Raw genomic sequence first — 107,691 nt, 5'->3', positions numbered from 1 at the left:
TCCAAAGCTACAGTGTCAAGGTACTACTAGAATCAAACTGCAGCTAATATAAGCAAAGAAGAGTTATATACTCCTGCAGAGAACTATTAACTCTCCTGAATAGAGTAAGAGCCTCATATGGTGCCATCTCTACTAGAAGATTAAGTAATCCCTGAATGGCATTGAGGCAGGGCAGTGAGGGGAGATGTGTCCTGTGATACTGCTGTTGTCAGTGTTGTTCAGAAGAAGGGGAAGGAAGGAAAGAAAACTTTTGAAGTGTGGTCTCCATTGAAAGATTAAATATATAAGAGGGGGGAAATGGGTATCAGAATAAAAATGTATAAATCTCAGCATGTGACAGCATAGTCTGCATGCTAAGGATTTGGAAAAAAATGTGGTAAGAGGAAAAAGAATTAGCATGAAGAGTAGGGAAGGTGTAAATTGCCTTTCATTTCCACCTCATTATACATCTTTCTTTTTCCCTAGCTTGTACAGTCCACCAGTTTTGATTCTCCACCTGGTCATTCAGACTGCACATATCAGTAAGTGAAGAAATGCAGTCACACGGTTCACCATCATTTTACACTCTAGCTCTGAGTTTAGCAAAGTGGGCCTTATCCTCACCTCCAAAATTCCATATAAAGTATTTTGGCAGTGTGGGCTGTTAGAGACATTTATAGCCAGGGAACTGTAAAGAATGCTCAATGCAAATAAAAAACAGAAGAAAATGTTATGTTTTTATGGATCTGAAATATTTCTTAAAGAAATAAAGGGAAGCTTTATTACCTATCAGGGAAGGAACAATGTAAAAATGCATAAATTGAACATAGCCCACCAAATTAAATTCACCCTGGCTACAGCAAATTGAAATGATATGAAACTTCAGCAAGACACTTCTATTTTTCTCACGTTGTCCAATCTTATTTACACAAAATGTTTCATATTTGAGAAAGTGTTCAATAAATATGAGCCAACATGGCCCAGTGCAGAAACTCCTACCTGTAAGATGTATGAATCCTGCCCTTTTGGCCTTGGAACAGGAAGTGGTTTAGACCCTCAAACAGATAGTGAGCTTCCTGTTAAAGTATCTCTTCTTTTGGATATTTTTTGATTATTTAAGATGTGTTATTGTCATTTCATGCTGTAGAATAAATTATAGTAACACATATATTCATTATAATAAATAACAGTAAAACATATTTGTCATCTAAATTTAATATAAATAGGAAACTAAGACTAAGTAACAAATGAGAAAAACATAAATATTTTATTTTCCTGTTGCATTGTACAAATATTTACAATGCATATGTTGTATGGGGCAACATAATGTGAAAGCAGGATGCCTATTAATTTTCAGACACATTTAGTCTGTGTTCTAAAGATTAAGTGAAACAAATTCTTTGTATCTGTACTTTTAGAGGTTTCGCATGCAGCATATTATATTTTTCCTTTCTTTTACCAAAATGACTGAGGTATGATATAAGTACAGAAAAGAGATGAATTTGTAAGAAAAACTATACAGATAACTGCTAATGGCTTGCCTAGTCTGTAAGTTTTAAAAGCGGTTAAGACATTTAGATCATGTATTCCAACCTCCTATATTTACATCCTCCCAGTCACAACCATTTTGCCCAAAGGCCAACAAATTGAGTCAAACAAAAACATTCCATCTTTTTTGGGCTGAAACAACTGCTTTCTCTCAGCAGTGAACAGCAACGACCCAGGTTCCACCACAGCCTGAGGCTGCTTGAGTAGCAAGGAACTCATTAAGTAAGAAATGTTCCAAGGATCTGAAAGAGATGAATCATAACCCATGATGAAGAAAATCATAAGTAAATAAACAAACTCTTCTTCTCATTGACAAACAAAAATCAATGAAAAAATAATAACAAAAACCTAGTCCAGTCTGCTCTGCAGAAAAGGGAATGTATTTTTAGTCTGGCCAGTTTGAGCTCTGGCATATGGGTAAATACCAACCCATGTCATACAATGTCTTTTTACCTCTTTTGAATCTTAACCTGACCTATAGTGAACTGTCTGCAGCTACAAACTAAAATCTAGCCAAACAAAGAAATTTAAAAATACATTTGTCACTTGTAAAGTGAAAATAAAAGTGATTAATTTGCTCTTGCATGTAAGTGCCTGAAATTATCAAGCATGTTGTGTTTGATTATAGTCATTGCCATGTTTTTTCTGAGTCCAATGCAAAATGTATTGTATGCAAATAGATCGTAAAGTATGTTCTCTTTTTCCTAGAGGAATGTAAAGCAGAGAAGACTTCTCTAAAATGGAGAATAAAATGTCAACATCACGAAAACAGTTGTGAACACATGATTCATCTGCCATTTGTGATTTCCTTCCAGGAGTTTGACTTTTCCTTGAGAAAGAACTACAATCTCATTCCAAAAATTCCAAGTGATGCTGTATATCATGTCTTTCTGCAGGTATTTCTGCATTTAACTTCTGTTATGAAAGCACCCTCCTTTATCATTCAGTTTGCCTGATTTGAGACACATTCACTAGAACTTTTACCATTTTCCTCTCTGTCAGTATCAAAGCTTTCCTCAGTATCACGTGAACACAGGGGCTGTCTTCTATAAAGAAAGAAATTCATGGAAACTGAGCTTCTTTTAACTTTACATTATAAGCTTTATACTCTCAAGTTCATCTTCAGGAGTGATTGAAACTTTTAATATATCTGCATTCTTTTCAAGTATAGATGATAGCACTGATGTGCTAATCTAGTATAACAGTGCTATATATAGAAGTAATATAGCTTGTCTTTTTCCATCTTGTGTCTTGGTTATCTCTTAAATAACTAAGATTCACATGGATTCTTTTTGCCATAGTCTTTCATTCATAATTTGCTTCTGCCAAAAAATATTAATTTCTCTGAACACTCAAATATTATGTACTTCTTTCCTAGATAGAGTTTTCTGTCCTCTTATGCTCACCTTTACTCTTGGTTTCCAGCTACACTATCTTGCATTTGGATACTGAGAAAGCTTTTGGCTGAAGGATGGCCACTTAAATTATACATAGCTACCTATAATCATAACTTTATCTCCCTCTTCATTATTTCTCCTCCCACAAACTCTTTTACACCTATAAAGGTTGCCATGAAAAATATCACCTTCTTGATAACCAAAAAAGTGCGGCATGACCTTTACAGCAAAATAATTTGAATCCAAATGGGTATCACCATTCATAGTACAGAGTGATGGGTAACTTCTGATTCTTGATCATATTTGTATAAATGTGGCATAACTTCTAAGATATCAGTATGAAAGTAGAGTTTGCCACCAAGTATGTACAAGACCCTAATTGTACATTGAATCATAAAATCACAGAATGTTAATGGGCCTTAAAGAACCCTTAGTCCCACTGACCTCTGCTATGGCCAGGGACGCCTCCACTAAACTAGGTCTCTCAAGACTGTATAAAACCCGGCCTTAGAACACTTCCAGGGATGGGGCATCTGCAATACCTCTGGGCAGGTGTTTCAATGCCTCACCACCCTAACAATAATGAATTTCTTCTGTATATCTCACCTAAATTTGCCCTGTTTCAGTTTGAACACATTATTCCTTGTCCTACCACTGCAATTTTGGATGAAAAGTATCTGTCTGGCTTCCACGTATGCCCCTTCAGACACTGGAAGGTTGCTCTGCTGTTTCCATGCAGCCTTCTCTTCTGCAGGCTGAACAGCCCCAATTTTCTCAGCCTGTCTTTGTAGGGGAGCTGCTCCAGCCCCTTTACCAACTTGACAGCCCTACTCTGGGCTCACTCCAACAGCTCCAACTTCTTCTTCTTATGCTGGGGGCACTAGACCCAGCTGCAGTTCTACAGGTGGGGTCCCAGGAGAGAAGAATAGACAGGGAGAATGACCTCCCTTTACCCACTGTCCTTTTGATGCAGCCCAGGATTTGGTTGGCTTTCTGGGCTACTAGCACACACTGTCAGCTCATGTTGAGTTTTTCATCAACCATCATTCCCAGGTCCTTCTCCACACGGCTGCTCTCACACAGCCCTTAGTGTGTCTGGGATTGCCACATCCCAGGTGCAGGACCTTGCACTTTGCTTTGTCAAACTTCATGCTTGACTACCCAGAAACTATATAAATAACTATTAAAACAAATATTTCAGTCTCGAGATTCAGAAATAGAAAGGGAACTGCAATGAGGGAAAAGAAAGCAAAACCATGAAGTTTATTTGGGATCTCAGTGCCACATTTTACCTGAATTTCACAGAAGGGATTCTATTATCTCAAATATTCTGAATACACACTCATCCTGAAGATCCTCATATTTTTTCATAGGTTATATTTCAAAAATCATCACCTGGATTTGCCACAGTAAGATCCTCTTTGTGGTAGTAGAGAAAATTCTTGTAAAATTGTGCTAAAATGCATTTCACACCAGTCTCTGCTGTTCGTTTTTGCTTATTTTAGAAATGTTTATGCATGTTTCATCTCTTCAAAAAGGGATTGTGAAGACTGAATGAATATGCTTTGAACCCAATGATCTCCTGGTAGACTGTAATGTTGCCTAGGTTTCCTGGGAATAAACTGTGGGAACTGATGAAGATAATGTGGTTGCATATTATGTGATAATGAATATTCTGACTGATGTACTTGCCCCAAGGTACACTGGAACATCTGTTAGTTTATTTAGGCACGACTCATCATTCTTATTTTTAAGATATTTAAGTGGCTGAACATATCTCTCCTTAAAAACTATCAAATTGGGAAAAAATAAAAAGAAGCACATGGGATTATATACTAGTGTTGACATGGAACGTGCATCCAGGTGAGATATGTACTTTAATTCTCTCACTGTTCATTGTCTTAGGAACTTAGGGTCTATATTTGAGGAAGATGTTAGCCTGGCTTGCATTGATTATACAAAGCAATGACAACACATTAAGAGCAAGTGTTGTAGCTGTGAAGCCTTGCTCAATACCGCACATATTTAGAAACAAGTTTGATAGATCACCAGTAAAATACATTACAGTAGGGGGTAGTATCCTCTCTACCATATCCAGCCTTAAAATCTGGTTTCAATGATTTTCTAAAATAGTGGACATCAAAAAAGATTTTCTGCAATATGAAGTAAATTACATGGTGAAAGATTCTGTTCTGTGTTATGCAGAAGCTAAAACTAAGGGACGTAATGGTCCTCTTTCATTTGAAAGCACAGGATGTCTAAATCATTTTGGACTGCAAATATACCAACTATACTATAGGTAAATACAACATTGGATCAAAGAAGCAGTCCATGTGACAGTGTGAACAGTTTCCTCTTATTCTGTGAATGACTCCAAATGTAAACATTGTATTACACAAGCATCACGTTATCAGCTGATCCTGATTTCTGAATACTAGTATCCTCAAAACTTTTCACCTACTAGTGGGAAGAGATTGGGTTTTCCATGTTAACACAGCATTATTTAAGTCCGGGTTTTTTTTTTTACTTTAGCAAAGTCATTCAAAATAAACTTTAGGAAAGTTGCAAACACACTGGCTGTGCTAAGTATTTTTATTTTATTTTTTCTACTAGTTTTATTCTTGTCAAAGGCCAATTACAGATACCAAGAAAAAAAAAAACAGGCTAAAAACCCTAACAAAGTCACATAGAATACTTAGCCTTTCACAACATTTATATATCGATCCAGCCTTTGGGATGTACTAGACATAAAACATCCTGAGCAGGAAGTGAAAGGAAGTCTGTCTTTAAAGATCTCTAGTGATGAAGATTAATTGGACAGGACTGGTCCCTCCCCCAGACACTCAACAGTGATTTCCATACAGACATTGAGTTGTGACCATTCAGCCAATTCCTTACCCACCAAAAAGTCCATCCATCAAATCCATACCTCTCCAGTTTGGAGAGAATGATATTATTTGGGATCGTGCCACAGACCTTACAGTAGCCTAGATAGGCGATATCCTTCTCTTCCCTTGCCCACTAAGGTAGGTTTCTTCCAGCCTCCAGCTAGCACACATTTTTGCCCAAAGACAGCACATGGGCCTGGAATTGAGCTCCCTGCACTATCTGTGCTGGGCTGTAGTTATTTCCAGTGCAATTCTTCAGATGTATTATGGGTTTGAGAGGCGATCATGGGTGAATCTACTTTCTGTGGTTTAAGGTGTTACTGTTCTTGATTGCCAGTTTCACACCTTTTCCAGCATGAACACTGCTGTAGCATGTTTGACAGGTGAAGATATGTCTGTGTCAACTACTCTTTGAGAGTATATGCTGAACCAACATTTTGCTTTTAAATGAGCAAGAGAGTGTCCATGTACAAAAGCTCCCCACCACCACAAAAATTGTTTCACAAAACAATCTGTGCAAAGTCTTAGTAACCATCTTTGCAGCAGAATTCATATATTAATTCATACCTTAACTCCATCTAACCTGCAATGTTGTAGCCTAAAAATTTCAGTTAGTCTCCCATAGTCTAATAAAATTGATCTGGTGGATGTTGCTTCTCAATGATCCTCTCTTTCATCCTACTTTTTATTAAGCTGTTGTATTCATTTTCATTCTCTGTTCTATAGCCTTTACCCTGATATTTGGGAAAATTTATAGTATATCCAGATAGATTAATTTTTATATATCTTTTTTATTATGTCAGTTAATAGGAGATACTGAGGAAAGACTACAATATAAAGAGAAATATACAGTGATTTTTATCTCAGGGAGGGTAAAAATCCCTTTACAATGACAGTGGTTTACACTTACCTTCTCTAAAACTTCATTCACATATTAGCTGTTAAAATTTTTCTTGACACTAGCTCACAAACATCCCTCATTCCTTCTAGGGTGCTCAAAATAGCCCCAGGCATTGTCAGTTGATTGGAGGCAGCTGATATCTACAGCTAAGAGAAGAAGCTGAGAAAGATGTTCTCAGAACCCTTGTAAATAATATGTGTATGGAGAGCAAGAATAGTAAACTCCAAAGAGTCAGGGGCAGTAAATACTACTTTGGAAGCTGGAGATAATGAAGAACTGTGAGCAGGAGTTCAGCTGGTTGGAAAGATTTCCTTGCATAAATTAAGGGAATTAATTTAAAGGGAATTTAAAAGGGAATTACCAAAATTGCTTATGGCCACCTTCTGATTAAATTCTCAAAACCCAAGATACATACCTAAAGCTTATGGAGACTGAACCATTCAGGGTGAAAAGAAATGTACATTGAGATAATTTTGCTGCTAATAAGAATTACATCAGACTCAAGCTGAGAGTCTATATATTTTGTTGTTTCCACCATTGTTGCTTTTTGGCATACTTTATCACATTATGAGCCATGCACTGATGAAAGTGTTCAACCGTGCCTGGCAAAATCTCAAGAATCCACACACCCAGAGCACTAAACACCTGACTCCTAGTATTTGCTGACACATTTGGTTTAATACCTTGGGGCATTTTGACTGTTTTTACAGATAGGTAGACAGGCCAAGCACTTAATGCAGGCTTAAATACACAGAGACAAATGTTTCTTAAATAAAGTCTTCTTTCCTTTTCCCCCATCCTCTTGCTTTTTCAGTCTCAGCTTTTCACTATTAAATTATTTTTTTATTTTTTGAGAAAATGAAGATTCCCTAAGAGAATATGGGGAAAATTTGTGGATATCTTAATTTGGTTTATTATATTTTGAAAAATACAGAGATGTCATTTGCTCAGCCTTTGCAGAAACAGCAGAACTAATTCAAAACCTGAATGGTATTTTTAGAACAATTTTTTGGACTAAATTTCTATCCTCAAATATTTTTTTAAATTATGCTTTCAAATAATATAAGGTGAGTAATCTCTTACTATTTATAGCATTGAAAGTATGTAAAATAATAGTTTAATGATTACTGGTTAAAACTGAACCAACTCTTCTAGATGTCATTACCTTGATCTGTAATGTCACTGCAACAAACCACAGTAAGTGAGTTTGGTTGGATCTCCCTACATTCCTCTTTCACATGAAGGAAATAACAGCATGTCTCTGCTAGCCCAGTTTAATATATCACTTGAAAAAACAAACTACATGCAATATACAGGCAGGATAATATGACCTAAAGGAATACAGCAAAATCCAGTCCAGATAAATAAAACTAGAATTGCCAGGGCTTAGCATGCCTAGGCATAGAAATTATACACTTTTGCCTCTAGAGAATAGCTAATAAATTATTTTCAAGTTAAAACTTCAAGTTTATGCCAATACATGGAAGAAAGCCTAGTATTCAAAGTCAGGACTTAGTCTTAATGAAAATATTTCTTTATCTAGCCAGAGATGGAGATCAACATATTTAAGAAACTTAGAGTCATATACTTTTACTTAGATATACTCTTACTTAGAAACTTAGAGGCAGACACTCATATACTTCTTAAGTATAAGAGTCTTAAAATCAAGCTCAGCCTCTGCTTAGATTCAGATTAAATGCCCATTATTTGAAAAGTGGAGATCTCCAAGCTAGTATCTTTGAAAGTCTGGTCAAACAGAGGCTGTTGTTTCTCATCACTGTTCAAAATTTTGTTTTTAGTTAAAGTTATGGAAGAAATGAGCTCTTCTGAAGGGCTGGTCTGAAGCAACTGAGAACTGCCTGTTAGCCAAAATCATCCTGAGGATCTTAGGCACTTCCTGTTGGCAGTATTCAAAACTTTGCTGTACATTCAACATTTGATGAATTTCCTCAGGACTGAGAACATGACACTGCACAGCCTCATGCATGCAGAAAAGGACAGAGACTGTTGGAGAAAACTGAAGTAACATATAAACCAGAAGCCAAGCATCATTTTTATTTATTTGTCCAGGAAAGCAAAACTTGACAACATTGTACAAGGAGGGGATGTGGGGGGTTCTTTTGATAGTTTGTTGCTTGGGTTTTTTGTAGGGTTCTTTTTTGTTTGGTTGGTTGTTGTTGTTGTTGTTTGGGATGTGTTGATTTCCCCTCAAAGCAGGTAATTCATGCTTTCTAAAAGCTGAAAGCCAAAAACTCTGACTTACTTGACCCTGACACATAATTCCAGCTTCTAGCCTAAGCTGAAATTAGTCTAAACCCTTAATAAAGCAAAATTAGGCAGAAATCTTGTGGCATCATTAATTAATTTCATAATTTTCCAAGCAGTTTGTGTTTACGAGGAAAGAGACACAGATGAATGTAACAATTAACAGTCGTTTCTGTAGCCAAAATAAGTGAAGGTCTGCAGCCAAGAGTCTGCACCACGCATTCCCAGGCATGTTGATCATACTTTCAGAGTGGAAAAACAAGGATACTGTAATCAAAGAGGAGGAAGTTAAAGAGAAGTGTTTTACTGAAATCAAGAGAAGATGGATGACAATGAAAATAAAGAGGGAAAGTGAAGATCCCACATATTTTGCAGCAAAGAGTAAAAAGTGGAAGATTCCCCTGTATAACTCCTACTGTTCACTCCTCCCTCAACATCTTGAAATATATTTGTCCTTTATCAGTTGTAACACACTTCTCCAGCTCATTTGCTACATCATTGAGCACCCTTGCATTTGGTCCCGATCAACTAAGCTCCCTAGTCTTAAACTTTTTGACTCATTCTCATACATCATCCCAGTTTCTATGGTGCAGGAACAACAAAGAATAAAAGCCTAAAGTGATAATCCCTCCTCTTCACACTTAACGCCCTCATGAAACAAATTCTTTCAGCTCTGAATCTTCGTGTGCTTTCTGACACACACAAATATGTATTTGAAATCATCATATATATATATTCACATATATATATATTTATATTTATATTTATGACCTTATTGAACTATGAAATCCCACGTTAATGTCAGAAACTCTGGTCACTTGCTATTTAGCACTACGAGCCTCAGAAGATTTAAAATGCGGATTGTGAAAAAACAGTAACAGAAAATACCACTGTTCTGCTTCTGTGTAGTAGAGTGAAAAAAAGCTTTCATATTAGTTTCTTTCTCTGATGCCTACAAATATTAAGCAGAGAAAACAAAATTTTTATGATTTTTTAGTGTTTACCTTGTGGTCTTAGCATCAGAGGATGGAAAAAGCAGAAGGGCCAGTCAGCTGAAATGCATCTTCAAGGATTAATTATGCTATGGCATCATCTGTATTCCTTTCTGAAGATATACACTGTCATGAGACCTGCAAGGAATATTGATTACATTATTTGTAGCTATTGTTTGTAAGTCTCATGTTTACTCTGGACTTTGTGAGTCATCAGAATAACTCTGACAAGCCTCAGCTCTGTCCTTGTGATCAACGAGCCACTTGTGTAGTTAATGGCTCGTTATTATGGAAGTAACAATCAAAACAGCTTCACATATTAAGCAGTTTTGCCTTTACCTAATCTCTTTTATGCAATTATATACATGTTTTCAACCATGGGCAAATATTAATTTCCTTCCAATGATCTAAAGTAACTAGCATTAAAAAAAACTAAGATCAATGAAACTTTGTGCTGTTTTATCTTTATTTTAATTTCTTTGCACATTAATCATTTAAATTACTGATTAGAAAACACTTCCACTGAATGACTTGCTAAACATAACTTCAAAATCAGTCTGGCTTGTCCCAGCAGGAATGGTGGAAAAATGTCCATGTTAAGGGTTCAGAAGTATGAGGAAGCATATTGAACACAAAGATACATGTAATAGAAAATAGTCATGATGTTTTCATCTTACTGACAAACTCCTCAAAACTCTTTCAGGTAATCCTAGAGTTTCAAGTAAGCTCTATTGATTTAAAGAATGATTCACGGTTGGACTGGAAATGAAGGAGCTTTTAAAGTGCAATCACCAAACCCATATGGTTTATTTCACATCTTACCGCTCAACTTTAGAATGAATATAATTCAAATCACAATACAATGATGATTGATGTTTTTCATCAACACCCAATTATCATTCCATCATGGCACAAGACTTTAAAGTAGAGTTGTTTGAGCCAAGTAAAGCACAAAGTGAGCATCTGAAAATCCAGATCTGTGCTCTTGCAAAACTACTTACCAAACCACATTAATTATTTTCTAACATGTTAGGTCACGTTAGTTGTGTATGGGTATACAAGATGAGGCATTAATTTTAATCTTATGTTCAGATATCTCATTTCACTCTTTTCCGAATAAGAATCATACTTTCAAAGAGACTTCTATTTTATTTTAAACCAGGCTAGAACTGGAATACTTAGCTTTCGTGGGATCATTTCTAGTTTTTTTCAGTTTCACTGGACTTGTCTAATTATTTAACACTATGCATTCACAGGGTATTCACATATGTTGCTGGGTACTTCAAGATGATTACAAATCCACTAAACTATGGAGAACATAAATACATGCTTTACATATATAGATATAGATATAGCCTAGCACCTAACATGAAACAGAAGAAGAATTATCTTATACCATCTGACATGACTGGACATGATTGTAGTTGAAAATTAAGTTCCATAATTCAGAAGCCGGTTGTTTGGGGTTGGGTTTTTTCCAGCATTGCACAGCAACAGCAACAAAATGAAGGGAGGTTATGGGAATAGGAGGAAGTGTTTAAAACATGCAAATACTTCAAAAATGCAGGTTCTAGAAGACTTACTAGTAATCTATGCAAATTTTTACAGTATCCTAGGTTCTACATTTCTTTTAACCATGACAAGTATTATCTTATTTTCATACTATAGCTTATGTGTAAGCTGTACTTGGATCACAGTACACATTTTGTCCTCAAGGACTGTAAAATAACCAACTCACAGCTTACATAATAAACACTTCAAATTTTGATAAAATGCTGTCACCTCAGGTAACATAAAAATATTAAATAATTTTTAAAATAACATACCAATAAGTAAAATATAGATAATGCTTTTAAAAACCCCATAGTGTCCGTTAGCTGAGTGCAACATAGTAACCAAAATTGGAACTTATCTTTTGCCTGACAGATACCTCAAAAAAGATAAGCATTTCTAAAATTTTCATCTGTGGAAAGGATCTTCATTTCATCTTGCAGCTCAAAGTGTTATCTCCCATACTGTACTTCCTAATTCTGAATTTGTGGTATTGTGCTATAATAAGTGTTTTATGGTTTACAGATTTTTCAGGGTAAAAACAACAGACACATTCTAATGGAGTGTGGGGGATGTCATTTTAATGCACTTGAACTTTGCAGCAATGTCATCTGAAGTGAAATAAAAATGTTTGTTTTTAAAGGTGTCTTTCCATTTTCTTTTTAAAAATCCAACAAGTTGCAAAAAGCACTCAAATGTTTTGTTTAGTTTACCATATGAACCATATTTGAGTGATTCAAAAGTTATATGGATTTTTCAGAAGGTAAACATATTTTATTCTCATTCTCATTGGAGGAGAAAGGAGAAATGTGTTTTAACATATTTTCATTTTTCAGTGAAGCCCTTCTAAATGAAATTATATGCCTCAATCCACTAGAAATAAAAGAATGAAATCATACACTAAGGTAAAATGCTTTTGGGTACATGCACTGTGATCATTAGAACTTATTACTACCACATCACCCCAGACATATGACACACACCTTCTACATTTAGTTGCCTGTTCTTTTCAGATAACTGATTAAAACAAAAAAAATACCCACAAACACACCGTCACACAGAGGTTTGCAACAACTTTCTTGACTAATTGCTTGGGTGACATTTTGATTCCAAATCTATTTTGATTTGATATTTGTTTGTGTTGTACTTCCTATATTTTACCTTGAGGAAGAGATTATTAAAGATAATGTCTGTTAAATTTGGCTTCCTATCTTATGACAACCAATGTGAATATAGTGTATTTTCTCTTAAGATCTTTAGAAATTTCTTCAAGGGTTTCCAAAGGCCCTTTTATACCAGTCTGACAGCATAAAGCTGATGTAAAGTGGATGCAAGTAGAATATTAATTTCCTTTAAAGACAATTTGCATTGCTTAAACAAAGTGTAAACAAGAGCCATGTTCCAAAGTTCTTGTTTCCAATGGATTTTTGCTGTTTGTTCAAAATTTAATTCAAACAAAACTACCTCTGTGAAAGGGAATTTGCTTACCTCAAAGAGTCCTATAATTTAACACACTAATTTTTATTACTGTCTTTCACTTATGCACATTACCAGATGTCTGTTCACACTATAATCATGTGGAAAATAACTTCATTATCTACAGGTAACAATCCATCATTACTTACCAATTAGAAATTCATGAGAGACTGTGGAAAGACTCTACATTCAGTCTGGTTGCTTACAGTGTGTGAGGTCTGTCTTAAAAAGAGCAGTTCAGTGTCAGAGTTCTGTGCTGTGCTGCCATCCTGAATGACAACTCTTCTGTTGCAAATACTCACTGTCCTCTTTTGACATATATCCTTAAGTATTTCATTTGGGATCCCCAAACTGAAGGTTGTGGCACTTAAAAGAAGATATTACTATACCAACAAAAATTAATTTTTTTTCTGCTCTTATGAGCATAGCAAGTGGCATTAGCTTATCTGTCCATGCCTGGCTTGAGACCAGCATGGGAAATGGCACCCCCTGGGTGAAGTTCATAACTGTAACTGGAAGTGATATGATATCTTTTAAAAAATGTGATCTTCTAATTAAGAGCAAAACAGATAAAGAGTGAGCAGTCAGTAGGAACAATTGCATGGTAGTAAATTACTTTCAGGAAAATTGCTTTTCCTGCGATCAAGAAAAAATGCAATATGGCCTCTTGCGAGATAAGTACAGCTCTTCTCAGTCTTTGGTCAATGAACCACAGGTGCTGATATCACTTCTTTTCATGGTCAAAAGTTAAGTGATGCATTAACTATATATGCTGATCATCATTTAAGCTAATGCCTTATGCGTATATCAAGAAAACTCTTCTTTCACACTGAACAGTAATAGGCATCAAATGCTGCAGAAGAAAGCAGACAGCACTTTTCTGCCCTAAGTATTCAGGTGGGATACAGTTCATTTAGAGCCCAGCTCATTCCTAGGTGACAGTGATCCATGCAGAGATGCCTCCTGGTGCCACAACCACAGGTCAGCCTTGATCTGCTCTTTTGAAGTTACTGCACTGTCTTCTGGCAATATCAGATAGACACCAGCCTTCTCTAATTTTATGTGACCGAGTTAAGCAGGATAATATTTTGGTTCTCAGGTAGGTCTAAAGTTAGCTTCACTTATTATATTTTCAGAGCTATTGTGGGTACTAATTTTTCAGCAAATGCTGATAAATGCCTTGATATTTATATTACCACTGACTGAACCTATTTTTAAGAGGGGTTTACATGCAAAGCTGAAGACAGGTAACGTGAATGATAACAAGGTTACTGCATAGAAATGTGCATGATAACTTAAGTGCTGTCTGGATATGTTCTTTTACAAGACAAGTAATCCTAGGTAATGCAAATTTTAACACTGGATTGTGAATAGTTGCTATATTGTATGAGAAGAAACCACAGTGTGTCCCCCAGCTGCCCATGGCACAGTGCATGCTCTGGGGTGAGGCATTAGCACATTAACACACTTTCTGTTCAAAGGCACATTTACAAAAAAACACAATGTATGATGGAGAACTTTCAAACTGCTCAGGTGCCAATCCTGGCCACAATTTCCTAACACTGTTCAGTTCATAATTGCACATGATAACACAAAATTAAATATCCATATTGCCTAACTATGTGTTTATACTCTAATGGCATAGTTAAGATACCTAGTTCTAAAATTAGTGTGATATTACTTGGGAAGCAGATTTTCAAAGCTTTATTTTTCTCATTTTATATTACTTCTAGAAAACACAAATTTGTAGGCACAGTACAGTACACTGTAAGAACATTTAAAACTGTTTAATAAATACATATTCACAGGGGGCCAAAATTAATAGACATATTTGACCATCTGTGTCTTGATATTTGAAACCTTAGAAGTTCAACTTTAATATTCTGTTATTATGGTTTGTGTCTGATTGTTTGAAATAGTTTTTGTATTTGAATTTTCTAAAGAAAAAATTCCTGCTTTCAAATTGTGTAATCCATCAACAAAAGTTTGCACATTTATTAAATGAAGACAATATTATGTTCTTATATTATTATATTAAATTTTTTTGGCAGGAAATCAATGGACCTGAGGACTGTCACTTTTATATCTAAGCAGATGTGAATTCAATGTGAATGCAAACATCTACTCATATATTGTTCATTATTGTGTTCAGTGGTTCAGTAGATATTTTCAAAGATAAATGATTTTGTGGTAGCCTTTGTTCCATGTCTCTTTTGGTCTTGGGAATATTGCCATTAATTTCAGCAATATTTGCTTTAAAAAGCAAATATCAACAGCTGTCCTCTACTATAAAAAGCAGCAAGGTGCAAAAAATTTCTTTTGCTTACAGGTGCCAACAGGGGGTAAAAAGCTGCCTTACAGAGTAATACTTGCAACACTCAGTATATAGCAAAACTGAACCCAACACTCAGTCTTTGTCATCAATGTACTTTCTGTACTCACATTTTTCAGTATCTATGATAACTACTAATTCCAGAAACATTTACATTGCAGAAAATATTACTTTTCCCAGGCCTTCTCTTGGAAGTGGCTAAATGTTTTAAAACTAAAGGAAAAAACGAATACTTTACAGAAAATAAAAAGGTACAGAAAGTGTTATTTAAAAATAGCAGACGTTTAAATCAAACTGGGGAACTGATACAAGTACAGAATCTAGTCTAATACCACTGGTGGATAAACTGTGACCAGAAGATTAATAGGATGTGTCTTTGTTTCTCTTTGGACTTTGGACTAATGGTTCCAACTACATGATTTAGCTGAACCAGTACACTTATTTTAGAAATATAGCAAATGTTGACTTTAAAACACAGGTTGAAGAGATATCCACAGAGCACTTAGGGAACTGGTTCCAGTGACTAATTGTCCTCATTCCTAACTATTGTGTCTATTGATTTTCCTTGGCTTTAGCTTGCATCCACTGGATTGTACCATAACATTTTGCCTGAGCTCACAGCGCACAGGTGAATACAGACCCAGATAAGCACATAGAAAGAAATTATTCACCTAAGACCAAGCTGTGACTCCTGAGGGATCTTGCTTCAGGAGTGACTGACAAAGAACAGCTTCATGTTGCACATAATGTTTTAATCCATTCCTTATACCTTGTATTTATCTTTTGTCATTTAAGATTTTGACTGAAAAAGAAAACTGTGTGATATCAAGCAATGTACTACAGAAGTCTAGCACAGTGTAACACTGATTTTGACCAAACTTACAATCTCAATAAAACAAGTGGTTGTTTTGACAAGATCATGTTAAATGATCTTCTAAAGATAATATTTTGATTGCTTATTGATAATTATCAGCATTGAGTGAATTATTTACCATGTCACATGTCTCTTTATTTCAGAATTAAGAAAACATACCTAGAATAAGATGGCTCTTCACTCTCTTTTTTTTCAAAACGATCTTTGGAAACATTAACTTTATTGCAATTTCTGAAAATGCTCATGGTTTCTCTGAATTATTAGAAAGCAGCACATGCAGATTGTAAGTATGACTTTAAATGATCTAAAAGATCTATATTATCTGAAAAACTCCTAACAGACAAAAGATTATAATAGTACCTACTTAATAATGTACTTAGACACAGACAGAAATAATAAAAAAATTAGTAATAGTCATTTGGAAAACACATATAACCTATATTTTTCTCCAAATCCAGAAATGGAGTATTTGTAAACCTATCCTAATTTTTACCCCGCTCCAGTCAGGAAGAGCTAGGTTGGTTTCAGCAGGTTATAAATGGACTTTTAGACAACATGGGTAATTTTGATAGAAGATGAGGTGAGTATTGGGAACAGTAAACTGTGGAAAAGCACATGTAGTCCAGCCATAACCAGTGCTGTCCCTGTGAGGTGCTGGCCTAGAGTTCCAAAAGCTGAATTTAGCCCATGACTTTTATAAGAAGGACAGTCTTTTCAATGAGCTCCCTAATTATAAATACACAGAGAAGGCAAAGAAGGGAAAAAAGATATGAGTGTATTCAGACCAAGCCTACTTACAGCAATTCTTCTTAGCATCTCAAAAAAAGTTGGGGTGAGCGTGTTAGAAAAAAAGAAAATAACAGAGATTAAAGTACAAAGCAGTTGAGTTACAGGTACATAACTAAAAATATAAGTGATATTCATGACTAGAAGATGTCACATTTCGCTATTGAAGTACTGCCCCAGATCATACAGGCCTTGTGAGCCACCTGAAGTTTGGAATCAAATTAGTAAGAATAGTAAATTCTCTTTTGGTTTTTTATCCCCTTAAGTCATACATATTTACTTAGGGTTTTGGGTTTTTTTTTTCCCCCAAAGCAATCAATTTAGCAGGTGGAACAGCCTTTCTTTCTTTCTTTCTTTTCTTTCTTTCTTTCTTTCTTTCTTTCTTTCTTTCTTTCTTTCTTTCTTTCTTTCTTTCTTTCTTTCTTTCTTTCTTTCTTTCTTTCTTTCTTTCTTTCTTTTTCTTTCTTTCTTTCTTTCCTTTCTTTCTTTCTTTTTCTTTTTTTTCCCAGGGAGAATTAGGCTTTCTTAAGTGATCCAAGCTAAAGGGTCTCAAGTCAGGCACAGAGATGGTGAAAATAATGTTTTTAGATTCAAATGAAATAATATCTTCAGAGTTGGTGTTGATGTTTCTTGCATTTGGGTTTCTGGGCTTTTTGTTGGTTTTTTTTGTTTGTTTTGCTTTGTTTTGTTTTGTTTGAGGTTTTTTTTGGCATGGACCTGCTAATGCTACAGAAAACAAAACAAGGCATTCTGCTTTTGTTAAAATGGTTAGGAAAATTTAAAGCTTCTTGCAAAAAAAAAAAAAAAAGTAAAAAAAATCTACTGACAGTTACATATATTCACATTCATCCAAGGGTGGAACATCCTTTGGGAAGCATGTTTTCAGTAACTCTAATTTTTTCTAAAAAGATGAAAAACAGTAAAAGCAGCCAAATTTCTAAGTGACAACCTACTAGTGGGTAAAAGCTGATTAGAGATTAATTGCAGTTCACCATCCTTGGCCTGGTTACTGCTGTGTTGGCATGACCTGAAAAGGAAGGAAACCCATCTCAAGTGTTGCTTTTGTTCATTAACACAGATGACTTGGAAAAGAAAAATCACATTGAAGAAATCATGACAAGCAGTAAACAGGACATGCAATTACATTGAGAAAGGCATTGCTAATGTGGCAATACATAAAATATAGTCTAGAAATTAGATTAGGGGTTGGATTTTACTTGGCTACTGGGTAGTCCAGTGTACTAGCAAGGCAGATTATTAATAATCAGGATGAAAATACCATGCCAGGTATTCATCCTTTGATCTCAAATATCAACAAAATATTATTCCTTCATTTCAGGATTGTTTTATCTGATTGCCAGTTATGTAAACGAAGGTAAAGTGTGGTTGTTTTCTTGTGCACAGAAGCTTTTGAAATAATTCCAACTTCATTCTCTTTCTTGGTGGTCTTATTAGAAGAACAGCACTTTTAGTCACAAACTTTTCAGTTATAAAACTGGCATCACTTACTTAGAGGTGGACTTACATTTGGATTTAGTAATTGAAAAGTATGGGGTGAGCATACATAATGTGATTTTCACTGCTAAACCATTTTCTCATCAGTTTGCTCCAGTAAGTGGATACTAAAAATGCATATGGAGCATTTTACAGCCAATGGAAAGAGAGATTTCTGTGGTCTAGCTAATACTCTCCATTGACCGTGTCATGAGCTTGGACACTTCACACAATCTTGATAGGTTCCTACTTTTAAAAAGGTCCTGAACTAATTTCAAGACCATCATCTGATGTAAAAATGCCGGTAAGTCTGGGCCCAAGGTAATTCTGTAAGTCTCTGCTAGGACTCGTCTGCATCTTTAGATGGTAAAGTTTAGAAACTTCTCAGTTTCTGCATGCTGGTTTGAAAATCTGTAAATATATTTAGAAATGTATTACATACAAATTAATTTGGAAACAATTTATTATTGATTAACAGATCTTTTTTCCTCCCTTTTTTATTCCTCAGATATTTGCCAGCAGGCCTTTTATTAAAAATTATATAATAAGGTGAGAGTTTGGGTTCACAGCAAGCAAGCACCTGCACCCTTATACAAAGTGACACTTCCACTGTTACTCATGCTGGCATGTCCATGTATCAAATCAGCTCATGGCTTTTGTGTGTTCCAGAACATTTTTAGGTGTGAGACACTCAATGAGTTACTGACCTGGATGTTTTATCTTTCTATTCCAGTCTTTGTTGTTCTCTTGATGAATTGCTCACTTAATGTCTAGAAAATATAAAGCCATCAATATCAATAATAGTGCCAATGAACTGTGGCAAACTAAGATATTATAATACAGCAGCTTAGCAATATTGCATGTCAGAAGCTTATGATATAAGGATGATGATGATAATGGGAATAAAAATTTAAATATTGTAAACAATTAGAATAAAAGATAACTTTCAATTTTATGTAGACTGCTTTATCCTTAGTGGAGTATTAACTATAAAGTTATAGATGAAAATACAGAATATTTCAATTGTTTATTACACAGATGCAAAGTGAAACCCAAATTAAACCTCATTGTGCTATTCATAAGTAATAGATATTTTAAGCTACAATATATTTGATGTATAACACTATAAAACTTGCACTCAATTTAAATAAACTTCATCCAACTAATGTTTAAAAACCATCAAGTTAAAGAAAATGTCATGGGTTTAACAGTAAGATTATTTCTTTAATTTGGGAATTAATGCTGTCTGTACCCTACCAGAACTGTAATGTTTAAATCTTTTAAGAAATTACCCCCATTGATGTGATAAATACATTTTAATTTCTGCTGCTGATATGAAGAGGGAAGCTATCCTTTTGCCAACTTCTGCTTATTCAGTATACAAAAGATATTAAATGACTTCAAACTCTGTTCACATCATTGTATAGTCACTTTCCAGTCAAATGAAACCAAAGTCTGAGGCATGCATTAGCACTCTCTTCTGCCACACAGTAATTGGTCTAACCTCCCAAATGAAATTAAATTTACCTTTCTTTTGATGACTCAAGTCTGAAAGGAAATAAGCATACCCATATTCAAAGCTCCTATTTACCTTTCCCTTTGTCTTCTCAACAGAGATAATCTGGAGCTTTGTCCTAGCAATATAGATGCTAATTTTACTATCTGGGAAAATCACAACTTGTGACTCTATAAGACCACATAAAAAACTCCACTTCTACTTTCCTATTGTTGGCATCCATAATAAAATTTTGTGAATAATTATCTTTTTTTTCTCTCCCTCTGACTTTTCTATAATTCGTATTAGCAAAGGTTTTTCCTTCTCAGCACAAAGTAGAGAAAAATATATGAAAGCTGAAATGACTAGGAATCTGGAAATGTTGCCTTATCTCTAAAAAAGACACATATATATCTGGTGTATAATATAAACTCCAATAAGCACCTCAATAAACATACTAAAAGTTTTTTATCAAGAAGTCTTGTAACATGGGAATCACAAACCCAAAAATACACCCTTAGTATTTACTCCAGGATGATGCTTTCTTCTGAAATTGCTTAGTGAGATCCAGTCTCGTCTCAGCAATGACTTTGCTGGCACACAGAACTGACATTGCACTTCCCCTTCTAGACAAAGTTAAGACTGGGCATAATTTTATAGACACCTATTGCTCATTTTACCCCAAGCTCCATCTTCTCATTATATTAGACCCATCAGATCCACCAAGATGAAGTGCTAATGTACTTCATTTCTAACTTGTTTGGTCAAAAAGATCCAAGGCTTTTGGCACTTAATCTGTTGAAGCTGATGCCCCTGTGGCTGAACTGCTTAAGGAACAATTGCAGAAGCAATTGTGACAACAGATCAAGGCTGGCTGATGCACACCTGATACACACAAATCTACCCCAATTCCTTCATTCTCCCTTCCCCAGGCTCCCCTGACCCTGGCAGAATTTGCTGAAGCTTCTAAATCTGCAGGAAAAAGCCCCATGCAGGATCAGCCAAAGTTCAGGTCTGGTAAAAAGTAGGTGACAAGAAAAGGTACTCAAGAAGAAACAAGAAGGAGAGAAGAGGTTAAAGGAGAAAGCCAGAATCTGGGAATAGCAGAGTTTGCTGGGGACAGGGACCTTCTCAACCTGCCTGGAGGCATTCAGGATAGCAGAGGTGAGACTGCAGAGCACTTGTCCCTGCATTCCCTAGTCTTTCTTCTGCCACACTGAGGGGCATTTGGCAATAGTTTCATGGAGACCAGAACTGGACTCCAAGTAAGAGAGAAATAGATCTTACTTGAAGAAAGACATGATTAGGTGGTGGACTGTTCCAAAGAGAGATTTAAGTGCATCCAGAGCCTTTAAACCCATTTTGCCAGAGATTTAAGCATGGAGTTCTGAAATAAATGGAGGAACTTCCCACCTAAGGTATTTTTAGCTTTGAACTCCCTCCTAAAATTAGGGCAGCAGCAGATGTTTTCTCTTTTCCCCAGCTGGAGATTCCTGCCGCAGGCCACCTGTGACTGACTGAGTCTGTGGGGCAACTCCCTACCTCCCTACCCCAAGGAAATTCAACCAAGTTGATGCCAACAATCTGCACTGTTAGAGCTGATCTCTTTTGTTGTGCCTGAAGCAAATTCGTGTGTTTGGGCTGACAGCGTGAAGAAGGTAGGTATGAGCAGCTGCTGTGAGCCAGATATGGCACCCGGACCCAGCAGAAAGCATCTGTCCTTGATTGCAGGTCCCTAAACAGCCCCATTCTCACCAAACACAGGAGGAGGAGGAGGAGTGTAATTACCCCTTTCTTATTCTACAGTGTAATGATTAAATCTCTCACCTCAGACTGGGAGACAGATTTCTAATACTTTTCCTGTACAGGGTAATGTGCATCTGCACATTTTGGATGTCCAGTTTTCAGAATTATCGAACATTTCAGAGCATTGTAATTTGCCCTTCCCTCTGCAGTGAAATCTAAAGCAGCACACAAAAACCCTTACCATCACCTTGTGAAATTCTTGTCATCTAGAGCATGTACTGCCAGGATAGGAAAGATGAAGAGTCCAGGCTCTTGCCACCTCCCTGGTGAGCATTCCCTGTTTAATTTGAACACAAGCCTCTTCCTGCTGTCTGAAAACACACCCCAGACAGCAGTAGTTTGACACAGTGCTCTGTCAGAATGAGCACCCCATCATCCACTTGCTGAGATAAGCACTCAAGCAGAGAAGGAAATTAACTACAGGATAATGCTGTAATGCTGTAACCACAAAAGTAAAAGGGGTATTATGTCATCTGGTCTCACTTTAAATGAAGAGCAGAAATTAAGATTTGATCTGAGTCTGCTGGCTGGTTTAGGCCCTGCCAGCCAGCCAGGCAGAACGATGTCTGATTTATATACCTCAAATATGTTTGAAACCTAAGCTAAAGACAGTCACATGATGATGTCTTGGCAACTGCAATGTATGAGCAGTTGCAAACTTAGACATGGAAGAAATTTAACTGATAAAACCTTCAGTTCATATAATAATCAACCTCTGCAGAGTTAAGTGACAGCCGAGGAGGCCCTTTGAGGCTATGTATTTTAGATTTTGCAAACATAACAGCCACTCTGATATCTGAAGCTATTTTGTACCTCAGTAATAAAATAGCCTAAAGCATGGTCACCACCTTAGAGGACAGTGTTTGTATGGCAGCAATCCTCTGACACACGGTTTCAGGGAGAGTGGGAGTAAGGAGAGATCTGGGAGACCTTGCTGGTGCAGCTCCTCTCTGCCTTGGTCCTTCACCCCTTGACAGCCAGCACTTGAAGTTGCAGTCACCAAGAGTAGTCCCACCCTTTGAGGGTTGTGTGTGAGCAGCTTGTTTACTAAACCTCCAGTCCTGGCTTACTTTCTGCTGCCAGGAGTTTTAGGGTCTGTTTTCCACCAGCATTCATTAAGTTATCATACAGTGTGCCAAGTTTCCATCAGCCCAGCAAAAACTTTTTCAGTTCCAAACCCTGATTTTCTACAGTGCTCTGCACTGTTAGACTTTCAGAGCTGTCTTGGCTAGAGAAATCTACTTATGAAGTTAAATTTTCCCAAGCAGCTGATGGGAACATACACACTTCAATAAGGCAGAAGATTACTGGCCACAGGGACTAGTGCTTCCTAAAATCAAAACTATGAGGGGGGGGAGCAGTCAAACATAAAAACACAGCCACAAAAAAGCCCTGAAAACTGTAGACATATATAGAATTTTGGACAGAGATGCCCAAGGCTTCAGGTCCTATAAATCCAAAGACTAATCCTAACACTGTGATCCTGAAATTGGTTTGGTTTTCCTGAGAATCAGTGAACCAAATCTCTCCAGGTCTTATTTGGAGATGAAACAGAAATCAGTAGCAATAAATGTAACAAATAAAAAAATCTTTCCTGTCTGAAGGCAGAACTTCAATCGTTCTCAGCACATTCTGTGAGTATGCAGCTATCCAACTCCCAGTACAATTAACTAAGTCCTTAATTCCTGTCCAGTGAAGTAAACAGAGGTGAAGTCATTGATTCAGCTGAGCTCTCAGTTTGCCTCGATCTGCAGATTGCAAGGATGTGACTGTAATGACTAACTGCATTGCTAATATCTGCTTCTTTCTTCTGTGAAGAAAAGCTGCTCAGAGGCTGTTCACTGGGACAAGGGACCTGTTCTAAGTAAAGAAGAATTTTGCAACTGTTTTTTTACTACACAGTGGAGATCTAGAAATGTACATCCTTTTTGAATGACAGGTCTGTGTTTTTGGAAAGGGATTTGGAATTACTTTATGAAATGACACATGATCTCAACAACAGAGCAATGAGAAGTAGTCATTGTGACAAGGATTTTTAAAAACCTTCCAAAAAGGATTAAGGAGCTGCAGACTGTGAAATCTTACATTCATATTTGGAAAACTAGTAAAAGCCTTCATAAATCCAGTCATCCATAAAGCCTTCATAATATCCAGTCATCAATCAAAAATTGATAAATATTTTATAGTAAGGAAGAATGGACAGTACTATTGCAGTAGAAAGTTGTAACTTACAAATTTACCAGCAGTTTTGAAAGGTTCTCAAGAGCAGGCAGACATGGGAAATAGAGGTTATGTAGTGAGTGTACATTTAAACCATTTTACAGCATTCATTTCCAAGAAAAAAAAGCTGAAATCATACCATGGAAGATCCCATGAAAAATTCAGATCTGATCCAAGTATACAAGAAAAGAGTAGAAAAAACCAGCTGATTTTACAAGAAAAGGAGATGTCCAGGATCTGTACTGAGGCTTATGTTATTCAGGATAATAAGAAATTATTTAGAAAAGGAAGATGATTTTATAGTTCCTGTCAATTGAAGGTTTTAAAAATGAATATTCATAATATTTTCTGGCTGGGTAAGGAACTGTCAGGGGAAATGTAATGCTTATAAATGCAGGATCATAACCAAAACCAGTTCTAATGAGACCTATATACTAGTGGGCTGAAAACTAATTTTACTACTATAGAAAGTGATCTTGGAGTTAGTGAATAAATTTGTAGAAATCTGTTCCATGCTCAGTACTAGTTACAAAGATAAACAGTGAAAGTCTTAGAATAAAGTAAAGAAAGCAAAATTATTATTATTATGTGATTATTATAAATCTGATAGGTTGCTATTTTGATTATTATTTCCTTATTCGTGTCAAAAGAATATAGTGGCATAAAAACAGGTACAAAGGAAACAATTATAATCAAAAGTACTGATTTCCTTCCATATCAGAACAGGCTGACTAGAACTTGTATATTTGGAAGTAAGGAGACTCAATGGATTATGCCAGAAGTCACTGGTGAAACTTGCAAGTCAGTGAAGATGAAGACAGTGTAGTTGTTCAGACGTTTGTAGACAAAACTAAGGGGCAACAAATGAAGTTATCAAGAACTAGTGCAAGGAATAAGAAAGACCTGTGCATACAGTGTGTTTAACTACTAAGTTAGAGAATTCACTGTAAAGAACAGTAGAGAAGCCAAAATATTAACTGGTTAAAAAGTAATATAAAAATTATGTAGTAAAATAATGCATCCATGGCCCTAAATTACAAAGATACAGCTGTGATTTCAGGAAATCTATGAACTGCAGAAGGCAGGAAAAAACAGGCAGGTGAAGAACCATGCATGATTCCTTTTCCCAATGCATTAACTGCTTTCCTCAGGGAGAGACAAGGTGCTTCACTCTGACCCACTACTGGTTGTTTTAATACTATGTGCCTAAGTATATCAGGCTGAATATCTGAGATTCTGTAGGAATCACATAAAAATTATTTCCTTCTAACAATAAAACAAAACTTTGAAATCACAAGAAATGCTCCAAGTTTGAAATTTTTTTCCAGGCCACATTTAGATAAATTTCTTTCCATTGAAGGCAACTGGAATACTTCCAGTGATTCCAATGCCTAATTCTCCCTTTAGCATCCTTATCACACATATGTCCACAGTATTTTAAATAATACTGAATAGAGAAGGCTCTCCCTGGAGCCTTTTACAAGTCAGAGACAAAATTCTCATTAATTGCTGTAGGTTCAAACATTGTTAATTCATTAAGAAGGGATTGGCTTTTTGACAATTGATTTAAAGGCAGGGAACTGGAATATGCAGGTGTTCATACTTCATTGCTAGTTCTGGGAACCTATTATCATAACATTTTACTACATTGCTTTCTTATTACTAACTGTGGGCAGGACTACAGTGTGTCTCAAGCAGCATGACACTTTCCCACAACAAATTAGCATTGCTGTTTTTCTTATCTGGGAGCTTTGCCACTGGTTACTGAGCTGATTACCACTAGGCACCCGAGCACACTCTGTACACTGCTCTCATTAATCAAAGAGTAACATTTAAAGAGGAAGTTTACTGGAATTAGTACTTCAGTCCTGCCAACAATTTTACCAGATCTGTGAAGAGGCCACCCCATATGGATGGGGATTCTCATGAAGTCTGCATAGGTGAGGGACCACAGAATTTCAATGTTAGCTTTATGCTACAAGAATCAGACTTGAAGAGCTTATACCAAATAACCTCTGCTCTATTACCTATCTAGTCAATACTGAATAATAACAAAGAGCAATCTTGTTAAATGAAGATTCCTTTCCTATCATTTGAGTTATAGCTTCCTACTCTTTGGGGCAGGCTACTACCTTTCATGTTGACAGCTGAGGAGAAAAATCTCAACACAGCTGTGTATCCAAGCTCTTTGAGTACCCACAGTGGACTGAAGTTTTCCTAGCACTGCACGAGACCCCTGCTGCTATGCAAGGCTTATTTTGAACTCTGGAATCTCATGTCCCAATGAGTAAAGCACCACATACAGCAATGTCTGAATCAGTTGATACCAGTAAGGTTAGTTGGTGTCTCTTAACCAAGGTATTGCTGTAAGGACTTCGTGAGTGATTTTGAAGGAGCTGATTCTTTGAGTTCCCAGAAGAAACTTTGTAAGGAGTTTGGAAAATATTGTAAACTCATTCATGTTCTATAAAAAGAAGAAAAAGAAAAAAAAAAGAGGTCTGGCTGAACACAATAGTCCCTTTAACTTAATTTATATTCTAATTATAAAGATTTAATAACACTATACTATACTGATCCATGGTTATAAATTCAATGGACTTTACTTAGGTCTTTCACATAAGAGAGAGAATTAGGCAAAGTTGTAAAAGCCATGTGAATTGGATGGCAGCAGCTTATATTACTGTATAATGAATCAAGACACTACTTTATAACTTCACAATACTTCTCTACAGAGATAGCAATGCTTCAGCTGAATGCATCATAGGAAACAAAATGCATCCCAGACTAGGTAGGAAAATACTTTATGATCCTGGAAAAGAAATCTAATCCATCAAAACTCCTCCTTTGTAGCATTTTATTAAACATAAAGCTGTTTACAAAGTACTTAATCATATATGTTGTACAAAGGCATGGTGATTTAGAAGCCACTGAGGAATTCTCAGCTAAGACAGTAGCTCTCATTTGGCAAAAGTAATGGGGAATTCAAAATAAAATTTTTCAAATATTATTCCTTCAGACAGGCCACACTGAATTCTGTGTATTAGATAAGCTAGCAGATATTCAAAAGCAGTATAAATTACAGAAGGGCAAACAGAAAGAGTATATTAGCGGGCAGATCAACAGCTTCTACCAGTTCTTACTGCAGCAGGTTAAATTGTGGCTCCTGCTAGTCCTCTCCACTCCTCTGTTGCATGATAAAATGGCTGTTCCTGTTCTGACCAGATTTTCACTGTTTGTGTTCATCATCTAGTATTTATGACCAAGTTCAGTAGAATTACTCCTGTTCTCTCCCAGAGACCATGACATAGTGGATTGGCCACCAAACAGCTTTCATGCTGAAGAGTATCTCTAACTTTAGGACAAAGAGATACAAGAAAACAAGCCGTGAGAAAGCCAATTGCACACATCTTCAGTTTACTGTGTGTCAGTAGCTGTAAACACAAATTCATTACACTGATGTACTTTCTTTGTCTGTCCTCTCCATTCTGCTGCAGGCTGGGGTCCTGTCTCCCACTTATCTCATTAAAAAAAATTCTGAGTTTATCTGGCTTTATGAATCAGGGTACTTTTCCCAGAGGGTGGTGTTTTCCCAGGCTTGTTTACCTGTCTGAGAAATTTGCATTAAACTCTCACTCCAGTGATCTGGAAATATTATATGAAGAACAGTGATGAAAAGAGAACTTTTTTTTTTTTGGCGGGGGGTGGGAATGTTGAGTTTTGTGAGGGTTTTGTTTCTTTGGCTTTGTTTTTGTTTTTGTTTGGGTTTTTTCTTGTTTTGTTTTGGGTTTTCTGTTGGATTTTTTTTTTGTTTGGTTGTTTTTGTGTGTGTGGTTTTTGGTTTGGTTTCTTTTTAAGGGGGTGTTGCATTTGCATTTGTAGTTGCATTTGCATTTGCTGATATTCTAGCATAAATCTCAGTATAATAGTTTGTGAAGTTTCCAGGTTTCCAAGATCTCAATCTGAAACAAGTTATCACTAATTAATATAGATAGTATAGAAACATTTAAAGGCTGAGGAGAATTACATGAGAGCCTGTCTCACTACCTATTACTATCTGCTCTTTTGTGAGGAAGCAAGAGATGCAGCCAGTGAGCTTTATCTATAGATGTACAAAGATGTAAAGCCTAGCAGAAGTCTGAAGCAAGAATATTAAGATATCATAGTATCACAGGTAACATACATTCATAAGTCTTGGAGAAAAATGTAATATTGTTAATTTTTTCCACTGATTCTCTTAGACATACTTGCTCAGAACAAGTTCCATCTAAAATGTGAAATGGATGTCCAAATCTTGCCACAGTCTCAAAGAAAAGTACAGTCTGTCCTAATTTCCAGGGTTGTCCCATGTAAACTACATAAATTCATTAGGTGATGCCCTTTTAGCTTAAAACTTCTGAGGTATTTTCGTTTGGTCTCCCACGTATACTCAGAAGTGGAAATGGATGCTTATTTCTCCCCTATTCCTCTCATTTAATGGGTGAGTTGGATTGGTACTTGAACTCAGTTAAAAGTCCCCAGAGAATACTCAAATGTTAATTGTGGCCAGGACTACAATTAATCACATCTGATCCTATGGTAGCATAGAGTACATAATTGCTTGGTTGCTAGAATACCCACCAGAAAGTTCTCTCAGGAAGTGAGAGAACTGAAATTTATTTCTGAGTTATCTCTGGCACAGCAGTGGCAAGGTACCAAACAACAGGGTAACTTGGAGAAGATCACATCCCCTGGGATGTGCAGGCACGAGTGGCAAGGCTGGAAGAGCAGATTGGAGATGTCCCTGCTGCAGCCCATGTTTGAAGCTGGATCCTTGGGTTGGAGGGGCAGGGCTGAGCTTCTATCCTTGAGTCTCAGTGCCACTTGTGTTCACTAGACAGTCACAGTTTAATGTAAAACTCCTACACATTTCAAGATTCAGCTGCATTATATCTGTTCTGACCTGACCACTCTTTCTGCATCCATCACAATAATTTTTCATCTTGTCTTGGCAATATAGAAACAGGAGATGAAATGGATAAAGGCCTAAGTTATCTCAATTGAATTCAGTGGCAGAGCTCCAATTTAAGTGAGATCAATAATCAAAGTTTAATTATGAACTCAGATTCACAACATAAGTTAATGGAAAAAGTGAGATTAGAATAGATCAACTGTTGGCAGGATTTACACACAGACAAACCACTCATACTTCTGAGATATAACTCTGATTATGCAAAACTGTAATCAATAAAAATGTCATGGAACGACGGGGATCATTATAGCAATATTTCTAAAATATAAAAAAAAATCTGAAATTGGTAGAGACCACATGCTTATAATATGGATAGGATGCTTTGCAAAGTGACAAAGGTTTGATTAATCCTGAAACTCCAATGTCATCAGAATCCCATTTCTTTTCTTTTACCTATCATGTCTGACTGCAGCCATATTGTGCCACTAATGCAAGGTCTGTATATTTGTCCACCTTAGACTTCTCCTTACAGAGGGAGCAGCATAACTCCGATTTTTTTGCACTGTGTCACAGGTATCTTCTGTGCTATGTAAATGGCCAAAAAAAAAAAATAGAATCCTCTTACCTGCTTTTATATTTTCTATTTAATATAAATATGAACAATCCTACACTCACTGAATTCAGTATTAGCACTGAATTTCATAGAGGCTGTTTTTCAGATCTGGATTCAAGCACATAAAATACTTGGTGACAACATGTAAATCCAAGGCTCTGTATCCCAGACCCTGCTGCAGAAGCATCCTCTGTAGAGGCCACACGACTGAGGTACTTGAGGGAGGACATTCACAAGATGAGCATCCCTGATCACAGGACAGAGCAAAAGTGATACTCTAGATAACAATATATTTGCAGGTATGTCCTTGAAGGTCCAGGGAAGCATAAGTTTAGCTGCAGTCCAGGGAAGCATAAGTTTAGGTCCTCTGCTGATTCAGGACTGCTGGTGCAGCAAGCACGTTCCTGCAGTTGAAATGAAGCTGCAGCGTTGGTGCTGGAACTAAGCTGTGAACACTGCAGTTTTCAGCACTGTGGCTGCAAAGTGGGGAGAGAGGGGTGGATGCACAAATCCTCATACAGACAGTCTAAATCTTGTTATTTAGTATAAAATAGATGAGTCAAAACCCAGGATACCTCTTTCCATATGACTGACTAACCACCAGACTCTAAAGCCAGGTTTGTATGGTTCACTGACTTGTGAAATTGCATGCTCCAGATCCACAAGAAGGGTTTGTGAGCACTTTGTGTGTCTCGCTGCTCTGCCCTTCATCCTCTGTCAGTGTGTGGCTCAGGGGTTCACATTTCCCTGGGAGGGAGGTGGCAGATATGCATATGAATTCTTTCAGGGTGAGAAGCAAAATTAATTAAATGCTTCCTTTGCAGCTGGTATAATCCCCAGGCTTTTATGTAAAAAGGTCCTTGTCCAGTCAATAACTTTCAGAAGAAAAGCTGAATCCTGCTCAATTACTTAAGGGGAGGGTTTCAAGTTTCCACTGCAGGGGGAAGGGGAGCAAGTGGCAGATCTCAAACAGACAGAAGCCCTTTTGGCAGACATTCACTGAGCACCTCAGTGTATGTCAGATTAATATATATGTCTGACTTCTCTAGTGACCCTGAGCAGGTCTCTGCACAGTATAAGGATCTGGGGTTCCATGTGAAGTATCTGTTTCCCCAGGCCTGTCAGGAGAAATTAACTGAAACTTTTGGATTTCATTCTACACTTTGGATGCAAAAGAGCTAAGAGCTATGGTGCCTTTTTTATAAATAACTGCCATCTTTCTTCAACAGAGATAATCTTTAGAGTATATCAAGAACAGGGATATATCTGAAAATATCAAACACTGATATTTTAGAGAATTAAAATAGAGGTCAGATTATATATATAATATATATAATGTATGTAATGTAGATAATATAAAATACCATACATTATATATTATACATTATATATCATATAATATATATTATATACTATATATTATATGTTATATATGTTATATGTTATATGTTATATGTTATATATACTGTACTATGAATTATGTATTATATATATTATATGTATTATATTGTATATAGTATATATTCATGACAATTAACATGAAGTAATTTGCCAAATTTTCATTTTGTGAGAGATAGGGAGGGAGAAGATTAAGCCAGATGACATGAACTGTCAGTGCCATTTTCCATGTATGGCCCACCAATGCATAGGTTAATTCAAGGAAGTAGAATATACTACAGACAGATTTGTAGGTATTAAGTCATCATTGGGATATGTTTGTGAACAGCCTATACTAAAAGCAGATAGCTTTAAACAAGGTTGAATACATATTAATCAGCTTTTTGAATCAGAAAGCCAGAATCAACAATTTTTTTCTCTTTCAGCTGACTCTTAAGAGTCATTTGTCAAACCAGACAAACCAATAAGAGAATCATGTTTTCCAAGTGAATTGCTCTATTCGCTAGGAATACATTTTCTCAACAACCCTTCTTCCTATTGAATTCAAGTTGTTGTATGTCAATACAGTAAATCCAGATTAGGGATTCCAGTACCACATTCTAAAAATATCTTGGCTACAGAATAAAAAAAGCCCTGTAACATAGCCTGAACTCGATCTATTGCAAACTTATTAAAACCAAACCAAAGCTGGGGTTTTTGTTACACTCTCAGGCTTTATGCAGGGTATTGTTTGTCACTCCACTCTAACTTTGTGCCAGACCAGGTAGCATTTTGCAGCACCTGCAACTGCCAGAAAGTCCAGATAGAAGCATAATGTCAATATACTTTGTTTGTTGTGTGCTCTGGGTAATTCAGCATATGTGTGATTGTTTACACATAACTAATCCATATCCTATTTGTACTGCAGTCACCTGGTAAAGCAGAGGCTCTGTAAGAGTTATCATGGAAGCAAAATCTTATTTACCCACCAAGGGAATGGCAAGGAAATACAACAGAGTGTAAGTAAAATAGAAATTAATCATAAAACCTACAGGAGCTTGAGGATGCCAGAAACATCTTTTATGAATATGTGCACTCAGTGAGGTTGCACTTAACATACACCTGGTGCACACACTTACAGCCACTGCCTATAGTCAGAGAAGGTCCAAGGAACTGGTCTTGCCGTGTGAGGATATCATGAATGCCTGACCCAGCATGTCTGGTACTGGACAAGCCACATGCTAACAGTAAGGATCTTCTCAGAATAGCAGCCCGGGCATTTGCCCACAGGAGCTACCACTTGGAGTGCATCCTTTGAAATAACTGCATAATTTGCCCTTTACATTTGTGTTTAGGTGTGACAAAAAGTCCTCTTTCACTAAATCTAAATTGGGAGAACACTACCTTCTTCCTCTTTTTAAAAAAGGGAGTTGCATGGAAAAAATAAAAAACCCACAAGCAAATTTTCAGAATAATGCACCTTTAAATATTGACTGCGCACTGGTAGAGGGAATGTGGTTTTTTCCTTATTCTTTGTGGCTGTCTTTTTTTAAAATGCTTTGGAGTCTTGGTCTATTTGTTAAGAAAATCCCTTTATTTTCATATCAAGCTTCCAACTGTTGTAGGACAATATCTCATTGACCCTCATCTTTTTTGTCCTCTCTATCAACCAAATACATCCCAGAACATTTCTTCTTACTAGAGAGGCAAGTACATTACTCCAGTACCAGTTTTTAATGTGCAGAACTGGGAAAGTGCCTTAGACTGGCACACTACTGGATCTGTTCCCTTCTAGATGAAGCAAATCAAAGTGAGACAAACTTCAAGGCCCTGCTGCTTTGGCTTCTGATCACTCTTGTATTCACAGAAAAAAAGAAAAAAACCCAACCAACCAAAACCTCTGCTAAAAGTTTCTTGTTGATAAACTGAGCAGAGAATACATATTGAAGACATTACTGAAGCCAGTTGAAGTAACACACTCAGACAAAATAGTTAATTTTTTTTCCAGTGTGCTGTATTCATTTGAAATTAGTGGTTAAGTATAAAAGATTTGTTTCAGAGTTTCCACTTAATGAAAGTATTTGTGTGGATGATCTCTGTTGCTTTTCATAGGGATTTTACAAGACGTAATTTTCAACAAAGCAGCAGACTATCTTATTGAGACTATTATCAAAAGTTCATTAAATCAGGGGTGCTGACTAATACAACCTAACTCCTGATTTCTTACGGGTTTTTTTTTTCGTGTGCTGGAAGAGGAATGTCTTACTGGAGAAACTAATACATCTGCTGTTCCAAGAGCACAAATTGAGTCTATTACCTGAATATCCTCTATATGTAGAAAATAACTAGAACATGTGATAATGTACAGGAAATAGAGAGAAATCTTATGGTTCTTCTGTAACACATTTATTATGGTGTCATTAGAGGAGGCCAGACTTAACACAGGAGAGAAAGATGAGGAATCACATAGACATCTCTTTTATATTCACAGGAATTACTCACATATACGAGTGTCTGAGCATTTAACCCTGACTGTCAGAAGGAGTTTCTTCCTCCACACTCCTGTGAGGACCACAGTGCTTCCTCTCCTGTGCTTCCCAGGGAATCATGCTGTTAACTTGGGGATCTGCTTAAGCTGGTCCTGTTTAAGCCACTCCTTGCCCATACTGCCCTCAGTCAGATCCTTTGTATCCTTCTCAGGTTCTTGCCTTGTCACAGCTCCAACCTGTCACCTCTGCTTTCCCTTCTCTCTAAAGAAAAAAATGCCAAGAGGCAATTTGTCTACAACAGCAATGAAGTATTTAATAGCAAGTGAAATTACAGGTTTGATAAAGGTAACAATGTAAATAAATCAAATATTATTTGACAGGACACCACACAATGTTATGAACAATAAACTAGCATGCTGTAAAGTCAATAAAGCACACAGTACAGATTAGAAACCAGCAGCTCTTGAAATGCAACTATAAACACGGTGTAATTTTTGAGTAAAGTCCTACAGGGACAATCTTTGACCCTAATTTGCATATATATTTTAATTAACTAATTAAATGAGGTGGGGGGGAAAACCTAAGTCAGGTATCACTACGGTTTGCTTTTGGCACTTTCATGAGAGGAATGGTGAAAACAAACCCACAAAAGTGCAGCTTTGCTGGCATTGTTTTATGTCATTTGCTTGGGTAACAATATGACTTTTGTCAAAATCAAAAGTTAAGCCATGTACTTAATCAGGAAGACTAACCAATTGTTATTCCAGGACTGCAGAAGGGGAACCAAGAGAAGAAGACTTCAACTGGACCTGAGCCCCTGCCAAATAAGACTTCCCAAAGTTGCAAGAAAAGGACAACAGAGCTCATTGACATATAAAGGGGGATAATGGATTGAAGTGGGAAGATTTCTCTGTGGTATGCTGCAGTTGAATCAGACTTGAAGAAGTAATTAATATACAGCAAACGAGATGCCTTTGTTATGTATGAGGTCAGATGAACAGTCCCTCCTGGTCTTAAAATATATTAATTTATGTATAGGGGAAAAACATACCCTTACAAAGCTTTATCCACCCTGAGAGAATCAGTGGAGTGCACATGGAATAGTAATTAATTTTCTAGCTATTATTTTAATAAGAAAATTGCAAAGCAAATCTCAACAATGTTTTAGGTAATTCCAGGTTTTCCAAACTGGAAATACCAAGGTTTGAACTGTTTAAATCTTGGCATTCCTATCTTTTCTCTTTCCCCCTCCCTTTTACCAGTGAATGAATGATTCCCAAGGATTTCACTCCATTTCTAGTTCTCTTTCTCCCACCCCCTTCTCTCTCTATTATTCTCAGGAATTCCTCATTTTTGAAAATGTTACAGAGCAGTTCTAGGAAGACTGAAAGTCTCCAGTCTCCAGCCCCTGGCTGTTTCCCCCGGCTCTCTCTGAGCAGCCCTGCCTCTCACCAGCTGCCAAAACCCACACAGGGCAGCAGCCAGACACCCGCAGCCCCACCAGCTCCTTCTCCCTCCCCTCTCCACCCTCTCTGCTGGTGGCTGGCAAGAGTTTAGCTTAGGAGCAACTCCTGCAACCCATCACCACCTGCACTCTTCCCCAAGGAAAAGGATCTGGAAGTTTTATGGGGCAATTCAAAGTGGCTGCAGCAGTTAGGAAAATGTGGGCGTCTGCATTTCTCTCCTTTTTCCCGTCTTCAGTGAGGTGTTATATGGCAAATGCAAATTGTCTTGAAGAGAAAAAACAAATGAGGAACCTCACACATGTTCATAGAGTGAAATCCAGACTGTCTGACAAAAGGACCAACAATAAGTTAATGAGTGGTACAACCCAGGACTTAATAATGTACTCACAGGCTATTAAAAAAAAAAAAAAATCAGTGTTGTCTTCAGACAATTTGCTAATACTCAGCGTGTAAAGTTTTCTTTAGAGTTGCCTGGCAAGAGAGTGGGGGAAATGCAGACTCTACCATTAGAGACATTTAGGAGTAGTTTTATCAACAGCTGGATTATGAATATATGAAAATATCACTCCTATCCTTTCAAATTGTTATTTAATTGGTATTTAATAAAAAACAAAACATCTAAAAGAAGAAAAGGTATCACAGAAAGACTTTTCTTAAACTAGCACAATCTGGCATTGAGGAATTTGGAAGGTGTTTTATATGGATTTTTGTGGGTTTTAGCTGGGTGGCTAAAGTATACTACATTAATTTTGAGTCTGCACTTATAGACTGCAGCAGAGCAAAGAATAAACAATTAGGTTTGTTTGCTCTCTGAATTGTGATACTCTTGGCCTTTCACTGATTTAAAGGTATGTTGATCATATTTTGTGCTTTGACAGCTCCTGCCAATCCAATATCTCAAATGCTTTACAGCAGTTAATTAGCAAAACCTACAGAATATTTCTCCCTCTTTAAGCCAGATACAGTAATGCTGAAAATGCAAATACTTCATATGCACTAATGAAAAAAAAAAATGCATGATAGTGAAAAAAATCTTTTGTTGTGACAGGTGTTAGGAATTCTATTTTGTATTTAGAGGGGGGAAAAAAATAGAAAAGTTGATAGTCACAGTCAGTTAGCAGGAATGCAAACATGTACAAACTACAATCACTCTAGCAGTAACCACAACTGGAATATGGATTTTGAGAGGTGCTCAGTACCCAGTAATTCTTGTGCTTCTTCAAGTAAATGCCCAAATAAAAACAACCAGAGCTGAAGTTCATATAAATAGCCATATGCCGGTTTCTTTCTTTACCTTCCAAACAAGTTTCCTCCTGGTCAGAGATTACAAGATGTGAAAGGCTTGTTTCTGCTGTGATGGTAATGGGAAAATGTGGTAAGGAGAGGCCAGAGAGAGCACGTGCTGCTCCAGGCAATGCTAATGAGGGGCCCATTCATTAGCACAGTAGCCTTCCCTGACATAAATCTGCCCTGATCTGTTAACATTTGCTAATATGTAGTTTACTGTAATAAATTAGAATAAATGGTACCAGCTAAATTGCCTGTGAAGTTGCAGTGTCTCTTTGCAAGACATGAGCTGCCTATTTGGTTCATTGGCTCGTTCACTGCTCTGCTCTGTGGGGCTCCCTGCACCACCCGCCCCAGCTCCCCCCTACAGATCCACATGTACCCAGGAGGCCTAAGCAAAACAAAATCCCAGCCCTTGAGTTTCACTTGGTTTCATTCTGAAATCATGCAAAACCAGACACCTTATTTTTAGAGAAGGTAGTGAATGAAGTCCACAAGTGAGTTTTCTAAAATGCTACCAGAAAACCTGGGCTGAGATTTGGAGCAGGTAGGTCCAGACTGAGAAGTTAAGCCAAGACAGTAGTGCTCAGAAGATCAAGCTCTTTTGCAAGTAGGTACAGTAAATTGTTGATGCATATGCTGCCATCAGCACTGTTGACCACAGAATCTAGTTGATTAAGTAGAAAAATTAAACAGTTGCTCATTAACTTGTTCTTTTTCTTAGGATGAATCCAACATGTGAGACAACAAAAGGAAGGGGAAATTACTTTTTGTCAATGGCTGTGAATTCCCCTATACCACTGATGCATATGATGCATGTGAGTGGATATAAAAAGCTAAACAAGAAAAAAAATTAATTTTTTCCCTCCATGGATTTAGTATGCTAATGATCCAGAAAGATGAACTCAGTTAATTTAAGAGTCAGACATCTCACTCAAGTGAATAAAACCATCAGTGATTATGAAATAGGAAGTGTGCTACTCCCCTTTCATAAGAGAAGAAGGATCATAAGTTGAGAGGTCTTTCTGTGAAGCAAAACTCCACCCTCAAAGATCCTACATATTATTTAAACCAGTAACATCCTCATGTAAAAATCATTAACAGAATCTAGATATAGTATCACACAATGGTTGAGGTTGGAAGTGACCTATGAGGGTCACTTGGTCCAACCCTTCTGCTCAAGCAGGGCTGCCTACAGTTGGTTGTACACAACTTTCCTGAGAAAGTTCTTTTTACTGTCATCCTCACAGTAAAAAGTACTGAAGTTCAGAGGGGTCCTACTGAGTTTCAGTTTGTGTCTGTTGCCTCTGGTCTTGTCACTCAGCACCACTGAAAAGAGACAGACTCCTTCTTCTTTGTATCTTTCCTTCATCTGAAAGAAATTAATGAGAAACACATTAATGAGGAAACCCCCTCCAGGCTGAACAGTCCCAGATATCTTGGCCTTTATCCACATGAGAGATTGCTTATCAAATTCTTTGAGGAAAACTGTATATATTCCTTCTCCTGTGAGGTCAGGTGATAGAAGACAGGATACAATGTGCATTAGAATTTATTTGATTACATTGAACTGTCTCTCTTTATAATAACTGGAAATCTTGTGTATATGATCAATAGAATCTAAATAGTGATTCATCCCATCTTAAAGTAACTGTCTAAAACAGCTGAGATGAACTATGCTCTAAAATTCCCTTCAGTGAAGAAGGCATAGTGCATTATTCAAACTGAAGGAGAATAAACTTGGACAAAATTGTCTCTTGCAAGTTACAGAGACCTCTAAAAAGAATTTTCTACAACATAAACAAAAAATACAACTGACATGTTTATTCTGCACAGAAGATATGTAGGGGGTATTCTAATGTGCTAAATTAATACTATGGTCCCTAAAAATAATATGCAAATTATTTTTTAAAAAATCTGTTCTCAACAGCAGAAATCTTATGCCTTTGACATAACAAGATATGGAAGTTTCAATCTTTAAAAACAGTCCCTGGCAAACAAATTTACTACAAATATGCTATTATTTGGTTCATGGGGAAATATTACATAAATTGGCCTAGACCACAAAGGTTGTCATATCAGCTGCTGTTTCTGGTGTAGTTTATGAAGCAGCATAGGACACAGGATAATTGTCATCGTAAGGAAGATATTTAATGTATTGGATATTGATCACATAGCAATTTACTGCAGAAATTCAATTTCGGTACACTACTGCATTCTTTTTGTTTTATCAGTAGGCTCTGGTTTGTCAGAGTCTTTTTGCACATGAAAATATGTACAGTGGGAGAAAGGAGAAATTATGGATGAGCTTCAGAGGAGCTTTGATAGGATACAGATTCAGCTTCCTTTTAATCATCTGGATATCATCTGGACAATCATCTGCTTCTTCACAAAAGAAAACAAACACCAGAGATTTTTGGCATGAGATTTAAATTGGCTGGTACTAAACAGCAGCTGTAGATCACGTCCCTCCATAGTAAACTCTCCACCCCTCCCTCAATAGTGATACTAATTTTAAATATTTAGGTTTCCATGTAGATGAGATTATGTACTTCTGGAGACATACTCATGTATTTGCTTATAGAAAAAGGGTTGAGATGAAATTAGGTGTGTTTTATTATTGGAAGACTTGTTATACTGTGCCTGTCAGAAGAGGTTTAACACTGTAATTAATGTTTCCATGAATTAAACACCAGAGTCTAGCACATAGTGACAGCATTTAAATAAAATATATAGTGGGTCTATCATCTGTTTAACAGACTTTGTCAGCTCATAATTCATGTTTATTTTGAATATCAGTCAATCTCTGATTGTTCTTCCTCTAAAATACCATTGTTGCATTACATGGGACTACAAAGAACAAGACGGTCTCTTCAGGATTCTCCAGGTACTCAGAATATTTGACATGGAGTTTAGGTACTGATACATATTTGAGGTAGCACCTGTGCATATTTCTTATTGGTCCTCAAAATAATTCCAAACACTGAAAACACTGAAAGTTTAAACAACAGCTTATACATATTATTTCACTTCAAAATGCTGCAAATAATATTTTAATTTTTTTTCCCAGTTTACGAAAATATCAGCTAATAAGGAAGTAGACAAACATGCTTTACTGGAATATCTGAATTCAGATTTTTAAAATGTTAAGGGTCTGAAGGGAAAATAAGTTATCAAGATAGTTCAGATACCCACTTTCATTATTGTCAGTAAGGTCTTTGACAGGTGGGAAAAATGTAAAAGTCCTGGTACTTCTGTACCTGTTGTAATGAGAACAGCTAGATAGATGTGAAAATCTATTTGATAAAGTGAATGATCCCTTAGTCCAGTTGACAGTCAGTACACACTAATCAGAAGGATAAATCCAGTTTGGTTTACTCTCACTTGTTCCATTATCTGTCTGCAAATTGGGACTTGAAGAATTTGTGACTTCAGTGTTTCTCTGACATTGGATCTGGAATAACTAAGAAACTCCATGAACTAAAATCTTTCACCCAAGTGAAGGGGGCTGCAATCAGACATTATCTTTCAATATTCTGCTACAGCAGCTGAAAGCAAAAGAAATGCAGGGGATCCCACAAGCATCATCCAGAATGAAATGCATACAGAGGATGTCTTAAGAGGTCTACCTCTTAAGACATCCTGATGTCTACCATTCAGAAGCTAACCACAATGTTATTTTCTTGATAGCAGACAGGTAAAGAAGCATAGTAATGACATGCAGGAAGACAGGGTCATGCAGACATCAGGAGATGGATTTTGGTAAAGACAAATGCAGGAGAAATATGGTAGATTACATACTAGAAATTAAGATAGAAAACCACTACAGAATATAAGGAGAGGTTTCCTTATTTTAGTATTTCAACATTTTCAATATTTTTTCCAATGGTTCAAGTCCTTTACTCTGGTTCACAATGCAGGGTCCAGATAGTTTCAATGAGAGAGCTGACTGCATCTTACCACAACTGTACTGCTCCTGAGATGAAGAATATAGGACTACTTCCACAGACCTTTCCTTATGGTTATATCAAATAAAGGATGTTCAGAGATAAAGAATAAACCTATTTTATTCAGGGAGATGGAACTACTATGCTTTGGAGTTTTTTAAGATTTTCATTTTCAGAGAAAATGATGTCACATGACACACTTCATATTTCCAAAGCTGCTTTCAAAAAGTTTACATGAATTCACATGAGCCAGTTTTGCTACATACATTTAGTTCTTTTTTTACTATTGAAGCTTTTAACTAACTAAACCCACATTAAATTAAGAAGCTATAAAAAGATTTACACATAATTTATTTTGAAACACAAACTTAATTGAATATGTGTTTTTACCTAGAGAGGAGCCTATTTATTTACCTGTAACCACACAATGTGATGAGATTGCCACATAAATGGAGCAAGTGATTGATGAATTTAGTCTCTATATTTCTGACCTCTTATTATATCAGTTAGGAAAATATAGACGCAAGATATAAACAGTCAAGTGAACTTATTCCAGATAAAAACAATTAATGAAAACTGGAATATAACAGAAAATAGGTGAAGATTTCAGAAGAGAAAATGAAAATAATTTCTTTTACATCATTTATTCCTTACATTCTTTATGACTTTGTATTCTAATTATTTTTCAAGGCTGATGGTTAACTCTCCCCATTTCAATCAAGAGAAATATAAAAGCCCATGATTAAATAAATCAGTTGGGTACCTATTCAACTCTTTTTCTACCAGTTCTACCACAGAACCTTCTTCATCAAAATAATGTGTTCCATGAATTGCTGACCAGTTTTTCTTAACTAGACCATGGGGCAGTTTAGTATGTGCAGAACATTATTTACGCTGCATGTGACTTAGTCTTTGTAGCAACAGACTTTGCCAAACAATAGCTTATAAACACAGGCCATTCTGTTATTACTCCAGAGGCAAAGAACCAGATTTTGCTCTAGAATGTATGGGCAACTGTTTTCCTCTTTTGAAATGTGCAGAATCAACACAAACTTGTGTGCAGAAATCTGGAAATAGGGTTTTTCCCACTGACAGTGTTATTGCATGGGTATGATCACACAGCACATTATTATGTCCCATTCTGCTCGGTGAGTTTGGGAAAGGACTGTTTGGCTCGCTCTGGGTGGTGCATAGTAGATACAAAGTTCTTAGGAGGTTCAATAACAAACTTTTACTTGAAAATTTTAAAACATTAAGGTAGAATAAGGTACTAGACAAATTTTAAAATGTAGCCATTTTGGTTAGAATTGCAAAAATATAAAATCATAAAAATAACACTTCAGAAAACATTTAAGGGAAAAAGAGGAAAGAGAAAGAAAGGACTAGAGTAGAAAGGTAAGTAATCACCACCCATGGGTCCTGCAGCAAGAGTTGGCTGTTGCAATTCCAATGTCTGCTGGTCAAAGCGATGGCTGCAGTCTTGGTCCGCTGGGGGTGGAGGAAGCCCAGGAAACACAAAATCCAATGGGTTAATAAATGTTCAGGTATAGGTGTGAACACCAGGGTACCTCCCCTGGGCTGGGGAATTTTACACTGTATGGGTATGTTCCCTGTATGAGAATGAAGGCTAATTTAAGTGATTTGAATAACTTTTTGAAGATGCTATATTACCTGTAACAAAGTCAGTCTTCTACGTTCAGTGTCTAGGTTTGAATCACACCCAAACTAGATACTTCAAACAATCAAAACTCTGCTCCAAAACTCCCCTGGAGTCTCTTTTGGATGAAAAAAATTATGAATCTCAGACTTTTTATGGTGAAAAAGTCTCTTCCACAACATACCTGAAGACTGTTGATGTTAGAATAATTCAGATTTATTCCATTATGGTGCCAATAATAGAATACGTACAATAAATGGACCTGAAATGTATTACCATAAAAATAATTTAGAAAAAATAAACTGGTTAAAATAGTTCTAATTGTACTACATTAACATACTCTGTGTTCCTATAGCAACTGCAGTGGAGTGATCAAAAAGGGGAAAATACCCAAATAGTGAGAGTTTAACTATAACTGGTTTGCCAGATGTTAGATAGAATGAACACAGCAGAACCCTATTAAAAATTGCTCATAAACTGACTTGACTTAGCCACAAAGCGAGCCCCAAAAGAATATTTTTACAGTCATTTATTAAAGAAAAAATGGCGGTAAAAGAAAATGGCGGTTCACATTCACACTACATGAGCAATTGTTGTGGATGCATAGAAGAAAACTGATGCTGTACATACTTCAGAGATTCATTTTGGACTATTTCTGCTCTGATTCTATGGACTGAATACCCATGTCTTGGTTAAAACTGATAGTAGGTTCAAAATTGTAGGTGGTGATTGTAGAGTATCTGACTTGGAAGTGACCCACAAAGATCACTGAGTCAAACTCTTGGCTCTGCACAGGACAACCCTAATCCTTGATGATCTGACAGACAAAAATATGGAATGACAGCTTAATCCTCTAAATTTAATTTTCTTAGAAAAATGTAGAATAAAGCACCCAAAACATTACCAAGATCACTGCAGAAGTCTTTAAAAAGTATCCACTTGAAGTAAGAAATACACAATTCTTTATAAGCTTTGCAATCAAACCTCAGGCTGCCTCACCCAGCGTGTGAGCGCAATGGGACGCTGCAGATATTTTAGCTGGAGCCACTAGCTGTTAAGCAAATATCTTTCTTTCAAACTATTCACTTCCCTTTTGGTTTTAAGTTACAAGGCCAAACAGAACTAAAAGAATAAGCTGAAGAAAAGAGGTACTGAAATTCTGCAAAGGAACCAATCAGAAAAAGGCATTCCTTTATTTTCTCATATTTGCACAAATAGAAATCTGAAAAGTGAAATGCTAATGGTACTTTCAAAGTACCATTGGGCAATTTAAATCCTTACTGCAGAGAGAAAGACATTTCCACAGAGTTATTCCCTGCCAATATCAGAAATTCCCCTTTATTAAACAAATTCAAGTAACAGCTCAGTGTTTCCAAACTTACAGAAAATGTGAGCTGTTATGTTTTCCACAGAGCAAAAGAGACATATTTTCTTCTCTGAAATAAGTAATTTTACATTAAGTGAAACAACACAACGAGAAAAATATATTATTAATAATAATATTAATACTACTAATAATGATAATAATAATAAATTTTTTAAAGTTCCACATGGAAACCACAGCTAACACCAGGAAGAGTAAAATCCTGGAAGCATATTCCATATGGAAAGTGGAATTTTTACTGCTGTATGTGACAGTTTCATACACCTTTGTAATGGCACTTCTGTTACGTTCCTCTGGAACTAGAAAATATTTTACTCCATGATTCAAAAGTTTGACTGTATTTGGTATTCCTGACTTTCTATTAGAAAGAGTTCCTATTCCAGAATATTATAAAATATTTGTTATAAATACATAATTTATGCAAGAATAAAGTAGTATGGACCCATCTGGAAATTATGACATTAACAAGTATGGTTTGAAATGAGATAATTTCTTAATTTATCTAAGAAAATAACAGATTTTTTTTTTCAATCAAGTAGCCAACTTTTTTTCCTCAAATTTCAATTTGAAGTTTTTTTTAGAGAACAAGCAAGGATAAAGAAATTCAAGAGACAGGCTGACTGAAAATGCCTTGGCTAGGATGGTACGATTCCATATTGTGGAACGCAAAACAAAGACAGGAAAAAATTACCTATATTAAAAGTATGAAAACCATAACTCCATTATGTCTTAATGTCATATTAAGAACTCAGAAAGCAGCAATGCATCCAGGGATGAGGTCACTGATAGACCAAATCCAGGATTTTTTATATCTTTAGGATTTTTTAGATGATTTTCAGAAAATATCATATAATTTCAGATTTTGATGAGAGAGAAAATGTTCCCAATGTACAGGGCAGCTAGAATTGCACTTTCTGGCGCAGTAGTACACCTCATGAAAACCCAAGTTCATGTTCTCTGGAAAGGTATGAGTTACTTGGATGCATGGTCTCATCATCATTAACCATCACAAAGAAACCACCACATGCTGCAATTCAGTTTACTGAGATGCTACTGCCAGGATAAGGAACAACTCTCTAACTGCATTACTAATGACAGAGACACACATCAAAGCATGCCTTCTGGAGACAAGCATCCTTACAGCTCTATAAAGCAGAAAATATCTGCAAAATAAAATACTTGGAAATCCAAAGAAGAGTCAATGCCTGCTTCAAAGCCTGAGGCACAGATAACTTCACTTTCACTCTACCTGGCCACAAACCAGAGCTGCTGGCCTTCTTATTATGTGGCAGCCAGTCAGAATTGAGTTGAAACTGGACCCTAGCTTTCCTCATTCCTGTGAAACAAAGAATCACAAAATACCTACCTATGTCTACACACAAACAAAGCTTCTATTCTTATTGACATTTGACAACATTATTCCAAAAAAGAGCTCACATCTCCACAGGCAGTGTGATTCCCAGAGAATACCACTGCACTGAGAGGCCTGATTTACTCTACATAGTTGTGAGGTAATTAATATGTATTTATTACTTACTATTTTATTATGTGTTTACTTTGGAGAGACAATAAATTATCTGCAAACCTCTTTTAAAAGCTGTTTTATATCTTGACTTGTCTTGCCTTGAAAATTACCAAATTACCAATTTTGCGGGCAATGAGAATTGGTCTTGTTTGGTTTGAAAAAAATATGTCTTATTGTCTCAGGTACCAAACTCCAAGTCAGGAACAGCAAAGGAAGTTACTTTTCTCACTTAGTTCATTAAGAAAGCAAAAGGCCGGTTTTGTCCAGCTTTGACAAGTTCCTATGAAATCAGACTATAAAGCCACAGTCCTTCCATGAATTCCATCTTTTCAGAAGTCTGTGCAGTCACAAAACCTGCATGGAGTGAAGGGCATCTGCCTATTCACAGTTCATAGCCCAAGCGCAGGGGTTGGTTCGTGATCTGTTTTCCATTTGTTTCACAGGCATTTCCCACTGTCTAATGGATAGGATATTAGGTCAAAAACCAAGTAAATAAAGTAGTGAGAATTGAAGTACTGCAAGTTCCTGACTGGTATGCATTGTTGTATTTGCATTGAGGGTTTTGGTTTTTTGGTTGGTTGGTTGGTTGGCTGGTTGGTTGGTTGGTTGGTTGGTTGGTTGGGGTGGGGTGGGGTTTTTTGCTTTGCTTTGCTTTATTTTGGGGGTGGGTGGTTGTGGGTTTGTTTACGGGTTTGTGGTTTTTTTTTTTGGATAAGCAATTTTCTTAACAAAAGTTCGTGTGCTGCTTTTTTCTGTTACTTAAATGCAAAACCTTGTTCCCCTAAATAAAGTCCTTTCCATTTGAAGGTAGAGTGGTAGAAAGTGAAACACTTGATTAATATATTCCTTGGCAATTTCCCACCAGCACAACCAGAGATAGGATTGTTCTTCATAATAATCTTGTCCCTCAAAAACTCTTAGTAGAGGTTCCCTTTAAACCTGCTATGGCTGAGTCCCAGCAGTCTACAAGAGCAGTTGGTTTTACCATGCTTCTTTAGGTAAGTAAATTAAGTTGTTTTAACTATATTTTGCTGTATTCCTTAAGGAAAAAAATTAGAATTTGAGTGCTTTTAAAAATCCAAACAGTGACAACCATCCCATTGACTTAAAAATTTTTATGGGTCTAATTTTCTCATTTTCTTTCCTTTCAATATTTTGTAGCTATACTAAATTATTTTTTAAATGAAACAACATCTAAAAAAATGTTAAAAGGGTTCCCCCCCCCCACCTTTTTTAGGCAATAAACATCTTGAGACTTCACAACAGGTCTCTCGTTTGTTTTGTTAAAACACATCTTTATTACCTCTTTCAGCTAACATGAAAAGGTGCAAGCATTTCGCTATACTAAAAGCTTTTTGCTGTGCTGAACTCAGAGGAATAAACAGACTTGAATGTAATAATGATGCTTTTAAAAAGTAATTACCAAGGCGCTTTCTGGAAGGATTAGTGCCATTTAATATGCTGATTAATCAGCTTCTAAATAGTGAATTTGTAAAACCAAAAGTAGTTAATACCCGAAGTGTGTTTAATTGTACAAACAGAATTCTTTTCAGAAAGGAAAACGTGTTTGGTAAGGCCTTTATTGCCTACCTGTTCTGTCTGGCCGAACATTTAATGAAAGGATTTTCTTATTCTGTCAGCAACAGGCAACAAGCACGCCGCGGACGCGAGCGGGAGCGCGGCCGGAGGCTGTGTCCCGGAGGAGGCTCCCGGGACCGCGACACCAGGGATGGCGAGCGGGCTGGCTCCGCGCATCCGCTCGCTCCCAGCGCCCGGGCGGCTCCTGCTGTGCGCTGGAAAGACTCCGGAAAGCTTCTTGTGACCTCTCAGTCGAAGGCAACCTCCAAAAGCAAATACGTAGCAGATAAATACCTTATAAATGCCCTTATAAAAAGCTAAAATTATTCTTCACTGTAACACAGAAGGGCTCTGCCTCTTTCTTAAAAGCAAACATAATTTGCAAACGTTTCTTAAGCAGCAAGTCATATCCACGTCTTTACATGAACTCAATCAAAGTGTGAAATGTCCCGTTGGGTGAAACAGATTCCAAACTTTCCCCTGTGCTGAAGCTAAAGCAGGGCACTTCCCTGGTCTCTCACTTGTACACCTACTTTTTCCTGAATTTTTTCTTGCACTCTAAGTAGTCTCCTTTATGGCAATATAATTTTCAAAGTACACTTAGCATATAAATAGATTTAATGTGTTGTACAAATAATCTTCAGAAAACACTGTACTCCTGTCTTTTGTGACTTCAGATATAGGAGTAGATTGCTGGAATTAAACGGCACTCTTAAAATTCAGCAGCTCTGTAATTTGCAGATTGGAGGCCTACATTACTTCTTGTCTCTATTTCTAATATCAGTGAGTTGCCTTTATTATTTGCTGTCCTTTGTTAAGTTTACAATCTTTACTAATTATAAATATATATAAACCACTTTTTTACCCATTCTTTAAGGCTGCAAATTAAAACAAAGAAGACAAGCCTTGGCATCAGGAGCTGGAGTTCAATGATCCTTGTGGGCCCCTTCCAACTCAAGATATTCTAATTCTATGATCTTACAGAACATTTTTCAGCAGTGTCTCTCCAGACCCTTTGTTGGTCTTTACTGAAGTTTTCAGCTGAAAATTTGATATGTGATAGATCAGTTAGGGGAAAAAAAAAAAAAAAGGAAAAAACAACAACAAAAAAAACCCCAAACAAACAAAAAAAACAACCAAACAAAAAAACCCCAACCAAACCACCACTCCAGATTTAATGATTCAGTGTATTGACTACTCTACTTAATTTACCAGAATGGACCAAATTTATTCCCAAAATAATTCACTAAATCCATAGCAGCTGTAGGACTGTGTTAAGGTCACTGGTAGACAATCTGAGATAACACTATTAACTGTGGGACAGAACAGCATCTTTCTGATGATGAGAAATGCCTAGCCTTTTGTTTCATATGGAGAAATACCAGCCTTTTTAAAACCATGCAATAAAACACCCATTAGCTGCAGTGTTATCCTCCTACTTGATGGTTTGTTTGTTGTTTTGTTTTTGTTTTTGTTTTTGTTTTTACTGTATGTGTGGCAATAACAATATTCCAAGTTTAGCATCAAAGAGACTCAAAGTTGCAGCTGTAAAACAATTTGGTGAGTTTGGAAGAGTGAAGCAAAGGTTTCTCATCTGGGAACTTCTAACGCCTCAGCAAGGAGGATGTTTCTATCAACACTGCAAATCACAGAAATCTGTGGGGTGCAGCAGGATTTGCAGGTTTTCCTGCCAGGCTGTTGAGCCTGAGGCTGACAGAGATAGTCTCAGCTGAAATCTGCACTAGCTGTGCTTGGAGCCTACTGTACTTGTGACAAAAACACATACAGTACATGAAGTTAAATATCATGTGCACAGAAGGTTAAATTACATATAAAATATATTTATGTGTATATACGAATTTACAGGTGCAATATACGAATGAGTTTCTGAGCATTCAAATCAAGAAACCAGGACAAAATTGTGCATTAAAGAACTCTAGCATGCATGCAAACTTTGTGGCTTTAGACAAGTTTTAGAAATGGAAGAACTTAAAGTACAAGGCCTGATGCATGCTGTCAGGTTTGTTTTCAACTATTTTTCAAATCTTGAGCCCCTACACATTATTTACTGGCATTATGAATGTCTGCCAGGCTTATGAAAATGAGCTTGTTTTTCTTGTACTGCGGGTTCCATGATCATTTATACCACACCTGTGCATTACTGGAGTAAATGGAAGTGCACATTGGAGATGGATCAGGTTTGAATACACAACTGCATTCTGGCAAACTGAACAGTAAGATTTTTAATTCTGTCTTTAGGATCTTATACTAGCTTTTTTGAGCTACAGATTGATCCATTCTGATCTTGCATAAAGCAAAACTAGGGGAGACAACACTTTAGACAGCAAAGCTTCAAGATCAAAGATGTCTGTGGAAAAAAAAACTGAATTCATTTGAAGAGGCAGAGTGAGGTTTTTTAAGTTCAAGTGACTGTTATGTTTCTAGACTCGGCCAAAGACTGGATTTACCACCACGTTAAATGGTACTCTTTAGGGCACAATGTATTTGGCACACTTTTTTCAGAGATAACAACCATTTAAGGTGCACCTAGGACCCCTAATGCCTTGCAACTGGTTCATATTATGGCAGCCAGCATCATTTGTGGGGCCAAATGACAAGCCAAACAAATGAACAGAGACAGGTTAAAATAACTCTAACAAAAAAAATAATGATCTGGTTTCATCTAAGGCACCACAAGCAGCTGTGCTCACACTCCGCAAGGGTGGTTAGGGCAGGTCTGAGCAGGCAGTGTGCTGGATGGGAAAATCTGAAGCCACGTCTGCTTGAGAAAATTGTGTGAGGAGCCATTCACAGGGATACTTACTCTTTTTGCTCTCCACTGCCTCATCCTGTCAACTTAAAAACTTGTCTATAGGTATGGAAAGGTCCTCAGGCCACAGGCAAAAGGTTATTCGGGCACACCTGCTCTGCTGAGGGAGGAGTGCTAGAGACAGCTTAGGGAAACATGCTCAGAATGCTGGCAGCAATAATGACTTTCCCCATCCACAGCTTTGTTACAAGTCTAACACTCAAGGCTAGCTCATGAAGGGGAACTGGTTGGAAAAGGTCCTCGTCATCCATCTTACTGGACTTAGAGGTCTGTGTCCAAACCTCCTTCTTAAATACATGCTGGAGGGCTCATTGAAAAAATGACATTTTTTAACAGTCCAGCTCTGGAGATCATTGTATGCTCCTAAATAAAGACAACAAAGGATTGTTTGCATTTGCAAAGCAGCTTCTCTGGTAGAATGATTCATTTCTGTGAACTACTTTTACATATTTTATAATTAATTATACACTTAATTTTATCTGTTTAAGAAAATTAGAAAATTATGTATTTGGAAAGGAGTAGAATAAGTTTAAGAGATTTAAAATGCAAGAAGTCAGGCAGCTACACCTAAAAATTTTAAACAAAATTTTACCCTTTTATATTTAACTGTTGACATTTTTTAGACAGTCACATTTAGTTTTCACTTTGAATGCTCTCTTCTTGTTGATTTTATTTAATATAGTTTACAGCTTATTTTTTATGACATGCATTCACATATATGTGTAAAAAGAACACTTCTTTATAATTTATTATATTAATTTATATACTGAAATATACACAAGGCTAAGTTTCTTGGCTAGATCTCTTTTGATCCTATTTTTAAATAGTATTATTTTACAAATAAGATGCTAGTCCAAGGGTTTAACATTGCCCCAGGAGAATTCGTCTCTGAGGAACACATTGCTCACAGCTGCAGTGAAATATCCATCACTGAAAATTTCAGCACTTTTAATTCCATCTCAGTGACATCAGTGGGATATCTGAAATATTACTCACATGTGGTACTCAGTAAGGGCATGTATGATTTTATCAAAGTTCTAGAAAAGTAATTTTGTGTTTATCATTAGCAGTTTTTTCTAACAAAAAATCAGACAAAAAACATTACTGTCATAACATGGTGTATTTGCGGTGAATTTTTTTTCCATTATGATTACAATAAGATGTAATTTTCCCAAAGTTCAAAATTATCAGCAAACCTCTTCCTGTTTACTTTAGTTTATAGCTTATTTCTTTTAATCCCCCCACAAAATTGGGAAATTCATACTGTAGCAGTAGCTTAGCCAACCTTATGGAGACTTTGCTGATTATTTCACAGAATAACTAGGTTGGTAGAGACCTTCAAGATCATTGAATCCAATCCAGCCTTAACACCTCAACTAAATCATGGCACTGAGTGCCACATCCAGTCTTTTTCTAAACACCTAAGTTACTCAAAGGATAACTCAATTATTGAGCATCTGCAGCTCAGTGAAATGGTTTCTTAATCACCACTGCCAGACTTGTACCCAGCCTGACCACCCACATGTGTGATACCACTGCTTTGATTCTGACACTGCACATGTGCACCCAGGTACATAACACCCCACACTGTGGCACCGTGCCGTCTCATCCTCAGATCCTCATACCTCAGATGTGGTAGGATGCTGACAGTGTTGTTGATACCTTTCTAGAAGGTTGCTTTTTCCAATGCTCAGGTCAGTTCTGTCCAAGGAGAACTGTACACTAAATATTTGTCTTGTGGCAATGTTAATGCATTGCACCCTTGTATCCTATTTATTTCCTCTCCACAATTTGAACAGCAACAGAGAACACAACTGCAAGGAGAGTTCCTGAACCAGAAGTTCCTTCTTTGGAGATTACAGTCACTACCAGGAAAATATTTGAAGACTCGACATATGCAACTCTCTGCCCTGCTAAATATTTTGTTTTATAGATTGAAGAGAGTAGAGAGGTTAGTGAAAGGGTGAAATTACTGAGAGGAAATTATTAGGCTTCAAACCTGTCAGGGAAAACAACAAAAGAAAAACTTCCCAACTGAAAACATTATTGAAATGCATATTGAGGGTTATCTTAGCTTACCCTAGCAGAAAACCCACTTCATAAAGTTACTTAGGGTCAAAAGAAGTACCATGACCATTAGGAAACTGACAAACCTCAGTTTCCCAGTGCTCACTGGCAGTTAACGGGGTATTTGAAAGTGACATCTCCATTTCAGAGACTTCCCAGACTGTGCTGTCTGAATGTCAGAGATGTACAAGAGTCCACAAAAACTTTTGCTTGTATAAAGTTCCCCAAAAGGATTCATACCAGGATCCCTTGCAGTTTCTCTGATTCCATATTAAGAAGATCAAAGCAAAGAGTGTGTTGCAGACCATTGTTCACCAGTCTGGCCAGCTGGTGCACAGGACTGCTGTTGGTTGCAGCTCCTGCTGGGATGTAGCTGGCACCCAGCCCGTTCAGATCTGCAGGCTGTGTGCTGCTATGGGATCCAGCCTGCTCTTTGATGCTGCAGCTTGGAAAGTCAGACTTTATTGGCAAACATAACTATTTCAAGTAACCATTTGAACAGCTGTGGTAGTGGTGCAATTTGTGTTTGGCCAACTCCTTACCGGGATAGTGCTTGCTTATTTTGTTGCATATAATAATTGGTAAAGCAAGAGACAGCCAGCAGCAGAAGGGGGGGACCAGGTCCTGATGACACTGCAGTGTGCTATGACTCACTGGTTTCCTAATAATGGCAATGGCATGGCTTTGTGCAAAATTTCAAGTGCTACTTGCTGCACTGCAACACTGGGTATTCATTTTGTGAGAGCTGGAAACTCTTTCCTCTTGACCTTGCTACCAGCATTTTGTAGCTTATTCCATTCCTCTCCTTTAATTTGTGACTTCCAAATGGGATACAGTACTTCATCTCAGTCCTCACCAGGACATATTTCTTTCTCTGACATAGAAAACTCCAAGTGATATACCCCGAAATTCTTCCTATATTGTTATTGTTTACACATACTTATTTAGTTTGTGATGCACTACTAGATCTTTCTTCCATGTGGTCCTCATTTTTGTATCATATTTTGTATGATATTTTGTATCATGTATTTGTACATGACACTTCACTTATGCATATAAGTTCCCCTTTGGTTTACTAAGTCTTTGAAGATTTAACCTGTTAATAAATCCTTAGTAGAACATCAGCAGGAAACAAAGTAAACTATTACAGGGGTACAATACAATTTAAAACTACAATTCATTTTTGGGATAAATTTTGCTTACTATTGTTACAATGATATTTAAGGTACTGTCATGGGTTGATGCTGGCCAGATGCCAGGCACCCACCAAAGCCACTCACTCACTCCCTTCTGTAGCTGAACAGAGGAGAAAGAAATATAACAAAGGGCTCATGAGTTGAGGTAAGGATGGGGAAAGATCACTCGTCAAATACCATTACAGGCAAAACAGGCTCAACCAACAAAATCAGAGAAGGATAATGAGAAGTAAAATAAATCCTGAAAGATGTCTTCCCCCCAGTCCTCTCTCCTTGGAGCTCTATTACCTACTCCAGTGGCTCAAGGAGGCAGGGAATGGGGGTTATGGTCAGTTCAGCAGGCTTCTCCTGCTGCTCAGGGAGAAGAGTCATTCCCTGGTTCCACCATGGCCTCCCTGCCATGGGAGACAGTTCTCCATAAGCTTCTCCTATGTGAGTCCAACTCACAAGCAACAGCTCCCCACGAACTGAAGCAATGTTTGTCCATGATATGGGCAACAGTCTTCCCAAACTGCAGCAGCATGGGTCACTCTTCCATGGGTTGCAGTCCTTCAAGGACAGGCTGCTCTGGCATGGGAGCAGGGCTCCTCTCTCCATGGGCCTTCCACAGGATCACAGCCTCCTCTTAGGCATCCATCTGCTCTAGTGTGGGGGTCCTCTGTAGGCAGCAGGTGGATCTCTGCATCCCCATGGACCTCCACGTGTTGTAGCAGCACAACTGCAACACCATGGTTATCACCACAGCCTACAGGGGAATCTCAGCTCCAACACCTGGAGCACCTCCTCCCTCTCCTTCTTCACTGACCTTGGTGTCTGCAGAGTTGTCCATCTCACATGTTATCACTCTGTTCGTCTCTTGCCAAAATAAAACTATGTCACAACTTTTTTTTTATCTTTCTTCTTAAATATGTTAGCACAGAGGCATTATTGGCATTTCTGATTGGCCCAGCCTTGGCCAGTGGCATGTCCATTTTTTGAGCCATCAGGGACTGGTTCTGCTGGACACAAAAGAAGCCTCTAGATGCTTTTCACAGAAGCCACCCCTGTAGCTTTCCCACTATCAAAATAAGGCCATGCAAAAATAATACAGGTACCCATTACAGAAAGAAATTTGAGAAGTATGCTCCTGTATTATTCTATTTAGCTTAATGTATATGTTTGAAGGCAGACATTGAGAATCATCTGAAAAAGCAGGGTCTAGACTAAACTAGTCATAAGGTTCTTTTTAGTCTCTGGAGAAAATCTCCAGAGACTGATTCACTCTAAATTCCTTGATTATGTATTTTAGAAAGGTAGTAATCACTTCCTGGATTTGTCTTTTTTCTACTGACTACAGAAGAAGCCAATACAAATGCTTTAGAAGAGATACCAAACTTCCAAATTGCTAAAATTACACAAGATGAGTCCCAGCTGCAGCTCATTCTCCCCCTAGAACAGACAATCAGACATAAATTCTTCAAAGATTTAAGGCCTAACTCCCATTGATTTCTTGCTGTGAGATTCTTTAAGCAGTTGACTTCAAGGAGAGCTACACACCTAAAAGTAGTGAATACTTAACATTGAGATTGCAAAACACTGATATAAATCTTAAAAATCGGTCTCTGACTATTTAAGCAGATAAAGCCTTCAAGCCCTTTTTCCTGGGGCAAAAAGGAACTTATGTCTGAGATTCAGGTACCACAATCCCCCACCCCAAGGAAGGGCAGCAGGGAAGAGCGAAAGACATTACTGTCTGGAAAAGCCACTGCTAGGCTCAACTGAGCACTCCTTCAGATTCCCTTTTGGACCACTTCTTGGCCTTTCTTACCACAAAATGTTTACTTATTTTAAAAGACTATTTAAAAACCCTCAACAAACTGAAACAACAGGTAGAACAGACCTGACAGGTGTTTTATTACAGTAGCACCATCCTGAAATTACATCTACTTATTTTTATTCAAATTGACAACATTTCAACTTGAGTGTTCCTTAATGACATAAAACTAAGTCTTAATTTTTTGCTCTTTGAAGTTACATCACTGTAGCTGTTGATTGTTTAATTGTCCTTCCAATCAAGCACTTAACTTCCTACTTAGCCCCACACAGGACATGACTTGAAGACATTAACAATCGTCACTAATGCAGATTGCCTTAGGACGCTTTAAGTTTATTTGTAATGGAGGCAAACACTCACTGTTTGGATGAATTCTATAAAAGCTGAACATTTTCTGCCCTAGGCAAAGTCTTCAGAAAGAGTTCATATGGTTTTTCTGGTTGTAATCAGTGCATTCAAATTATGTATAATTTGGTTTTCATGGTTTCACTGTTGGATCACATAAAGTCAATTATAATTACTACCAAAAATAAATTTCTGTATGCACCTTGGAATATTCACCATGGAATTATGACAGACTAGAAGGAGATTAACAATTACTAGGAAATTATTTAAGAATATTTTATTATTTTTCTCAAATGCAAATGAAATTGCAATGGTTAATCGTAGGGTTTGAAATAAATGGTCATGAAGTCTTAGTACTGCTATAATCTAGTAGTATCAATTGCAATACCAAATGGGCAGAAGTAAAGGAAGGTAGAAAATCTCTTCATTTAGAGTAATTTCCATGACAAATACTGCAAGATATTGGATGTGATTATTGTTCACACGCAAAGAAGTAAAAAGCCTCTTCTGCATACAATACAGAAGTTTTGTGGGACTCTTCAGTAACTGCCAGACAGGTGCCTGAGGCAAAACTTTCTCTTGCCTATTGCAAGGTATTTCATCTAGGCAAGCAGCCTCCACAAAAAGCATGTCCTGCTCCACTTTTGTTTTACAATCAGGATGGGTCTCACTGGTTCATCTCTCCCTCCAGCTGTGGTTTTAGAAAAAAAAAATTGTTAGCCTTAAGATTATTCTTTTCAATGGACTAAATTGGTGAATCTCCAAAACACAGTAATGATCTTGAGAGCATGAACCCTTGATTTCCTTCTATCAGACAGCCCTAAACATCTTCTTTGACAATAAATAAAACTGAACTGTGGAAGTTTAGGAGTAAACAGACAGGACATCAATTCTGCCACTGCTCCTACAGGTCATTTACTGACAGAAAGTAAATAGATGGGCCATTGGTTTCTATCTCACTCTATCAGAAGTTAGATGTGTCAGAGTGTAAGCAATGTTGTTCTGCTTCACTTCTGCTTTTTGCTGTTGAATCCTACCCAAATCACTTCATTTACCCATGAAAAGTAGAAAAATCTGAAATTAATACCAGACACAGATTTGGATTACAAGGTGATTCACGAGTACATGGGAAGACTTTTAATTCCTGAGGTGCCTTAATGGACAAAATCATTTAAAATTTAAAAGATGTAACTGTTCAGTCCCTTTGACCTTCTGAAATTAGTCCTGCAGACTAATACTAATTACACATAACTATATACAACTATCTATGTGTCTGATGTAATGACTTGAGATTTCTTTGCAAAATGAATAAAAAACCTAAAGTACCTTAATTTAGTTTTGCTTAATTTGGCAATAGGTAAATTATTAATAGTTAAATTATTTTTAATAATCTGCTAAACCCAGTCTGATTTAGGGTTGACTTTTTCTGGAAGTAGATTATTTGAAAGCAGTGCCTGATTTCAGTGCATTAATGATATGCAAAAAAATCATACATAGACAGCTTCTGGGTGTGTCTTTTGCCTGAAGTGAATATATATTTTAAACAACATATGTTTGAACTTGACTCTGATTTACAATAATCAAAGACTGGAAATTATACCATTAGAATCAAGCTATAACATCCAAAACAGTGAGCTGTATCTCACTACACAATCCCCTGTCCCCCACTACCAACTCATCCACAGGACTGTGCTTGGTAGTGTTGTGGAGGAAACTAATCTCATCTACCAAAGAGAGAGCTTGAGAGTCTAGTTTTGCAAGAATTTTTCTCTGTAGCCATGTTCCCCCCTCCTCAACATCATTCCCCCAGGCTGACCTGTATTCAGGTTGTCATGGAAAGGACCTGTCTTTGCATAACCACAAGTAAAGTCTCTTCCTTGTGCAGCTACATGGAAAACTGGGTAAGGAAATTATTCCAACTCAGAATTAAAGAAAGTGTTTGTATGTGTGTGGGGGAGGGGATGTTATTATTTTTAAGGGATTTGGCTGATTCAGTCAAATCAGTCCCCTAATCCTGGTGAATCCACCATTATGCTAATACCAATGCCAAGAATGGTCACCAGAAGTTCCTTGCTACATGTGGAGATAACAGGGTAGATGAAGATGGGAGACCTCTTATTTTGATTTAAGCTTACTTTTAAGCTTATAAGATATAGTCCAGCCAAAGTTGTGAAGAAGTGACTTGTATGTGGTTATGTACAGATACAGTGCACACTCAACCTAAAACCATTGATGAAGACACTCCAGGAACTGAGGGTCGCAAGAGCTTGCAGTGCTCATATAAGGTGCAGAACCAGTCCCTGAGACTCCTGAAGAGAGCAAATCTCCCTGTGGGAACAAAGACCTTCTGTCATGGACCCTGAAGTACATATATGAGTGTATATATAAGCATTGTAGGATTCATAATATTGATTATTTTGAGAAAAGAAGCTGCAAAGACAAATGAACTATTTTTCTGGATTGATTTACCTTGCTTAACTTAAACCAGCTTCATATATTATTAGCACTAAATATGCATTAGGTTTTTCTATGGACACAGTATTCCCTGCCTGCATGAGTGGTTTTCAAAATTACAAAACCAGAAGTTCCTGCCCTTTTCATCTTTTTTCCTGCTTTTGTTTCTCAGACTCTCTTTTCTTCCACAGTTCACATAAGCACCACATATATTATTGACTACTAGGATAAATTAAGTTCAAAACGCTTTGTTTCTAATTTTTCTTTTCCTTGGATGTTAAAACTGACAGCTTAATGATTCTCTTGCCACCTACTAGTGAATCACACCACCCTTACCGACACTCAAGATAAGAGAAGCTCACTTTTCCCAGAAAAGTGAGGCCCTTTGCTGTGAACTCCGGGAACTATAATACAAAGCTCAGTTACTTTAAATCTATTTGAATTCTTGTAGATCCTTCAATAATTACTTAGAGCAACATAAAGATCCTTCTCTTGAATTTTTGTTTACTTTGCAAAATTAGCAAGTATAGCATATCTTACCTATACACAAACACAACATATGCAAGTGTCCCTTTACCTTGGTGCTACAGTGTGAAACAATTGGATAGCTAGAACAAATGCTGGAACTTGAGAAAAGACGCTTTCCCACTGACTTCTATGGAAATGGGTACAGACCAATCATGGATAGCTTCAAAAATCCAAATTGGGCACAGTCCTGCTGACTGTTTAGAACAGCTTAGTGTTTCACAGGCTTTGTTGATCTAATGTCACCCTAATGTTTTCCAAAGGAAGACTGGAAAGGAAACTGTGATACTGACATGCCAATTGTACCAGGACCGTTTTCATTCACTTTAAATAAAAAGTAACTTGTAAAGACATACTAAGTAATTTCTATCCTATATTTTGTTCCTTTGCTTGTTTGCTTGCTTTTATATGTAGAAAAAAAGTGCGTTCTTGCAGCATTTGTTTGCTTTCCCATGGTAATTTCCTTAAGGAACACCAATGGTCAGTGGAGCTCAAGCTGACAAAACATTGCAGAGCTCTGCACACCCTATGCATCTGAAACAGTTATGTTGACAGTGGCACATGAATGTTTGTAGTTACTTAGGTCTGGTCAGTCTTGCAAACTCATGACTCCTGGCTGAAATGTATTTTTGCTTCTTTGATAAAAATCCCTGCACCATGAGATATACATGGAAACAGTAAAAACCGGGACAAAGTTTCAGCCTTACAAATCTTGATACTGGAGCTGTCAAACTTCTTGGGGCTCCAAGTTCACAGGGTCTTAGATGTCTGCCATCTTTTGGGTACACTTATAAAGACGGGAAGCAAAGCAGTGTTCCTGAGCAACTTGATGGCGGCTGCTTCTGCAGAGTAGGGGGTGTGAAGCCTTCAGTAACTGATTCCGTGGCAGGGTCCGCGCTTACATATGGAAGTTGAACAATAGGTATTTACTTAAATTACATCGATTACCTCAGACATGTGGAATCTGTACGTCCTGCCCACTTCCCTGAACCTCTGGAGCCGGGATCCTGTGGGGAACATAATGGGCTTAATTACGGTGTCTGGACTAGCCATGTAGGACCCGGAAGGCAGGAGTTAACCTCACCTCACCTTTTACATGCCAGTGACCCCAGGCTTGGCTGGGAAGCCTAGAGCCTCTGGAGCAGCTTCTAGATTACCACGACACACACTACCTGGTGTGATGGCAAAGGGAAACCCGGCGCGAGCACGGCCACGGTGCCCGTGCCTTCTCACCTCGGCCCGGGCGTGGTGGGTGACGCTCAGGGCACACAGGGCACGCTCCCGCCCGCCCATGGAGAGGCCGAGGACAGCAGCAAAATCCCAGAGTAGCGCCCGCCGTGCTGCGGGGCGGGGGCCCGGGGGTGCTACCGCCAAGGCCTGGCAGCAGTGGGGCACGATGCCGGCGCACCTCCGCCCTGGCCCGCCATCCCGCGCCCCAGCCCAGCGGGGCCCGGCCGCGGCTGTCACATGGCACGGGGAGGGGGCTGCGGCGGGGCGGGCCGTGCTTGGGGCTCCCCCGGCCGCGCGGAGGCGGGCTGAGGTGGCGGAAAGTTTGCGGAGTGGCTGGCGGCGGTGGCGGCGCTGCGGTCCCCTCCCGCTTTCTTTACTTTTTTCTACACACCCATCTCCCACCGCCTTCCCCCCTCAGCGGTCGCTCCGGGGCATGAGCGGCAGCCGCCACCCGCGCTGAGAAGCAGGAGGTCTTGCCGCGCTCGGCTCTGTCAGTGGGGCGAACGCCAGGGACGGGAGCGCGGGCAGCGGCTCCGAGCCCGCCATGCTCCGCCGGCCCCGCTCGGCGCTCGCCGTCCTCCCGGCGCTCCTGCTGCTGCTGCCGCTGCTGCTGAGCGGCCGCCCCGCCGCCGCCCGCTGCCCCGCGCCCTGCCGCTGCGCTGGGCACCTCGTCGCCTGCAGCCGCCTGGAGTTGAGCCGGCTGCCCGAGCGGCTGCCGCGGGGGGCGGTGCAGCTGTGAGTATCGGGCTCCCTGGCGGGCTCCCTGGCGGGCTGGGGGTCTGCGTCCGCTCGCCCGCCATCTTCTACCCCCGGAGCCGCGGCCGGGCGGGCTTTGGGGGCAGCGCGGCTGTGGTGGCGGGAGCGGGCAGCGCCGGGGCTGCGGCCGAGCTGTCAGCGGGCGCGGCGAGGTCGCCGGCGACCGCAGCGGGACAGCGTCCCTTGGGGCGGGCTGCGGCTCCGGGCGGTGGTGGCGATAAGCGCCTGGCTGAAACGGGCCCGGGAGCGCTGCTCAGTGTCCGAGAGGGCGAGGAAAAAGTTCTGTTGACTTTCTTGGACAACGTGTAGTAGTCATCGCGTTAACGCTGGTCGGTGTGTTGGGAAAGCTCCTATCGGTTTTCTTCGTGCAGCTCTTCATTCCTGGGTAGTTCTGGCGCTGGCGATGTGCGGGCCCGCTCGGCCCGGCGCCGCGCAGTGCCCGAACCCAGAGCAGCGCGAACTCAAGGGCCAGCTGGGGAAAAGTTACTTTGAGTGACAAACTTTTATAGAAAAAGCATAAATGAGGTCACCTACCTAAAAGCTTGAAAATGGCCCAGGGACTTTTCACATTTGTTTTTAATCGCTTGTCACTGAAACATCTTCTATATTAGTCGTATTAATTTTCTATTACGTTTTCAAAGCAGATCGAGATAAGGGCTTTAAAGTAAACAGGAAGACTTTCAATTAGTTGTGGCTAATTCTGTTCAATTGCCTCGTCTGGAGGTCATGCTGCTTTACTCATGAAATGTGGATGGCTGTATTGACACCATATGGAACTGAACAGAGGCATGGCTCTGGGAGTTGAATATTACCAGGACTGGTATACCAAAGTGTGAGGGGAAAGAAACTTTTTTTTTTTTTTCCCCTTATGTGATTGAAACATACATACTGCATCTGCTCTACATTCAACAACTGGTTTTGCTTTCTGTTATGTTTCATTCCTCTTAGTTTTTTGAATTGTTTCAGTATACTGAATTGTTTCAGTATACTGAACTGTTTCAGCCCACTTAAGTTTTCTGACAAAACCTAAGGATTTTGTTTTGATATGAGGTAAGCGTTATAGTTTAATTTCTTAGCTTAGCATACATCAATGCTGTTAAAATTCAGATGTGGTAAATAAAAACGGGAAAAATCACAGAACTTTTCATTATTTTAGAATTGCTTTAAAAAGCATGTTTTGTTAGCAGTAATCCAAATTTGTTTTTTCCACTTATGTTCCCGAGAGACAATACAACACATTGCAGGGCTTTTTTTTGTTAGCACAAGGGACATTTTCCTAATTAGAATTCCCTTGGTAGTGTAAATTGCCCTTATGTAAGTTCACATTCCTTTAAAAGTGTGAGAAAATAAGTTCCGCTTGTATAAATAAGCTTTGGTCTGTTGTAAGAAACCCTGCTGTGATTACTCATTGGACAGCTGTGTCACTTGCTTTTAAACTCACAGAAGTACATCTTTGTAGGTGTCACCAAACCATGTGGTCTGGCCACTTTTGTGTAAATATTTCTTTTGTTTGTGACAAATGCCTTAGAAGTACCCAGCTCTTTCTTCCTTCCCCTCTTAATAAGAACAAGGAAGAGTGTGGCCTTGTCTGTTACCTCCAGCTACCCCAGTACTTGGACCTGGGATTGTGCAATTTGGTAATTAATGCGTTCAGCTTTACATAGGCAAAAAAGGTTTGACTAGTTTGGATTATTGTTGCAACAAACTGCACATTACAAATTGTAAAAGACTGTTTATGAATTTTATTGCTGTATGTCTACTGTGTTTTCCATGAAACCCTGTAGTGGGTATAGCCAAAGGCTAGTAGTTTAATTGCAGGCTTTCCAGTCCTCTTGAGGAAACAACAGCTTTTTTTACCACGTTCTTAACATACACAGGCGAGACCCCCAAGCAGGAGAGTGGAAGCTCTTCTGCCTGGGAAGGTCTAGGCCCATGTCAGGCTTTACACCTTCCTTTGCCCATTTGTACTCACCCATACGGAGAGTAGGTTTTCCCTGCTGCATACTTTCATGCCTTTTTTTGTTCACATTCCCTGCTGAAATAAAATAAGAGTGATCTCAGAATGGACGAAGAGGGGAAAAAAATGAACATGTCTGATGTCCCCTTCTTCTTGGTGGCAGGTGTGAATCTACTGTATTGTATGGAAGTGTCCTCACAAAGTGGAGTGTAAACAGGCCATAATTGCCAGCTTCACTGTGATTTTAGCTAAAAATACCTTCTTCTATTACCTTGCCTTCATGAGAGGTAACAGTCTGCTGAAAACTGATAAACAGTTATAATGGCTTTGTGTACAGATAGTTTTGAAGTTGGATTTCCATTTAATTCCACAGTGTGTATCCTGATATTGCAAGAATGTAAGGTTGTTGGAGCTGGTGGAAGAGGAAGAGTGTTGAGCACTGGCCAGCGTCCTCCATGTGTGCAAACTCCCACTGGCACTGCAGTACCCCTTGCCAGGTTCACTCAGGAATGCTACAACTGTCGGTGGGGCAGGAGGGAAAGTCTGAAAAATGGTTTTCACTTGTGTTTGTATTACGTCTTCAGTATTTACATTTTATAAATCCTCTAGTTCTCTACCAGAATTGCCAGAAAAAAAAAGCTGTATGGTTTTCACAGCTGTTTTTCAATATTTTCCAGACTAAAGCTTCAACATAGCAAGCTGATTTATGAGTCACTTTGGATCAGTGTCTTAAAACAGCTACAGCCTGGCTTTTTGTTTTTCAGCTCTGCTGATTTCTGCTGAATTAGCAGCTCTATAGGCCCCAGTGGGACTGATTAAGGAACTGTTGCTGGATTTGCATTTTAAAATTTGACTTGGGGCTCAGGTTTCTGAGTTCTCTAAGGAAGAAGATGATAATTGTGACTAAGTGTTGTAAATTAAGTTAGAGTCTAAAAGTTATATCTATAAAATGTGTGAAGAAGCACTTGCTTTCTCTCTCTGTGCATTAGGCTTCCTTTCACTTTTTAATCACACAAACATTGGTGTTCACAGTTAAGTTTCAGCTAATGCTGGGACTTGTGAGTTACAAAAAATGGTCATACAAATGTAATGGAACAAAGAAAATAGTTTCTTTCATAGAACAGATTATTTGGGGATAAAATCTATGGTATACTTTCTCAAGTGGAGGCAATTCTACTTAAATGTCCAATCACTTCTATTAGAAATGTGAGGTGAAGTAGAAGTATATATGCTTACTATTGCTATAGAGAATTTCTTAATATGTATCTGATTTCTGACTTTTTAGAGTATGTTCTATCTTTTATGACTTTGGAGATTCTAGTAGCAAAAGTAATTACAGAGGGAATTTTCTCCCCTCTTGTAATTTAGCTTTAACATACAAGGAAAGTTCAGAAGTGGAAAAGACATAGTAATAATGTTTGAACAATGTCAGTTCCATTTCTGTGAAGGAAAAATAGAATTTAGTTTTCCACCTTTTTTTTATACGTGTTTTAAGGTATGTTGAGAAATGCAAATTGGACTGAAACAAACTTGTAGCTTTGCAACTGGGATGATAGATTTTTATATTTAAAAAAATTGTACCAATCCAGTGCTTATAAGTTTGAAACACTTCTACAGGTTTAGGCTTCACTTAGATTATTAGTGAAAGGCAAATATTTTAATTCTTGGTTCACTTCCAGCCACTCTGATTGAACTTAAAATGTAACTTGCAAGGCTTTTTTTACTGAATTTTCATGAAGTTTCCTATGCCAGTAGTACTGAAGTAATGCTTAATAAAATATGTATAATACGTATTTTATGTAACTGTTGGTAGACAGGCATATATACTGTATGAAACAGGCAATTCAGTATTGTCTGGAGGGTTGGGCATTTTTTGTTGGTTTTTTGCTTTGGGATTTTTTTTTTCCATCTTGTGTTTGACAACCTGGTGTAAGTAAACCAGGCATAAGAAATTTTTATGTATGTATTTTTTAAAGTAGGTGCTACTTGGAAAAAGTGAATGTATCTTTAGTGTTAAAAAACAAACACCAAAAAAAGTAGTTTGAAACCTAGTGTTAGTTACGCTCACGGTTGCCTTGATAGACTCCAGATGGATGTGAGCTTAAGCTATGAGTGAAAGTGTCTGGCTCCAGTGTGGTGATCATGCACAGCAGTGGTTGTAATTGCAGGATTTTTATAGTTTAAGGACTTTGCCAGATTTTTTTTTTTAACATGTTTTAACTCCAGCAGAACAAATCTACTCACGTCTGTTACTGTCTGGTAGGTCCTTTAGGCAAATTTGCCTTAAATAAACCTTTTGCAGAGTTTTTAGGTGAAATGAAGAAATGCAGGTTTTTAGCAGTAGTGTTGAAAGCTCTTTGTTGAAATAATTACTGATTCCTAAGTCTTGTCTGAAGCGTGAACAAAAGTAACATGTTAGGCACTAACAGCCATAACTTAACTGAATTTTGGCTGTTTATTTGCATAGTTCTTAAAATACCTAGAGACTAAAGCCAAATATTGAATTAAGTTTAAGGGTAAAAACTGTCTCTGCTCTGCCTTTAAGGACCAAGTTAGATTTCTGTCTAGATTTTTGTATCAGATAGTTTTTCAGTATTTACACTTAAGAATGCAGTGTGAGATTTTCAAATCTGTGAAGCTAATGCATTCAGATGTTAAACAAAGGGATTTTTCTCCAGTGTATGGCCTGGAGAATGTTTGCACTCAATTTTTAAGCAGTGAAAGATGCAGTCCTCTAACTTTAGTGTGGTTAACCTAATATTCAGGAGAACTCAAAATCATAATGGTGGAGCTAAAATTAGTGGGCTTTTGAAAACATTGATGCTGCATTAGTTTTCCATTGTTAAGAGGAAAATCTATAGGGGTTTAGACACCCGAAAGTCAAGGCATATGCATTAGGTGCTGGAGTCCAGAGCTGAGTCTCTGCAAACATCCCCTCTGTGGCCACCTGAAGGTGGTGGAATGTGTTCCCCTTCCCTCTCCCCTAGCCCCTTCTTTTGTTCTGGAAAATGCCATTCACACCTGCAGCTCTGCCCTGTGCAGTCCTGGCTTGGGAAGCACAGCCCATCTTTTCCCTGCCTGTGGCTCTGAACCAGGTTCTCATGCCACAGCTCAGCAACTCACTGGGCCTGGTCCAGTTGGCTGGCTCAGAGCACACCTTACAGCTGAGTGCTGGTGGTACCCCTCATGATACACATACGTGCCTGGGATTATTTTTTATGCTTAATTGTCATTGTTACGGGGATATTTTTTAATTGCCAACTGTAGGAGAGGACAGAAGTGGTGATGAAACTGTCCTGGCAACACTGAATGAGTCAGTTGGGAGAATCTAAAATAGTTTTACTATATACATGTTCTGCTAAGGAAACATAGGTGCCTGGCTGGGTTGCAGAATTCCGCCTGCATCTGAGGATGTGGAGTTATGGATGCAGGGAGACTGGAGTTCTCTGGATCTGTGGGTTTTCAGGGCTTAGTCACAGGGCCGAATGTCTAGCACAGATCCTGAACTCAGCTTCATTTAAGCCAGTTCGGGTCTGCGTGCAGTAGGGATGTGCTGTTCATCAGCTTTCTTCACTTCGGGAACTGTGGATGGAGAGTAGACATGTCCATGGCAGTCAGACCTGTGTTTGGTGTGCTCAGCACAGGTGACTCTACTGAGTTATCTTACCCAGAAAAAGTGAGGAATCGTGTAGTTTCCTCATAGATTCAACTTGGAATGACACTTCATGCTTGTGTGGCTTGGTGGGGACCCCAGGTATGGTGGATGACTCTTAAGTGCTGAATTAGCATGGGGAAAAATATCATGGAGTGTGAGCAATTTTTTTTTCAAAAGGGTGCTTTTTAAAGCACTCTTTACCTATACTACAGCTGCTCACTGCTGAGGTGTGCTGATTCATTTTTTTATGTGTCTGCGTTACAAACACTCACTGGAGTGAATTTAAGAACTGACTAAAATAATGTCATTTTTCTTAGCTGGCTTGGATAAATGCAGTGTTTTAACTTGGAACAAATGCTTGCAGATGGCTGGATTGATGCTGGTGAGGTAGTGATAATCTAGTAGGGGAACAAAAAAGTGTATGTTTTGGTGGATGAGTGACTGAGAGCCCTCAACAGAGCTAGTTATGGTTACAAGATGAGTTGTGAGTGTGTACCACTTGTGCAGAGGTTTAGAGACGTGCAGGTTTGAGTTCCTGCAGTTAGCTTTTCTGTCCTTTACTTTACAGTCACTCTTATTTGTGTTATGTTTCCAGTACTTCTGAGGCTACAGAAAAAATTTCTTAGGACTCTTGTATGATGTCAAGTGTTTAAGAGGATGCATGACACTGTACAAAGATGCATGACCTGTAAGGAAAAAATATTTCTTGGGGTCAAGAAGAGTTTCTAGTACCTGACTTGTTTCGTAGCCGGTGCTGCAAAGGTGTTAACAATTGCTTATAAGCTGCATCAGTATATACTGGGATCTTCAACATGGCACAAGCTACTTCTTCAAGGGTAATTAAGTGTGGTATTAATATCACCAGTATATAGACATCTTAAAACTCAGAATTAGCCCTTGCTATGTCTGTTTTCTTCTGCTATTTCTTAAGATCACTATTAAATTTGGTTATGTGGGAATGGTGTCCAGAATTTTGTGGAAGCATGCAAATACAGTTGCGATTTATTTGTGGTCCTCATGGTGTATTTGTGAGCTCTGCATTGCTTTTGAGATGTGGGTGAAAAGAGTGAAATATTATCATTAACCCAAGGAATGAGACTACAATGACTATTGTTTTTTGAATTTTCCTTGTTGAAGTAACCAAGAGGTTGTTACAGCCATGTTTTTTTGTTGTGAGGGGATGTGGGAGAGGGGTTGTTGGTGTATCTGAGTCAAAATCTTAAGATGTTTTCCATGGGTTCTATGCACATTCGAGTGAACAGTTCTATATTGTTCAGAGATACTAGGAGTTCCTTTGACACTGCTAGCAGTGATCAAGGTATTTACATTTGTATTTGTGTATTTATACCTTGTGTAAACAAATAAGTTTGTTATAATTTTGCTAATAAAAGGAATCTTTTTATGTACTTGGAGACAAGTGAGAACATAATTTGGATTGAAATTGCACTGCTTTACCTGATATCGTATGGCAAAACTGACAGGTTGTTTATTTTTGTAACCTCATAGGGACTTAAGTCACAACAAATTATCTTCAATCAAGACCAGTATCTTGGATCACCTTCATAGTCTTCAGGAAGTGTAAGTTAATTTGTCTTAATTAAAAAACATACCAAAACATAAACCCCAACCAAAAATACCCAACCTGTGTTTGTGTATGCTAATTGTATAGTTATTTCTCTAGGGATGGTTGCTTGAACAACAAAGATACTTGCTGTTCTGATATTTCACATTAAGTGAAACTGGAATTATTTTTTAATTTTGAGGTGACACAGTTCAGCAGTTTAGCAAGTCCAATGTACATGCTTCTGATTAACATCAAAGTTAACTCTCTCTTTTGTAATATTAATAGGAAGTTGAACAACAATGAACTGGAGATCATTCCGGATCTGGGACCAGTCTCAGCAAATATAACTCTTCTGTCTTTGTAAGTAAATCTTACTCTTGTCCCTGGTTAGTGGAACTGACTCTACAACATTCATGGAAATATGTACATTACAGAGATTAAAGCAAAATAATTGGAAATAGAGCAGCTTGTGGTTAGGAAGTTGATTATGTCATATTATTTAGTAGTTCTTTATAATGTGTATAATTGAGCTTAATCCTTGTAGTTTTTGTGCTTCCCAAATACAAAGACTGCATTAGAATTAATTTATGTTGTGGTAGTACCCAGAAGCCTAAGTCCTGTTGTACTAGGCACTGTACAAGCATATGTAAATGTTACACAAACTGGTACAGTGCTGTCTTTAAAACAAGACTTTTACTCTGTCGTTGTGCATCTTGGATGAGATCCTGATGTGTTAAATCATGGCAGAACTCCATTAATTTCACTGGATGATATAGGGAAATCCCCTTGAGATGCAGCTTCAGAACAAGTATCTAGGTTAGAAGATACTGTGCCAATGTCTTGAAAATTTTTTTTTTGGAGCCCATTTTAACATGTGGCACTTTTTTTTTTACTGCAGTTAATACATAAAATTGTGACACGTGATTGTGTCCATGTTCATTGCATTTCATGAAAGAAATGAGTCAGTTACTTGGTGTTCATTTGTAATGTGACTATAAGGTGGTAAAAGGCATATAGAGCCCATAAACAAAAAATTTATTTTAAAGGAAATCTTATTTGTGATATTGTAACGATAAATTAATTGGATTCCTTTTCTGTGCAGTAGCATTGGCATTACTCATGATTTTGTTTCAATAAAGTGTTGAAGGAAGATGTAGAAAAGTAGTCACTATCATACTGTTAGTTAGGAAAAAAGACCTGATTTTCATGTGTGGGATTTGTGTTTTATCAATGGGAATCTAAAGTGTCTAAAGCTAATAATATGTATCCCTCTGGCCAGGTCCTGTCCTTGAATACAAATTGCAAGTTACCTTTCTTGAAGAATCCTGAAGGGTTAAAACAATACAATAAACTTTGGAGAGCTGTTCAGTTAATTAAATTGATCACTATTCAATTGCTTACATCTGGTGATTTATAGGGGTTTGTTTTTACTCTAGGCCTAGGTCAGCCAAGTCAGCTGGTGCAGCCGCTGTGTCTGGGCTGCTCTGTTTGAATAAGAACTAAGTGACATTTGATACTGATGTGGTTTCTTACAGATCAGAATCAGAAAAGAGTGAAAGAAAAAGCAGATGGTGTCTGACAAATAACTGTTGAATTTAAGCACATATTTTATTTTGCAGTAGCATTGACATTACTTTTACACTGGCATAGCATTCAAGCATGTAATTGATCTAAACATTTTATTTATTTTTTATATATGTGCGTGTATATATATATATATATTTACCACCTTGCTAAGGTCCTTTTTACTACAAGGCTAGAAATGTTAGCATAATAAAGTGGTTTATATAGTCTTGATTTATTTCTGAATTCTTAGCATTTCTCCTTCTTATGGAAACTCAACAGTTGTTGTTTAGAGGAAGCTAAAATCATTCTTTTGCAGCTGTGCAAAAATTTTGGTATTCCTTTGAGAGAATAAATAATTATCAGTCACTGTTGAATTGTTTGTTTCATATCCTTATGTGCATGGCTTGGGACATTTACTCAGGCAGTCAAACATGGAAAAATCTTTGTTAGATCTGTGCTAGATCTGTATATGCTAACACTTGAAAGAAAAATAAGTATTTTCTAAAAGTTTTTGTCACACTACTAATGCAGTTAAAGTTGCTCTGGTTGGGTGTTAGCTGGTTTTCATTCTAATTCTGTGTGTGGATAAGGAGATTACTGAACGTAACTGTGCTACAGCTGAGATTTAATACCTATTCTACAACTACAGCAGAGATTCCTGGAATTTAATATGGCAGAAATAATTACTTTATTGTTAACTACTACAGTAGTTAAGATAATTGTTTGTTCTATATCAAAACAGATGAACATAGAACATAAAATTAGAATTGTATTGTATTGTCCAAAAATAAATCATCTTGTCTCCTTTGCACAGCTTTTCTTTAAACCTAGAGTAGAATAATAGAATTGTTTAAGTTGAAAAAGACCTTTAAGATTATCAGGTCCAGCCATTAATTCAGCACTGTCAAGGCCACCACTAAACCATGTCTGTTAAAGCCACATATGCACATCTTGTAAATACCTCCAGAGATGGTGGCTTAATCCCTTTCCCTTTGCAGCCCGTTACAATGCTTCACAGCCTTTACCATGATGAAATTTTTCCTAATACCAGTCTAATCATTCCATGACACAACTTGAGGCCATTTTCTTTTGTCCTATTGTTACTTCAGAGAAGAGACTTGGCTGAGATCCTGATGGGTTAAATCATGACAGAATTCCATTAACTCCCACCTCCTTCCAGGTAGTTTAGAGAGCAGTAAGGTCTTCCCTGAGCCTCCTGTTCTTACTGGTTGGATATTATTTATGTAAAGATATTAAACTTAATTTCATAGAAAATAGTGTAAATAAAGAGAAATAAACATACAGCTGTTTGGCATAAAAACATATAGGTATTGTGGTAGCATGAATGGACAGATACTCAATCTAATGCTAGGGTTTCTTTTAGAAACCCTAGCATTTGGTTTTTCTGTGGTGGGTGTTACTTGAAGGGATTGAATTGAACTGATTTAATATATCTTAAGTCATGTGAAGAGAACACATATGGAACAATTAAAGTTTTAGAGTCACTCTTCAGAGAAACATGTGATGACTTTCTCCAGGATTTTAAACTTTTATAAGAAAGGGGGTTGTGAAGCCCTTCCAAAGCAAACCACTGTTTCCATGTTGAGTCTTTGTTCTGGCTTTCAAGTGATAGCAGAAAAGAGAGTGATAGTTTTGTAGATTTGATTACACTTCTTATGAGATACATATATGTTGGTTCATTACGGACAGTTGAAAAGCCAGCTGTTTTTTTTTTTCCAAGGAATCTTCAAGGAATGCTGTATTTTCTTGCCAGTATCTTCATTGTTGAAGAAGCTCTATTACACGTTTTTTTCTTTGATTTGTGAAGAATACTCACTGAGTTGGGGAGCCTTGGCATTTTACATGTTCTGCAAGAATTTTTTTGCCCTGCAGAGGAAATTACACTGCTGATATGTCTCCATAATAGTGCAGGTATCTCCACACAGCCATGTATGTCTGAATTCTTTGAAGGATATAAACAAGCATGAGTGGATTATCATGTTAGTCCAGTTTCCATTTTTGGAGCTACCTCATTTCTAGATATCCAGTTGATATTTTATCTAAATGAGTTATTTACATACTAATGAATTATTCAGGATAAACGTACCAAAACAGGAGATGATCCCAGTCTCATGGTCCCGGTCTGTCTGTAACATGAAACAGCAATGCTAATATTTTGTTTTTAGCAATGCCAGTTGAGGGTTGAGCATCTTGGGAATGAAAAGTATCAGGCAGGCACCACCTCACCACCACCCTGGGAGATGTGTCAGTGTGAAGGAGGGAGTATACAAGGATATTCAGGCACACTCTCGTTAAATGGCTGGAGATATATCTGTGATTTTATTCATGTGATGAGTATATATCTTGTTAGAGCTTGTGAGCAGAGCTTGTGAGCCTCCTGGGAATCTGGATACTACTGTAAGCTACATGGGTGGTAGTTTGGGGTATATCTGGTCAGGAGGTGTAGGTCAAGTCTCTGAAAATTAAATTGCAGGGTGTTCTTTTTGCACAGCCACCAAGCCCTTTTATATAATCTTCCATAAGAGAAAGCATGAAGAGAGCAGTATATGAAGGACGAGGGAAGTTTGGGTATTTGCTAGAGATTGTTGGCATAATAGCTCTAGCCAGGAGGTCAGGTCCCCCACGTGCTGTCAACATAAGCTTTTGAGGAGAGTATTGGATTTAACTACTGCTTACAGGTATATAAATGTGCAGGTATATAATGTGCAGACAGCACACATGCGAATGTAAGTATATTTATCTATCCCTGGAAGGAAAATATGTTAGAAGTTTTCTAGTTTGCATTCCTGAAGTAAATGTAAAAACAGTTAAATTAATGGAGAATTGCTTTAAATTCTTATAGTAGAGAATTATTCTTTTCATGGAGAAAAAACAGTTTACTTTTTACTATTCCAAGATAGATAGATTGCTTTTGTATCAGGTACAAAAATGGGCACTAATGCCCATTCCAGGAGAACAAGTGAAAGTTCTGAGTATTGTTTCCATTCTAATGACATTGCTTATCCAAGATGTACCAATTCTGTCCTATTTATCCTAAAAATCTGCCTGAACCAGCAATCTTGACACATGAGAAGAAAACTAATACTGCCTTTCAGGTCTATTGCAGTTGTAGTTTTGGACCTAGGGGTAAAATCCAGAAACAGATTGAAAGCAAATAGTGTAAGTACAATAGCCTTGTCTAGAAGTCCTGTTTGGTGTTTTAACTACCAACTGCTTTTTACATAGGGATTTTACTTTAAAATTTTTCTGAAAATGTTAACTACTTCTAATGTTACTAGTACTTTGTAAGGAAGAGACTGATTTGCAAATTCAACAATGTTATGTAAGATTTTGTTTTAGGATATACAGTTTAAGTAAGAAACCCATGCAACTTTTACTCGCAGAATTAAAAAAAATATATAGTTATAGACACAGTCCAACATCATCAGTACACTGTATCCTTGAGTACTGTGAAAAATGGGAGATGGCAGTGACTGTGAAGAGACAAAACAGCTTTGACTATTGGAGTATCCTGTCTCTCCAACTAGAATTTATTGTTCTTATCAAAACATACATGCAAAACTAGTTCTAAAGCCCCCATGTTTCTCATTGCCCACATCCAGGATATGTTCTGTAGTAATGCACTTGTAGTCAGTAGGTACTAGAAGAGCTGTTCATGCACAAGTCTTTAGTGCATATAGTGAAATTCTAACATTAGACCAGTTTTCAAGAATGGCGTGTTAAATAGACTTGTAATTTTACATTTTGTTGGAGATATTTTATTTAAAGGCGCTAGAGCATATGGCGTAGGTGATGCAAGTTGTTACGTTGTAAGGACTGATCATATTAGTCTAGAACACAAATACTTGATTGTAGTAAAGCCAGAGAGGAAAATGAAAAAGTCGTGGTGTGGAACTTAAAGGGTGCATGAATGATTCACAGGTCAGGAATGTTTTTCAAGTCTTACATTAATGTGTGTTTTATATTAGGTTCCTGCTTCACTTTTTTTTTTTTCTTAGAATGTGAAATCTTCTGCTTATTAGAGACATAACGAAAATGTGACATGGTAGAGGTTTTTTCTCTGCTGTGCTGGGGGAATCCTCCAACTCTGTCTGTACAGGAAGCCTTTAAGGCAGGGGCCATTCACTTTTGAGTTCGGAGATACTTAAAAGTGCTGCCAAAATTGAGGCAGTTTTTTGAAATGTGGCCACGTGTTTGTTAGACGATGAACAGAATCCACAAGCCACTTCTCTGAAGGTTTTCTACAGCCTTTAGCTTGTAATGTCTTTCTGTCAATATGTGCTGAATTTAAATTTACTGACTTTGAGGATTTATCTTGTATCCTGGATGTTTAAAATTGTAAATGAACAAAAAGTACTTAAAGAAAAGGTCAGGAGATAAATACAGGACAAAAGAACTGTAAAGTAGCCAGTCCTCGGTGACTGCGTAGGTCACAAGTTTTCATAGTAAGAAAAACTATTTCAGCTTTAAATTTAGCTTTCTGATCAGCCATTACAAAATCAGCCTGATTACTTATCTTACTTTATGCACAAACATAGTTACTGAAGAAAAGTGACAATCCCTTCTACTATTGAGAAGGGATTTTTTTTTTTTTTTTTAGTATTGTGCGTCCCTTTCTGTTTAAAATGTGGAAAAGTGTATTTATGTATGTTATTTGATAATAGGCATCCTGGATCAGACTTCAGATAGTCATATTGAGAAACAAAATTCAGTTGAAGCAAACACTCAAAGTAAATAATGCATTTGTCCCAGCTGACAGTTTGGAAATAAGAGTGATAGTTTGCACTTTGTGGCAGTTACTTAAAGCTCTGTGAAAGGCCTGCAGTAAAGACAGAAGGATAGGTATGAGAAGTTTGCCTGTGTCATCTCACAGTGGTCTGGGAGTGAAAGCTGTGTGTAAAATCCAGAGAACACTGTCTCGGTATGCAGTTAGAAAGCTGCAGTCACAAGAAAGATGTTTAGATGAAACTCCTGAAAATGAAAGCTTACATTCACTAGGAGTGAATGCCTTTCCCTTCTATGCTTGCCAGAGAAAGTGGTATTGTTTGTTTATAAAGCTAGCATACTAAACTGGAGTCTGGATCCCAGTACGAAGAAAACATTGGTCAAATATTTTACATCCTTGTCATCTCTTCAGCTACCACTTTATTATGGGAAGGATTAAGATTTGGACGCTGCCTGGAAGAGTATGTTTTGAAGAAGGATTGAAAGAAGGGATAGAGGAATGCCAGACTGGGCTTCAGGCATAAGGCTACTTGGAGAATGTCCCAAAACTGAGAGTGGTGGTAAACCATGTGTGACTTGGTCTGAAGTTGTTAGCAAAAAACTTGAACAAGGAAGTTACTGGAATTAGCTCTTGCAGTCTTTGACATTTGGTGTGGAGACTTAAGAGGAAGTAAATGAAAGAATTTGTAAAGAAACCTGACTTAGTCAGACTTACAGACATGGAAACTCAATTTTTATGACAGCAGTTTGGGCTGAATGATGGGAAAGAGAAGTACATAGAAACCCAGAGTTTGTTGTAGCAAAAATTGTGTGAGTGAGAGCCTAGATTAATGCTTTTGCAATGAGAATGGAAAAGAATGCAAATTTAATGAGCTATTTGCAGTGGATAAATCTGTCATGATTTTCTGATCAGAGTGGTAAAGGAAAAGGTGAATTAAAAATAATCGTAATGGACAACAAAAATAGAGAGCACTGTTCTGATATGAGAGAATGGAAGAGTGGTAGGAATTTTACAGAGGAGTGGGGCATATGATATAGAAAATGAGAGAAGTGAAAATGAAAATGAGAGGTCAGGCATAAGTGTTTGGATTATATTTTAGAGAATTGGTGGTGGTGATTGCAATAGAGCATTAAAATCACTTGTGCCTTGAGTGAAAGAGAAGTGGATGGGGGAACATTGCTCACCTTGAATGATTGAAGTTAGGGGTGCATCTAGAGGGGTGTGCAGTCTAAACTGCCTATACTTTGGTCTGCACCCTCTAAAAGGGGGGGTTACTCTGTAACGATAAAGAATAGGTGTTTTTATTTAGGAGCTCTATACATTAGATTAGAAAGATGATTTATAATAAGGGAACTATGCTAATTTTATCTAAGTCATACTTCAAATTTTCCAAGATTTTAGCATTAACTGTCACACAGCTCACCAAGTCTGCAATGGGCTATTCCTGTTGTCAGCTTTTGCCAAAATAGTTATGCTTGCATTGCTTTTGTTTGCAGTTGTTAAAATAAAGGGATGAACTTATACATTCACTTGCCTATCACATGCTAAGTAACTTGTGATTATTTTGGAAAAGCCAGAAAACTGAATTGGAAACAGACAGCAGGGTATTAAGAAGAGAGTTTGGAAGGAAAACTTAATTAGTTGCATATTGGTACTATGACTGGAATCAGAAGAGAATTGTTATGGAAGTATCATGTTTTTGAAAGTTTGGATTTGTCTCTTTCTTTTTGATCTGATCACAGAGTTGTTTCAGTCTGCATCTTTCCCCTTTCACAGTTTATGTTTGATTTGGGAATCAATAAACCTTTGGTTTCAAGTTTTGGACAGGGTATCAGTATCCTACAGAGTTCTGAGTTTTCATTTTCTGTTATGCCTGTGTAATATAAAAAACACGAAATATAAAACCAGAGTCTTTCTGACATATGGCTTGAAAGAGGAATGAGAGGCATGGATCATGGAATGAAGGAGACCTTCAAAAGAAGGAACAACTGCTTGCTGCAAGGAAGGCAAGAAGCTCATATGTGAGAGAGACATCAGACTTGTAAACCTACCAGTAGAACTGGAAGTGAGACGGAATCTGGGCTCTATTTCTGCTTACTTTGTCTTGGAGAAAAAAGAGTTTCACTTGCAATACTTCTATGACTAACACTTGCAAATATTAAAAAAACCAAAACCAGACTTTCTTAATTCAGCCCAGTTGGGTGTCTTAATGGTGAGAAGAGCATGTAGTCCCATTCATATCAGAGGCTGCTTTTTTGTAAGGGTAGTATTCTGCTTAAAACTAAAATTTCAGTATTTTAAGTAATGTGATTGTTCATTACAATGTTGCCCAGTACTCAAATGAGTAGAAATTGAAGAAAAAGAGAACATTTTTGCTCTTCTTGAAGTAGTAGTCACTGAGGCTCTTCTCAGAGATAAGAGTTCCTTAAAATTGTCCCGTTTTATCATAAAAACCACAAGGTATGTATCTTCCAGCATTTCCAGTCCTTTGCATTTAACATAATTTGTTTTTTCTTTTTGCTTAAGTTTTCTTCCACAGAGTGTGTTTACATCATTGCTCCCAAAGGAGTTTGGGAGAGGAGGAGGGGGACTGTAAGAAAGAATATGCCAGCTATATGAATATGATGTCAGCTAGTGAATGATGGGAAGAACAGGTGAAAAACCAAAAAACATTTAAAAGGAGGCTGTGAGTTGTAGTGTCACGCAGTGGAGACCACCCAGAAGGTGCTCAGATATGGGCAGTCATGTTAGTTTTGTAAGGACTCTGATACGGCTGCCTCCAAAAGCTCTAGTCTGGTCAGACTACGCATCCGTGAATTTCCGTGTCTCAGCCTCATCACTGGTCAGAAAGATGCATCCAGTCCTAGCAGAAGGCTTTTTTTTCCCCCCTCTTTACTCTTGTTTTCCAGCAGGAGATTCCACTATGGTTTAATTTCCTTTTTGTGATTCAGATTATTCTGCTTCTCAGGGCTTAGTTGAGGGTGAGGAGGTACTGTGTTAGTCCAGTTATACAGATATGTTAAGACAGTTACTTTATATCTAACAGTTATGCAGAGCAGGCTGCATGGACTCTTCTCCAAAGCTGTCTTTCTATACAATTTGTTTTTTACTAGGTTGCTCCACCTCCAGCCTCCTACACATACCTCCTTGTCTGGATAGTAGGGTGAGATCCAAAGTTTTTTAAAGTGCTGCAGATCATGATACAGCTGGAAGAAAAAGTTATACTGGAAGTGTAGGAGTGGTTTTTTTGTGCTGAGATTTCAAAGAGAAACTAAAGACAGGACTTCAGGTCCTAATCTGTTTCTGCCTTGGATTTTCCATGTTACAATGTGCATGATGAGTTACAACACATCAGGACCATGCAGCTTATGTGGATATTTTTCTAAGGTAGAAAACATTTCATACTGATAATCTTTATCAAGAGACAGTATGACTGTCTCATAGCTCTAAAAACTGGGGGGATAGTGGGGGGGGAAGTTTAACATTTAGGAGCTTTTATATCTGAAAGGTGTTAAGTAGATGCTCAACAAAATGGATACAGAAGTTTCTGACCTGCTTTTTATTTCCCCAGAGTGAGGAAAGTACAAGTGATTATGTCAGATACATGGCAGCTGGTTATATAGAACAAATCTTAAGATCAGGATTAAGAGGGCTGTTACACGATTTCTGGCCTATTGGTACGTTTCAAGTCCTGAATGTTGAGAAGGAAAGCTAAGGTTTCTCTTACCCATAGAGAAAAACTGGTATTCTCTCTTAAGCTGGTATTTGCACAGGCTTATGTAGAAGTAATTAAAGCAGGCTGTATGCACTCATGGTTGTTGGTTTGTGAGGTTTTTTGCTGTAAGTCAGGGTGTAGGCATTCAGATTGCAAAAAGCACGTTTAAATTCATGTAGATCTTTTTGGTGGGTTTATCTGCATTCCTTGGTGCTCCTGCTGCTATTGATGCAACTGAAGAAGTTGTAAGGAAGCTGTAGCATGTTGCTGGTCCTTCCACATAAAGAAATTGTTACCAAATTGCTGCAGGTTCGTTTCTGGGCAAACTTGATGTGCTGGTTTTCTTGTTGCAGGGAATCTCTGTTTCTCTCATCTCGCCTTGAAGGCCTGTGAAATTAAACCAGTGAAGTGTATGCAGCTCCTTTTGTCTGAACACAGCAATAGTACCATCACACAGGAGATTTTTCTTTGGGTTTTCTTATCCCCACCCTCCTCTTAGTGAAAAAACTTTTACGGCATTGTGTCCACGTTTGTGCTCTTTGCTTCTGTCCTGATATTAGATAGGCTTGTGTTTTCAAATGTGTCCTTGACTAATTTTGATGATGATTTGGTAGTTTGGAGGTGGGTGATACACTATTCTTTTGAATTTGCTGAAGCGATGATTATGAAGAAAAATCAAATCAGAGTTAAACTTTCTCATTGTAACTGAAGTTGGGTCTTAAACTAGAACTATTTGGATATCTTCAGTGCTGAATAATCTTTCAGATGTGAATTACTGTATTTACATTCTTTTGAAGAGAAACTGGACTAGGGTGTTGGAGCAATAGGGAGTGAACTGTTCAGCTATTTTGCAACTGAGTAACTTCTACAAATATTAAGCAGGAAGGTGCAGTGAGGGAGGGCTGATTTGATTCTGATTGTGAGATGGACTAGGACTATGATGTGTAGTGCAGTTGCAGTGAGCAAAAGGAGTTGCTCGTCTCTCCTCAATATGGCCTTACCATCTCAAAAAAAGAAAAATTTTCCTGCAGCAAACAAGTTGCAGGTTTTTTGGGGTTTTTTTGTTTTTTTTTTGTTGTAACTTGGTCTGTGTCCGGTAATGGTGTAAGTGCTACTCTGAAGATTGTGTAAGGGTTTTATTCGGTTCCATTAGGTCCAACTAAAGTTTGTAATACAGGGGCTATTATCCTGCCAGTTGTGAGGAATTTCTGTTTTATGGAGCAATGCTGACACAAAGACAGTACTGTGCAAGCCGTCTTATAACTGAACACTTTCACACTGCAATTTAGGAGGTGGCCAGTTCAGGAAATTGCTGGCTTCTGCTGGAGCACACTTTTACTGCAAGGAAAATTTTATTCGTCACTCAAGTAATTGGCAGTTTTAATACCTTGTTAGTAATTACCTTGTAAACAAACTAATGCATAAAGGCAAGGCTCTATGACCTGTTATGTTCTCTAACTCACATTCTTATTTGGCTGATGGAACTGTCACACGCTGGTGGTATTTGTTGTTGTTTTTTATTAAAGTAATTTGTTTCCATTTATTATAAATACTTTCAGCTAAGAGTTAAATAATGCAGTGTACGTATACCAGACGGCCTAAGGAATGAAACATGATACAAGCTGAGCATTGGAGGGGCTGCAGGATCATTTACCCATTCCCATATGTGGTCAGAAAGCCCATTAATCTCACTTCTGGTTCAGTTTGTGAGTTAGGACTTCTTTGTCTTGAGCAGTAGTTCCCCCACACCCCTTGAATACATGAGAGTTGTCCATGCTACCCTTGTGGCTTACTGTTTGATCCAGAACAGGTATTTACTGTAAACACCTTCCAGAATTAATATTCTTGTTGATAGTTTTACTAAAATTGCTTTTGCCTGCAATCTCTAGGATCTGGGAAAAGCTCCTAAATCTTTGTCATTATCAAGCAAGGTATAGAATGTACCACAGCTAGAATGACTTGAACTTACACAGTTACAAGAATTATTCCAGGTTACATTTGTTTAATTGGTTGTGATCTGCTTTCCCGTGTGTAGTGGTAGCCCTGAACAGTAATGCTGCTGATGTGTGGTGTATGAATCTGTACATTATGCATCTCAGATGGAAAAACTGGTAGGTTGCTTGGTATGAACATGAAATAGGATCACTGGAAAAAGTTCATGTGTGAAAGTGAAAGAGAACAGACTACAGTACCCACATCTTCAGATTGTTGCATATTTTTTGTTGTGGAATTGGGTGTGATGCTGAGCTGAAGTTTGACCAGACGTGAAGTCCAAAACTCCTGTAATGACCTCTAATATGCAGAATTTTTGTTCTTTGCTAACTCATTAGAAAAATCTGTAGATTGGAATACTAGGTGTAATTCCACAATTACAGAATGTTTTTCAGGGGGCTGCATTGTTATCCATCCTTTATAATCTAGCTCTTTGTTTTTTTCTGGAAATTCAGTTGGTCTTCCATGCCAAGGAAGATTCCAAAAAATCCCAAGCACTGTGTTTAGCTACTATGAGATTAGTTTGCTGAAAACAGCTCTAACCTTGTTTCATTACAATACTGTGGTATACTGTTCCATGCAAGTGCCAGATATTTCTGCTGTTCAGAAATAGGTGATTATAGAGTTTTGCATCTCTTTTTAAAAGCCATGAATTGCTGTAATTTGATAATACTGCATTTTCTGTCAGAGTTTCCTGGAATTATATTTTAAGAAATATTAATGAAAAGCTATTTAGACTATTCCTTCCAATTTATGATTTTGGATTAATATTATGCATAGAGACATACTTTACTGCTTTTCTGTAATTCAAAATTATTTTTGAGTAGGGGAATTAAGAGCTAATATTTGCCAGAGTTGTGTAGTTAAGATGTGTTTACTCTGGAAATGACAGTCTTTGCCTATTGCCCTTAAACTTCAGGACCAGTAACAAGATTGCCAACATTTTGTCTGAACATCTGAAGCCGTTTCAGAGTCTAGAAACTTTGGACTTGAGCAACAACAACATATCGGAGCTAAAAATTTCATCATTTCCATCATTACAACTCAAGTATCTGTAAGTAAAATTCTTATCTTTCAGGTTACGTTCAAAAATCTTGTTGGATAATTTAGATTGGCAGCTGTTTATTGAGTTCTAAATCTTCTTTTAATTGGAATTACATTAATATTCCTACCTGTCCAGTTTAACATAAGCTACTAACTTGAATATATGAGTTGTTACAATGAGGTGTTTTAATTCATTAAAAAAAAGCCAAGGCCATTATGTTGAGATGAAGCAAATAGATGTGTCTCTTGAGAGAAATAATTATGTGATAAAATGAATTTAAGTTCCCTATGGATAGGCTAGTTTGTCTTTATATGGAGTTTGATAGACTTCTTATGAATACACTTTAATTCTTATTCAGGAATATTGGAATGCCAGATATACTGACTGATAAAAAAGTAGCAAGATTGCCACTTATTATCTTCTTCCATTATCACACTCTGGCAGAGTAGAGTAAAATAGTGCTGGTGAAATACTATTTGACTATAGAAAAAGCTGTCAAGAGCTTTAATTAATAAGAAAAAATTCCATTTATAAATGACCAAGCACCACAAGAGCTTTGTGTTTCACTACTTGGTGTTAAGAATTTATTAAATAACTGTAAATTTAACCTTCTAGACATTGTTTCAACAGGTATATTAACAGTAACCGAATAACCTCTATGGAGCCTGGTACCTTTGACAATTTGTCTACCACACTTCAAGTATTGAAACTGAACAGGAACAAAATTTCAGCAATTCCTCAAAAGATGTTTAAACTGTCCCATCTGCAGCACCTGTAAGTGTAACCTACAATTGACTAATTGTTTTCAGGTTTTCCAAAGCACTGGCAGTGCTTGAACTTTAGCCTTTAATTTAACCAGAGGCAGAGTGAGACAGACAGAGGAAACATATTACTGCAACCCTTACTAACTGCAGCTCTGTACTGAACAAAACCAGTCTTATATGTTGGTGAGATGTGAACAGCCTTTGTGTTTAAAATTGTGTTTGCCTATTAAAAGTTAAAAAAAAAAAAGACTGGAAAAAGGTAGAAGCAATATTTCTGTAAAAAAGCATCAGGAAAATAGAAAGTAAACTTACATAGTTCACTGCAGCAGTCATTTACTTTTTGCTTTCACAGCAGAATGAAGGAAATTCATTTGCTTTCAGATGGCATGACAATAAGCAATATGCTTGAACAAATAGACCTTCAGCTTTACTGATACAGTGCTGTCGATAAATGTTTTACCAAATAAACAGTAAAGTTATATGAAAGAGACTGTGGGGTTTGTTTTAATTGGAAAACTTAAAAAGTGCAGAAAATGGACAAGATTTGACTTTGTCAAATCCAGAATAATTACTTTCCATGTCAGATAGTCAGGAGTTAAAAATTACCAAGTCTCTTAGGTTAGCCTTGAAAGTGATAGGTTATAAGAACGCTGAAATATTAGGGTGCTTGACAACTCTGGAAAGAGTGACTGTATTTCTTCTGTATACAAGTGCTGGAACAGTTTTACTCAGGCCTCAGTGGAAGAGTATGAGAACAGTCTTGCAAAGCTCAGGATTTGTTAATGATCTTGGTAGACTTTCAGATCTTCAGATTCACCTTAAATTTTGGATGTTGGTTATATCCTTGCCTAAAAATGTTCCCTTTGTTCATAGTTGTTATGCTGACTGAGTTATGTTTGCCTTATCTGCAAGGAAGGCCAAAAATTTGTGTTATCACCTGAAAGTATTCAAAGAAGAATGAGGAAGAGCTAAAGCCTGTTCTTACTGAATGTTCTTCACTTTTTATTCATATTTAAACCCAGGATAAGAAGCAGTGTTCTCCCTCAGGTCTCTTGTCGGGTAGATTTTGCATCAGACTGCCATGGAGATAAGCTGAATTCTTAAAAGGTTGTGACTCTGAAAAATAATGATGGTATAACTATGGATAGAGGATTACTTAGACCTTTACTTTGCATGAGGAATTAAGTTTTGGAAGGAGAGATTCTTCCTAGTTTGGTAGACCTAAGACTTCCTTGAGGGGGCAGATGATCATTCCTTTCACTACCTTTTGGTAGTATTGTCTAATCTTGTCACTGAGTCTTGCCCTCCAGCTGGTTACACCTTACATCTCCCTCACAGGATACACTGCTCCCAGTTTCTGACCTGCACAGGGTGAGTGTAGTGGCAGAAGAGCAAGTGCCAAGACCCCACTTGGGAAAGAGGGAAGGCACTATGTGTAACTGGTTGTGGAGAAGGAAGAGAGATGTAATGAGTACTTGACTACAGATAAAGAGATCTCCCAGGATGTTCAGTTTTGTCTAGTTATCTCAACTAAAATTTAACTTTTTTTTGACTGTTTATTAATTACAATTACCAACCAGCCTTAACAGCTCTACTGCTGGATAAACATTCTCAGTTTTGAATTTGGGAGCAGGATTAACCATGGCATTCTAGGTCTACAGGGATTCTTTAAGTCTGAAAATCAAGGAAATACCAAGTACTTGTTCTCAGTATTAGAAAAGCAAAGCAGTATTAACATGGTTAAACATAATGTGTTAAAATAAAATATTTTATTTTTATTACTTTTTGTCTTTGTTTCATGTGCAAGAAAAGTGTTTAAATAAAGTTGGTTCCAGAGAGGGAAGAAAGGTTGTTGGCATGTAGGTAAAATTATTGTGCTGTAACTGTACATTCTATTGATGCAGGGAGCTGAATCGCAACAAAATCAAAAAAATAGATGGGCTCACTTTCCAAGGACTTCCTGCTTTGAAATCATTAAAACTGCAGAGAAATGGGGTTACGAGGCTTATGGATGGTGCTTTCTGGGGTTTGACCAACATGGAAGTCTTGTAAGTATCAAGCTTTTGCTGGTAGGCTTTGCTGATAACATATTAAGTAGATTTGCACAAAATTAATAGAATTGCATGATAAAATTTAAAGGTGTTTATGAATTGAATTGTTTTGTTGTGGTCTGATAAGGAGCAAGCAGTCAGTAGTGAATGTGTAAAGCAGCACATTTTGAATGCATGCATGCAACTCAAGATTTAAGTAGAGGCTCCGGCTATCTAGCCAGTGTCATAAGGTCAGAGGTGGACCTGTGGCATAGCATGCATGCTGCTGAGTTTCTGAACCTTATGTCTTTTTCTCTTTGTGGGTGTTTGTAGGCAGCTGGACCATAACAACTTAACAGAGGTAACCAAAGGCTGGCTTTATGGCTTACTGATGCTGCAGCAACTCCATCTCAGCCAAAATGCCATCAGCAGGATCAGTCCTGATGCCTGGGAATTTTGCCAAAAACTCAGTGAACTGTGAGTATCTTTATTCTCTTCCAGTTTCAAAAGCCAGGTACATGCCAAAACATGAGCTTCTTAGCACCAATCTGTGAATTTTTCATAGCAAAGTTTACAAGATGACTACAACTTTGCTGTATAAGACAGTTGAAAGAAGTTGAAACTTATTGCTGAAAGAAGTTTTAAGTTAACTGAGATCTCTCAATTTCACTGTAGCCACTGTACTAAAGCCATAACGCAGTAATTTTCAAATGAGAGAAATTAATTCTGCAGTAATTTGTGAATTGTTCGAAACAATGAAAAATTCTGTGTGGTGTAGTGGGTTCTGTGATAATCATCAGGGGAAAACTGGTGCTTCCCCCCTGAAAATTCATGTGGGTTGAACTATGTTAAATAAACACTGCAGCATGAACATTAAAATGCTTTTTCCCCCCCTTAAATTTGCAGAGATTTGACATTCAATCAATTAGCAAGGTTAGATGATTCAAGCTTCATTGGTTTAAGTGTGCTGGTTGGACTGTACATTGGAAACAACAAAGTAAATTACATTGCTGATTGTGCCTTCAAGGGACTTTCCAGTCTACAGATTTTGTAAGTTGACAAACTCAATTTGTAAGGTCTAAAACCTTAAGAAAAATCCTGTGTTTATAGGTTATTTCCTTTCTTCATGAAAGAGACAAGAACATTTTGTTAACTTCCCCTGATCAGTGTATGTTTTTCTTACAGTAAGATTTCTTTTCAGAATAGTTGGGAAAGGGAGGAGTTCCTCTTTTGTTAAGGCTGTGCACAATGGATGGTGGTAACTGTGATGCAAACTTCCAGTAGCATTGTTTGTGGGAGAGGCATATCTCTTGAAGGCAGCAAGTAGAGCACTGCTACCCACAATTTTAGGGATCTGGATCATGGTTGAGTCTTAACTGAATAATTTTCTCTCACATCAGAAATAAGGAGACAGAAATTGTTGTCAAGACTGGACAATTGCTTTAAGTATTAGAGCATGTTTTGAAATAACATTACTTAAAGGAAGGGAAAGAACTAATCTAAATACATTCCTCTTCATTAAAACCTTCCCATTGCATACCACTGACCCATCTGTCAGCCAGATGAGCAAAACTACTGCAAAGCCTACTTTGCTCTAGGCTTTATTTTCAGGGGTTTGCTCACATAGTCACACTTAGGGCATCTAGGAAAGATGCAAATTAGAGGAGTGTACACCATGTTTTTTAAGAATATAGAGAGTTAGCGATCGTAAAGAGTGGAAGTTAGAGAATGATGGGCTGTTAAGGTATTAAGTATTAGTAATTTTCTCCTAGATTTTTCTTTCTCCTCCAGCCCAACCCTTTGGGTAGATTGTTTGCAGACACACTGTTCTGTACACAAATCTCTGTATTCTTTTTATGCTTCATAAGCATAAAAAGAATAAGATAATTAAGCATATAAATAAAAAGCATAAGATAATTAAGCAAGTGTTTGGGGATGTTAAAATGACTCTCTGGGTGTTAGTAGTAAGGACTTAAAAAGATGTGAGGGTGTTCCATTTCAAAGGGACAACAGTTGGTCCTTTCCCTTCCTGCAATGCATGTTTTCTTAAAGAGTACTATGTCTGAATACATTTGGAGGGGTGTGTGGGTTGGTTTGCTCACAGTTCTAAAAATTGTTGAGTTTATGAACTTTGAAATTATCAGTGGGAAAAATACTAATAGTCTTAAAAAAAAAATTGAAATGATAAAATTGATCAGGAAAAGTTTCTCTTAAAAAACCCACAAAAAACAACTGAACAAAAATCCAACCTAACAGAAAGATATATTAGATTTTTTTAAGTAAAACAGCTTTTATGGTTTGATTTCCTCTCCCCTCTTAAACAGGGATCTGAAAAACAATGAAATATCATGGACTATTGAAGATATGAATGGTGCTTTCTCTGGCCTAGATAAACTTAAGAAGCTGTGAGTATTGCTACAATATTTGTATCTCATCATTCCTTAAAAAATAGCTTGTTATGTGTCTTTCAAGGGACAAGCCCAACACTTAAGAATATTAAATTTTCCATAGCAGAGATGATTTTTTTCTCCCTTATCACTTTGTTCTCTATAATATCTTCCTTTTTAATGAATGAAATTCAAGATTCTCGAAGTCAAATTAATTGAAATATTTTAAGTATTATTAATATTTATGGGCATATTCATCAAAGAATGAGGTTTTTCCATGATAAAAAATAATAAGTTTGTCATATGATAAAGGCATAGTGGTAAGCTTAGTCTTCAGTCAGGCAGAGCAACATCCAGTGGAAGTGGCTCCATTGCATTGAAATTTTCAAATGCTGATTTATGAAATTAAAATATATTTATAATTATACATTTAGAATAATCCATGTCACTTAACTGCACACCTTAAATGTCTTCTAAAATTATTGTAAAATGTAGTACAAGGGGAATAAATTCGTATCTTTTAGATGTGATAAGTTTTGCTGCATTGGAAATGGATGAGTGATGAATACTAGTCACAGTTCAAAAATAAATGCCAAAAACGCAATTATTCTGCTCAAAAATACTCCTATTTAACTGCATTTCTTCTGCATCATGTGCTTAATTTTTTCAGGATACTCCAAGGAAACAGGATTAGATCCATTACAAAGAAAGCATTTTCTGGTTTGGATGCACTTGAACACTTGTAAGTAGCAGAAATTCACATTTAACCAAAATAGGAAAAAAAATAATTTTTATACTAACTGAATTTAAAGTAGGACTAACAAGCTTTACTTATGACTTGGGATGAAATACACTCACCATGTTTGCTACTGTGATCTTCAGAGGATTTTTCAGTGTTGAAGTTACACTGAGTGTGAATTTTGGAATTAATGCAGAAATTCTTACACATTAAGCATGCTATGAAACTCTTTATTTGCATCTCTTTTAATTTTGAGCTTGTCCTTTATATATCACTAAAATAGCAAATTATTACTTAAATCCATTCAGTTTAATAAATCTTTTATTTTCTTCTAATTCTAGTTTTCTTTTTTTCTTCCTAGAGATCTAAGTAACAATGCAATTATGTCAGTTCAAGGAAATGCATTTTCACAAATGAAGAAACTCAAAGAATTGTAAGTTTCTATCAAAAGACATGATCTCTATTAAGTATATAGATATTATTTATACGTATAAATGTATAAATAAAAGCCTTGTATGATGTCACCTGATACAGTGATTAATCCCTGCTGTAATCTCTCTGAAATAACATTAAAAGCTTATGCCAGTGTTTTGGTTTTTTTTTTCTTTTCTTTCTTTTTTAATATGATGGGTGTATCTAAGTGAGAGAATGTAGGATAGGAGGCTGCATTAATTTTCTGCTACAGTTGTTGTCTCTAAAGTCCTTGTTTTAAATTGGGTGATCTCTTAACAGATAAGGGGGACTTCAATGTGACGTGCTCTAAGACCAGTTGTGCTATCACTGAGCTAAGGCTTGCTGGACCAGTGAAATGCAGTGCTGTAATTCTTTTGTAAAGACCTGGTTGTCACTGCTTGTAATTGGGTCCTTCTCTCCTGTAGCAGCAGAGAGACAGATCTTCAGAGAAGTTGTGAAGCGATCACTGCGATAAATGTATTTTAGTGAGGATGAGTTTTTGTCCTCTCACCCTTTTTTTCTGTTGATCGATGCAGAACAACACTGGCTCACAGGTTGGGTGCAGAGGGTTATACTGAAAGGGGTGACATCAAATTAGCAACCTGTCACTGGTGGGGTTCAGCAGAGCTCCATCCTCAGCCCTGTGCTCTTCATAGATGACTGGGACTCAGGATGGGAAGGGATACTGAGCAAGTTCTCAGATGGTGCAAAACTGGGAGGAGCTGTTGACTCCCTCAAAGGCAGGGAGGCCCTGCAGAGAGACCTCAACAAATGAGAGGGCTGGGCAATCAGCAACTGTATGAAGTCCAACAAGAGGAAGTGCTGGATTCTACACTTGGGGTAGGGCAGCCTTGGGTGTATGGACAGACGAGGAATGAGATGCTGGAAAGCAGAGCTGTGGAAAGGGACCTGGTGTCCTGCTCAGTGGCAAGCTGGACATGAGTCACCAGTGCCCTGGCAGCCGGGAGGGCCAAGAGTGTCCTGGGGTGCATCAGGCACAGCATCACCAGCTGGGCAAGGGAGGAGATTTGAACTGAGCAATATTGCAGTCTTTCTCTTGCAGTAGGTGTGTTTAACCTAAAGCGTTAGTTTTGTTATGAAATTGTGCTCATACAGATCTGCATTACAAACACAAGAACACAAATAGGCTTTTTAATTGCTTTTTCTTAGGCACTTCAACACATCAAGTCTCTTGTGTGACTGCCAGTTGAAATGGCTACCACAGTGGATGTCAGAGAACAACTTCCAGAGCTTTGTAAATGCCAGTTGTGCCCATCCTCAGCTGCTAAAAGGGAGAAGTATTTTTGCTGTCAGCCTGGATGGATTTGTCTGTGGTGAGTGTAGCGTCTATTTCTCATTTCATAAAGCAAATATTCTGTGTGCTTGGGATTTTTTTGTGGTTCCTTGATATGTTGTAATTTCTATAACAAAATTGAGAGGATGTGATACTAACATTTTCTTCTGTTCCCAAACTGTGATGTAGATACTTAAAGCTTGAGGCTTTGTACAAGACAAAGAGTGATGATATTTTGATTTTTATACCAAGTACAGCTTGCTTACATAGAACATATCATAGCATGCAAGTGAAAGCTCAATACTTTGTGAGGGTAAATGTGTGTGCCTCGAGATTTAAAAGATATTATTTAGATAACTATCGTTTTTAAGTGAGACATATTTTGGCAAAATTAAGATGCAGTTTTTGGGTTTCGTTATTTGTAAATTTTTTTCATACTCATTAGTCTTGAGGTTATTCCAGGGTTGATAAAATTTCAAGGTAAAAAGACCATCCTGGCCTCAGCTCTGACATTTTTTATGTGTGCTTGTTGTGTGCTTTAAAAATTATTTGGAGTATGTAAATTACTGCCTTTTAAACTATGTTTAAAAAATACCTGATTACCACAGTTAACGATACTGGTATTTTTTATTTCAGTTTGCCAGATAGTAAATGCTAGCAAAATATTTTTACTTTAGGACCTGAGAATTTGAGGTGATAGCATCTGCTTTAAAAGTGAAATTTTTCTATGTGTGTTTAGTAGCATTCATGAACACCTGTGTTATGTTCTCTATTTAAAGCAAAGTGAAGCTAAGCATTCAGAGTAAGGACATGTTTGATTACTCTGATATATAGAGTGGAAACTTTGAAAATATCAGGAAATTTAAAAGCCAACTAACTGCATTTCATGTATTTTTGTTGAATAAGTTTTATTTTTCTTACTAAAAATATTCAAGGATTGTATTCTTTGGAGACAAAAAGGTAAGTCTTCTCAATAATGTAATCTCACAGCAAATATAACTGATTAATTTTTACTGTTGCTACCCCTTTTCAGTGGGAAAGCAAGTCCAGAATGTAAAATAGTATACCAAAATGTTGGTTTTTTCTTTCCTGTTAGCAGTCAGATGATTAATAAATAATCTGCAGATTCTAGCTACTGCTGAGAAGCAGAGACTTGACATAATGCAGGGAATGACAGATTTCTCAATGTCTAGAGGAATATATATGAGGTAGGCATACTAATTTATGCAAAGTGCATTTTGTCAAAAAATTAAGCTGGGGATTTAAATATATGTCTTCCATTTGTTAACTTGGGGGAATTGTGATCTTTTTTTTGGCTGCTGAATGCTGTTTTTAAGTAATTAATTTTAAACCACTTAAGATGCATTAATAAAAAGAAAAGTACTGAATCAGGTTTTGCACTTGATACTTAATGTAATTGCCGTGCAGAAATAACTAAAATCTCCTAATAAAATCATTGAGTGTTTCAGTTATAGCTGTAAAGTGTGTTTTCACTAGATGTGCAGGTGTTCACACCTTGCCTTAAAAGTTTACAAGGGCTGCTTTTGCTTTTATAGAATTTTAAAGTAGAGTGTGTTGACTCCTGTCTGAAATTAAAAGGTTTGTATATATGTGGATGTCTTTGTGATACATTCATTCAAATATGCTCTTGTATTGTTCTGTTCTGACAAAACATAATGCTAGTCCTACCTTGTGTGTTCTGTATTCTGTACTGTATGCTTATTGGAGTGACCTTTGTATCAGCCCTTCCTGTCAGATAATTAAGATTGAAGTATGTTCTGCTGTCCTTTCACAAGGCTAATTTAAGTACTTAGAGTGTTTTACTTAGTTATTCCTGTGCAAAGTCAGTGAATGTATTAACTCAATTTGCAAATAGTAAGACATGGGTATGAAGCATGAAAAGCAAATGGCCTGGGATGTTCTTAAAGCCCATGCTTAGAGTCCCAGATCCACGTTGCCATGTCACTGGAGCGCAGCATCATACCTGCAGGAGTTTTGCAGACAGTTCAAGGTTAGGTTCTCTGCTTTGTAGCAGAGTGGAGATTCTTCAAGGAAATAGCACTTTGACCCCATAGTTGTTCCCAGTCATTTGAGATGTAATAAGACAAAGGTGCTAGGAGACAGCAGGATCTGTAGGGAGGAATTTTTGGGGCACTGGGCTTTCCCTGCAGTTCCTTTGTCCAGAGATTGTACACGTCTTAAAAGTTGGGAATATACTAAGGCTTTTGATTTTGGGAGACCAGGCATTTACTTGCCTGCTCCTTTTACGCATGCAGTGTACACACAATTGAATAAATAATTCAGAAGGCAGCTAATTCTGTAAACTCATAACATGGCACTTGAAGGTAGCATTCCTGTAGTAAAGGGACCTCCAGGAATTCTTGAAATTCTTGTGTTCTGCCCTGCTTAACGAACCTTCCATCCCCTTTGGCCCAAACAGACACATATCACTGGAACACTGACTTATGTACATGATTTTTTTGTGGGTTTGGGTGAAATGCTCAATTGTAACTTGCAGTTTCTGATAGCAGAAGAACTATGCTTTCAATAAAGAAAAACTCCCAGCAGCCTGAGGTGTTGTAAAGATGAGAGGTAGGCTTCATGATTGATGTTCAGAATAGTTCTTATGGATGTCAGGGGGTAGTTCTTCTATCTTTAGTGCTGCTATTGAAGAAGCTATGCACACAGTCTGCTTTTAAATGTGCTTTCTCTTCAAAAAGAGATGGCTTGGCACAATAAACTCATAAATACAGCATCTTTAAATGCCCTAAGGCTAACAAAATTTAAAACAAAAGCATTGTGGATCCATTTAATAAATACTTATCTGACTCTACTCTCAAACCTATAAAACAAGGCTTACTAACTCTCTGGAAAGAGTCCTCAGGCATCACATATATTTTTTTCTTTTCCTCTGTGCAGATGATTTTCCTAAACCACAGATCACTGTCCAGCCAGAAACCCAGTCAGCAATTAAAGGCTCCAATTTGAGTTTTGTGTGTTCGGCAGCCAGCAGCAGTGATTCCCCAATGACTTTTGCATGGAAGAAAGACAATGAATTACTGCAAGATGCTGAAATGGAGAATTACGCACACCTCCGGGCCCAGGGTGGAGAAGTGATGGAGTACACCACCATCCTTCGACTGCGCAATGTGGAATTCAGTAATGAAGGGAAATACCAGTGTGTTATTTCAAATCATTTTGGTTCATCCTACTCTGTCAAAGCCAAACTTACAGTAAACAGTAAGTATGTTATGTTTTGCTTGTGGACTTAGAATGATTTTAATCAAGATAGGGATTCATAGATTTTCTATTCTCATCATCTGCATCTTTTAGAAGATCTGTAATATGAGATTATTTCTTAAAAATTTATCCATTTCCAAGGTCACTGTTCACTTTTACCTCTGGTCCCAGTGTGCCGAAGCATAGTATAGGAAAAAACAAATAACATACCCAATTCATAGTAAATCTGGCAAAATCAATGTTGTAAATTGATGTAAATGGAAAAATGTTAACTTTTTCTCACAGGAGGTAAGTGTATGTTCTGTTTCAAGATGCTATGCAAAGGTCACATAGGAGGCTGTTAACAAAAATGAGATTTTGATCTAGGTGGTCTCACATATTTCACAGTTCCCTCCCTTTCTACTGGCTACTGATCAATTTAGATTGTATATTTCTCTAGTGTTTTTAGGCCCATGAAGGGTGTTTAAGAAAGTGCTGTAGAAAACAGTAAAAGTATGTTTCATGTATTGATTTTGATATCATCTACTTTTCTTTAGTGCTGCCTTCATTTACGAAAATCCCCATGGACTTAACCATTCGAGCTGGGGCAATGGCACGTTTGGAATGTGCTGCAGTTGGGCATCCTATCCCACAGATTGCTTGGCAGAAGGATGGTGGAACAGATTTTCCTGCAGCACGCAAGAGGCGCATGCATGTCATGCCTGAAGATGATGTATTCTTTATTGTTGATGTAAAGATTGAGGACACAGGTGTTTACAGCTGTACAGCTCAAAACACTGCTGGAAGCATTTCAGCTAATGCAACATTAACAGTACTAGGTAAGATATTGGCAAACCTTAACAGCACAATCAATATTAGGATTCAAAATAATAAAAGCTAGTTGTGTTTCTCAGTGTATACACATCTGGTACACATGGGATGGAGGGAAGAAGGGGCTTCTGTTTGCATTTAGAGACAGATTTGTGTAACTTTTGATGTCTTGACATTTTGTTAATCACTTTTATTGTAGTTCTCTGCAATCTTAAGCATGTATGATTTAGCATTTTTACCTTGTAAGGTAATCAAGCATGTAAATTGGATCAATTGACAAGTAAATTTTAAGCTTTAAGTACAAATTCTTGAGTTTCTTCTTAGAATGAGAGTAAGCTTTATTAGGCCTTACTGATGCGTATAATTTAGCTTTTCCTCTTGAGCTGTGAAGGAAAGGGACACTTCTTACTCTTAGGAGATCATTTAGAGTGTGCTTGTGCTTTCTTTTCAGAAACACCATCATTTTTGCGGCCTTTGCTGGATCGAACTGTAACAAAAGGTGAAACTGCAGTCTTGCAGTGCATTGCAGGTGGTAGCCCTCCACCCCGACTGAACTGGACTAAGGATGACAGCCCTCTTATGGTAACAGAAAGACACTTCTTTGCTGCAGGCAATCAGTTACTAATTATTGTGGATACAGATGTAGAAGATGCTGGGAAATACACTTGTGAAATGTCTAATACGCTTGGAACGGAACGAGGCAACATCCGTCTTAATGTAATTCCTACTCCCACCTGTGACTCTCCTCAAAACATTGCCCCATCACTTGATGATGATGGATGGGCCACAGTTGGCATTGTGATCATAGCTGTGGTTTGCTGTGTGGTGGGCACTTCCTTGGTGTGGGTGGTCATCATCTACCACACCAGAAGGAGAAATGAAGATTGCAGCATCACAAATACAGGTGTGTAAACTGAAGGTTTACCTTGAAAAGGAAAACAAATGTTTGTGGTTGCCTTGCAGTGACTTTATTGTAGGAACATTCGTGTGCTTTGACTCAGAGGCAGAAAGGTGAATTACTTGTTACTTCCAGTGCTTTGCTGACAAGTTTAAAAATGTTTCTACAAACTGAAGTATGTTGATGGCTTTTGTATGTGTTTTGCTCCCCCACAGATGAAACAAATTTGCCTGCTGACATTCCGAGTTACCTGTCATCTCAGGGGACACTGGCTGAAAGGCAGGATGGATATGGCCCATCTGAAAATGGAAGTCACCATCAGTTCCTCTCATCTTCTGTAGGAGGGTATTTCCTGCAGCAGAGGGACAGTAATGGTAGGTAGAAAATGCTAAGCAGATTTTTCATGTGATTTGAGGAGCTGTAGTTTGGCTATTGTCTTTCTAACTCATAGAAAGAACACTAAGAAAGCATGTTTACAGAATTTAATAGAGGATGTGAAATTTATTGATTGAGATTTTTTCAATGCAATTTTTGCAACTGGTTCTGTTAATCCAGATGATGTTATGGTGTTTATTTAAATCAGGAAGTTTTTCTCTAGTCTCAAGGGTAAATTCAAACTGATGAGGACATTCGCAAAACAAGAGTCCAAAAGAAATTATCACAACATGTCTTCCTCTCTTACAGCTTGAAAAGGGTGCTTTTAGTGGAGTGTAGGAATGTGTGGTAATACCAGTGGAACTTCAGTATAACTGTTTAAACTTGCTAGTTCAAAAAAATTGTTACAGTCAGAGTCAATACATGATTTAAAGTGACTGCAAGTTAAAAGCTGCAGTCCTTGACATTTATACCTGTGGCCCCTAAGAATCCTGTACATAGCTGCACTAGGGAGGAAGAGTTACCTTTCTGGGAAAGGGCTTGGGGTTGAGATACAGTCAGGAGCTGGGACAGGTGGGAATGGAATGATGGCGAGATAGTTTTCCATTTATGGGGTAGTGAGACGAACAGCCTATTTGTGGATCAAGAACCAAAGACTGTGTCTAAAACTTTCAGGAACCATTGAACTAAAAATCTTTATAGCTATTTAGGCAGCCAGTGACTCCCTCAGATTCTTTCAACCAGGACTTTGACATTGACATTCTGCTTTGAAAGGAGGCTGTGAGGCATATAATGAATTTGTCTTCTGTGCTTTGGAAGAAGGAAGTCCTCAGTTCTGATCGTGTGATTGGTTTTGTTTTGTTTTGTTATTCAGGGATTGTACAGTCAAGTGACACATTCTCTGTCAAGCTAATTAATTGAACAGTTGCTAGAATTAGAATTCTCATCCAAAAGTTGGGTTAAACCTAAGCAAACTCTAAACTATACTGTGAAATGTAGTTGAACACATGGGGTTCTTAAAACTTACTCAAACTCTATGGTGGAGCTTCAGAAAAGGCTGTGTGCTGACACATCAATTTTATTTTTAAGGCATTTGCCATCTAGATAACAGCAGTGAAACAGACTTGGAGGGTGTTGCAGATCCATTCCTATGCCACTATCTGGGGACTTCAGGGACTTTGTATTTAAAAGGCAGCACTTACAGTTCTGACGCATTTGAAGCATACAGTACAAGTAAGTTGGTGGTGAAAATTTTAGTCCTAACTCAATCTTTGTTAAGATGAATCTATAAAATGAATTTTTCATTTCCTTTAGGTTGCAGCTCTGACCAGAGAACAGCAGGCTTGGGCCCTTATGAGTCTGGATATTTAAAGAAAAAAGAATGCTGTCAGTACTCACCTTCACAGGAAGATCCATTTGACCAGTGTGTTGGCATTATTGGAACACAGGCTACAAGTAGCAGATTGATGAACTCTATTTATACTCAAAATGAAGGAACTGGAATGAAAAGCAGAAGTCTCAATTCAGACACATTGGATTTAAACAAGAGTTTGGAACCCTCATCCATTACGAGTAAAAGCACTTTCATGGGTATGTTCTAGCTATTGTTTTTTATTCAAGCTGCCATTGTCTTTGCTGTCTGGTTTCCTACCTAAAACACCAAACAAAACTAATTTCTCAGCTTTTTCTTTCCCAAATGTTTGATGCTGAGGAACAGAAAAGTGACTATAGTAAAACTGTGTAATGGGGATGTCTGGATTACCAGATCTTAATAGCTCACACTTATGGAAAAAGTTTCATCGGTGATGTGATTCTTATCTTCCGTCTTAATATAGCTGGCACATTTCTCTAAGTGTTAGCATACATAACTTAAAAGCACCTTAAGAAACTTCAGGCATACCAGAAGTTTTGCCTGACAGGCAAAAGGTGTGTAAAGAGGGCTCAGTGCACGTAGAGAGAATTGAATTTTTATGCGTATATATTGTATAACACAGTCAGCCAGAACTATTTACCCTTCAAAATAAGGCAGTATGTAAAAATGCCCTCCCTTATGCCTCCTTTGTCATTCTCTCATGATGTGCATGATAAAAGAATTCTTGACGTTTAGTTTAGGGTTTACAATTTTAATTCAGATTGCAGGGAGAGGTAGGGGAAGGAGAAAAGCATTGCTTTATCCTTGAAGCTCATTAAATTTTAGATGTTGGTTTGGTTGCTTGGTTTAAAATGCATACAAAACCACATACTGCTTTCATCTTTGTGATATCTGAGCGCCAAAAACAGTTCTGGTACCGTGGATTGTCTCCCAGCTGGTGTGTCAGCGCTGGCTGATCAAGATCTGGTCTGCTGGCTCTGAAGGGGACCTGGGGGAATGTGCATCACTGGGCTCTTTGTTCTCAGGGGGTGGGGAGGGAGGCACAAGCTCTGAAGTTTTCCCCCTTCAAAAGCCAGATGTTTGAACTGTAAAATGTTGCAGATGCCAGGACATCTGGCAGAGACCCTGGGACTGCACACGGCCAGCCTCCTGGCTGCCTGCCACTCTTACTGTGGTGGGACTGCACAGATAGGGCTTCAGCATGTCTCCTGCAGAAAGCTGGACAACTGTATGTATATCCAGGAGTTAATGCCACCTCAAGAGTGCATAGTCCTCTGTCTGCCCTAAAAATTTATGCAGAGTTACATCTTTGATCAGTTCTCTGAGCAAACTACCCTACTTATGTTGCATTGTCATTGCCTTGATGCCTCATAGTCATTAGCACTCTCCCTTCAAAGAACCTATGGCTAGATCTTGGACGTGGTGGCTGTGGAAGAAGTTGTGATAGATTTCTTGTCTTTAGTTGTGAATTTACTTATTCAACACTGTTGTCAAATTCAAGCCCCCTCTTGCCTGTGTAATCATGGTGAAGTTGACAGCTGGCATTAGCATCACAGTTGATGCTCGAGCTAGAAAGATTGTAACTTGGATTTTTGTTTTTAAGACTGTTCATTTGTACCTTTGGTGCTGTGAGGAACATCCTTTCATACTGCATTAGGTCAAAAGTGCTCTACAAATGATTGATGGAAATAAGGCTTTTGTCCAATTCCTTTTTTAGTAACTTCTCAGATCACAGTTGAAACCCTTGGTTCTAACAACTAAGCAAAATCAGAAGTGTTGCATTTTGGGTTCAAAATTTATTTTAAAATGTAGTGTTAAATTATTAATAAAAGCCTGAGTTCTTCGAAGTCAGCCTGTGGCACATTGTCCTCTGAAAATAAGTCCTTACAGACACTATGAGTTAGGATGGCTGTATCATTGCTCAGTGAAAAAAGACGGCCCTTCTTGTAGAGGTGTTGGTACTAACAGCTTCCCAGTGATGAAGAGTGACACACACTGATTGTTTACTGACTAGTAAATCCAGATAATTATTAATTACATTTCAGCTGAAATATGTAGTTCTCTTTGGGTTGCTACTGTTCTCTTTGCCCACAGCTGACTGGATGATCAGTGCTGAATGGAGCATGTGACTGTCTGCATCTTTATTATTAATGGGAGATGCTAGCCAGAAAAAGATTGTGTTAGCATTCAGATTGCACTCTGGGACAATGTTGTATAACCTGATAGAGGTTGTGGGGTTTCATTTTTTAAAAAAAATTCTATTTTATTTTTTCTGAACTCCATGGCAGATTGCATGTGCCATTCATTTATTGAAGAACAAAACAGGGAGTGACTTTTGCATTAGAAAGTGTCTTGTGATGTGTTTGCAGTTTGGTCTGTGTTCCCACCTCCCCCCTCACCACCCTCCCCAAAGAAAAATGGGTATGGAAGTAGTCATGAAAAAAAAAAAAAAGAATTTGTAGGTGGCTATACAACTACTTGTAAATATTTTTCATGTCTTTGGTGGCAGAATCTTGCCTTATGCTTGTGATCACGTGGATGTTTTCTTTAAAATGGTGGAACAACATTTAAGTAAAATCTCACTTCGGTGAACTTCCTGTCAATCTTGCATTTCAATGTCACTTATGTACACTAGGGTGAGGCACAAAGCTTTTAGCATCAATATTTCAGTGCTCACTCTTTCACTCTTTTACTGTCTTTCAGGAACATTTGGAAAGCCTTTATGGAGGCCTCAGCTGGACTCTCTTTCAAGCTGTAGACAGCCAGCAAATTGCCAACCAAAAATCTCCCATAATAATCATCATGTCTCGCTGGACTTTGATGCAGAGGCAGATGAAGAGGGAAGAGAAAGGACAGTTTCTAGAGGAGAAAATAGCTTTTATACTTGCAGACAGTCCTTTGAAAACTTTAGGACTTCTACTTTCCAATCCTCTGATTCGGATACGTAGCTCCTTTTGGACTTAATGATTTCTGGAACCAAAGAAATAATCTGACATACTACTACCTCAGTATGGAACTTTATTTAAAAATGGAATAAGGAGAAGAAGGGAAGAAAGAAACCACAACCACATGATGCTCTGAAATGAGAAGAAATTTTTTTTTTTTTCCTACAAAGCATAATTTCCAAGATGATGTACATTGGTTATACAGGGAAAAAGCCTTATAAAAATACTATATTTGTAATTATTTTATAGCCTTTTTTTAAATGCAAATAATATGTTTTGGAAATTAATGGTGTAAATAATACAGTGTATGTATTTCTATGTCAGACTTAATTTTCTTGAAATGAATAGTAAGCATTCTAATTTTGTACTGTTACTTGTACCTTTTTACAAATGGAAACTCCATGCTGTTTGCAGGTACCATGCATCTTATTTGCACATTATTTTAATAAAATATGCTGCCATGTGGTCTCTGACCCACATTAGTGTATGAAGAATGAAAAGTGTGAATTATGTTTGTAGACAATGTTACAAATGTAGGTGCTTTCTGATGCATGTTTGTACCTTCATTTGACTTAAACTTGTGCCTTTAGATTTACTGTGTAAAATATGCTCATCTTCAAAGAGTGGGTGTGCTCCTGCCACAGCTACTGGTAAGGTGGGTTGCAGCTATTTGAACCAAAGCGAGGCTGCAAATCCTCCAGTTTGTGAATTCCCCCTGTCAGATGTGCATGCACATGCTCTCAGTTTTCCTGCCTGTGAGGCTGTGGTACCAGCAGTTTGCCTTTGTTAGTCTGCCTGCATCTGGTGGAGGGATATACACAGTGGATGAACAAATTCATATTGAGCTATTTAGTAAAAGAAGAAAAAAAAAGGCACTGGATATCTGCCTGGTAACTTAGCTTTTCTCTGAGTGGCTTAGTGTCAAGTGTTTGCCAAATATGCAGTACATGCCTGAGTCTTTGCTTTCCCATACACTTTCTCCTTCTTTTTGCTTCTGCAACCACTCCCTGCTCAACATGAGGAGGTAATCCAAGAACAAGATAACTTTTTTTTGTTTAAGTCCTTGCTTCTGTTCCTTACTTGGCTGCCCTTCTCTGGTTACAGATGAGATCTGTGCTTTATTTAATTGCTCTGTTCAGTTGAGCAGTTGTAGACTTTTGCTGGATTATACTTGTAGTAATGAACCTACTGTCTTTACCTATACAAGACGAAGATAGAGTTAATCATATCTTTACCTATACAAGAGGAAGAGGATTGTGGATTGCTTACTATAAAACAGTAGTTAAAACTGAGTGAAAACAGTCTTTATTTTGTGTTTCCATGTACAGATGCCTATTGTTTTAAAAAGCTGTGAATCGTGTTGTCATCACTGCACTAAAACAGCGAGACTTCAAAATGGTTAATTCTACAGGACATTGGCTTTTTAAATTTGCCTGCTTTGAAGGTGTAAACTTACATGGTTGCCAAATAGATTCTTTTAAACTAAATTAAAAGCAGCTGTTAGAGTAGGCCATCACAGGCACCAGGGCTAAAGAAAGAGCTAAGATTTTGTTGCCTGGTGTAGCTGAACTAAGGGCTTTTAGTTGTTTGCAGCCAGAAACCTGGTACCCAGATTGCAATGCAATTTCCCTTTAATTTAGGCACCAGTATTAGAGACAGGAAGTTAATCCATCCTTAGTCACTGGTGGTCTAAGCGTACAGAATGGATTTTGCGTGCTGTAGTTGATCATATTGCCAGATTTTTTGACTTATTGTTAATTTGTCTTCATTGCTGCCAGATGTGCTGATGCGGTGAAAGACATTGGTATGGGTATTTGATTATAATTAAGTGCATTTGAAAGAGATTAATTCTTCCTCAGTTAAGCACAAACCTGTAGGTTAATAGGGCAAGAAATCTAACATTTGATTCACTCAATATCTCTCCTTTTTCTCCCTCAAACCCCACTCTCCAGTGGCCTTGTTTTTAGGGAGAGGAGAGCTGGGGCCTGTGATAGCTCCTGTTTGTAACCAGACATTGCTTTCTGACATATTAAAAAATACCCAAGTTAAAAACAGTAACTCCAGATTTAGTGTTTATCCTTAACAACTCCGTGTTAAAGGTCCATCATGAAAAACAAGCTTTAAGTTCTGTAGTGGGTGAAGGTTGAGAACAGTGACAATGTCATTTCTTTTTCATCTCCTTTGCAAAGGTACTAATCTTCCAAAGGCTTGGATGTCTGTACCTAAATAAATGTTCAGGGTCAATGACTGAATTTTAACTGCTTTTTATCAATTTGCATTTAGTAATCTTGACATAGGAATTACTTACAATTTTATTTGATGCTTTAAATGCCCAGAAATGGAAATGAAAGCTCCCAAGTCCTTTTTTCTGCTAACTTGAGTTTTTATGTTTTATAAGTGGATTGTGCTATACAGTGGGTATCTGTAAAGTGCAAGATATACTGTAAAGTTTCAATATTTTAGGAGTTCTTTTTAAACCAATGATGCTACCAAGAAGGTGGCTTGGAAGTTTTTGGTTTTTTTTTCTTCCCCTCCCTTCTTAAGATGCAGATGTTAGTGAGTTGGGTATTTACTCAGCTGAAAAGTAAATTTTAAGTTGATGTGATGGGGAAATAAATTGCAGCCAACCCTGAGTAAAGCTTACACTGCATCTCAAGAGTTAGAATGAGAAGCAAGTGTCGTGTTGCTGAATGACAAAACAGACATTTTGTAGTTTTATGACCTGCAGCAGCTGGAATCTTGCCATGGGATCACTTAAAACTTGTAGAATGTTCTTTAAGAGCAGTATCCACTTAATGCTTTACACAACAAAATGTTTTGCCTGTTGAATTCACACAAGCAGTTGCTGAGGTATAGTTTCTGCAAGCCTTAAATAGTTTGGATAGAGTTAATCATTTACCACTTTCTCTGACACAAGCATTTCCTAAATGAATAACCTAAATGGTGTGTCTGAGATGACACTAGGGATACCTGCATTGAAGGGTGTTATAATTTCAAACACAACCTTATGGAGTACTGCTGTATTTCAGCAGCAAGTGCTTTAATTTAGAATTCATAACTTAAGGGGATCTTGAAAAATGACAAAGAGTTAGGTGCAAAGCTTTCTCCAACTGAGGGCTCATTAGTGACACCAAACATTTCCTATTTCAGTCTTGGAGAACTCTTGCAGACTTAAGTATTGTTCCTTGAGCCGCTTCAAAGAAGCTTAAAACTAAGAGTTAGCCTTTCACTGCAAACATTTGTGTTCTGCCAGCCTTACAAACCAGGACTATAATTGGCTGTTGTGTTTCTTCTTGACTATAAACATAAGGAGAAATTCTGTTAGCTACCTGCAAGATTTCTCTTTGGGGATATGACACATCTCAGAGAATTACACTTTCTCAATTTTGCTCACTTTGCGTATTGCTTTGTCATAGAGGATGTGTCTTGATTAGTGGGATGTTAGTTTACAGTCTTGTGAAATTATTTCATTAAAAAACAGAGAGGGGAACCTCAGCCTGTTTAGTGAAGGGAAAAAACAATGTACAACAAGATGCAGTTTATGTACATACCATTTTACTTTGATTAAGAAGTTTCCAGATGCCTTCTGTTTTTATGTGTCAGGGAACTGTTACAGGAAGGAATAAAAGCAACAATGTCTTGACTTACTAATGTGTGGCGAAAGGTGCTTTTCCTGGTTGTTGTGCTCAAGTATTAAGGGGTCAGTTGTTCCCCTGAAATAAATATATGCACACCCGACTTCTTACCAAAAGGCACAGGTGGCCTCTCCTGTTTCCCATGCTGCTCTTTTTCTCACAGCTCAGTACTGCTCCCATGTCCTCAGAAGTCCCTCTCTGGTAACCCACACTCCTCAGTTTCCAGTTTCTCTGCTTGCCCTGACACTGTGGTGGCAGGCTGGGGCAGATGGACTCAGTTTACAGAGCACGGTGCAATTGCAGGCAGTAAGCAGCAGTTGTGTGCTGGAAGAGAGGAGGGCAAAGTGACTGGAGAGAGACAGGCTAGCCACAGCTTTAGAAAGAACTTGGTATGAGTCTGCAGAAAATGCATAATTCAGGAGACAGGGATTAAATATTTATAGGACAATGTTATAAGCATAATAAAGAGCATTTTTGTACTTTACAAGCTTTACAATGCTTTTTGTATATTTAATTCCACTCACCCTCTATGCTTTCAAGTGCCAAAAGCAGCAGTGCACCAAAGAGCACATCATCTGGAAATTTACCTCTTACTGCATCTAAAATGTCCTTTTCTGGTAGACAAGAAACAAGATTTGTTTTTCTGTGTTTGGGTTCAAGACTGAGTATTGCTGGTGCAGTGCATAGTTTCCCAGAGTCATGTGGGGTCCACTGTGTCAGACTCAAGAATGCCATGGGACAGCAGGACCTGAAGAAGTCAGTAGCAGTTCTAAATTCACTGCTTGTAAAATAAATTTAGGCCTTCAGAATTTTTTTCCCACACAACAGAAAGCAGAACCATAAATTACTCTAGATTAGGGACTACTGAATAGCACTTCTGCATGATCCCTGGACCTCAGCCATCAGCCAGGGCAACGGTGTTGTTGCTATTCAGTTGGGCTGTTGACCACCAATTTCAGTGCAGGAATTCGCAGTCTCAATACCTGTATGTACACTGTTCTGAAATTAATGGTGGCCAGTTTTAAGGTGTGTGAATTTCAAATGTGGCATTGGAAATTAGGATCTAACTTACTTGACAGGGGTGGTAAGATCCTCTGGATATAAATCAGGCTTTGGGATTTTGTAGGCCTCTGTTTTGAAAGGCTGATACGCAACACTGTCCAAAGATACTCTCATTTGCCATAGCAATATGGGACCTACTTATTTTGAGCACCTCCTTTGTAGATGTGCATTGACAAGCTATGACTTATGATTTGGGTCTGCTGCTGGATTATCAAAATTCAGGTATTGATTATAACAGGCATGTGAAATAATATCTTTTTGGACAGTGAGGCTTCAGATTCTTTTATCAAAATGACACAAAGCCACATCACTTCCTATCCAGTTAAAGAAGCAACCTTTGGTACTACTCCTGGTGTTCAGCCTACATATTATAGAAATCACTGGAAAACTACTGTCATGGGGGAATAGACATTGATGTCATTCGGTTGCTTGCAAAATGTTTGCAAAATGCTTGCATTTTGTTTTACTGTGACATGGAGAATTTGGGGCTCCATTCAGCCTGTGTTCATCAACAAATGGTGGACTACTTTCATCCTGATTTTCATAGATGTGCCAGCACAGACATATCTAGTTCTGTGCTGGGCTGGCATGCTACATGTTAGGGGAGTAGTCAGAGCTACTGTAAGGCAGAGCCACAGAGCATAAAGGGAATTCAGGGAATGAGGGCTATAGTTCTCTATGGAGGGATTTTGAATAGTTCCTTTGTTCCAAGGGAATAACTTGTGCAGGTTTTAACATTTACTCCTCATAATTCTGTAAGCTTATCAAGGTGTTAAAGCTGACACTTTATTAGCCTTTGAATGGGGAAGGTGTGCATTTTCTGCGGGACAAAGTACGATGGAGTTTTTGGAACTGCTTTTCAATCTCTGAGTCTAGATTCTTAGAAGTAAGCAGAAAGACTTAGTCCTTCCTTTGGCATAAGGAGAACCCCCATGATGTGCCTTACTGCATGCAGAAGAATTTTGCAGTCTATTGATTAACCAGAGAGCTCACACAAAAAATATTTGATTCAGTGGTACCACATTATAATTTTTAACACATCTCCAAGTGAGTCTTTTGTTCTATGTTTTTTTATAGCTGTGGCTGACTAGCAGAGGAATGAAGAAGCTGCTGTTTGAGTAAGTGGTAGAAAACATTTATAATTAAGCCAACTCATAACTGAAACTAGCCACTCTCCTGGTTTAAAATAAACTGTATTTTTACTGCTACCTGCTGTGGGTCTGTACACCAGCAGCATTAAGAAAGCATCAGTGCTACAGCAGCCAGCTGCCCATAGCTTGGCCTCTGCCACAGAGTGGTTGGATTCTTTATTAGTGTAAAGTTCTTTCTCTATTAACCTTCCCTCAGGAAAGGGGAAACATGGCCTCCATTATAATTAGCTTACACAGCCTTCCATGTAAGCTAAAGAATGGAAGGTGTCAGGGGTGCTTGCAGCAGCCTCATGGGTATTTGCTGTTAGCAGGGAAAAGTTAATCTACTCTCAGATTTTGGCAAGGCCACAAAAACCCACGTGTAAAAATGTTCTTAGAATGAATTAAATTTCACATAAATGTGACCACACAGTAGGTAAAGTAGTAAAATGGTGGTGATGATGGAAAATATGACTAATCAGAAAGCTGCATTAACTTAATGAATAAAATTATCCTTTAATATAAACTGAGGTTCTTAAGTGCCTTATTTTAAAAATGTGTTTGTTTATTGTTCTGTAGCTTATAAAAACTGTGTTATTTCAACTACCAGTACACTTTAGCAGTTTGGTCTGAAACAGCATTTACAAAGCATGGGGGTTTTCTTGAAAAGAAAAAAGAGAAGTTGAAATAAAAAAGCAACTCAGTGACATTGAATCACTGAACTAAGTGGTTTAAATCAAAACATGAAAAAATGTGAAAAAATAGAAATGTTCTGACTTTTCACTTGGAAATTACTCGTCTCAAAATTATTTTTATTTTTGTTTTTGAATTCTCCCTTTTCCATTCAGAACTGGAATATAAAGTGCAGACCCCCTTGGGTTATCAGGGCAACACAGACCAGGCACACAGCTGGAGTGTGCAGAGCTGTGGCTTGTTCTTTCCCTGCTGCACATCCCTCTTCCCAAATCTATTTGATCTTAGTTTGGCAGGTCCTTGTAGGTTGATTCTCCTTCCTACCAGAGCATGTTTCTCTCCTTGATTTTTTCTTGAAAGTACTGATTCAACAAGTTTCTACAATCATAAAGAGTCAGGCTTGATATTTTTCTGTGTGATTAGGAATGTTCTGCTCCCTGTGTGCTTTGAGAGCTGTAGAAGGCTGGTCCCAAGGTGGATTCTGAGCAAGCCCCGAGTGGCCTCTCAGCATTGCTGCATGTGCTGTTGGCAGGGAAGCCGCAGTGGCAGCCTTGCTCTCCTTGGCTCCTACCCTGGGCATGCCTGTGTCCAGCAGATCTCAAACAGCACCTCAGATTCAGGAGCTGTGCAAGCAATGCCCAAATCATCTCATCCACTGAAGTGCAAATAAAGGGCTGCATCAGATGTTATCTCTCAGACAAGGCAGCTGAGGGAACATCTTTGAGCCTGTAATGTCTGGTCACTGATCAGGTGCAGAGATTAGGGAGGGGGAACTGTGAAAGGCATTCCTACCTCTTTCCTCCACCCAAAGCTTTCCAGCTATTCAGTAGTGTTGGACCTCTTTTCTCCTCACAAAACATTCTTAAATGGAAAAGTATGAATTTGCTCTTATAGTTCACAGCAATTACAAAGTAACTATTGTTAACTATAAGTTGGGTGGGATTTTTTCTTCTTTTTTGTATTAATTTTTTAATGAGATCTTTCACAAAGGAGTTTTAAGCTTACGTGGGCTTCCTGCTCAAGCTTCATATATTTGTCAGGAAAGGAAAAAAAGGGTCTGCTTTTTTGAGGCCCAGGTGTTTTATATGGCTAAGACATGCCTGAAAAGGCTGTAGTTATTTTCCTGTCTGAAAAGTACTGCATTTATTTGGGTTTTTTCCCCTTCCGTTTTGTAGCATTGAGCACATAGCCTTTCAAACGTGCTATTTATTTCTGTGTTTTCTGTTTGTGAATCCCCTATGACCATTAATTTATTTGGAACACTGGAATCAAAAGTGGACGTTAGTTTCCTCCTCTCCTCAAATATTCTTACAGATGTTGCTGTAAATCAATTGCAGGGCTGACATAGCATTTGGCTGCCTGACAAATGTGCCATAATAACGCAGCTCAGTAAAATGTGGAATTTCTGAGGTAGTTCTTGTAACTTTTTTGAAGCAGTTGTAAATTCTCATCCATGTCAGCACAGGTGGAAAGGTAGTCACAAATAATATGTGCACATGTGTGCATAGAGGGTGGGGTGCAGAGGTTGCCTGTACTTATTCTTTCTAGAGAGTCCTCTAGGTGGTTCACCACTTCCATTATTTAATGCAGCTCCTTGAAGCAAATTAGAAAAATAAATACTCTCATTAAACTCAAAATGATCTCGCTAACAAAGTAGGAGAGAGAATGTGTGCCTGCAAATTCAATCAGTGGGGCTGTGGCAGCTGAAGGTCAGAACTGGACCTGGTAAACCATGACAAACTTCACAGCAGCCCCTCAGGTAACAAAAAAAGACATTTCAGGTACCCACCATGAGTTTTTTCTTCTGAGAGGGCTGAGCCAAGCTGCTCTTGGTCTTCAAGAGAATTCAGCCATGAGCTGGTAGTTCACAGCACTGGGCAGGAATGGGAATGTGTTGTCCCAAGACCTTTTTCTTTCCTGTCTCCTTGTGTGGTCAGTTCTGAGAGGTGAGATGTTTGGATGTTTTTATTTTTTTACAGCTAATCCTACTGAGTGTTCCATGCAGACAAGGCAGCCCCCATTCAGCTTTCCTGGCCAATCATTCTGCCTCCCCGGTGAGAACTTGCTTTTCATCTGAGCATGTGCTGAGCCTGGCCATCCTTTCCCCAAAACTGAGAATTTTCTGTTTACTTTGAATTCATGAGTATAAGACTACTCAGGAGTTGTTACACAATAGCTGAGGGCAAAACATTTGGAGGAATCTTAGAATTTGATGAGCTGCTTCTGTTGAACTAACTGGGAGGAAAGCTAGGCGGAAATTCTGGGAGCACTGATTTTAGAAATACTGCCTCTTCTTGCAGTGAATGGTAAGAAGTATATTTGATTAAGAACTAAATAATAATCTCACCTTAAAAACTTCTTTCTTAGCTATTATTTCAGTCATCACTACAGAAATATGTTTTAGAACAGAATTCCAACTTACACTACATAGTAATATTTGTAGAGCATGGAAATGATGATGCACATCAAGCTACACACAAAACTAGTGTTAAAAGAATATTTATTCTCAAAGCTAGAGACTTTAAAATAATGTGTTTTAAAAGGTAAAAATGAGTATTTGGCCTTGTCAAAGTCTGTGAAGTCTGTCTTAGCTACTTGGAAACAAGCAATTTTCTAAATCCATTAATGTAGTAGGTATAAGGTGTTCCCACTTCTTACATTTTAAATACAGATCACTACAAAATGCAACACAATATTCAACAGACAAGGAATATTAGAATTCTACATTTGTAGAATAATTCAGATAGCTTACTTGGAAGACTAACCACTGAGTATTCTATTTTTTTTCTGGCTTATGGTTAGTAGTGTTTATACCATTTCCCCAAAAAAGAGCATGTTTAAACCCAGGTACTCTCATTCATCAAAGTATTTGATTTTATGGAAAATTTATAATTCTATTCTCAACAGACTTCAAAATCAGCCTACTTTTAAAAATTGTTATTGCCCTGCATGTTGCAAATTAGGATACTTCTAGATAATTTAAAACCAGTTGATCTGAAATATGACCCAAAATAATGTAATTGCCCTTAAGTGATAAAGTGGTGGCTCCTTGTTTCTGCTTCCTGGTCCTTCTTTTGTGTCAGTGATGAGAAGCCACGCAAGACTGGTTCCCACTTGGTGACACTCCTGCCTTGGACCTCAAGCTTTCACAGAGAAAGCAAGGGCTAAAATAAGGATATGGTGTTGTGAGGAGCTTGTATGGTTTTATCAGGAGCTTAGGGTGGAAAGATTCAATAGATGTGGAGGGGAGAAAATGCAGGAAAAGAGAGTGACTAGGGAGACCTGTGGGATGGATGGATATAAGGAGTGGACCACAGAGATATGCACAGACTGGGAGGAATAGGGGATGATCAGCTACCTAACAACCCTGAGGAAGTCCAAACAAATCAGCAGAAATGTTCTGACTGGCTCATCCCTGCAGCCGTGTCTGCAGGCTGGTGGTTGGGTTGGGAGGAAGGAGAAGAGAAAATTGAAGAGTTGCCAAAAAAAGGATCTGTTCTTCACAGTATGAGCTATTCTGAACAAATTTAAATGTCTGACCTGCCAGAGATCGTAACAAAAATGCTTTCACTGCCTTGTATTAGCACCACTCAAGCCACACACCTGAAAGACAATTCACATCTTCAGGAGCACCACGAAAAGCCCTTTCTGTACAGTCTTCAAAGGAAGTTTTATCTCATACAAGCAGATACAGGTGGTAGTTAGGGCTTGGGTTCTTTCTGATTCCTTTTAGCTGATGGAAAGCTGGGCCTGTAGCCTCTGGTAACTGTCTTGGTTTCCTCTGAGCTCAGGGGATATGTGATAAGCATCTCAGGAGATGCTTCTCCCCATGTCTTGGAAACCCATCTGAGAAGGAGCTGCACTGCTGTTCAAGGCTGCCCACAATTCTGCTGACAACCTCAGAAAACAGATCAAATTGAAAGCTTAACTTTTGGTCAGATAAGAATAGTAAATCCTGTGCTATAACAATCTTTGTTACTCACTAGAAATTAGAAAAAAGAGTACAGTTCAGCTGTCTTCAGAAAGCCCCAAATGATTTTATAGAAGCTGCAAACAAAAAAAAAAACACAGGATACTAAATTTTAATTTGCTGCATCTGATGATGAAGCTGAGCTCATTAACATGATACCCT

The 107,691-nt window shown here is 37.8% G+C and overlaps 2 protein-coding genes across 5 annotated transcripts; one reads left to right on the top strand and one right to left on the bottom strand.

The window, feature by feature from the left end:
• Positions 1-33,463: 33,463 nt before the first annotated feature.
• LOC135301203 (uncharacterized) lies at positions 33,464-59,281 on the bottom strand. Its single transcript, XM_064421542.1, has 4 exons — positions 59,191-59,281; positions 58,739-59,086; positions 58,454-58,512; positions 33,464-37,556 (listed from the first exon to the last, which is right to left on the bottom strand). Exons 1-4 carry the CDS (start codon positions 59,279-59,281, stop codon positions 37,377-37,379), a joined length of 678 nt encoding a protein of 225 aa, XP_064277612.1. The 3' UTR covers positions 33,464-37,376.
• On the top strand, positions 59,105-100,682 carry LRIG3 (leucine rich repeats and immunoglobulin like domains 3). Of its 4 annotated transcripts, none has more exons than XM_064422520.1 (19): positions 59,105-59,470; positions 66,610-66,681; positions 66,953-67,027; positions 79,607-79,741; positions 80,348-80,506; positions 82,401-82,544; positions 82,860-83,003; positions 83,433-83,576; positions 84,851-84,931; positions 85,584-85,655; positions 86,014-86,085; positions 87,276-87,439; positions 90,319-90,639; positions 91,176-91,457; positions 91,901-92,353; positions 92,563-92,721; positions 93,812-93,955; positions 94,037-94,312; positions 96,798-100,682. In XM_064422520.1, exons 1-19 carry the CDS (start codon positions 59,280-59,282, stop codon positions 97,040-97,042), a joined length of 3,333 nt encoding a protein of 1,110 aa, XP_064278590.1. In that variant the 5' UTR covers positions 59,105-59,279; the 3' UTR covers positions 97,043-100,682. The 4 variants fall into 4 exon arrangements, with proteins under 4 accessions (XP_064278590.1, XP_064278591.1, XP_064278592.1 ...); XM_064422521.1 differs by having other exon boundaries at positions 59,107-59,470; positions 80,363-80,506; XM_064422522.1 differs by lacking the exon at positions 59,105-59,470 and adding an exon at positions 59,756-59,820 and having other exon boundaries at positions 80,363-80,506; positions 96,798-97,518.
• Positions 100,683-107,691: the final 7,009 nt, after the last annotated feature.

Source organism: Passer domesticus, chromosome 5, assembly GCF_036417665.1.
Source record: "Passer domesticus isolate bPasDom1 chromosome 5, bPasDom1.hap1, whole genome shotgun sequence".
Taxonomy (NCBI): domain Eukaryota; kingdom Metazoa; phylum Chordata; class Aves; order Passeriformes; family Passeridae; genus Passer; species Passer domesticus.
The sequence above is the reverse complement of the archived record's forward strand: the minus strand, read 5'-3'. Positions and strand labels throughout refer to the sequence as shown.

Excerpts from the sequence above, each read along its gene's own strand:
- LRIG3 (XM_064422520.1), top strand. The coding sequence starts at position 59,280 with ATGCTCCGCCGGCCCCGCTCGGCGCTCGCCGTCCTCCCGGCGCTCCTG. Across the intron at positions 82,545-82,859 it reads TTGACCAACATGGAAGTCTT|GCAGCTGGACCATAACAACT; the intron begins GTAAGTATCAAG and ends GGGTGTTTGTAG. Across the intron at positions 91,458-91,900 it reads TGCAACATTAACAGTACTAG|AAACACCATCATTTTTGCGG; the intron begins GTAAGATATTGG and ends CTTTCTTTTCAG.
- LOC135301203 (XM_064421542.1), bottom strand. The coding sequence starts at position 59,281 with ATGGCGGGCTCGGAGCCGCTGCCCGCGCTCCCGTCCCTGGCGTTCGCC. Across the intron at positions 59,087-59,190 it reads AAGACCTCCTGCTTCTCAGC|CGCCGCCACCGCCGCCAGCC; the intron begins GCGGGTGGCGGC and ends AGGGGACCGCAG. Across the intron at positions 37,557-58,453 it reads ACAGATTCCACATGTCTGAG|ATGAAGGAAAGATACAAAGA; the intron begins GTAATCGATGTA and ends AATTTCTTTCAG.